Genomic DNA, 144179 nt, shown 5'->3' with positions numbered 1-144179 from the left:
AAAGGCCAAGTTAAAGGTGTCACTGATTAATGGCCAAGTTAAAGGCGTCACTGATTAAAGGCCAAGTTAAAGGTGTTATTGATTAAATACCAAGTTAAAGGTGTTATTGATTAAAGGCCAAGTTAAAGGTGTCACTGATTAAAGGCCAAGTTAAAGGTGTTATTGATTAAATACCAAGTTAAAGGTGTTATTGATTAAATACCAAGTTAAAGGTGTTATTGATTAAAGGCCAAGTTAAAGGTGTCACTGATTAATGGCCAAGTTAAAGGTGTTATTGATTAAATACCAAGTTAAAGGTGTTATTGATTAAAGGCCAAGTTAAAGGTGTTATTGATTAAAGACCAAGCTAAAGGTGTCACTGATTAAAGGCCAAGTTAAAGGTGTCATTGATTAAAGGCCAAGTTAAAAGTGTCACTTATTAAAGGCCAAGTTAAAGGTGTTATTGATTAAATACCAAGTTAAAGGTGTTATTGATTAAAGGCCAAGTTAAAGGTTTTATTGATTAAAGGCCAAGCTAAATGTGTCACTGATTAAAGGCCAAGTTAAAGGTGTCACTGATTAAAGGCCAAGTTAAAGGTGTTATTGATTAAAGGCCAAGCTAAAGGTGTCACTGATTAAAGGCCAAGTTAAAGGTGTCACTGATTAATGGCCAAGTTAAAGGTGTCACTGATTAAAGGCCAAGTTAAAGGTGTTATTGATTAAATACCAAGTTAAAGGTGTTATTGATTAAAGGCCAAGCTAATGGTGTCACTGATTAAAGACCAAGCTAAAGTTGTCACTGATGCTGGTTCACAATATAAAGTTCCATATAAAATAGATGATAAAAAGAATGATACACTTTACAAAATAAACACAATGACATCATCAAACATTTTCACTGAATAAAAATATAAACGCAACATGCAATACTTTAAAATATTTGACTGAGTTACAGTTCATAAGGAAATCAGTCAACTGAAATGAATGAACTAGGCCCTAATCTATGGATTTCACATGACTGGGAATACAGATATGCATCTGTTGGTCACAGATACCTTAAAACAAGTAGGGGTCTGAATAGAAAACCAGTCAGTATCAGGTGTGACCACCATTTGCCTCATGTAGCGCGACTAATCTCCTTCACATAGAGTTGATCAGGCTGTTGACTGTGGCCTGTGGAATGCTGTCCCACTCCTCTTCAATGGCCGTGCGAAGTTGCTGGATATTTCTGGGAACTGGAACACGCTGTCGTACACCTCGATCCAGAGCATCCCAAACTTGCTCAATGGGTGATATGTCTGGTGAGTACGCAGGCCATGGAAGAACTGGGACATGTTTAGCTTCCAGGAATTGTGTACAGATCCTTGCGACATGGGGCCGTGCATTATCATGCTTAAACATGAGGTGATAGTGATAGATGAATGGCGCGACAATGGAACTCAGGATCTCGTCACGGTATCTCTGTGATTTCAAATTGCCATGACTAAAATGCAGGCTGGAGACTCATATCTCCCTCACTAGCTTTAAGCACCAGCTGTCATAGCAGCTCACAGTTCACTGCACCTGTAAATAGCCCATCCAACTACCTACCTCATCCCCATACTGTATTTATTTATTTATCTTGCTCCTTTGTACCCCAGTATCTCTACTCGCAAATTCATCTTCTGCACATCTACCATTCCAGTGTTTAATTGCTATATTGTAATTACTTCGCCACCATGGCCTATTTATTGCCTTACCTCCCTTATCCTACCTTATTTGCGCACACTGTATATAGACTTTTTCTACTGTATTATTGACTCTATATTTGTTTATTCCATGTGTAAATCTGTGTTGTTGTATGTGTCGAACTGCTATGCTTTATCTTGGCCAGGTCGCAGTTGTAAATGAGAACTTGTTCTCAACTGGCCTACCTGGTTAAATAAAGGTGACATAAAATAAATAAATAAAAATAAAATGGTTTTCTGTTCATATAGAAAACCTCCTCGTATAACACCAGTAGTGTTCTGTTCATATAGAAAACCTCCTCGTATTCGTATATTATTTTACGTTCAGCTCTTGTGACTGTTCACACTTTAAGGCCATAACACATAGGTCATTTAATGTAACAATAGTGTTAATAAATCAAATGAGTGTTAAGTGATAACTCAATAGGGTTAAAATAAATCAAATGTGATGTTACCACACTATATAATGACAAACCAAACCTAATACAATAGGGGTTGACTCTTTATAAAGTTTATTGACACATTACATGGCAACATTTAAAGTGATACATTTAAATACTCTACACCATAAAGAGATTTACATTTATGCTGGTATAAAATATAACATCCATATAAACATGTCCATTACTGGTTGAACTGTTTCTGTACTGAGAGTTATTACAACAGCAAGCACAGTGTCAGCAGACACATGCATCTAACTGTGTGTGTGTGTGTGTGTGTGTGTGTGTGTGTGTGTGTGTGTGTGTGTGTGTGTGTGTGTGTGTGTGTGTGTGTGTGTGTGTGTGTGTGTGTGTGTGTGTGTGTGTGTGTGTGTGTGTGTGTGTGTGTGTGTGTGTGTGTGTGTGTGTGTGTGTGTGTGTGTGTGTGTGTGTGTGCGCGTGTCTGTATGTGAGTGGTCGAGTGGTTGTGTGCGTGTGTGTGTGTGCCCATGTCAAAAACGGATTGTCCACAGGGTAGTTCGGCAAATGGTTGGTCCATCTGTAGACCAGTGGGTCAGTCTAAATTCAGGCTTTGTGCAAAATAGTAATTATTTAGCCGATAACGGAGACCTCAAAGCAGAAAAACGGGCCAAGGTATCACAAATTGGCAGGTAGGTTTTTGGTCCCTGTTCATCAGATAGACTGTTATTACTGTGAAGCCCTATTCATAGCAGGTGACGGTCTCTTCAGAATGGCCTCGACAGAGAAGGACAGGGACTCGCTGGACACCACCTTGGTTCCAGCTGACGTAGCCAGAAACTCCTTGCTGCATCTATCAGAATCTTTGAAACTGTAGAAGTCCTTAGAAGGTCCTTCACGGTACTTTCTGGCTGCTTCCTCCAGCAGTTCTTTACAGTAGGGGCCCCGGAGCTCGACCCCGGCCCCAGTCCCAGCTCTCTCCCCAGCCCCAGCTCCTACCTCAGCCCTAGCCCTCTCTCTCTCTCCAGCCCCGTCCCTAGCCTTCTCACTCAGTGTCTGCTGGATGAGTGAGTGAAAAGAGTTGAGCTTCATGGATAGTGTGTGTTTGGCACTGTCCTTGCTCAGCTTGTTCACGACATGTTCGTGGCTAGGGTGGTAAGGGTGAGGCTGGGAGTGAGGTTGGAGGTGAGGTGTACTAGGGGGGAAGGCCTGTCCGAAGCCTCTCTTCGGCGGAGAGAAGGCTGATCGTTTGCAGTGCCCCCCCTGGGTGAGAGGGGCCTGGGACTGTGCGGGGCAATCCTGCAGCTGGGGTTCAGAACCCTCGGGGAGGCCCGCTGCAAATCTCGAACCCTTCAGCTTGGTGGCCGAAGTGGGGGTGGCGGTTGCCATGGCGTCGAGGTCGGGCGGCAGGCTCTCTGCGGCGGCGGCAATCATTCTGGGCTCCCAGGCCGCACCTGGCTTCATGTTCTGGACGGCCGTGGCGTTGAGCAGGCACTGCTGGTACAGAAGGGAGGGGCCACGCGGCCACACCATAAACCCCCGTGGAGAGGTCAGAGGAGAGGTCAGAGGAGAGGTCAGAGGGTACTGGCGGTAGGTGGTCGCCACGGAGACATTGGAGGAGATGAGCTCCATGTTGCCGGGGCCGGCGGAGTACTGCAGGGAGAGGTCCACACAGCTGGGCGACAGGAAGTGACAGAGGTCCTTGTTGTTGTGGTGAAGCTCCTCCGGGGCGGAGGCCGAGTAGGCCGTCTTGTAGGACTTGTACTCTGCAGCATGGCGGACCAAACTGTTGGGGAAGAGCAGAGAGGCTGTAGCAGCCTGGGAGGGTTCTAGCAGCTCTCTCTCCTTGTACTCTCTCTCCAGCATGACACTCTCCAGCTCTTTGTCAGCAAACGCTCTCCTCTTCCTCATCCTGTCGCTGAGGGGGGGTGGGAGGGGGGGGCTGGCCCCCATGTACGGATCACCCTGCACCGGACGGTACCCTGAGAGGAGACAGGACAGGGAGGAGGTTAGATAACATAGCGATACTATATCATACTAATATAATACTATACAATTCTAATATAATACTATATAATATGCTATTCTATTTAATTCTGGGCTAGACTTGATGTGATGTGTTAATTGCAGTGAATGAAATGATATCAAGGTTACATTCTGGAGTTAGGCATATTGGATCATCAAGGTTTATCAATAGTTTAGACATTTAACAAATGTCCTTTCATATGTCTGACGCTTGGTTGACCTACACTAGTATACCAGGAAGTATTCTTTTTGCTCTTAGACAAAAATATTTATATTTTTTAAATCTACAATTTTATTCTGCCAGCTAACTTTTATTTGAAACCTAGAAAATAAGGATATCATAACAGGTCTGTGCTTACGGAAGTTAAACTGTCCACAGAGCAATGAGGAGGAGGTTTAATTGAAACGGAAAGGGACAGAAATCCAAGAAACACTACAAGAAGGAAAGAGAAGAGAAAGATGAAGCAACATCATTATAACAGAGAAGAGAAAGATGAAGCAACAGCATTATAACAGAGATTATCATTATGTATTAATGGAGGAGAAGAGATGATAGAGATGATCATTATGTATTAATAGAGGAGAGGAGATGATAGAGATTATCATTATGTATTAATGGAGGAGAGGAGATGATAGAGAATATCATTATGTATTAATGGAGGAGAAGAGATGATAGAGATGATAGAGAATATCATTATGTATTAATGGAGGAGAGGAGATGATAGAGATTATCATTATGTATTATTGAAGAAGAGGAGATGATAGAGATGATCATTATGTGTTAATGGAGGAGAGGAGATGATAGAGATTATCATTATGTATTATTGAAGAAGAGGAGATGATAGAGATTATCATTATGTATTATTGAAGAAGAGGAGATGATAGAGATGATCATTATGTGTTAATGGAGGAGAGGAGATGATAGAGATTATCATTATGTGTTAATGGAGGAGAGGAGATGATAGAGATTATCATTATGTATTATTGAAGAAGAGGAGATGATAGAGATTATCATTATGTATTATTGAAGAAGAGGAGATGATAGAGATTATCATTATGTATTAATGGAGGAGAGGAGATGATAGAGATTATCAGTATGTATTAATAGAGGAGAGGAGATGATAGAGATGATAGAGATTATCATTATGTATTAATAGAGGAGAGGAGATGATAGAGATGATAGAGATTATCATTATGTATTAATAGAGGAGAGGAGATGATAGAGAAGATAGAGATTATCATTATGTATTAATGGAGGAGAGGAGATGATAGAGATTATCATTATGTATTAATGGAGGAGAGGAGATGATAGAGATTATCATTATGTATTAATGGAGGAGAGGAGATGATAGAGATGATAGAGATTATCATTATGTATTAATAGAGGAGAGGAGATGATAGAGATGATAGAGATGATAGAGATTATCATTATGTATTAATAGAGGAGAGGAGATGATAGAGATTATCATTATGTATTAATAGAGGAGAGGAGATGATAGAGATGATAGAGATGATAGAGATTATCATTATGTATTAATAGAGGAGAGGAGATGATAGAGATGATAGAGATGATAGAGATTATCATTATGTATTAATAGAGGAGAGGAGATGATAGAGATTGTCATTATGTATTAATAGAGGAGAGGAGATGATAGAGATGATAGAGATGATAGAGATGATAGAGATGATAGAGATTATCATTATGTATTAATAGAGGAGAGGAGATGATAGAGATTATCATTATGTATTAATAGAGGAGAGGAGATAGAGATTATCATTATGTATTAATGGAGGAGAGGAGATGATAGAGATTATCATTATGTATTAATGGAGGAGAGGAGATGATAGAGATGATAGAGATTATCATTATGTATTAATGGAGGAGAGGAGATGATAGAGATGATAGAGATGATCATTATGTATTAATGGAGGAGAGGAGATAGAGATTATCATTATGTATTAATGGTGGAGAGGAGATGATAGAGATGATCTAGAGATTAGAGATTATCATTATGTATTAATGCAGTAGAGGAGATGATAGAGATGATAGAGATTGTCATTATGTATTAATGGAGGAGAGGAGATGATAGAGATGACAGAGATTATCATTATGTATTAATGGAGGAGAGGAGATGATAGAGATTATCATGATGTATTAATAGAGGAGAGGAGATGATAGAGATTATCATTATGTATTAATGGAGGAGAGGAGATGATAGAGATGATAGAGATTATCATTATGTATTAATGGAGGAGAGGAGATAGAGATTATCATTATGTATTAATGGAGGAGAGGAGATGATAGAGATGATAGAGATGATAGAGATGATAGAGATTATCATTATGTGTTAATGGAGGGGAGGAGATAGAGATTATCAGTATGTGTTAATGGAGGGGAGGAGATAGAGATTATCATTATGTATTAATGGAGGAGAGGAGATGATAGAGATTATCATTATGTATTAATGGAGGAGAGGAGATGATAGAGATGATAGAGATTATCATTATGTATTAATGGAGGAGAGGAGATAGAGATTATCATTATGTGTTAATGGAGGAGAGGAGATAGAGATTATCATTATGTATTAATGGAGGAGAGGAGATGATAGAGATTATCATTATGTATTAATGGAGGAGAGGAGATGATAGAGATTATCATTATGTATTAATGGAGGAGAGGAGATGATAGAGATTATCATTATGTGTTAATGGAGGAGAGGAGATAGAGATTATCATTATGTATTAATGGAGGAGAGGAGATGATAGAGATTATCATTATGTATTAATGGAGGAGAGGAGATAGAGATTATCATTATGTATTAATGGAGGAGAGGAGATAATAGAGATTATCATTATGTATTAATGGAGGAGAGGAGATGATAGAGATTATCATTATGTATTAATGGAGGAGAGGAGATGATAGAGGTGATAGAGATGATCATTATGTATTAATGGAGGAGAGGAGATGATAGAGATTATCATTATGTATTAATAGAGGAGAGGAGATGATAGAGGTGATAGAGATGATCATTATGTATTAATGGAGGAGAGGAGATGATAGAGGTGATAGAGATGATAGAGATTATCATTATGTATTAATGGAGGAGAGGAGATGATAGAGATGATAGAGATGATAGAGATTATCATTATGTATTAATGGAGGAGAGGAGATGATAGAGATTATCATTATGTATTAAGGGAGGAGAGGAGATGATAGAGGTGATAGAGATGATCATTATGTATTAATGGAGGAGAGGAGATGATAGAGGTGATAGAGATTATCATTATGTATTAATGGAGGAGAGGAGATGATAGAGATTATCATCATGTATTAATGGAGGAGAGGAGATGATAGAGATTATCATTATGTATTAATGGAGGAGAGGAGATGATAAATAGGCTACAACACCAGTTGATTCAGTAACACCATTACCAGTAAAAAGGACATACTGCCTTACTTAACAATATAATAGAATAGGATAGACTAGACTAGAATATAATAGGATAGGATAGAATATAATAGGATAGACTAGAATATAATAGGATAGACTAGAATATAATAAGATAGGATAGGATAGAATATAATAGGATAGACTAGAATATAATAGGATAGACTAGAATATAATAGAACCGCCGTACCTTCCAGAATGCTCTTAGCCAGCATGGTTGATGGTCTGATGTGTCTCTGGTAAATAGCTCTTCTCTCCGCTGGAATCTGCTTCCCACAAATTCCCTTTTTATCCTGATAAAATTACAGAACAAATTAATTATATCAAATCATTATTTCAGAGGCCATATTATGGTGTTTTCAAATTATTATTTAATACGAGTCACATTTTTTTTAAAGTAATACCAAGATGTATTTTCATGTACTTATATTTATTTAGTGATGTGAATTTACAATTTAGATGACGGTAAGGTTTCTTGTAAACCCATTCTGAGTTTATCATCCCCACAGGTTACTTTGATTGGTGTGAAAATAAATAAAATAAACTTTATAAACTAAAACTAAACTTGATCATTAAAAAATAGTATTTATTACAATGTGCTACTTCTCTCTCAGTCGTATCATTTCAATGCTAAACAGACAAACTAAGGAACATGTCACAATTTGTCTGGTTGAAAGAAAAAAAAAAGTACAATGAAGAAAATCGAGATCTACAGTACTGCCAAAATTGTTACCCCCCAAAATCCTGGTGAAAGTAAGGAGTTTTACACCCTCTCGAATAATCGAAAACACACACACCTTAAAATAGTAATGCATATGATTTTAGAAAGGTCCACACACACCTCTGTAGCTTGTTGTCTCCGTAGTGCCACCTGAGCCGCCATGACCCGCTGTCTCTCCACCACCAGAAGACAGTTGGCACACTGGCAGTCCCTCCAGCGGCAGAACCGCTTATGCCCCTTCAGACACGACACCACGCCGTGGTTCCTGCAGCGGGCACACTTCGGCGTCCGGCTCAGCTTCCTCGGTTCGCAGTTCCCGGGGCTGGTGGTCCCCGGCGGCTTGTCATCTCCCTTGGCCCCCGGCTCGTCGTACCCTGCGCCGGGAAGAGAGGAGCTGTAGTCCGAACGGTCTTGGTCGTCGCTCTCGGTCTCCAGACTCTCCACGTCGATCTCAAACTCCGGACCGGAGATATCCTTCATCATATCTGTCGCCTGTCTCCCGGTGCCTCGTACCTAATGTACTCTTTCCAAGTTCTGACTCACGCGACGGTTGCCTCACTGCAGTCAGTACAATCTGAAATTAAAATAATGATCCCATTTTATATGTCATTATATCATTGCGGGCAACCTCTAAAAGCTCTATATACTTATGTGTCATACTGTGCGCAAGGGTCTTCATAATATGCTAGTTTAATAAATGGCCAATAAACATATAAATGAGAAATAAACAGAAAGTAACAATTACGTGTAACCCTCCAATCTATGATTTGTCGAAAACGAGTTACATAAATGAGTAAACCCGTTTGACTTACCCCAATGCAGGCTCCTCCAGAACAGATGTAAACTGTCTTGCAACATCCATCCACTCCTTATTGGAGTTTCTCACTAGTCAGTGAGCTCTGAGCTGATGAACTTGTCTGTGTAACAGCATTGACAGACACCGCTGATAATCTGCTGCTTAATTATTGTTCAATACAGAGATGTCCCAACGTGACAAACACAGACGTTGTCCTGAATCGGTCTGTCACTCCGGTGCGCTCCACAGTTTTCTCCGAGGCTCGAGCTAGAGCGCCACCCCTATGAAGTATTTGGGTGCGCGCGGATTTAATCGTGATTGGCTCGTTTTCAACCCACCGAACCTATTGGCTGTTCCCGACGTTTTCTTTCTCAATGGAAACGTTTGTAACGGAGTGCAGTTACAATCTAAACAGAACGAGGAAATGATTCATCAACATATTGGGGAGCAGAGAGAGAGGGATATAGGTGGCTTGATATAAGATGGCCTCATGATGTAATGGTGGCCTATACTATAGCCTAGGAATAATTCTATGGTAAGAAGCACTATCAGTTGATACACGGGAAGAACTTTGCCTGACAGAAAATACAACGTGTATAGATGTCAGTTTCATTCGCCTTTTGATGAACTAGTATTGTTTTTGGGGGAGAAATCACAATTAGGCCCTATTCAATTCTAAATTAGTCAACAGCATTTAGGCTTTCATACAATAATAGTATTTTTTAGCTGTTGGGCTTTTAGTTGGTTATCGTCTATAATATGCATGAATTTTTTTTATTTAATATATTTTTTTTATTTTTAATATTTGTTTGGACCTCTAATAATGCTATTTAAATTTGCAGGTAAAGACAAAAAATGGCTTTTCATTTGTATTCATTTAGATAACAACATATTGAGAATTTGAAGATCTAGTTACTATTAAAATATTACTCAAAATAATTCTCAATAATATTATAATCAGCTGCAAGATATGACTAAACTATCCCATAGGCTGCATTTTGTACAAGGATAGAATGTACTTATTGTCATGCAGCATCTTTATTTTAGATGATAAAATCTTGGTTCTCAAATAATTTTATTACATTCTTATAGGCCTAACATGTTTTATCAAAGCACCGACAGGCCTACTATAGCTGCTATTGAGGTGCCTATAAACTGGGAAGTTAGCCGGTAGCCTAGTTGGTTGTTACATTACCTAATCACCTCCCAGTCAGTGTGAGCAGCTGGAGTTAGTGAGACAAAGTGACACAGTACAGATTGGGCTGATTAGAAAGTTGACACAACAAACGCCTCTGTGAAAACACATTGTCAGCATGCGGGACTAGATAATACAAAACACAACTCTCACTGCCTGCCTTCCCCGACCGACAGACTGACAGACCGACAGACTGACAGACCGGGGAGTTAGTTATGATACACATACTGCGACATGAAAAGAAATCTCCAGAATGTCAGCTATAGATCAACAGACCTGTGTTTCAATAAGTGCGATGTAAATGTGACATCCTAGGAATGTAGAGGTTATCCCCTTGACAACCAATAGGTTAGGGAGCCGTGCAGCGTAAAGTGACACCGGACAATAGGAACAATGTTGACCGGGCCAGAAGAGTTTTCTGTTTGTCTTAACCACGGGAGAGAAGACTCATTCGGAGATCGATTTTACGTGTGTTTCAGACGCTTCTGTTGTAGACCAATACATTTGATGAATTGCGATTTTATTTTGAGGAACCATATATGTTGAAGCCGTTTCCTTCAATTTGGTGCCGCCATGAATACAAAAAGTAAAGGAAACAAACATGTGTCCCTGAACAAGGCGGTTAACCCACTGTTCCTAGGCCGTCATTGTAAATAAGAATTTGTTCTTAACTGACTTGCCTAGTTAAATAAAAAATGTAATAATGAAAATGTTGAGTCGCTCCTTTTAAAATAGGGGGTTGTTCAAATACATGGCAGCTTTTCAGAACATGTTGAGTCGGTCGTTAAAATAGGGGGTTATTTAAATACATGGCAGCTTTCAGAACATGTTGAGTTGGTCCACAGTAGGACTACGGCCATATGCAAGACACGTTTCTCAATCTTTTCCACAATGAGGTTCCTTTGAAAAATATTAGACGATACACAACCTATCCAGGCATATAAGGAATTGCATTATATAAGTCTATTCCCTTTTGCGCGTTGTCTAAAATGTTGCAAAAATAATTCAACAACAAAAAACATGATGAAATAGTCTGTACCAGCTGGATGATACTAAATTCATTTTTTCATAAAGATGAATTGTTCTCTGGACATTAGCAGTTGTCTTAGGTTATTGACTACACAACGATAAAACACAATCACACTGTACTACACTACGATAAAACACAATCACACTTTACTACACTACAATAAAACACAATCACACTTTTAGGCTTATGCATAATAAATTATCTGATTCATTAAAACTGTGCAAATTTGCTTGAATAATTTATCTGAAAGAGCTGATGGGAAATATTCGTTTGCCATTATTATTTTTTTTATAACATTTTATTTAACCTTTATTTAACTAGGCAAGTAAGAACAAATTCTTATGTACAATTTACAAATTTACAATTTGTGAAATACAACATGTATTTCATAAGTATTTAAATTGAGTGTGTTTTGGGAAATAGGTAAAATTAGGCGTAGGCCTACATGAGAACTGAGAGGAAGAATTTGATATGAAGTGACCATGGCCTAGCCTACTAATTAGGCCTACTAATTCCAATGTAACACTTTAGCTGTCAGAGTGTATAAGCATTTCGCTACAACCGCAATAACAACTGCTAAATATGTATATGTGACAAATACAATTTGATTTGATAACTTAATTTGTTAACCAGTTTTCAATTGTTGCGACCGGCACTTCCCAGATCATGCATACAGGTCTCTTTCCCAACATGTGGTGAAGCGGTTAAAGGGCTGTGCTGGGCCAGCTATGCAGGTGCAGCTCGCCACTCTCTCCTCATCTTTAATTTATTATCGGGGTTATGACCGCCTCTACCGTAGCGCTCAGGGTAGCCTTTTGGGGCACCCCACCTCGTGGCAAAACATTTCAGTGCCCCCTCTGTTGACTGCTGAGAGAAAAATGTAAGTTCGAAACATTTTACACCGTAAGACTTTTCTGTCATTTCAACAGTAAAACACGGTAGAATGTACAGTAAATTTAATTGTGTTATACATGTAGATTGCACTGCATTATGGGTAGAATTATGAAACATACTGTTATTAACTATAATTAGAAGCCTCCTTTAAAAATCACTCAAATATGGTTTGTTAACGCTTCATTTTAAGGGGTCCTTATTACAATGTATTTACATCTGTAAATACACTGTAACAAGTATTGAAATTAATTGTAGTACTTCATTGTTACACAGTAGTAACAACATGTAACTGTTGGTAATTGCAGTCTGTAATTACAGGAGTGTAACAATGTATGCTTGTTACCATGCTTGTTACAAATGTTAAAGTTTCTGATAGCATCCCAACGTCACCCTATTTCAGCCTGCACAATGATAAGTGCCAATTGAAAACAGACCACCTCATTGTCACAACTCTGCAATAAAGATCTGGAGTCTGATGCCCAGGCCCAACGGCAAAAAAACGGGTTCACAAACGGCATAAAAACCAAACTTTAAATGGTTAAATAATTTAGTCCTAACTGTGCATTTGACAATGGATCAATAACTTTAACCATCAATTACAATTTTTTTGACTCATTAATAAACAGCTATGGCTAAAATTGAGATAGTAATTTGTGCTTGCCAAATTGTAAACCTATTAATCTTGGTTGAATAATGTTTTATAAATGCACTTAAAATGGTCATAAAACAAACTCTAATTCCATCATTAAACCTTGCAAGGGATTCACTGTTGAGGAACATTCTCACTTTTGGATGGGATGGCAATTATTTATTTATCCCAGGAATTATTAAGGCATCATGTCAAGATCTGCCCATCTGTGCAACACAATGAAAATAATGAGGACATCGAATGTGCCCACATGTTGACACTGACATCATGTAACAGTGCACAAAGAACGGGGTCGAGAAGGGCAGTGTGCAAAATCCAGACATGAAAATTGCAAATTTGTTTTGCTTTTTTGGATACATGAATTCTGCTGAACGATTTAGCATAGGCAGTTAGCTAGCATTTGCAACCTAGCTAGCCTAGTGTTGGCTAGCTAACTGTAGCTAGCTAGCAAACTTTAGCTGGCCTTTTTGTTGCATCTACACGCAATTTAGTTACCATCTAGATTTAATCTGTTGATTTTCTGGGAGGGATTAGCTAGCACTTTTAGCTATTTACTTTTCGAATCTTGAATAGCTAACGTAAACTCACCCCATTCCGTACAAATGTGCGTAACCGCGACATTCAAACGAGGCTACAAAGAAATCTAATGGGACTGTAGCGACTGTGTTGACTTCAAACTCGGGGGTGTGAACTAGCTAGGCCTAGCTAGCTATATTAATAAACTATAGAACTCTTGATGATGATAACTAACAGTAATGTAATGAGTGTCTATGATAAATAGTCATACATTCTTTTTCTCTACCATAGATTCCCACAAGGTCTCTGACTCCAGGATGGGAAGATGCTTACAGGAAAGACATGGATGAAGACAGATTCAGAGACAGATTGTCCATTTCCATTTTTAATATTAAAAAGGGAAGAAAAACACAATCCCATTTTCTAAATTAGTCATCTAAGGTATTTACCATACTATAGATTACAGATTTAAGTCACCACTCGAATAGTTATTTCATGTTATTGACTAGGCCTATGCAGTGCATTCAGAAAGTATTCAGACCCCCTGCCTCTTTTCAACATTTTGTTACGTTACAGCCTTATTCTAAAATGTATTATTTAAAAAACTCAACAACCTACAAAATGCCCCATAATGACATCAGAAAATGCCCCATAATGACATCACAAAATGCCCCATAATGACAAAGCAAAAATAGATTTTTAGAAAATGTATTAAAAATAAAAGCTGAAATATTACATTTACATAAGTATCCAGACCCTTTACTCAGTACTTTGTTGAAGCACCTTTGGCAACGATTACAGCCTAATGATTTCTTGGGTATGACGCTACAAGCTTGGCACACCTGTATTTGGGGAGTTTCTCCAATTCTTCTCTGCAGATCCTCTCAAGCTCCCTACAAGTCGGATGGGGAGCGGCGCTGCACAGCTATTTTTACGATTCTCCAGAGATGTTCGATCGGGTTCAAGTCCGGGCTCTGGCTGGGCCACTCAAGGACATTCAGAGACTTGTCCTGAAGCCACTCCTGTGTTGTCCTGGCTGTGAGCTTAGGGTTGTTGTCCTGTTGGAAAGACAACCTTCCCCCCAATCTGAGGTATTGAGCACGCTGGAGCAGGTTTCCATCAAGAATCAGTCAGTCAGTCAGTATATCTGGTCTGTTGTTATATGGTAGACCCCAGTCAGTCAGTATGTCTGGTCTGTAATTATATGGTAGACTCCAGTCAGTCAGTAAATCGGGTCTGTTATTATATGGTAGACCCCAGTCAGTCAGTATATCTAGTCTGTTATTATATGGTAGACCCCAGTCAGTATATCTAGTCTGTTATTATATGGTAGACCCCAGTCAGTCAATATATCTGGTCTGTTATTATATGGTAGACCCCAGTCAGTCAGTATATCTGGTCTGTTACTATATGGTAGACCCCAGTCAGTCAGTATATCTGGTCTGTTATTATATGGTAGACCCCAGTCAGTCAGTATATCTGGTCTGTTATTATATGGTAGACCCCAGTCAGTCATTATATCTTGTCTGTTATTGTATGGTAGACCCCAGTCAGTATATCTGGTCTGTTATTATATGGTAGACCCCAGTCAGTCATTATATCTTGTCTGTTATTGTATGGTAGACCCCAGTCAGTATATCTTGTCTGTTATTGTATGGTAGACCCCAGTCAGTATATCTGTTTTGTTATTATATGGTAGACCCCAGTCAGTCAGTATATCTGTTATTATATGGTAGACCCCAGTCAGTCAGTATATCTGGTCTGTTATTATATGGTAGACCCCAGTCAGTCAGTATATCTGGTCTGTTATTATATGGTAGACCCCAGTCAGTCAGTATATCTGGTCTGTTATTATATGGTAGACCCCAGTCTGTCAGTATATCTAGTCTGTTATTATATGGTAGACCCCAGTCAGTATATCTAGTCTGTTATTATATGGTAGACCCCAGTCAGTATATCTGGTCTGTTATTATATGGTAGACCCCAGTCAGTCAGTATATCTGGTCTGTTATTATATGGTAGACCCCAGTCAGTCAGTATATCTGGTCTGTTATTATATGGTAGACCCCAGTCTGTCAGTATATCTAGTCTGTTATTATATGGTAGACCCCAGTCAGTATATCTAGTCTGTTATTATATGGTAGACCCCAGTCAGTATATCTGGTCTGTTATTATATGGTAGACCCCAGTCAGTCAGTATATCTGGTCTGTTATTATATGGTAGACCCCAGTCAGTCATGTTGAACTATATCTTGTCTGTTATTATATGGTAGACCCCAGTCAGTCAGTATATCTGGTCTGTTATTATATGGTAGACCCCAGTCAGTATATCTGGTCTGTTATTGTATGGTAGACCCCAGTCAGTCAGTATATCTGGTCTGTTATTATATGGTAGACCCCAGTCAGTCAGTATATCTGGTCTGTTATTATATGGTAGACACCAGTCAGTCAGTATATCTGGTCTGTTATTATATGGTAGACCCCAGTCAGTCAGTATATCTGGTCTGTTATTATATGGTAGACCCCAGTCAGTCAGTATATCTGGTCTGTTATTATAAACTCATCCAAGTTTCCCCAGATGGCACACTTTTTGTGGTACTAGCAACAACATTGACTGGAGTTTAGGAGGAGTTTTCATTTACAAGTAGGTAATTAGAGCCTATTGATCCTCCAATCTTCGTAATCTCAGACACGCAGAGCATCTGTCCACAAGAGATTACAACCTTGTGACAGTTATTACTGAATCAGATGCAGCTGCTAAGAACTAAACGCTAAATTGGTGAATTTAGTGGAAACCTGCCCATTTGTAACAAGCATTTGTTGTTACACCTCTCTAATTCCACCTCTCTAATTCCACCTCTGTAATTCCACCTCTGTAATTCCACCTCTGTAATTCCACCTCTGTAATTCCACCTCTCTAATTCCACCTCTCTAATTCCACCTCTGTAATTCCACCTCTGTAATTCCACCTCTGTAATTCCACCTCTGTAATTCCACCTCTCTAATTCCACCTCTCTAATTCCACCTCTCTAATTCCACCTCTGTAATTCCACCTCTCTAATTCCACCTCTCTAATTCCACCTCTCTAATTCCACCTCTCTAATTCCATCTCTGTAATTCCACCTCTCTAATTCCACCTCTCTAATTCCACCTCTCTAATTCCACCTCTCTAATTCCACCTCTGTAATTCCACCTCTCTAATTCCACCTCTCTAATTCCACCTCTCTAATTCCACCTCTCTAATTCCACCTCTCTAATTCCACCTCTGTAATTCCACCTCTGTAATTCCACCTCTCTAATTCCACCTCTCTAATTCCACCTCTCTAATTCCACCTCTCTAATTCCACCTCTCTAATTCCACCTCTCTAATTCCACCTCTCTAATTCCACCTCTCTAATTCCACCTCTGTAATTCCACCTCTCTAATTCCACCTCTCTAATTCCACCTCTCTAATTCCACCTCTCTAATTCCACCTCTGTAATTCCACCTCTCTAATTCCACCTCTCTAATTCCACCTCTCTAATTCCACCTCTCTAATTCCATCTCTGTAATTCCACCTCTCTAATTCCACCTCTCTAATTCCACCTCTCTAATTCCACCTCTCTAATTCCACCTCTGTAATTCCACCTCTCTAATTCCACCTCTCTAATTCCACCTCTCTAATTCCACCTCTCTAATTCCACCTCTCTAATTCCACCTCTCTAATTCCACCTCTGTAATTCCACCTCTCTAATTCCACCTCTCTAATTCCACCTCTCTAATTCCACCTCTCTAATTCCACCTCTCTAATTCCACCTCTCTAATTCCACCTCTGTAATTCCACCTCTCTAATTCCACCTCTCTAATTCCACCTCTCTAATTCCACCTCTCTAATTCCACCTCTCTAATTCCATCTCTGTAATTCCACCTCTCTAATTCCACCTCTCTAATTCCACCTCTCTAATTCCACCTCTCTAATTCCACCTCTGTAATTCCACCTCTCTAATTCCACCTCTCTAATTCCACCTCTCTAATTCCACCTCTCTAATTCCACCTCTCTAATTCCACCTCTCTAATTCCACCTCTGTAATTCCACCTCTGTAATTCCACCTCTGTAATTCCACCTCTGTAATTCCACCTCTGTAATTCCAGACTAAAATTACCACCAGTTACATTTTAATCCAGCATAACTATGAGTTATTACAATTAAATACAATGAATACTTATTGCATAGTTAATTACACTGACTAACCAGGACCCCATAAAAGTGATACCGAATGTTTCTTTACAGTAACAGCTTCTGCCTGTTGTAGATTCAAAATATCATTTTCAGGCACCAACGTCATGCTCCTCGGTGAGACACATGAACCTCAGACTATTTGAATAAATATCTTCTTGAAGCGGCTGTGAAGTAGAATATTTTCAGCGGCTGCCTGGTAGGTAACTTGACTTCTTTATAAGTATCTTTATTGCTAGCCAACGTTGAATTACTACATGTTTTCTTAGCTAACAATACTTAGCTGAAGTTGACACAAGCCATTTCAAGCAGCTTTAAATTGCTCATAAATATCTCACTGTGCGACCTAGAAAAACATTGATAGGCCACATTACCAGTAATATCCTTGGGAGCGCATGAATGGCAACAACGCAGAGCATGAATGGCAACAACACAGAGCATGAATGGCAACAACACAGAGCATGAATGGCAACAACACAGAGCATGAATGGCAACAACACAGAGCATGAATGGCAACAACACAGAGCATGAATGGCAACAACACAGAGCATGAACAGCAACAACACAGAGCATGAATGGCAACAACACAGAGCATGAATGGCAACAACACAGAGCATGAATGGCAACAACACAGAGCATGAATGGCAACAACACAGAGCATGAATGGCAACAACACAGAGCATGAATGGCAACAACACAGAGCATGAACAGAAACAACACAGAGCATGAACAGCAACAACGCAGAGCATGAATGGCAACAACACAGAGCATGAATGGCAACAACACAGAGCATGAATGGCAACAACACAGAGCATGAATGGCAACAACACAGAGCATGAATGGCAACAACACAGAGCATGAACAGCAACAACACAGAGCATGAATGGCAACAACACAGAGCATGAACAGCAACAACACAGAGCATGAATGGCAACAACACAGAGCATGAATGGCAACAACACAGAGCATGAATGGCAACAACACAGAGCATGAACAGCAACAACACAGAGCATGAATGGCAACAACACAGAGCATGAATGGCAACAACACAGAGCATGAATGGCAACAACACAGAGCATGAATGGCAACAACACAGAGCATGAATGGCACCAACACAGAGCATGAACAGCAACAACACAGAGCATGAATGGCAACAACACAGAGCATGAATGGCAACAACACAGAGCATGAACAGCAACAACACAGAGCATGAACAGCAACAACACTGAGCATGAATGGCAACAACACAGAGCATGAATGGCAACAACACAGAGCATGAATGGCAACAACACAGAGCATGAATGGCAACAACACAGAGCATGAATGGCAACAACACAGAGCATGAACAGCAACAACACAGAGCATGAATGGCAACAACGCAGAGCATGAACAGCAACAACACAGAGCATGAATGGCAACAACACAGAGCATGAATGGCAACAACACAGAGCATGAACAGCAACAACACAGAGCATGAACAGCAACAACACAGAGCATGAATGGCAACAACACAGAGCATGAATGGCAACAACACAGAGCATGAATGGCAACAACACAGAGCATGAATGGCAACAACACAGAGCATGAATGGCAACAACACAGAGCATGAACAGCAACAACACAGAGCATGAACAGCAACAACACAGAGCATGAATGGCAACAACACAGAGCATGAACAGCAACAACACAGAGCATGAACAGCAACAACACAGAGCATTAATGGCAACAACACAGAGCATGAACAGCAACAACACAGAGCATGAACAGCAACAACACAGAGCATGAATGGCAACAACACAGAGCATGAATGGCAACAACACAGAGCATGAATGGCAACAACACAGAGCATGAATGGCAACAACACAGAGCATGAATGGCAACAACACAGAGCATGAACAGCAACAACACAGAGCATGAACAGCAACAACACAGAGCATGAATGGCAACAACACAGAGCATGAATGGCAACAACACAGAGCATGAATGGCAACAACACAGAGCATGAATGGCAACAACACAGAGCATGAATGGCATTAACACAGAGCATGAATGGCAACAACACAGAGCATGAACAGCAACAACACAGAGCATGAATGGCAACAACACAGAGCATGAATGGCAACAACACAGAGCATGAACAGCAACAACACAGAGCATGAACAGCAACAACACAGAGCATGAATGGCAACAACACAGAGCATGAATGGCAACAACACAGAGCATGAATGGCAACAACACAGAGCATGAATGGCAACAACACAGAGCATGAATGGCAACAACACAGAGCATGAATGGCAACAACACAGAGCATGAATGGCAACAACACAGAGCATGAACAGCAACAACACAGAGCATGAACAGCAACAACACAGAGCATGAATGGCAACAACACAGAGCATGAATGGCAACAACACAGAGCATGAATGGCAACAACACAGAGCATGAATGGCAACAACACAGAGCATGAATGGCAACAACACAGAGCATGAATGGCAACAACACAGAGCATGAACAGCAACAACACAGAGCATGAATGGCAACAACACAGAGCATGAATGGCAACAACACAGAGCATGAACAGCAACAACACAGAGCATGAACAGCAACAACACAGAGCATGAATGGCAACAACACAGAGCATGAATGGCAACAACACAGAGCATGAACAGCAACAACACAGAGCATGAACAGCAACAACACAGAGCATGAATGGCAACAACACAGAGCATGAATGGCAACAACCCAGAGCATGAATGGCAACAACACAGAGCATGAATGGCAACAACACAGAGCATGAATGGCAACAACACAGAGCATGAATGGCAACAACACAGAGCATGAATGGCAACAACACAGAGCATGAACAGCAACAACACAGAGCATGAATGGCAACAACACAGAGCATGAATGGCAACAACACAGAGCATGAATGGCAACAACACAGAGCATGAACAGCAACAACACAGAGCATGAACAGCAACAACACAGAGCATGAACAGCAACAACACAGAGCATGAATGGCAACAACACAGAGCATGAATGGCAACAACACAGAGCATGAATGGCAACAACACAGAGCATGAACAGCAACAACACAGAGCATGAATGGCAACAACACAGAGCATGAATGGCAACAACACAGAGCATGAATGGCAACAACACAGAGCATGAACAGCAACAACGCAGAGCATGAACAGCAACAACACAGAGCATGAACAGCAACAACACAGAGCATGAATGGCAACAACACAGAGCATGAATGGCAACAACACAGAGCATGAATGGCAACACACAGAGCATGAATGGCAACAACACAGAGCATGAATGGCAACAACACAGAGCATGAACAGCAACAACACAGAGCATGAATGGCAACAACACAGAGCATGAATGGCAACAACACAGAGCATGAACAGCAACAACACAGAGCATGAACAGCAACAACACAGAGCATGAATGGCAACAACACAGAGCAAGAATGGCAACAACACAGAGCATGAATGGCAACAACACAGAGCATGAATGGCAACAACACAGAGCATGAATGGCAACAACACAGAGCATGAACAGCAACAACACAGAGCATGAATGGCAACAACACAGAGCATGAATGGCAACAACACAGAGCATGAATGGCAACAACACAGAGCATGAATGGCAACAACACAGAGCATGAATGGCAACAACACAGAGCATGAACAGCAACAACACAGAGCATGAATGGCAACAACACAGAGCATGAATGGCAACAACACAGAGCATGAATGGCAACAACACAGAGCATGAATGGCAACAACACAGAGCATGAATGGTAACAACACAGAGCATGAATGGTAACAACGCAGAGCATGAATGGCAACAACACAGAGCATGAATGGCAACAACACAGAGCAGGAATGGCAACAACACAGAGCATGAATGGTAACAACGCAGAGCATGAATGGCAACAACACAGAGCATGAATGGTAACAACGCAGAGCATGAATGGCAACAACACAGAGCATGAACAGCAACAACACAGAGCATGAATGGCAACAACACAGAGCATGAACAGCAACAACACAGAGCATGAATGGCAACAACACAGAGCATGAATGGCAACAACACAGAGCATGAATGGCAACAACACAGAGCATGAATGGCAACAACACAGAGCATGAACAGCAACAACACAGAGCATGAATGGCAACAACACAGAGCATGAATGGCAACAACACAGAGCATGAATGGCAACAACACAGAGCATGAATGGCAACAACACAGAGCATGAATGGTAACAACACAGAGCATGAATGGTAACAACGCAGAGCATGAATGGCAACAACACAGAGCATGAATGGCAACAACACAGAGCATGAATGGTAACAACACAGAGCATGAATGGTAACAACGCAGAGCATGAATGGCAACAACACAGAGCATGAACAGCAACAACACAGAGCATGAATGGCAACAACACAGAGCATGAATGGCAACAACACAGAGCATGAATGGTAACAACACAGAGCATGAATGGTAACAACGCAGAGCATGAATGGCAACAACACAGAGCATGAATGGCAACAACACAGAGCAGGAATGGCAACAACACAGAGCATGAATGGTAACAACGCAGAGCATGAATGGCAACAACACAGAGCATGAATGGTAACAACGCAGAGCATGAACAGCAACAACGCAGAGCATGAATGGCAACAACACAGAGCATGAATGGTAACAACACAGAGCATGAATGGCAACAACACAGAGCATGAATGGCAACAACACAGAGCATGAATGGCAACAACACAGAGCATGAATGGCAACAACACAGAGCATGAACAGCAACAACACAGAGCATGAATGGCAACAACACAGAGCATGAACAGCAACAACACAGAGCATGAATGGCAACAACACAGAGCATGAATGGTAACAACACAGAGCATGAATGGTAACAACGCAGAGCATGAATGGCAACAACACAGAGCATGAATGGCAACAACACAGAGCATGAATGGTAACAACACAGAGCATGAATGGTAACAACGCAGAGCATGAATGGCAACAACACAGAGCATGAATGGCAACAACACAGAGCAGGAATGGCAACAACACAGAGCATGAATGGTAACAACGCAGAGCATGAATGGCAACAACACAGAGCATGAATGGTAACAACGCAGAGCATGAACAGCAACAACGCAGAGCATGAATGGCAACAACACAGAGCATGAATGGTAACAACACAGAGCATGAATGGCAACAACACAGAGCATGAACAGCAACAACACAGAGCATGAATGGCAACAACGCAGAGCATGAATGGTAACAACGCAGAGCATGAATGGTAACAACACAGAGCATGAATGGCAACAACGCAGAGCATGAATGGTAACAACACAGAGCATGAATGGCAACAACGCAGAGCATGAATGGCAACAACACAGAGCATGAATGGCAACAACACAGAGCATGAATGGCAACAACGCAGAGCATGAATGGCAACAACACAGAGCATGAACAGCAACAACACAGAGCATGAATGGCAACAACACAGAGCATGAATGGCAACAACACAGAGCAGGAATGGCAACAACACAGAGCATGAATGGTAACAACACAGAGCATGAATGGTAACAACACAGAGCATGAATGGTAACAACGCAGAGCATGAATGGCAACAACACAGAGCATGAATGGCAACAACACAGAGCAGGAATGGCAACAACACAGAGCATGAATGGTAACAACACAGAGCAGGAATGGCAACAACACAGAGCATGAATGGTAACAACACAGAGCATGAATGGTAACAACACAGAGCATGAATGGCAACAACACAGAGCATGAATGGTAACAACGCAGAGCATGAATGGCAACAACACAGAGCATGAATGGCAACAACACAGAGCATGAATGGTAACAACACAGAGCATGAATGGTAACAACGCAGAGCATGAATGGCAACAACACAGAGCATGAATGGCAACAACACAGAGCAGGAATGGCAACAACACAGAGCATGAATGGTAACAACGCAGAGCATGAATGGCAACAACACAGAGCATGAATGGCAACAACACAGAGCATGAATGGCAACAACACAGAGCATGAATGGCAACAACAGGAAGCGAGGCGGCCATATCTGTCGGCGCTGGACTTTCCGGATGTAGTGTTGTGTTGTGTTGTCTCTTGTCGTGATGTGTGTTTTGTCCTATATTTATATTGTATTTATTTTATTTTTTTAATCCCAGGGCCCGTCCCCGCAGGAGGCCTTTAACCTTTTGATAGGCCGCAATTGTAAATGAGAATTTGTTCTTAACTTTTTCGGGGTAGGGGGCAGCATTCGGAAGTTTGGATGACTGAGGTGTCCAAAGTAAACTGCCTGTTACTCAGGCCCAGAAGCTAGGATATGGATATAGTAGTATTGGATAGAAAACACTCTAAAGTTTCCAAAACTGTTAAATTTAGTCTGTGAATATAACAGAACTGATATAGCAGGCGAAAACCTGAGGAGAATCCATCGGGAAATTGTATTTTTGAGCTCACCACTCATTAAAATGGCTGTCTATGGGAATATCAAAGGAATACCTCCCAGATTGCAGTTCCTAGGGCTTCCACTAGATGTCAACAGTCTTTAGAAAGAGTTTCAGGCTTGTTTTTTGAAAAATTAGCTAGAATTTGTAGATTTTCTAGGTGGCTCCCATCACGGCTGTAGTGTTGTGGTGCGCGCCGGTGAGGGCGCGCACTTCGTTATTTATCTCCGGTAATGAACATGCTATTCTCCGTCTTAAATTATATAGTTTATTTACATATTAGGGTGCCTGAGGATTGATTAGAAACGTTGTTTGACTTGTTTGGATGAAGTTTATTTTTCCCAAACTTTCGGGATTCATTTGTATGCATTTTGAACGAGGGAAACCGGTGGATTACTGAGTCAAGCACGCCAAATAAACTGACTTTTTTGGGATATAAAGAAGGACTTTATCGAACAAAATGACCATTTGTTATGTAGCTGGGACCCTTGGGATTGCAAACAGAGGAAGAATTTCAAATGTAAGTGATTTATTTTATCGCTATTTCTGACTTTCGTGACGCCTCTGCTTGTTTGGAAAATGTTTGTAATGCTTTTGTATGCGGGGCGCTGTCCTCAAATAATCGCATGGTATGCTTCCGCCGTAAAGCTTTTTTGAAATCTGACAAAGTGGCTGGATTAACAAGAAGTTAAGCTTTTAACTGATGTATAACACTTGTATTTTCATGAATGTTTAACTTCTCTAGGATAGGGGGCGACATTTTCACTTTTGGATGAATTGGTGCCCAAATTGAACTGCCTCGTACTCTGTCCTAGATCATATGATATGCATATTATTATTACTATTGGATAGAAAACATTCTGAAGTTTCTAAAACTGTTTGAATTATATCTGTGAGTAAAACAGAACTCATATGGCAGGCAAACTTCCAAACAGGAAGTGAAAATTCTGAAATGGGTCGCTGTGAAAGTCATCGCCTATTCAATTCTCCTATATTTATGGATCTGTATGCACTTCATACGCCTTCCACTAGATGTCAACAGGCAGTAGAACGTCGAATGAAGCGTCTAGCATGATGTGGGGCCGAACGAGAGCTTTTGAAGTGACTGGTCAGGCAGATTGCCAGTTCTTGGCCACGCACGCCTGGCATGTGATGTCCTTGTCTGTCCTGAGTTATTTTGACATGAAGAAATGCTCCGTTTGGGACGTTATTGGATATATATGAGAAAAACATCCTGAAGATTGATTCTCAACTGAGTTTGACCAGTTTATTCGATGTGTAATATCACTTTTTGAAGTTTTCGTTCATTAGCGTAAATTTGAATGGACACGTGTACTACACATGCTAGCCAAAGTTGCTAATTCGACAGAAGTAACGGACATTATAAAACAAAACAACGATTTATTGTGGAACTAGGATTCCTGGCACTGCATTCTGATGAAAGATCATCAAAGGTAAGGGAATATTTATGATGTAATTTCGTATTTCTGTTGACTCCAACATGGCGGAGAATGGCTGAGCGCCGTCTCAGATTATTGCATGGGATGCTTTTTACTAAAGTTATTTTTTAAATCTAACACAGCGGTTGCATTAAGAACCAGTGTATCTTTAATTATATGTAAAACATGTATCTTTCATCAAAGTTTTTCATCACATTGTAGATATTTTAATGAATTTATTTGCAAATTATGGTGGAAAATAAGTATTTGGACAATAACAAAAGTTTATCTCAATACTTTAGGTTTGACTTGCCTTGTTAAATAAGGCTTAAATAAAAATAAATTGATAAATAAATATAAATAAATAAAAGAAGACTCTAGACTGTAATCGCTGACAAAGCTTCTTCAAAAAAGTACTGAGTAAAGAGTAAAGTACTGAGTAAAGGGTAAAGTACTGAGTAAAGGGTAAAGTACTGAGTAAAGGGTAAAGTACTGAGTAAAGGGTAAAGTACTGAGTAAAGGGTAAAGTACTGAGTAAAGGGTAAAGTACTGAGTAAAGGGTAAAGTACTGAGTAAAGGGTAAAGTACTGAGTAAAGGGTAAAGTACTGAGTAAAGGGTAAAGTACTGAGTAAAGGGTAAAGTACTGAGTAAAGGGTAAAGTACTGAGTAAAGAGTAAAGTACTGAGTAAAGGGTAAAGTACTGAGTAAAGGGTAAAGTACTGAGTAAAGGGTAAAGTACTGAGTAAAGGGTAAAGTACTGAGTAAAGAGTAAAGTACTGAGTAAAGGGTAAAGTACTGAGTAAAGGGTAAAGTACTGAGTAAAGGGTAAAGTACTGAGTAAAGAGTAAAGTACTGAGTAAAGGGTCTGAATTCTTACGCAAATGTTATATTTCACATTTGCAAAAACGTTTAAAAAAATGGTTTTGCTTTGTCATTAACGAGTATTGTGTGTAGATTGATGAAGGAGGGAAGCCAGCTGTTCTCAACCCCTACATTGTCCCATTCTTCCAAGAGCTCACCCACAGAGTATCTGCCCCTTCTCACCCACAGAGTAACATCCCTGGTGCTCTCTGCCCTCTTCTTACCCACAGAGTAACATCCCTGGTGCTCTCTGCCCCTTCTTACCCACAGAGTAACATGCCTGGTGCTCTCTGCCCCCTTCTCACCCATAGAGTAACATCCCTGGTGCTCTCTGCCCTCTTCTTACACACAGAGTAACATCCCTGGTGCTCTCAGTCCCTTCTTACCCACAGAGTAACATGCCTGGTGCTCTCTGTCCCCTTCTCACCCATAGAGTTACATCCCTGGTGCTCTCTGCCACCTTCTTACCCACAGAGTAACATCACTGGTGCTCTCTGCCCCCTTCTTCCCCACAGAGTAACATCCCTGGTGCTCTCTGTCTCCTTCTTACCCACAGAGTAACATCCCTGGTGCTCTCTGCCCCCTTCTTACCCACAGAGTAACATCCCTGGTGCTCTCTGTCCCCTTCTTACCCACAGAGTAACATCCCTGGTGCTCTCTGCCCCCTTCTTACCCACAGAGTAACATCCCTGGTGCTCTCTGTCCCCTTCTTACCCACAGAGTAACATCCCTGGTGCTCTCTGTCCCCTTCTTACCCACAGAGTAACATCCCTGGTGCTCTCTGCCCCCTTCTCACCCACAGAGTAACATCCCTGGTGCTCTCTGCCCCCTTCTCACCCACAGAGTAACATCCCTGGTGCTCTCTGTCCCCTTCTTACCGACAGAGTAACATCCCTGGTGCTCTCTGTCCCCTTCTTACCAGAGTAACATCCGTGGTGCTCTCTGTCCCCTTCTTACCCACAGAGTAACATCCCTGGTGCTCTCTGCCCCCTTCTCACCCATAGAGTTACATCCCTGGTGCTCTCTGCCCCCTTCTTCCCCACAGAGTAACATCCCTGGTGCTCTCTGTCCCCTTCTTACCCACAGAGTAACATCCCTGGTGCTCTCTGTCCCCTTCTTACCCACAGAGTAACATCCCTGGTGCTCTCTGTCCCCTTCTTACCCACATAGTAACATCCCTGGCGCTCTCTGCCCCCTTCTCACCCACAGAGTAACATCCCTGGTGCTCTCTGCCCCCTTCTCACCCACAGAGTAACATCCCTGGTGCTCTCTGCCCCCTTCTCACCCACAGAGTAACATCCCTGGTGCTCTCTGTCCCCTTCTTACCGACAGAGTAACATCCCTGGTGCTCTCTGTCCCCTTCTTACCAGAGTAACATCCGTGGTGCTCTCTGTCCCCTTCTTACCCACAGAGTAACATCCCTGGTGCTCTCTGTCCCCTTCTTACCAGAGTAACATCCGTGGTGCTCTCTGCCCCTTCTCACCCACAGAGTAACATCCCTGGTGCTCTCTGCCCCCTTATCACCCATAGAGTTACATCCCTGGTGCTCTCTGCCCCCTTCTTACCCACAGAGTAACATCCCTGATGCTCTCTGCCCCCTTCTTACCCACAGAGTAACATCCCTGGTGCTCTCTGTCCCCTTCTTACCCACAGAGTAACATCCCTGATGCTCTCTGCCCCCTTCTTACCCACAGAGTAACATCCCTGGTGCTCTCTGTCCCCTTCTTACCCACAGAGTAACATCCCTGGTGCTCTCTGTCCCCTTCTTACCCACAGAGTAACATCCCTGGTGCTCTCTGCCCCTTCTTACCCACAAAGTAACATGCCTGGTGCTCTCTGCCCCTTCTTACCCACAGAGTAACATGCCTGGTGCTCTCTGTCCCCTTCTTACCCACAGAGTAACATCCCTGGTGCTCTCTGCCCCCTTCTTACCCACAGAGTAACATCCCTGGTGCTCTCTGTCCCCTTCTTACCCACAGAGTAACATCCCTGGTGCTCCCTGCCCCATTCTCACCCACAGAGTAACATCCCTGGTGCTCTCTGCTCCAATCTTACCCACAAAGTAACATCCCTGGTGCTCTCTGCCCCCTTCTTACCCACAGAGTAACATCCCTGGTGCTCTCTGCCCACTTCTTCCCCACAGAGTAACATCCCTGGTGCTCTCTGCCCCTTCTCACCCATAGAGTTATATCCCTGGTGCTCTCTGCCCCTTCTTACCCCCAGAGTAACATCCCTGGTGCTCTCTGTCCCCTTCTTACCCACAGAGTAACATCCCTGGTGCTCTCTGCTCCAATCTTACCCACAGAGTAACATCCCTGGTGCTCTCTGCCCCTTCTCACCCATAGATTTACATCCCTGGTGCTCTCTGCCCCCTTCTTCCCCACAGAGTAACATCCCTGGTGCTCTCTGCCCCTTCTTACCCACAGAGTTACATCCCTGGTGCTCTCTGCCCCCTTCTTACCCTCAGAGTAACATCCCTGGTGCTCTCTGCCCCCTTCTTACCCACAGAGTAACAGCCCTGGTGCTCTCTGTCCCCTTCTTACCCACAGAGTAACATCCCTGGTGCTCTCTACCCCTTCTTACCCACAGAGTAACATCCCTGGTGCTCTCTGCCCCTTCTTACCCACATAGTAACATCCCTGGTGCTTTCTGCCCCCTTCTTACCCACAGAGTAACATCCCTGGTGCTCTCTGCCCCCTTCTCACCCACAGAGTAACATCCCTGGTGTTCTCTGCCCCCTTCTTCCCCACAGAGTAACATCCCTGGTGCTCTCTGCCCCCTTCTTACCCACAGAGTAACATCCCTGGTGCTCTCTGCCCCCTTCTCACCCACAGAGTAACATCCCTGGTGCTCTCTGCCCCCTTCTCACCCACAGAGTAACATCCCTGGTGCTCTCTGCCCCCTTCTTACCCACAGAGTAACATCCCTGGTGCTCTCTGTCCCCTTCTTCTCTGTCTCTCATTGTATTCTTTATTTTATCTATGATCGTCCTAGGGGTGAGAAGAACTGACCAATCAGAACTGAGGAGGATTGTTACTGCGCCCCATAAGGAACACCTGATGCTGCGTTGACTTCTCTCTTCTGGTTGACTGACCAAACTGTCCTGTTGTGTGTTTCACCGTTTCTGAACCCCCTTACCTCGAATAGGTTCCCCTGATCATAGATCTAGGATTGTACCAAATACCAATGTTAACTCTGTCTCCCTCTCGATCTTTGTCTCTCTCTCCACCACACACACACAGGCACACAATATCGTTTTTACATTAGTGTTGTAATGATGCTCTTATTTTCTAACACATTTGATCCAGTTCTAATGAGTTTGCCGTGGGGGGGAGAAGTGTTGCAGATTTAAACATCCATATGAGTTGAAATGCATTTTCTTGTCCCTGATCTGTTTCACCTGTCTTGTGCTTGTCTCCACCCCCCACCAGGTGTCTCCTCATTATCCCCTGTGTATTTATACCTGCGTTTTCTGTAAATCTGTTGCCAGTACGCCTTGTCTCGTCAAGTTGCCCCAGCGTGTTTTTCCTTCTCTCTAGTTTGTGTTCTAGTCTTCCCGGGTTCCGACCTGTTTTTGCCTGCCCTGACCCTGAGCCTGCCTGCCGTTCTACACCTGCCTGACTCTTATTAGGATTACTGATCTCTGCCTGTTCTGGACCTGCCATTTGCCTACCCCTTGTATATAATACATCTCTGAGACTGCTTCCTTCGTCTGCATCTGGGTCTCATCCTGTGTCGTTATGTTTTTTTCAGCTGAAAGACGATGCCCATAGCTTAACCATGATGTTGCACAACTATTTCAGTCAATAAGTTATCGCTTTAGTCAAAGTATGAACCTCAGTAGGCTGTCATTGTAAATAAGAATGTGTTCTTAACTGACTTGCCTAGTTAAATAAAGGTACAATTAAAACAATTTAAAATACATTTTTTAATGACATAAACTGAGTGTACGAAAAATTAGGAACACCTTCCTAATATTGAGTTGCATCTCCTTTTGCCCTCAGAACAGCCTCAGTTCATCAGGGCATGGACTCTACAAGGTGTCAAAAGCGTTCCACATGGATGCTGGTCCGTGCTGACTCCAATACTTCCCACAGTTGTGTCAAGTTGGCTGGATGTGCTTTGGGTGGTGGACCGTTCTTGATACACATGGGAATCTGCTGAGCGTGAAAAACCCAGCAGCGTTGCAGTTCTTGACTCAAAATTGTGCACCTAGCACCTATTACCCCGTTCAAAGGCAATTAAATGTTTTGTCGTGCCCCTCTAAACGGCGCACATACACGATGCACATCTCAATTGTCTCGGGGCTTAAAAATCCTTTAACTCGTCTCCTCCCCTTCATCTACACCGATTGAAGTGGATTTAACAAGTGACATCAATAAGGGATCATAGCTTTCACCTGGTCTGTCTATGTGATGTAAAGAGCAGATGTTCTTAATGTTTTGTACACTCAGTGTTTATACCCAGTGAAGGCAAAGAATCTTGAGGGTTCTATCCCTACCCCAGGGTGGAATGGGGTTTGTAGAAAAGAACAGCTAACAAACTCTGAAATGACAGCTAAAATTCCCTTTAAATTTGTTTCAGCTGTTTTGCACCATCGAGAGCATTTGACTAGTTGCATCACCGCCTGGTATGGCAACTGCTCGGCCTCCGACCGCAAGGCACTACAGAGGGTAGTGCATACGGCCCAGTACATCACTGGGGCCAAGCTTCCTTCCATCCAGAACCTCTATACCAGGCGGTGTCAGAGGAAGGCCCTAAAAATTGTCAAAGACTCCAACCACCCTAGTCATAAACTGTTCTCTCTGCTACCGCACGGCAAGCGGTACCGGAGTGCCAAGTCTAGGTCTAAGAGGCTTCTAAACAGCTTCTACCCCCAAGCCATAAGACTCCTGAACATCTAATCAAAGGGCTACCCAGATCCCTCTTTTACGCTGCTGCAACTCTCTGTTTATTATCTATGCATAGTCACTTTAACTTTACCTACATGTACATATTACCTTGATTATCTCGACTAACCTGTGCCCCCGCACATTGACTCTGTACTGGTACCCCCTGTATATAGCCTCGCTATTGCTATTGATATTTTACTGCTGCTGTTTAATTCTTTGTTACTTGTATTTACCCAAAAATATTATATATTTTTTGTATTTATGTTTTTACTTATCTATTTTTATACTTAACAAGTTTTTCTTCTTAAAGCATTGTTGGTTAAGGGCTTGTAAGTAAGCATTTCACTGTAAGGTCTACTACACCTGTTGTCTTCAGCATTTCACTGTGAGGTCTACTACACGTGTTGTATTCAGCATTTCACTGTGAGGTCTACTACACCTGTTGTATTCAGCATTTCACTGTGAGGTCTACTACACCTGTTGTATTCAGCATTTCACTGTGAGGTCTACTACACCTGTTGTATTCAGCATTTCACTGTGAGGTCTACTACACCTGTTGTATTCAGCATTTCACTGTAAGGTCTACTACACCTGTTGTATTCAGCATTTCACTGTGAGGTCTACTACACCTGTTGCATTCAGCATTTCACTGTAAGGTCTGCTACACCTGATGTATTCAGCATTTCACTGTGAGGTCTACTACACCTGTTGTATTCAGCATTTCACTGTGAGGTCTACTACACCTGATGTATTCAGCATTTCACTGTGAGGTCTACTACACCTGTTGTATTCAGCATTTCACTGTGAGGTCTACTACACCTGATGTATTCAGCATTTCACTGTGAGGTCTACTACACCTGTTGTATTCAGCATTTCACTGTAAGGTCTACTACACCTGTTGTATTCAGCATTTCACTGTGAGGTCTACTACACCTGATGTATTCAGCATTTCACTGTGAGGTCTACTACACCTGTTGTATTCAGCATTTCACTGTGAGGTCTACTACACCTGATGTATTCAGCATTTCACTGCGAGGTCTACTACACCTGTTGTATTCAGCATTTCACTGTAAGGTCTACTACACCTGTTGTATTCAGCATTTCACTGTGAGGTCTACTACACCTGTTGTATTCAGCATTTCACTGTGAGGTCTACTACACCTGTTGTATTCAGCATTTCACTGTGAGGTCTACTACACCTGTTGTATTCAGCATTTCACTGTGAGGTCTACACCTGTTGTATTCAGCATTTCACTGTGAGGTCTACTACACCTGTTGTATTCAGCATTTCACTGTGAGGTCTACTACACCTGTTGTATTCAGCATTTCACTGTAAGGTCTACTACACCTGTTGTATTCAGCATTTCACTGTGAGGTCTACTACACCTGTTGTATTCAGCATTTCACTGTGAGGTCTACTACACCTGTTGTATTCAGCATTTCACTGTGAGGTCTACTACACCTGTTGTATTCAGCATTTCACTGTGAGGTCTACTACACCTGTTGTATTCAGCATTTCACTGTAAGGTCTGCTACACCTGATGTATTCGGCGCATGTGACAAATACAATTTGATTTGATTTGGGTGGGATGCACATTCAATTGTGCAATTGCCAATATACCATAGAAGAAGAAGAAGAAGAGCCATCAGGTCCAGCAGTGTGCCGCATTAAAATGAACTAAAAGTGAGTTATTATCTTATGTAAAGTGTAAATGTGTTCTTTGATTTGTGCTATAGTTTCTTACTTTCAGATGGTGTTTGAACTTTTTGGGGATGTTTTACTGCCCTATTGTTTACCTATTACTACTTAGCCTTAGCATTTAGCATATTATCCACTTCAGTTCTTCCTGCCATTCAACTACTGCTACTTACCCTTTGAGGTCGAGGGCCCTGTTATATTGTTGTAGCATCCAGCCGTTAGCATATTGACCAAATTTATGCCGTTTCAGTATTGCCGTTCTCAGCACTTCTGGTGTAGCGGTATATGGTCAATTTGTATTATTGAACTGTGTAAGCTAGGATAATTGAAGCTGGCTTTTGTTTATTGTGGATTTGTTGATTTGATTTGATTTCCTTTGTTCCTAGAACCATATAACTACATGTTATAACGTCAATGTCCTCTGATGATTGACCTGCCTGAAGTCTCTCTGACAGGAGCCCTTTGGCGCCCATAACCATTATCAATAAAACCAGCCACACGGTCCTTTCAAAACTAGATAATTTATAACACAACTAATGACAATATATTCTACAAACTTTGCTGTTATTCTATATATCCATGAATTGTTTAATTAAATTATATTCTTAGCAAAAATATTACTATTTAATAGCAGCCGTAATTCATTAACCTATTTAATCCCATCGGTCACAATAGTGACCGTAAAAAACATTTTCAGATATAAGGCTCTAAAAATGTTACTGAATGATGTATCAATGCATTTCCAGCAAATATTGAAATATTAAAGGGTCTCAATGAAAGATGTGCAGTGTCACATGTTTAGTGTGAATTGTCACATGACCAGAGCTGTTTACTTCCTGGTTGCACCATGAGAAGAGGATGGCTGATTCAAAGCTCCCAAACAAAAGGTTAGTAAAGTATGTTAACATAAAGTTAGGACAAAGGTTTTTGGTACACATCATCTTTAGGGTGTCTAGTATTGATATATGCATTTGCAATTACTCAACTTTGTTCAGTGTGGTCATAGAATGTGTAAACATGTTGACGGCAACAATAGTGACCGGCGGGATAACACAGTGCATCTAGGTATACACATAGTTATACACATACATAGTTATTGTTTTACCTAACTTTCTACTCTGTTCTTTCTTTTAGTGTCACTTTGAGTCAAGTTCTGGATATGTTGATCTAGGTGACTGCCCAGACAAGGCATGCAACATTGCAGTTATCCCTCAAAATGAGAAAGATGCTATCCTGAGTGATTGTGATAGCGATGGGTCAGATATGGACTATGGACAGGCCATTTGCCAGCCAGGCTGTTGAATGCATATGCTGAACCTATGCAAACATATCATGATGGGAACAACGTTATCAGTGATGATGACCTACCCCTCACCACCCCCCCATCCACAACCTCCCCCACCCCCCTCCATTGTTGATAATGAAGAGCCAAGGGTCTCTACAAGCCATAGGGGTCAGCCAGAAGAGCCAAGGGAAAAGCTACAGGTGGTCAAAAATAAAGATTGAGCGTTCAAACAATCGAAGAGGCCTGCCACTGATGTGATTCCAAAACACATAGTATACAGCCCAAATATGCAAAAGTTTGGCACGAAACCACTGAGCCACGGAAGGAGATCTTTACTGGCTGCTACTGTTGAAGATCAGGCAAGATATGACAAAGCTTCTCACTGGCCAATCAACACGATGCACCGGTTCCAGAGAAGTCGTCATTGTGACAAACGTACTACCTATGCATGTGAGAAATGCAAAGCGCCACTGCACATTGAGTGCTTCAAGATATACCATGGACAGCAGAAAAGGAGATAAGACCGAATGAAAAAGGGCTGAAAAAGACAAAAGAAAAATAGAAAAGTTGATAAAGGGTGAGGAGCAGTACAACTGACTCTAGGAAGAAAAGAAAAGTTGACGAAAAAGACAATCAAAATGACTGAAATGTTTTTGGAACAGAAGGTCAGTTTATTCAAGACATCCTGTATGACAGTAGGTCTGACTGATTGTAGTTCAAAACAGTGATGCACAAACTAATCGTGCACTTGGTTCTGAAGCTCTATGATATATATGTATATATAAGCACTCATTGTGCAGTGGCGCTTTTCAAATATATATATATATATATATATATATATATATATATATATATATATTTGTATTTTGTTCAGTGTAGGCCTCTACTTGAATGCATATTCTACAGGCTACCTCTATCCTGAATGTTACCTTTATGTTCAGTGGGAATGAATCACATGACTGCTATACAGGTGTTAGTGAATGTTGCACTAAAATGTCACAATGACAATGTTACAATGAATATTGCACTAAAGTACAAGTTCAACTGTTACAATAAAGTTACAATATTAATGTTTCAATGCATATTGAACTAAAGTAACAATGTTGAAATACGTTGATGGTTGTTGTCTTTTTGTCTTTGCTCTCAGTATTCATATCTTGTTGTATAAGGGTTTTTGATGTATAAAATAGTCACACTAGAATGTGACGGGGAATTCTAGTGGCAATGCTGGGGACTGCCAGTGACAGAGTTTTAAATGTGTTAATAACTGGGTTGGGATATATAAGAACTTTGATAACTGCATAGGAGAAATATGTTAATTCAATATACGTAACATTATCCCACCGGTCACAATTGTGACCCACCATAAAAGACACTTTTTCACCTACTTTTCCATTAAAATTTCAAAAAAGAATGATTGATTACTTCAAAGGGTTACTAATGACACTTGATTTGGATATTTTAATGTCTGGGAAAAATTCGGGATTAAATGGGTTAATAGCACCATGCAGGGTTCTATATGGAACCATTTTGTTTCAGTAAAGAAGAACCTCTAGGGTTCTGATCAAAGACCCTGTAAAAGGGTTCTACAGTACAGTATATAGAACCTTTAGAGGTTGCATATATGAACCAGGCGTTACAACCATTTTTGGTTTCTATAAGGAATGTTTTTTTCTAAGAGTGCACAGCCTAGCCAGCTGGCTAATCTTTTGAATACGGTGTAGCAACAACAGATAACATTAGTTAGCTGGATAAGGTTAGCATGCTAGCCATCTACACTGAAAGCTGTCACTGTTCTACTTGTTATTTCTTCCACTCCACGTGGAAATCACCACAACGTTCCCACCTCCAATTCCTGAATATGTATTAGCAGCCTGCGTCATTCTTCGGAGGTGGAATCTAAACGAGAAGTTCTGCTACAGGAAGTAGGTAGAAACAGGGGCGGCATTGCCCTCTGGTGGGGGCCTTTAATGCTACGTTCCTACAATTCTCCACATTTTGCCATGACTTCTGCCATGTTAATATGATATCTGAGTGAGAATGACTAACACAGTCAATGGGGGGGCCCCTGGAGGTCCCCTAGGCACAGGGCCCGTGGGCACGCAGTTTATATAACTGACTAGACAACTATAAATCAAAAAATTGACATGGCTAATTATCAGCAAGATGCACAACCAAATTTAGAAATTGCACCTGGTGTATTTTACTATTCTTACTGTCAATAGTAAGTTGAGACACGGACTGCATTCCTGAAAGGGGACCCCCTAAGCGACTTGAGCTGTCCCTGTTACTCAGCTGGAATGCTTTGATGTAGCTGGTCACTGTGTCTTCCAAACAGATTATAGGACCCAATATGACCACCAGGTGTCTACACAGAGGTCCGATGTAAGCCTATTTGCTCCCAACAGGAAATGTACTGTCTTTCTGTCTTCTGTATTACAGCCAGTAATGATACATAGTATTTCTGTTATTCCAACTATCGAAGTGGCGAGATCATTTTCCAGATCAGAGGTTTTCATTGGGCAACCAAGCTGGCATTCCACTTCATGTGTTGGTAGCCTAATAGCCTAGGCCAATTAGAATAAGAAAATCTATACAAAATCTATATTCATTATATTTATATGGTATGAATTACACAGCCATTTCTGATCTATTTTCCACATCAGATATTTTCACTGATATTGTTCAGAGCTGATCTGATTTGTCAATTTATTTAGTGAATAAATCAATAGATCTGAATTGTGCTGCCTGTGTGAATGCAGCCGTTGATATACGAAACAGGTTTAGCTTGTCCATCATCATGGACATTTGGACAATTCTACTAACCAATTAGAAAACATTGATTAACATGAAAATACGTACCTCCATAGACTACACCTTAAAAATATGTTTACATTCCATTTTATTGTGATTCTGCTCCTTTCATATAATATTGCAATATTCTTCAATTAGTCAGTTAGCAGTTAACCGTTTGTGATTGAGAAAATACTATCAGTTTGTGAGTGCCCTGCTGTTCGATGGCAGTGAGTAGACTGTTAAATGGTAACCTGACCGAGGGGAATGCTGGGACCATGGCTCTCTCTCTATAGCCCTGTTACTTCATTAGCTTCTGAAGAAACCTAATGGATAGGCAACACGTGCACTATGCTAAACAATAAACCAGACATCATTTGTCTCCATATGATGTGGGCCCTAAAACTAACTAACTAACTCACTCACTCACTCACTCACTCACTCACTCACTCACTCACTCACTCACTCACTCACTCACTCACTCACTCACTCACTCACTCACTCACTCACTCACTCACACACACACACACACACACACACACACACACACACACACACACACACACACACACACACACACACACACACACACACACACACACACACACACACACACACACACACACACACACACACACACACACACACACACACACACACACACACACACACACACACACACACACACACACACACACACACACACACACACACACACACACACACACACACACACACACACACACACACGTTTACCCAGGCAGCCCAATTCTGATCTTTTGATCAATCACATCAGATCTTTTCACATCATAACTTTTTAGAGCTGATCTGATTGGTCAAATTACCTATTAGTGAAAAATGTGTGTCTTTGTAAAGGCAGCCTCAAATTCAAATGTTTGGCGGTCGAAGCCAGAGCCCAGAGTCATGCAGGGTGTCCTACATGGCTCTGGTCCATGTCAGAGCCTACATAGCTCTGGTCCATGTCAGAGTCCTACATGGCTCTGGTCCATGTCAGAGTCCTACCTGGTCCATGTCAGAGTCCTCTCTGGCTCTGGTCCATGTCAGAGTCCTACATGGCTCTGGTCCATGTCAGAGTCCTACCTGGTCCATGTCAGAGTCCTATCTGGCTCTGGTCCATGTCAGAGGCCTATCTGGCTCTGGTCCATGTCAGAGTCCTCTCTGGCTCTGGTCCATGTCAGAGGCCTATCTGGCTCTGGTCCATGTCAGAGGCCTATCTGGCTCTGTCTGTAGTCATGCCTCAAGCACTGAGTGGCAGAGCCTTAGACCGCTGCGCCACTCGGGAGCCCTATTGTGTGTGTAAATTGATAAGGGGGGAAAAAAAACGATTTAATCAATTTTAGAATAAGGCTGTAACATAACAAAATGTGGAAAATGTCAAGGGGTCTGAATACTTTCCCGAATGCACTGTATTTAACCAAAGGCCAACTACTCTGCTATTTCTGTAGTGTGTTTCCTCTCCTGACCACCTATAGGCAGCATTGAGCTGTAACGTGTCCATAGCACACCTTGGGTTACTCTATCTCCTGCTGTATTTGGGCTGTGGTCATTTTCAGTGAATTGTGTACTCATTGATTCTTGAGGAATAGAACTGAGAAATGGCTCATGAGCTTAGTATCTGTCTAACACCAGCATAACCCAATATTTAAGGTTTTCTTTTACTCAATTGTTTGTTTTTGTCATCAATGCAGTCTCTGTAAAAACAACTACGCAGGTTTTTAGCTTCAACGTATGTTCAAAACTATCATTCTGATCTCATGGACTTTGTTCTTCCATCCACTGCTTGGTCTAGGAATTGGAGAGGGGTTACATTTCTCCAGCCCCACATCCCTTAACCAAACCAAGTGCAATTGGACTGAAACACAAACTCAGGATTGTGGCTTCAAACAATGAAGCTACTATTGGAAATGTTTGATATTGCCTCAATATAAACAACTTCAATCCACAGACCCCTGTTGGGTGATTAGAGTAGATAAATGAATAGGCCATTAAATTGGTAGAAAACCCTTACAGTTGCCCATGAGTACTGTTCAGAACCCGCTCTCTGGCCGTGGGACTAAGAGACAATTCTTTGTGAGGAAGGCTACCATCCCCTGACTCAGTCTATTGCCCTTACAGAAAGCCACTTCACACCTATGTGTTTGGGACCAGGTTGCCTAGGGAACAGAGTCAGATGACCTGGTCAGCTAATCAGTGGCCTAGTCTTTGGTTGGAGACCCCAGTCTGTCCCTGAACAACCCCAGTATTGTTTTGATTTATTTATTTGTATTTAACCTTTATTTAAATAGGCAAGTCAGTTAAGAACAAATTCTTATTTACAATGAAGGTCTACCCCGACCAAACCCGGACGACACTGGGCCAATTGTGCACCGTCCTATGGGACTATAATCACAGCTGGATGTGATTCAGCCTGGATTCAAACCAGGGACTGCAGTGACACCTCTTGCACTGAGATGCAGTACCTTAGACCACTGTGATACAACCTGGATTCAAACCAGGGACTGCAGTGACACCTCTTGCACTGAGATGCAGTACCTTAGACCACTGTGATACAACCTGGATTCAAACCAGGGACTGCAGTGACACCTCTTGCACTGAGATGCAGTACCTTAGACCACTGTGATACAACCTGGATTCAAACCAGGGACTGCAGTGACACCTCTTGCACTGAGATGCAGTACCTTAGACCACTGTGATACAACCTGGATTCAAACCAGGGACTGCAGTGACACCTCTTGCACTGAGATGCAGTACCTTAGACCACTGCGCCACTCGGGAGCCCGAGGAGGGCAGGTTGATACAACCTCTAGAAACTCCTGTCCTACACCTCAACTCACATCTGGACCCTTTCAACACGGACAGTACTTCTTCTGGACTCCCTGACTGGTGTTTAGTCATTGGTCTTTGACCTGGTGGTCAGGTTAGTTATAGGCTGCTATTGCTATGTTAGTACATTCTTATACAGTGGGGAGAACAAGTATTTGATACACTGCCGATTTTGCAGGTTTTCCTACTTACAAAGCATGTAGAGGTCTGTAATTTTTATCATAGGTACACTTCAACTGTGAGAGACGGAATCTAAAACAAAAATCCAGAAAATCACATTGTATGATTTTTAAATAATTAATTTGCATTTTATTGCATGACATAAGTATTTGATCACCTACCAACCAGTAAGAATTCCGGCTCTCACAGACCTGTTAGTTTTTCTTTAAGAAGCCCTCCTGTTCTCCACTCATTACCTGTATTAACTGCACCTGTTTGAACTCGTTACCTGTATAAAAGACACCTGTCCACACACTCAATCAAACAGACTCCAACCTCTCCACAATGGCCAAGACCAGAGAGCTGTGTAAGGACATCAGGGATAAATTGTAGACCTGTACAAGGCTGGGATGGGCTACAGGACAATAGCCAAGCAGCTTGGTGAGAAGGCAACAACTGTTGGCACAATTATTAGAAAATGGAAGAAGTTCAAGATGACGGTCAATCACCCTCGGTCTGGGGCTCCATGCAAGATCTCACCTCGTGGGGCATCAATGATCATGAGGAATGTGAGGGATCAGCCCAGAACTACACGGCAGGACCTGGTCAATGACCTGAAGAGAGCTGGGACCACAGTCTCAAAGAAAACCATTAGTAACACACTACGCCGTCATGGATTAAAATCCTGCAGCGCACGCAAGGTCCCCCTGCTCAAGCCAGCGCATGTCCAGGCCCGTCTGAAGTTTGCCAATGACCATCTGGATGATCCAGAGGAGGAATGGGAGAAGGTCATGTGGTCTGATGAGACAAAAATAGAGCTTTTTGCTCTAAACTCCACTCGCCGTGTTTGGAGGAATAGAAGGATGAGTACAACCCCAAGAACACCATCCCAACCGTGAAGCATGGAGGTGGAAACATCATTCTTTGGGGATGCTTTTCTGCAAAGGGGACAGGACGACTGCACCGTATTGAGGGGAGGATGGATGGGGCCATGTATCGCGAGATCTTGACCAACAACCTCCTTCCCTCAGTAAGAGCATTGAAGATGGGTCGTGGCTGGGTCTTCCAGCATGACAACGACCTGAAACACACAGCCAGGGCAACTAAGGAGTGGCTCCGTAAGAAGCATCTCAAGGTCCTGGAGTGGCCTAGCCAATCTCCAGACCTGAACCCAATAGAAAATCTTTGGAGGGAGCCGAAAGTCCGTATTGCCCAGCGACAGCCCCGAAACCTGAAGGATCTGGAGAAGGTCTGTATGGAGGAGTGGGCCAAAATCCCTGCTGCAGTGTGTGCAAACCTGGTCAAGAACTACAGGAAACGTATGATCTCTGTAATTGCAAACTAAGGTTTCTGTACCAAATATTCAGTTCTGCTTTTCTGATGTATCAAATACTTATGTCATGCAATAAAATGCAAATTAATTACTTAAAAATCATACAATGTGATTTTCTGGATTTTTGTTTTAGATTCCGTCTCTCATAGTTGAAGTGTACCTATGATAAAAATTACAGACCTCTACATGCTTTGTAAGTAGGAAAACCTGCAAAATCGGCAGTGTATCAAATACTTGTTCTCCCCACTGTACATGCTTCATTAGTTGTTATATGTCATGATTACTTCTGTCTTGTTTATCTACCCGCTTTATGATGATTCTTTTTTTAAATGTTAATTGAACTAGGCAAGTCCCCCTGTAGTCCCTTCATTGTTGTTATGGAACATAAGATGGCTACCAGCTTGTCCTTCTTGTTACTCACCTAAAATGGCCAAGCGGTGATGTCATAACACATGGCACTTCATCTTACAGTCCTAGCCTCTACCAAGATGGCCGTTGTTGACATACTAGCATTGTTAGCCACATAGCATGCTAACTCCTAGCCGCTGACCCTAATGCTAAATCACCACTACTGTACACACTGCTTCAATCTATTACCTATAGCTTGAGGCCTACTAACCTAGTATGCTAGCCTCCACTGTACATACTGCTGTAATCTATTACCTATAGTTTGAGGTCTACTAGCCTAGAGTGCTAGCCTCCACTGTATATACTGCTGAAAATCTACACTTAGTGAACAAAACATTAGGAACACCTTCTCTTTCCATGACAGACTGACCAGGTGAATCCAGGTGAAAGCTATGATCCCTTATTGATGTCACTTATTAAATCCACTTCAATCAGTGTAGATGAAGGGGAGGAGACGGGTTAAAGAAGGATTTTTAAGCCTTGAGACAACTGAGACATGGATTGATTATGTGTGCCATTCAGAGGGTGAATGGGCAAGACAAACTGGCTCAGAACGGGCTATGGTAGTAGGTGCCAGGCGCACCGGTTTGTGTCAAGAACTACAGCGCTGCTGGGTTTCTCACCCTTACAGTTTCTGCTGCTAATACATGCTAGTAGCGCTGTACATAGTGTATTATTGTGTCCTCATGTGTAGCACATTATCCTATGCTAATACCTGACCATAACACTAGACCTTCGTCATTCTCATTGCTATTACATAGTCATTACCTGTAATGTCATTATAACATATATGCTATTCTCTTGTCTTCTCTTGTAGACAACTACTACAACACACTTACACTACAACTGGGTGAAAAGGTTCAATATAAAATTAACTTTTAGTTGTCACACTCGCCGAATAGAAATTGCGTAGATCGTGAAATGCTGACTTTCAAGCCCTTAATCAACAACGCAGTTCAAGAAATAGAGTTTAAAAAATATTTTCTAAATATACTAAAATGTAAAAAATGAAGTAACTGTAACGGCTTTCATTGGTGGAAGGAGAGGAGGACCAAAATGCAGCATGGTACGTATCCATAATATAATTTAATCGAGAATTAATACAAAATACAAAAAGGTCTCCTACCTGAGTCCACCAATCTACCCGTGTGCCACCCCCCAAAAAAACTCTGGGGCTGCCTCTCGTGCCCGTTACCTCGCGCCAATTCCTCGTAGTGGCGTGCTCCGCTCTAGCTGCCTCCAGATCCTCTTTCGGACGGCGATACTGCCCTGGCTGTGCCCAGGGTCCTTTGCCGTCCAAAATTTCCTCCCATGTCCAGGAGTCCAGAACCCTCTGCTCCTGGTTACCACGCTGCTTGGTCCTTTTCTGGTGGGTGGTTCTGTAACGGATTTCCTCTTCGTCTGAGGAGGAGTAGCAAGGATCGGACCAATGTGCAGCGTGGTAAGTGTCCATAATGAGATATTTAATAACTCAACAGAACACTGAACAAAATAACAAAAGTACAAACAAACAACCAAAACAGTCCCGTATGGTGCAAACACTAACACAGGAAACAACCACCCACAAAACACAATAGAAAACAGGCTACCTAAATATGGCTCCCAATCAGAGACAACGACTGACACCTGCCTCTGATTGAGAACCATACTAGGCCAAACACATAGAAATATAACAACAGAACAAAACATAGAAAAACAACATAGAATGCCCACCCCGACTCACGCCCTGACCAACTAAATTAAAGACATAAAAAGGGAACTAAGGTCAGAACGTGACAAGTATCTTCTGTTTCCAGAAGGTGTCAAAGTTATCAATAAAAGCTGTCATCAAGGCACAGGGTGGCTACTTGGAAGACTCTCAAATATAAAATACATTTCGACTTGTTTAAAGCTTTTTTGGTTAATACATGAATCCATATCTGTAATTTCATATCGTTGATGTCTGAATGTCACCTAACCGTGAATGAGCAGGTCTGTCCAAACTTTTGACTGGTACTGTAGTGTATGGGAGATGGTTCTCTAGAATAAAGATAATAATGTAGTTGATGGGAGATGGTCTTTTAGAATCTAGATGATGGCGTAGTTGATTGGACATTGTCTTCTATAATCTATATAATAAAGTAGTTGATGGAAAACGGTCTTCTAGAATCTTGATAATGATATAGCTGATGGGAGATGGTCTTCTACAGATAGATAACGTTGCAGTTGATGTAAGATGGTCTTCTAGAATCTAGATGATGATAAAGTTGAAGGGAGATGGTCTTCTAGAATGTACATGATGATGTAGTGAATAGGAGATGGTCTTCTAGAATCTAGATGATGATAAAGTTGAAGGGAGATGGTCTTCTAGAATGTACATGATGATGTAGTGAATAGGAGATGGTCTTCTAGAATCTAGATGATGATAAAGTTGAAGGGAGATGGTCTTCTAGAATGTACATGATGATGTAGTGAATAGGAGATGGTCTTCTAGAATCTAGATGATGATAAAGTTGAAGGGAGATGGTCTTCTAGAATGTACATGATGATGTAGTGAATAGGAGATGGTCTTCTAGAATCTAGATGATGATAAAGTTGAAGGGAGATGGTCTTCTAGAATGTACATGATGATGTAGTTGATGGGAGATGATATTTTACTAATAGATGATGATGTAGTTGATGGGAGATTGTCTTCTAGAATCTAAATAGTGATGTAGCTAATGGGAGATGGTATTTTACTAATAGATGATGATGTAGTTGATGGGAAATAGTATTCTAGAATCAAGCTAATGATGTAGTTGATTGGAGATGGACTTCTATAATCTAGCTTGATTATGTATTTCATGGGAGACGGTGTTCTAGAATCTAGCTTGATTATGTATTTCATGGGAGATGGTGTTCTAGAATCCAGATGATTATGTTGTTGATGGGAGGTGGTCTTCTAGAGAATTATGATGATGTAATTGATGGTACATGCTCTTCTAGAGATTGATGGTGTAATTGATGGGAGATGGTCTTTTAGAGATTGAAGGTTTGTAGTTAATCGGAGATAGTCTTTTGGAATCGAGGTAATTGTGTAATTGATGGAAGACGGTCTCCTCGAATCCAGATAATTATGCACTTGGTGAGAGATTGTTTTGTAAAGATAGATAATGGTGTGGTTGAAGGAAGAATGTCTTCTAGAATGGTGATAATAATGTGGTTGATGGGACATGGTCTTTCTTGAATCTAGATAATGATGTAGTTGACAGGATATTGTCTTCTAGAATCTAGCTAATGATATAGTTGTTTAGAGATGGTCTTCTAGAAAATAGATGATGATGTAGTTGATGGGAGATGGTTTTCTAGATAAGCCTAATGATGTAGGTGACGGCAGATCTTCTTGTCAAATCCAGATGATGATGTAGTTGATGGAAGATGGTCTTCCATAATCTAAGTAATGATGTAGTTGGTGGGAGATAGTCATGTATAATCTAGATGATGATGTAGTTGATGACAGATGGTCTTCTAGAATCTAGACAATGGTGCAGTTGATGGGAAGTTCTTCTTGAATCTAAATAAGATTTGTAATTCATGGGCGATGGTCTTCTACAGATAGATGGTGATGTAGGTAATGGGAGATGATTTTCTACAGATAGAAAATTATGTAGTTGAGGGACGATGTTCTTCTAGAATGAAGATAATGATGTGGTTGATGGGAGATGGTTTTCTAGAAAATTCAATAGATGTGGTTGATGGCGTTGGTCTTGCTGAATGTTGATAATGATGTAATTGGTGGGAAATTGTCTTCTAGAATCTAGATAATGATGTAGTTGCTTAGAGATGGTCTTCTAGAAACTTGGTGATGATGTAGTTGATGGGAGATTGTTTTTTATAATCTATCAAATTATGTTACTGTTTAGAGATGGTATTCTAGAATCTAGATGATAATGTAGATGATGGAAGATGATCTTCTAAACATTGCTAATGATGTAGGTGATGGGAGATCATCTTGTTGAATCTAGATGACAATGTAGTTGATGGGAGATTGTTTTCTAGAATCTAGCTGTTGATGTAGTTGGTGGGAAATGGTCTAATTTAATCTAGATGTTGATGTAGTTTTTGGGAGATGGTTTTCTAGAAATGGCTAATGATGTAGGTGATGGGAGATTGTCTTGTTGAATCCAGATGACAGTGTTGTTGATGGCAGATTGTCTTCCTGAAAGTAGATAATGATGTAGTTGATGGCAGATTGTCTTCCTGAATGTAGATAATGACGTAGTTGATGGCAGATTGTCTTTCTGAAAGTAGATAATGATGTAGTTGATGGCAGATTGTCTTCCTGAATGTAGATAATGATGTAGTTGATGGCAGATTGTCTTTCTGAAAGTAGATAATGATGTATTTGATGGCAAATTGTCTTCCTGAATGTAGATAATGACGTAGTTGATGGCAGATTGTCTTCCTGAATGTAGATAATGATGTAGTTGATGACATATTGTCTTTCTGAAAGTAGATAATGACGTAGTTGATGGCAAATTGTCTTCCTGAATGTAGATAATGACGTAGTTGATGGGTGAAGTTCTTCCTGAATGTAGATAATGACGTAGTTGATGGGTGAAGGTCTTCTATAATCTACAAGGTGGTGTAGCTTTTATTCGTCATGGTGCTGTTCTCTCTCTTCCATCCACGATCTCGTACTTATGGTTATGTGATGTTCTGCTCTCTTGGGGCTGAATGATGGTAATGGTGAATCTGACATAAGTTCTCCATCCATTGTCATTCCGTGTTCAGAGGTAGAACATACCATGGTGTCACTGCATTAGACAACAACAAAAAAATTCAGCAAGCAGGATGCACAGGATGTACTTCAGACACCCGACAAGGCCAAAATCCCCGTTACTGGCAAGAGGAAGAGACACAGGTACAGAGGACATAGAGCGGAGTGCCTCGTAAGGATCCGCCGACGGCGAGAGGGAAATCTGCCTTTACCGTCAGTATTACTTGCCAACGTACAATCATTAGACAATAAATTACACGAGGTACGATTACGAATATCCTACCAACGGAACATCAAAAACTGTAACATCTTATATTTCACCGAATCGTGGCTGAATGACGACATGGATATTCAGCTAGTGGGATATACGTTGCACCGGTTCATTAGAGTTACCAGCCTCAGAAATTGCAGCCCAAATAAATGTTTCACAGAGTTCAAGTAACAGACACATCTCAATATCAACTGTTCAGGGACTGCACAGGTCAGTCCTTCATTGTCGAATTGCTGCAAAGAAACCACTACTAAAGGACACAAATAATAAGAAGAGACTTGCTTGGGCCAAGAAACACAAGCTATGGACATCAGATCAGTGGAAAACTGTCAAAATTTGAGAGTTTTGGTTCCAACCACCGTGTCTTTGTGAGAAGTTGAGAAGGTGAACAGATGATCTCTGCATGTGTGGTACCCACCGTGAAGCATGGAGGAGGAGATGTGATGGTGTAGGGGTGCTTTGCTGGTGACACTGTCAGTCATTTATTTAGAATTCAAGGCACACTTAACCAGCATGGCTACCACAGCATTCTGCAGCGATACACCATCCCATCTGCTTTGCTCTTAGTGGGACTATCATTTGTTTTCAATAGGACAATGACCCAACACACCTCCAGGCTGTGTAAGGACTATTTGACCTTGAAGGAGAGTGTTGGATTGCTGCATCAGATGACCTAGCCTCCACAATCACCCGACCACAACCCAATTGAGATGGTTTGGGATGAGTTGGACCGCAGAGTGAAGGAAAAGCAGCCAACAAGTGCTCAGCATATGTGGGAACAGCTTCAAGACTGTTGGAAAAGCATTCTAGGTGAAGCTGGTTGAGAGAATGCCAAGAGTGTGCAAAGCTGTTATCAAGGCAAAGGGTGGCTACTTTGAAGAATCTCAAATATAAAATATACTTTGTGTTGACTATGATGTTACTTGAGCTAATATGGTGACAACGATGTAGGCTGTGTGTAGAAGTTTGGCTTGGAAAGGTTTTTTTCGGCTGGTCACATACAGCTGATGTGTTGTGTCCACAAGTGAAGGGCAATGGTGAGAGGAGGAGAGTGCATAAATGCGAGAAGGAATATAACGTGGCTGCTATGAAAGTGAACTGTGTTTACGTGTGATCAGGGGTGTATTCATTCCACTCATTCTGTTGAAAAATGTTTCTTAAACAGAAGCAAACCAAATGAAACGGGGATAAACATCTTAAACGGCACAGACTGTCATTGGTCCAGACCTCCCACAGCAGGCATTGGAGTCAACATGTGCCAGCACCCCTGTGGAACGCTTTCGACACCTTGTAGAGTCCATGCCCCAAAGAATTGAGGCTTTTCTGAGGGCAAAAAGGGGTGCAACTCAATATTAGGAGCTTAGTGTACATGAGGTGTTATTGCATAACACTAAAAGTGTTAATTCCGAGTGGCGCAGCAGTCTAAGGCACTGCATCTCACTGCTAGAGGCATCACTACAGACCCTAGTTTGATACCGGGCTGTATCACAACCGGCCGTGATCGGGAGTCCCATAGAGCGGCGCACAATTGGCCCAGCGTCGTCCGGGTTAAGGGAGGGTTTGGCCGAGGTAGGCCGTCATTGTAATATAAGAATTTGTTCTTAACTGATTTGCCTAGTTAAATAAAGGTTAAATAAAAAGGTGATAAAAATAATTCCCTAACAGTGACAAAGTCTAACAGCACATCACTAATTGAACACTGAACAATGTTGACACATCAGTATAGTGCTAATTGAACACTGAACAGTGTGGACCCATATACAGTACCAGTCAAAAGTGTGGACACACCTACTCATGCCAAGACAAAGGGTAGCTACTTCGTAGAATGTAAAATATAAAACATATTTTGATTTGTTTAACACTTTTTTGGTTACTACATGATACCATATGTGTTATTTCATAGTTGTGATGTCTTCACTATTATTCTACAATGTAGAAAATAGTAAAAATGAAGAAAACCCCTTGAAATAGTAGGTGTGTCCAAACTTTTGACTGGTACTCTATATCTTCACCAAATCTATGAAACTGGTATTGTTCCTGAAGATTTGAAATATATATTATATTTACATATGTATATAAAATATATATGTATTGAAAGATATTTTCCTTTATTATATTCCCCTAATTGGAGTAAACTAATGGACAACAACAATTAGGCTTCTACTTCCAGTTCATTCACACTGTATACAGTTGAAGACGGAAGTTTACATACACCTTAGCCAAATACATTTATACTCAGTTTTTCACAATTCCTGACATTTAATCCTAGTAAAAATGCCATGTTTTAGGCCAGTTAGCATCACCACTTTATTTTAAGAATGTGAAATGTCAGAAAAATAGTAGGATTTATTTAGACTTTTATTTCTTTCATCACATTCCCAGTGGGTCAGAAATGTACATACACTCAATTAGTATTTGGTAGCATTGCCTTTAAATTGTTTAACTTGGGTCAAACTTTTCTGGTAGCCTTCCACAAGCTTCCCACAATAATTTGGGTGAATTTTGGCACATTCCTCCTGACAGAGCTGGTGTAATTGAATCAGGTTTGTAGGCCTCCATGCTCACACACACTTTTTCAGTTCTGCCCACAAGTTTTCTACAGGATTGAGGTCAGGGCTTTGTGATGGCCAATCCAATACCTTGACTTTGTAGTCCTTAAGCCATTTTGCCACAACTTTGGAACTATGCTTGGGGTCATTGTTCATTTGGAAGACCCGTTTGTGACCAAGCTTTAATGTCCTGACTGATGTCTTGAGATGTTGCTTCAATATATCCACATAATTTTCCTCCCTCATGATGCCATCTATTTTGTGAAGTGCACCAGTCCCTCCTGCAGCAAAGCACCCCCACAACATGATGCTGCCACCCTCGTGTTTTACGTTTGGGATGGTGTTCTTCGGCTTGCAAGCCTCCCCTTTTTTCTTCCAAACACAACGATGGTCATTATGGCCAAACAGTTCTATTTTTGTTTCATCAGACCAGAGGACATTTCTCCAAAAAGTACGATCTTTGTCCCCATGTGCAGTTGCAAACCGTAGTCTGGCTGTTTTATGGCGGTTTTGTAGTGGTGGCTTCTTCCTTGCTGAGCGGCCTTTCAGGTTATGACGATATAGGACTCGTTTTACTGTGGACATAGATACTTTTGCACCTGTTTCCTCCAGCATCTTCACAAGGTCCTTTGCTGTTGTTCTGGGATTGATTTGCACTTTTCGCACCAAAATACATTCATCTCTAGGAGAGAGAACATGTCTCCTTCCTGAGCGGTATGACGGCTGAGTGGTACCATGGTGTTTATACTTGCGTACTATTGTTTGTACAGATGAACGTGGTACCTTTAGGCATTTGGAAATTTCTCCCAAGGATGAACCAGACTCTAGGTCTACAATTTTTTTTTCTGAGGTCTTGGTTGATTTCATTTGATTTTCCCATGATGTCAAGCAAAGAGGCACTGAGTTTGAAGGTAGGCCTTGAAATACATCCACAGGTACACATCCAATTGACTCAAATGATGTCAATTAGACTATCAGAAGCTTCTAAAGCCATAACATAATTTTCTGGAATTTTCCAAGCTGTTTAAAGGCACAGTTAACTTAGTGTATGTAAACTTCTGACCCACTAGAGTTGTCATACAGTGAATTATAAGTGAAATAATCTGTCTGTTATCAATTGTTGGAAAAATTACTTGTGTCATGCACAAAGTAGATGTCCTAACCGACTTGCCAAAACTATAGTTTGTCAACAAGAAATTTGTGGAGTGGATGAAAATCTAGATGTAATGACTTCAACCTAAGTGTATGTAAACTTCTGACTTCAACTACATTTCCATGCAGGGTCGAAGTTCCTTAAAAAAGTGGAATTTTCAATGTTGGAAATAAAAGCCTGTGAAAACGCCAGCAAATCATCTCCAAGTGATTTTAATTTAAGAAATATGTTCCAAAGTTGTGTTCCCACCCATAGTACAGAGACACGTGATTGTATACAAATGTAAGCAAGGTTTGAAATAATTATGTTGTAGTCTAACATATCTGTTTGGGATTCTTGCGGTCAATTTGCAGTCTACAAATGATTTGTAATTATGTTCCAGGGACCCCCGACCCTCCGCTCCAGTAAAAATCGTCCTACAGTTGAATTGAGTTGATGATCCGTGTTCTGGTGGGTTATTCTACATTATAGTATACCATTCATTTAGTATAGCAACTAATTTGCACCAATTGTATTTATAATTTTGTCAATAAAGAGGACACAATGTTTTGCTATTATCACCTATGTTTATTAATAATGTTGACATGCATCAGATCTTAACATCAAGGACATATTATTCACAGAACATTACATGCATACTGTCTGGAAAGAGATGAACGTTCACAAACACGTGATCTATGTGATCTATCCCATTATTTTAAATTCATTATTTTTGGTCATATCCATGTGATAATGTTACAGCCTAACATTCAGCTACATTAGCTGTAGAGAGATAATGTTAGGCCCTAACATTCAGCTACATTAGCTGTAGAGAGATAATGTTACAGCCTAACATTCAGCTACATTACCTGTAGAGAGATAATGTTAGGACCTAACATTCAGCTACATTACCTGTAGAGAGATAATGTTAGGACCTAACATTCAGCTACATTACCTGTAGAGAGATAATGTTAGGACCTAACATTCAGCTACATTACCTGTAGAGAGATAATGTTAGGACCTAACATTCAGCTACATTACTTGTAGAGAGATAATGCTAGACCCTAACATTCAGCTACATTACCTGTAGAGAGATAATGTTATGACCTAACATTCAGCTACATTACCTGTAGAGAGATAATGTTAGGACCTAACATTCAGCTACATTACCTGTAGGGGGCCGATGGCTGCGCAGTTCAAGACAACAACCACTCTTGCATTATTCACATTAAAGATTTGTTCACAATACATTTTTGGTGCTTAAGTAGCCAGTGCGGCATGATTCAGTGTTTCATTGGTTCAGGTATAGAGATATAACCCATAGGTTCATTGTTTCATTGGTTCAGGTATAGAGATATAACCCATAGGTTCATTGTTTCATTGGTTCAGGTATAGAGATATAACCCATAGGTTCATTGTTTCATTGGTTCAGGTATAGAGATATAACCCATAGGTTCATTGTTTCATTGGTTCAGTTATAGAGCTATAACCCATACGTTCGGGTGGTTCAGGAGGTTCAGGTGGAGGAGTTGAGAATTCGTGAGTCGGAGGAGTCGGAGCGGTCCTCATACTCCTCCTCATGGGTGTAGAGGGTCTGTTTGGCCCCGGGGGTGGGGGGGATGGGGGCAGGGTGGCAGCCCTCCTCCAGCTGGGAGAGACGGTGCTCTTCCTGGGGGCGGGAGGAGGAGAGGAGCGGAGAGGAGGAGGAGGAAGAGGAGAGGAGCGGAGAGCGTTGGAAGACGCCAGTGGAGGAGAAAGGAGAGACGTACTGAGCTGACCTGAGTTGGTACTGCTGCTGCAGTGTCATGGTGTTCCACAGCGTCACATCGTTGCAGAAAGGTCCGACCTGGCCGCCGCGTGTCAGAGAGTTCCTCAGCATCAAGGGGTAGCGGGGGGGATGGGGGAAAGACCCGGGGTGTAGGGCCAGGGGGCCGGACGACGAGTCAGACGAGAAGCGCAGGGACTCAGGCACCCTGAAAGCAGAGCCCACAGACCACTTAGCGGCGGAGGCCAGAGGGTGGTAGGACCCCAGGGGGTGATCGAGGAGGTGGCCGTTAGAGGGCAGGACCAGGGTGTCGGGGTGGAGGTCCTGACTGTGGGGGTGACCCCCCCTGGCCTCCTGGGCCTGGCTGGACAGCAGCACCTCCACGGCCCCCACCAGGTTCCCTCCACACCCCTGCAGGATCAGCTCCAGCACCGGGGGCTTGTGGGACGGGAAGATCTTTTTCAGCACCTCCAGGGGTGGCCGGTTGGCTCGCAGATTGAAGGGAAGGGAGACAGACCCAGACAGGCCCTCAATCACCAGGCTGTGGTCCCCTGGTAGCCCCCCTGCCCCAACCCCGGGGTAGCCCTTACTGGGGCTGTCTGCCTTGGGCTCTGGAGAGGTGCTGCAGGTCTTGGGGAAGGCTAGGGGGAGAGGGAGGCTGGGAAGGGGCTGGGGGAAGCTGTAGCGGCACTCCTCGGCCTGGTTTGGGGTGTCCGGGGGCTCGGGGGTGAAGCAAGACGGCTTGGACCCCTCGGGGGAGCTGCCAGGGTCCTGGTCCTTCTCACTGCCGCTACCACCACCGTTCTCCCCACCGGAGTGGTCCCCCGACGTATCCTCACTCAGGTCTACAGAGAACACAGAAACACATCCTCAGTCAGGACTACAGAGACAGAAACACATCCTCAGTCAGGACTACAGAGACAGAAACACATCCTCAGTCAGGACTACAGAGACAGAAACACATCCTCAGTGAAGGACTACAGAGACAGAAACACATCCTCAGTCAGGACTACAGAGACAGAAACACATCCTGTCAGGACTACAGAGACAGAAACACATCCTCAGTCAGGACTACAGAGACAGAAACACATCCTCAGTCAGGACTACAGAGACAGAAACACATCCTCAGTGAAGGACTACAGAGACAGAAACACATCCTCAGTCAGGACTACAGAGACAGAAATACATCCTCAGTCAGGACTACAGAGACAGAAATACATCCTCACTCAGGACTACAGAGACAGAAACACATCCTCAGTCAGGACTACAGAGACAGAAATACATCCTCAGTCAGGACTACAGAGACAGAAACACATCCTCAGTGAAGGACTACAGAGACAGAAACACATCCTCAGTCAGGACTACAGAGACAGAAACACATCCTCAGTGAAGGACTACAGAGACAGAAACACATCCTCAGTGAAGGACTACAGAGACAGAAACACATCCTCAGTCAGGACTACAGAGACAGAAACACATCCTCAGTCAGGACTACAGAGACAGAAACACATCCTCAGTGAAGGACTACAGAGACAGAAACACATCCTCAGTCAGGACTACAGAGACAGAAACACATCCTCAGTGAAGGACTACAGAAACAGAAACACATCCTCAGTGAAGGACTACAGAGACAGAAACACATCCTCAGTCAGGACTACAGAGACAGAAACACATCCTCAGTCAGGACTACAGAGACAGAAACACATCCTCAGTGAAGGACTACAGAGACAGAAACACATCCTCAGTCAGGACTACAGAGACAGAAATACATCCTCAGTCAGGACTACAGAGACAGAAACACATCCTCAGTGAAGGACTACAGAGACAGAAACACATCCTCAGTCAGGACTACAGAGACAGAAACACATCCTCAGTCAGGACTACAGAGACAGAAACACATCCTCAGTGAAGGACTACAGAGACAGAAACACATCCTCACTCAGGACTACAGAGACAGAAACACATCCTCAGTCAGGACTACAGAGACAGAAACACATCCTCAGTCAGGACTACAGAGACAGAAACACATCCTCACTCAGGACTACAGAGACAGAAACACATCCTCAGTCAGGACTACAGAGACAGAAACACATCCTCAGTCAGGACTACAGAGACAGAAACACATCCTCAGTCAGGACTACAGAGACAGAAACACATCCTCACTCAGGACTACAGAGACAGAAACACATCCTCAGTGAAGGACTACAGAGACAGAAACACATCCTCAGTCAGGACTACAGAGACAGAAACACATCCTCAGTGAAGGACTACAGAGACAGAAACACATCCTCAGTGAAGGACTACAGAGACAGAAACACATCCTCAGTGAAGGACTACAGAGACAGAAACACATCCTCAGTGAAGGACTACAGAGACAGAAACACATCCTCAGTGAAGGACTACAGAGACAGAAACACATCCCCAGTGAAGGACTACAGAGTCAGAAACACATCCTCAGTGAAGGACTACAGAGACAGAAACACATCCTCAGTGAAGGACTACAGAAACAGAAACACATCCTCAGTCAGGACTACAGAGAAAGAAACACATCCTCAGTGAAGGACTACAGAGACAGAAACACATCCTCAGTGAAGGACTACAGAGACAGAAACACATCCTCACAGGACTACAGAGACAGAAACACATCCTCAGTCAGGACTACAGAGACAGAAACACATCCTCAGTGAAGGACTACAGAGACAGAAACACATCCTCAGTCAGGACTACAGAGACATAAACACATCCTCAGTGAAGGACTACAGAGACAGAAACACATCCTCAGTGAAGGACTATAGAGACAGAAACACATCCTCAGTGAAGGACTACAGAGACAGAAACACATCCTCAGTCAGGACTACAGAGACAGAAACACATCCTCAGTCAGGACTACAGAGACAGAAACACATCCTCAGTCAGGACTACAGAGACAGAAACACATCCTCAGTGAAGGACTACAGAGACAGAAACACATCCTCAGTGAAGGACTACAGAGACAGAAACACATCCTCAGTGAAGGACTACAGAGACAGAAACACATCCTCAGTGAAGGACTACAGAGACAGAAACACATCCTCACAGGACTACAGAGACAGAAACACATCCTCAGTCAGGACTACAGAGACAGAAACACATCCTCAGTGAAGGACTACAGAGACAGAAACACATCCTCAGTGAAGGACTACAGAGACAGAAACACATCCTCAGTCAGGACTACAGAGACAGAAACACATCCTCAGTCAGGACTACAGAGACAGAAACACATCCTCAGTCAGGACTACAGAGACAGAAACACATCCTCAGTCAGGACTACAGAGACAGAAACACATCCTCAGTGAAGGACTACAGAGACAGAAACACATCCTCAGTGAAGGACTACAGAGACAGAAACACATCCTCAGTGAAGGACTACAGAGACAGAAACACATCCTCAGTCAGGACTACAGAGACAGAAACACATCCTCAGTCAGGACTACAGAGACAGAAACACATCCTCAGTCAGGACTACAGAGACAGAAACACATCCTCAGTCAGGACTACAGAGACAGAAACACATCCTCAGTGAAGGACTACAGAGACAGAAACACATCCTCAGTGAAGGACTACAGAGACAGAAACACATCCTCAGTGAAGGACTACAGAGACAGAAACACATCCTCAGTCAGGACTACAGAGACATAAACACATCCTCAGTGAAGGACTACAGAGACAGAAACACATCCTCAGTGAAGGACTACAGAGACAGAAACACATCCTCAGTGAAGGACTACAGAGACAGAAACACATCCTCAGTGAAGGACTACAGAGACAGAAACACATCCTCAGTGAAGGACTACAGAGACAGAAACACATCCCCAGTGAAGGACTACAGAGTCAGAAACACATCCTCAGTGAAGGACTACAGAGACAGAAACACATCCTCAGTGAAGGACTACAGAAACAGAAACACATCCTCAGTCAGGACTACAGAGAAAGAAACACATCCTCAGTGAAGGACTACAGAGACAGAAACACATCCTCAGTGAAGGACTACAGAGACAGAAACACATCCTCACAGGACTACAGAGACAGAAACACATCCTCAGTCAGGACTACAGAGACAGAAACACATCCTCAGTGAAGGACTACAGAGACAGAAACACATCCTCAGTCAGGACTACAGAGACATAAACACATCCTCAGTGAAGGACTACAGAGACAGAAACACATCCTCAGTGAAGGACTATAGAGACAGAAACACATCCTCAGTGAAGGACTACAGAGACAGAAACACATCCTCAGTCAGGACTACAGAGACAGAAACACATCCTCAGTCAGGACTACAGAGACAGAAACACATCCTCAGTCAGGACTACAGAGACAGAAACACATCCTCAGTGAAGGACTACAGAGACAGAAACACATCCTCAGTGAAGGACTACAGAGACAGAAACACATCCTCAGTGAAGGACTACAGAGACAGAAACACATCCTCAGTGAAGGACTACAGAGACAGAAACACATCCTCACAGGACTACAGAGACAGAAACACATCCTCAGTCAGGACTACAGAGACAGAAACACATCCTCAGTGAAGGACTACAGAGACAGAAACACATCCTCAGTGAAGGACTACAGAGACAGAAACACATCCTCAGTCAGGACTACAGAGACAGAAACACATCCTCAGTCAGGACTACAGAGACAGAAACACATCCTCAGTCAGGACTACAGAGACAGAAACACATCCTCAGTCAGGACTACAGAGACAGAAACACATCCTCAGTGAAGGACTACAGAGACAGAAACACATCCTCAGTGAAGGACTACAGAGACAGAAACACATCCTCAGTGAAGGACTACAGAGACAGAAACACATCCTCAGTCAGGACTACAGAGACAGAAACACATCCTCAGTCAGGACTACAGAGACAGAAACACATCCTCAGTCAGGACTACAGAGACAGAAACACATCCTCAGTCAGGACTACAGAGACAGAAACACATCCTCAGTGAAGGACTACAGAGACAGAAACACATCCTCAGTGAAGGACTACAGAGACAGAAACACATCCTCAGTGAAGGACTACAGAGACAGAAACACATCCTCAGTCAGGACTACAGAGACATAAACACATCCTCAGTGAAGGACTACAGAGACAGAAACACATCCTCAGTGAAGGACTACAGAGACAGAAACACATCCTCAGTGAAGGACTACAGAGACAGAAACACATCCTCAGTCAGGACTACAGAGACAGAAACACATCCTCAGTCAGGACTACAGAGACAGAAACACATCCTCAGTCAGGACTACAGAGACAGAAACACATCCTCAGTGAAGGACTACAGAGACAGAAACACATCCTCAGTGAAGGACTACAGAGACAGAAACACATCCTCAGTGAAGGACTACAGAGACAGAAACACATCCTCAGTGAAGGACTACAGAGACAGAAACACATCCTCACAGGACTACAATGACAGAAACACATCCTCAGTCAGGACTACAGAGACAGAAACACATCCTCAGTGAAGGACTACAGAGACAGAAACACATCCTCAGTGAAGGACTACAGAGACAGAAACACATCCTCAGTCAGGACTACAGAGACAGAAACACATCCTCAGTCAGGACTACAGAGACAGAAACACATCCTCAGTCAGGACTACAGAGACAGAAACACATCCTCAGTGAGGGACTACAGAGACAGAAACACATCCTCAGTCAGGACTACAGAGACAGAAACACATCCTCAGTCAGGACTACAGAGACAGAAACACATCCTCAGTCAGGACTACAGAGACAGAAACACATCCTCAGTGAAGGACTACAGAGACAGAAACACATCCTCAGTGAAGGACTACAGAGACAGAAACACATCCTCAGTGAAGGACTACAGAGACAGAAACACATCCTCAGTCAGGACTACAGAGACAGAAATACATCCTCAGTGAAGGACTACAGAGACAGAAACACATCCTCAGTGAAGGACTACAGAGACAGAAACACATCCTCAGTCAGGACTACAGAGACAGAAACACATCCTCAGTGAAGGACTACAGAGACAGAAACACATCCTCAGTGAAGGACTACAGAGACAGAAACACATCCTCAGTGAAGGACTACAGAGACAGAAACACATCTTCAGTGAAGGACTACAGAGACAGAAACACATCCTCACAGGACTACAGAGACAGAAACACATCCTCAGTCAGGACTACAGAGACAGAAACACATCCTCAGTCAGGACTACAGAGACAGAAACACATCCTCAGTGAAGGACTACAGAGACAGAAACACATCCTCAGTGAAGGACTACAGAGACAGAAACACATCCTCAGTCAGGACTACAGAGACAGAAACACATCCTCAGTCAGGACTACAGAGACAGAAACACATCCTCAGTCAGGACTACAGAGACAGAAACACATCCTCAGTGAAGGACTACAGAGACAGAAACACATCCTCAGTGAAGGACTACAGAGACAGAAACACATCCTCAGTGAAGGACTACAGAGACAGAAACACATCCTCAGTCAGGACTACAGAGACAGAAACACATCCTCAGTCAGGACTACAGAGACAGAAACACATCCTCAGTCAGGACTACAGAGACAGAAACACATCCTCAGTCAGGACTACAGAGACAGAAACACATCCTCAGTGAAGGACTACAGAGACAGAAACACATCCTCAGTGAAGGACTACAGAGACAGAAACACATCCTCAGTGAAGGACTACAGAGACAGAAACACATCCTCAGTCAGGACTACAGAGACAGAAATACATCCTCAGTGAAGGACTACAGAGACAGAAACACATCCTCAGTGAAGGACTACAGAGACAGAAACACATCCTCAGTGAAGGACTACAGAGACAGAAACACATCCTCAGTGAAGGACTACAGAGACAGAAACACATCCTCAGTGAAGGACTACAGAGACAGAAACACATCTTCAGTGAAGGACTACAGAGACAGAAACACATCCTCACAGGACTACAGAGACAGAAACACATCCTCAGTCAGGACTACAGAGACAGAAACACATCCTCAGTCAGGACTACAGAGACAGAAACACATCCTCAGTGAAGGACTACAGAGACAGAAACACATCCTCAGTGAAGGACTACAGAGACAGAAACACATCCTCAGTCAGGACTACAGAGACAGAAACACATCCTCAGTCAGGACTACAGAGACAGAAACACATCCTCAGTCAGGACTACAGAGACAGAAACACATCCTCAGTCAGGACTACAGAGACAGAAACACATCCTCAGTGAAGGACTACAGAGACAGAAACACATCCTCAGTGAAGGACTACAGAGACAGAAACACATCCTCAGTGAAGGACTACAGAGACAGAAACACATCCTCAGTCAGGACTACAGAGACAGAAACACATCCTCAGTCAGGACTACAGAGACAGAAACACATCCTCAGTCAGGACTACAGAGACAGAAACACATCCTCAGTGAAGGACTACAGAGACAGAAACACATCCTCAGTGAAGGACTACAGAGACAGAAACACATCCTCAGTGAAGGACTACAGAGACAGAAACACATCCTCAGTCAGGACTACAGAGACAGAAATACATCCTCAGTGAAGGACTACAGAGACAGAAACACATCCTCAGTGAAGGACTACAGAGACAGAAACACATCCTCAGTGAAGGACTACAGAGACAGAAACACATCCTCAGTGAAGGACTACAGAGACAGAAACACATCTTCAGTGAAGGACTACAGAGACAGAAACACATCCTCACAGGACTACAGAGACAGAAACACATCCTCAGTCAGGACTACAGAGACAGAAACACATCCTCAGTCAGGACTACAGAGACAGAAACACATCCTCAGTGAAGGACTACAGAGACAGAAACACATCCTCAGTGAAGGACTACAGAGACAGAAACACATCCTCAGTCAGGACTACAGAGACAGAAACACATCCTCAGTGAAGGACTACAGAGACAGAAACACATCCTCAGTCAGGACTACAGAGACAGAAACACATCCTCAGTCAGGACTACAGAGACAGAAACACATCCTCAGTCAGGACTACAGAGACAGAAACACATCCTCAGTCAGGACTACAGAGACAGAAACACATCCTCAGTGAAGGACTACAGAGACAGAAATACATCCTCAGTGAAGGACTACAGAGACAGAAACACATCCTCAGTGAAGGACTACAGAGACAGAAACACATCCTCAGTGAAGGACTACAGAGACAGAAACACATCCTCAGTGAAGGACTACAGAGACAGAAACACATCCTCAGTCAGGACTACAGAGACAGAAACACATCCTCAGTGAAGGACTACAGAGACAGAAACACATCCTCAGTCAGGACTACAGAGACAGAAACACATCCTCAGTGAAGGACTACAGAGACAGAAACACATCCTCAGTGAAGGACTACAGAGACAGAAACACATCCTCAGTCAGGACTACAGAGACAGAAATACATCCTCAGTGAAGGACTACAGAGACAGAAACACATCCTCAGTGAAGGACTACAGAGACAGAAACACATCCTCAGTGAAGGACTACAGAGACAGAAACACATCCTCAGTGAAGGACTACAGAGACAGAAACACATCTTCAGTGAAGGACTACAGAGACAGAAACACATCCTCACAGGACTACAGAGACAGAAACACATCCTCAGTCAGGACTACAGAGACAGAAACACATCCTCAGTCAGGACTACAGAGACAGAAACACATCCTCAGTGAAGGACTACAGAGACAGAAACACATCCTCAGTGAAGGACTACAGAGACAGAAACACATCCTCAGTCAGGACTACAGAGACAGAAACACATCCTCAGTGAAGGACTACAGAGACAGAAACACATCCTCAGTCAGGACTACAGAGACAGAAACACATCCTCAGTCAGGACTACAGAGACAGAAACACATCCTCAGTCAGGACTACAGAGACAGAAACACATCCTCAGTCAGGACTACAGAGACAGAAACACATCCTCAGTGAAGGACTACAGAGACAGAAATACATCCTCAGTGAAGGACTACAGAGACAGAAACACATCCTCAGTGAAGGACTACAGAGACAGAAACACATCCTCAGTGAAGGACTACAGAGACAGAAACACATCCTCAGTGAAGGACTACAGAGACAGAAACACATCCTCAGTCAAGGACTACAGAGACAGAAACACATCCTCAGTGAAGGACTACAGAGACAGAAACACATCCTCAGTCAGGACTACAGAGACAGAAACACATCCTCAGTGAAGGACTACAGAGACAGAAATACATCCTCAGTGAAGGACTACAGAGACAGAAACACATCCTCAGTGAAGGACTACAGAGACAGAAACACATCCTCAGTGAAGGACTACAGAGACAGAAACACATCCTCAGTGAAGGACTACAGAGACAGAAACACATCTTCAGTGAAGGACTACAGAGACAGAAACACATCCTCACAGGACTACAGAGACAGAAACACATCCTCAGTCAGGACTACAGAGACAGAAACACATCCTCAGTCAGGACTACAGAGACAGAAACACATCCTCAGTGAAGGACTACAGAGACAGAAACACATCCTCAGTGAAGGACTACAGAGACAGAAACACATCCTCAGTCAGGACTACAGAGACAGAAACACATCCTCAGTGAAGGACTACAGAGACAGAAACACATCCTCAGTCAGGACTACAGAGACAGAAACACATCCTCAGTCAGGACTACAGAGACAGAAACACATCCTCAGTCAGGACTACAGAGACAGAAACACATCCTCAGTCAGGACTACAGAGACAGAAACACATCCTCAGTGAAGGACTACAGAGACAGAAATACATCCTCAGTGAAGGACTACAGAGACAGAAACACATCCTCAGTGAAGGACTACAGAGACAGAAACACATCCTCAGTGAAGGACTACAGAGACAGAAACACATCCTCAGTGAAGGACTACAGAGACAGAAACACATCCTCAGTCAGGACTACAGAGACAGAAACACATCCTCAGTGAAGGACTACAGAGACAGAAACACATCCTCAGTCAGGACTACAGAGACAGAAACACATCCTCAGTGAAGGACTACAGAGACAGAAACACATCCTCAGTGAAGGACTACAGAGACAGAAACACATCCTCAGTCAGACAGCTACAAAGACAGCTCAGAAATATCTAAATAATTGTTTTAAAACAGAGTCATAATGTTAACTTTGGATCAGTGACATGTCTCTGGAAGATGGAGATGAAGTCAATGAGCTCACATGAATCTCCATTTGCCAGGGCCTCCATCTCCAGCTGACTGCATGCGGAGGGCCCAAGACCTAGTCCCTCTAGGAGGACGAATGCAACATGGAGGTCTAGAACAGGCTAAAGAGATTATCAACTTGTCTACCACTCCACAATTTATGACCGTTTACTTTTTTTTCTCCTCGAAAAGCTGTTAGCAGGAAGTGCTGAGTGTGTCACTGTGTGTCAGTGAGGAATCTCCCATCAATGGTCTTTGACCACATGTTGTAAACAGATTGGCTGTTGCTTGGTAACATTTCACATAGAGTTTACTTCGTGGAGAAATGATGGTGATTACATTCGATTAGAACCTGTCCAGTCTGGAGTACTGGACTCTTTCTAACTATATCCCTTCATCCCTCACACTGAAATGGGCCTGATGTGAAGTCGATACCAATTTCACCTTCATGCCCTGCGTTCTATCCTTCACTCTTAGAAAAAAAGGTTCTGGATAGAACCAATAAGGATTCTATTGCCTGCTACAAATATGGCATCCCTAAAGCTTCAATATAGAAGTCTTTTGTATGGTTCTTTAATCAGAACCACAGGGGTTCTTCTTCAATGAACCAAAGTTGGTTCGATATAGCACCCTTGGGGTTCATAGTGTTCCATCCCTGTGTTCTATCCCTGTGTTCTATCACTGTGTTATATCTCTGTGTTTTATCTCTGTGCTCTATCTCTGTGTTCTATCCCTGTATTCTATCTCTGTGCTCTATCCCTGTGTTCTATCTCTGGGTTCTATCCCTGTGTTCTATCACTGTGTTCTATCCCCGTGTTCTATCTCTGTACTCTATCACTGTGCTCTATCCCTGTGTTCTATCTCCGTGTTCTATCTCTTTGCTCTCACTGTGTTCCATCCCTGTGTTCTATCTCCGTGCTCTATCACTTTGTTCTATCCATGTGCTCTATCCCTGTGTTCTATCTCCGTGTTCTATCTCTTTGCTCTCACTGTGTTCCATCCCTGTGTTCCATAGCTGTGCTCTATCATTGTGTTCTATCCCTGTGCTCTATCCCTGTGCTCTATCCCTGTGCTCTATCACTGTGTGCTATCCCTGTGTTCTATCCCTGTGTTCTATCACTGTGTTCTATCTCTGTGTTCTATCCCTGTGTTCTATCCCTGTGTTCTATCCCTGTGTTATATCTCTGTGTTCTATCCCTGTGTTCTATCCCTGTGTTCTGTCCCTGTGTTCTATCCCTGTGTTCCATCCCTGTGTTCCATCCCTGTGTTCTATCCCTGTGTTATATCCCTGTGTTCTATCACTGTGTTATATCTCTGTGTTCTATCCCTGTGTTCTATCACTGTGTTCTATCGCTGTGTTCTATCGCTGTGTTAAATCCCTGTGTTTTATCTCTGTGTTCTATCTCTTTGCTCTATCACTGTGTTCTATCCCTGTGTTCTATCTCTGTGCTCTATCCCTGTGTTCTATATCTGGGTTCTATCCCTGTGTTCTATCACTGTGTTCTATCCCCGTGTTCTATCTCTGTACTCTATCACTGTGCTCTATCCCTGTGTTCTATCTCCGTGTTCTATCTCTTTGCTCTCACTGTGTTCCATCCCTGTGTTCTATCTCTGTGCTCTATCACTGTGTTCTATCCCTGTGCTCTATCCCTGTGCTCTATCTCTTTGCTCTATCAATGTGTTCCATCCCTGTGTTCTATCCCTGTGCTCTATCACTGTGTTCTATCCCTGTGTTCTATCCCTGTGTTCTATCCCTGTGTTCTATCCCTGTGTTCTATCCCTGTGTTCTATCACTGTGTTCTATCCATGTGTTCTATCTCTGTGTTCTATCCCTGTGTTCTATCTCTGTGTTCTATCTCTGTGTTCTATCACTGTGTTCTATCCCTGTGTTCTATCCCTGTGTTCTATCCTTGTGTTCTATCCCTGTGTTCTATCCCTGTGTTCTATCCCTGTGTTCTGTCCCTGTGTTCTATCCCTGTGTTCCATCCCTGTGTTCCATCCCTGTGTTCCATCCCTGTGTTCTATCCCTGTGATCTATCACCGTGTTCTATCCCTGTGTTCTATCACTGTGTTATATCTCTGTGTTCTATTCTTGTGTTCCATTCTTGTGTTCCATCCCTGTGTTCCATCTCTGTGTTCTATCCCTGTGTTCTATCACCGTGTTCCATCAATGTGTTCCATCCATGTGTTCTATCCCTGTGTTTCATCCCTGTGTTCTATCACTGTGTTCCATCCCTGTGTTCCATCTCTGTGTTCTGTCCCTGTGTTATATCTCTGTGTTCCATCCCTGTGTTCCATCTCTGTGTTATATCCCTGTGTTCTATATTTGTGTTCTATCTCTGTGTTCTATCCCTATGTTCTATCCCTGTGTTCTATCTCTGTGTTCTATCTCTGTGTTCTATCCATGTGTTCCATCCATCCCTGTGTTCTATCACTGTGTTCTATCACTGTGTTCCATCCATGTGTTCCATCCCTGTGTTCAATCTCTTTGTTCTATCCCTCTGTTCCATCCCTGTGTTATATCCCTGTGTTCCATCCCTGTGTTCCATCCCTGTGCTCTATCCCTGTGCTCTATCACTGTGTTCTATCTCTTTGCTCTATCAATGTGTTCCATCCCTGTGTTCTATCCCTGTGCTCTATCACTGTGTTCTATCCCTGTGTTCTATCCCTGTGTTCTATCCCTGTGTTCTATCACTGTGTTCTATCCATGTGTTCTATCTCTGTGTTCTATCCCTGTGTTCTATCTCTGTGTTCTATCTCTGTGTTCTATCACTGTGTTCTATCCCTGTGTTCTATCCCTGTGTTCTATCCTTGTGTTCTATCCCTGTGTTCTATCCCTGTGTTATATCCCTGTGTTCTGTCCCTGTGTTCTATCCCTGTGTTCCATCCCTTTGTTCCATCGCTGTGTTCCATCCCTGTGTTCTATCCCTGTGTTCTATCCCTGTGTTCTATCACCGTGTTCTATCCCTGTGTTCTATCCCTGTGTTATATCTCTGTGTTCTCCTCTTGTGTTCCATCCCTGTGTTCCATCTCTGTGTTCTATCCCTGTGATCTATCACCGTGTTCCATCCCTGTGTTCCATCTCGGTGTTCTATCCCTGTGTTCTATCCCTGTGTTCTATCACCGTGTTCCATCAATGTGTTCCATCCATGTGTTCTATCCCTGTGTTTCATCCCTGTGTTCTATCACTGTGTTCCATCCCTGTGTTCCATCTCTGTGTTCTGTTCCTGTGTTATATCTCTGTGTTCCATCCCTGTGTTCCATCTCTGTGTTCTATCCCTGTGTTCTATATTTGTGTTCTATCTCTGTGTTCTATCCCTATGTTCTATCCCTGTGTTCTATCTCTGTGTTCTATCTCTGTGTTCTATCCATGTGTTCCATCCATCCCTGTGTTCTATCACTGTGTTCTATCACTGTGTTCCATCCACGTGTTCCATCCCTGTGTTCAATCTCTGTGTTCTATCCCTCTGTTCCATCCCTGTGTTATATCCCTGTGTTCCATCCCTGTGTTCCATCCCTGTTATCTATCTCTGTGTTCTATCCCCCTGTTCCATCCCTGTGTTCTATCCCTGTGTTCCATCCCTGTGTTCCATCACTGTGTTCTATCACTGTGTTCCATCCCTGTGTTCCATCCCTGTGTTCCATCCCTGTGTTCCATCCCTGTGTTCTATCACTGTGTTCTAGCCCTGTGTTCTAGCCCTGTGTTCTATCACTGTGTTCTATCCCCGTGGTTTATCCCTGTGTTCCATCCATGTGTTCTATCCCTGTGTTCTATCTCTGTGTTCTATCCCTGTGTTCTGTTTATGTGTTCTATCCCTGTGTGCTAGCCTTGTGTTCTATCCCTGTGTTCTATCCTTGTGTCCTAGCCTTGTGTTCTATCCCTGTGTTCTATCCCTGTGTTCTATCCTTGTGTCCTAGCCTTGCGTTCTATCCCTGTGTTCTATCCTTGTGTCCTAGCCTTGCGTTCTATCCCTGTGTTCTATCCTTGTGTCCTAGCCTTGTGTTCTAGCCCTGTGTTCTATCTCTGTGTTCTATCCTTGTGTCCTAGCCTTGTGTTCTATCCCTGTGTTCTATCCCTGTGTTCTATCCCTGTGTTCTATCCTTGTGTCCTAGCCTTGTGTTCTATCCCTGTGTTCTATTCTTGTGTCCTAGCCTTGTGTTCTGTCTCATTGTTCTATTTATGTGTCATAGCCTTGTGTTCTATCACTGTGTTCTATCCTTGTGTCCTAGCCTTGTGTTCTATCCCTGTGTTCTATCCTTGTGTCCTAGCCTTGTGTTCTATCCCTGTGTTCTATCCCTGTGTTCTATCCTTGTGTTCTATCCCTGTGTCCTAGCCTTGTGTTCTATCCTTGTGTTCTATCCCTGTGTTCTATCCTTGTGTCCTAACCTTGTGTTCTATCCCTGTGTTCTATCCCTGTGTTATGTCCCTGTGTTCTATCCCTGTGTTCTATCCCTGTGTTCTATCCTTGTGTTCTATCCCTGTGTTCTATCCTTGTGTTCTATCCTTGTGTTATGTCCCTGTGTTATGTCCCTGTGTTCTATTCTTGTGTCATAGCCTTGTGTTATGTCCCTGTGTTCTATTCTTGTGTCCTATCCCTGTGTTCTATCCTTGTGTTCTATCCTTGTGTTATGTCCCTGTGTTCTATTCTTGTGTCCTAGCCTTGTGTTCTATCCATGTGTTCTATCCCTGTGTTCTATCCTTGTGTTCTATCCTTGTGTTCTATCCTTGTGTTATGTCCCTGTGTTCTATTCTTGTGTCCTAGCCTTGTGTTATGTCCCTGTGTTCTATTCTTGTGTCCTAGCCTTGTGTTATGTCCCTGTGTTCTATTATTGTGTCCTATCCCTGTGTTCTATCCCTGTGTTCTATCCCTGTGTTCTATCCTTGTGTTCAATCCTTGTGTTCTATCCCTGTGTTCTATTCTTGTGTCCTAGCCTTGTGTTATGTCCCTGTGTTCTATTCTTGTGTCCTAGCCTTGTGTTATGTCCCTGTGTTCTATCCTTGTGTTCAATCCTTGTGTTCTATCCCTGTGTTCGATTCGTGTGTCCTAGCCTTGTGTTATGTCCCTGTGTTCTATTCTTGTGTCCTAGCCTTGTGTTCTATCCCTGTGTTCTATTCTTGTGTCCTATCCCTGTGTTATATCCCTGTGTTCTATCCTTGTGTCCTAGCCTTGTGTTCTATCCCTGTGTTCTATTCTTGTGTCCTAGCCTTGTGTTCTATCCCTGTGTTCTATTCTTGTGTCCTATCCCTGTGTTCTATCCCTGTGTTCTATCCCTGTGTTCTATCCTTGTGTTGTATCCCTGTGTTCTATCCTTGTGTCCTAGCCTTGTGTTCTATCCCTGTGTTCTATCCCTGTGTTCTATCCTTGTGTCCTAGCCTTGTGTTCTATCCCTGTGTTCTATCCCTGTGTTCTATCCTTGTGTCCTAGCCTTGTGTTCTATCCCTGTGTTCTATTCTTGTGTCCTAGCCTTGTGTTCTGTCTCATTGTTCTATTTATGTATCATAGCCTTGTGTTCTATCACTGTGTTCTATCCTTGTGTCCTAGCCTTGTGTTCTATCCCTGTGTTCTATCCTTGTGTCCTAGCCTTGTGTTCTATCCCTGTGTTCTATCCCTGTGTTCTATCCTTGTGTTCTATCCCTGTGTTCTATTCTTGTGTCATAGCCTTGTGTTCTATCCTTGTGTTCTATCCCTGTGTTCTATCCTTGTGTCCTAGCCTTGTGTTCTATCCCTGTGTTCTATCCCTGTGTTATGTCCCTGTGTTCTATCCCTGTGTTCTATCCCTGTGTTCTATCCTTGTGTTCTATCCCTGTGTTCTATCCTTGTGTTCTATCCTTGTGTTATGTCCCTGTGTTCTATTCTTGTGTCATAGCCTTGTGTTATGTCCCTGTGTTCTATTCTTGTGTCCTATCCCTGTGTTCTATCCTTGTGTTCTATCCTTGTGTTATGTCCCTGTGTTCTATTCTTGTGTCCTAGCCTTGTGTTCTATCCCTGTGTTCTATCCCTGTGTTCTATCCTTGTGTTCTATCCTTGTGTTCTATCCTTGTGTTATGTCCCTGTGTTCTATTCTTGTGTCCTAGCCTTGTGTTATGTCCCTGTGTTCTATTGTTGTGTCCTAGCCTTGTGTTATGTCCCTGTGTTCTATTCTTGTGTCCTATCCCTGTGTTCTATCCCTGTGTTCTATCCCTGTGTTCTATCCTTGTGTTCAATCCTTGTGTTCTATCCCTGTGTTCTATTCTTGTGTCCTAGCCTTGTGTTATGTCCCTGTGTTCTATTCTTGTGTCCTAGCCTTGTGTTCTATCCCTGTGTTCTATTCTTGTGTCCTATCCCTGTGTTCTATCCTTGTGTCCTAGCCTTGTGTTCTATCCCTGTGTTCTATTCTTGTGTCCTAGCCTTGTGTTCTATCCCTGTGTTTTATTCTTGTGTTCTATTCTTGTGTCCTAGCCTTGTGTTCTATCCCTGTGTTCTATTCTTGTGTCCTATCCCTGTGTTCTATCCCTGTGTTCTATCCCTGTGTTCTATCCTTGTGTCCTAGCCTTGTGTTCTATCCCTGTGTTCTATTCTTGTGTCCTAGCCTTGTGTTCTATCCCTGTGTTCTATTCTTGTGTCCTATCCCTGTGTTCTATCCCTGTGTTCTATCCTTGTGTTCTATCCCTGTGTTCTATCCTTGTGTCCTAGCCTTGTGTTCTATCCCTGTGTTCTATCCCTGTGTTCTATCCTTGTGTCCTAGCCTTGTGTTCTATCCCTGTGTTCTATCCCTGTGTTCTATCCTTGTGTCCTAGCCTTGTGTTCTATCCCTGTGTTCTATTCTTGTGTCCTAGCCTTGTGTTCTGTCTCATTGTTCTATTTATGTATCATAGCCTTGTGTTCTATCACTGTGTTCTATCCTTGTGTCCTAGCCTTGTGTTCTATCCCTGTGTTCTATCCTTGTGTCCTAGCCTTGTGTTCTATCCCTGTGTTCTATCCCTGTGTTCTATCCTTGTGTTCTATCCCTGTGTTCTATTCTTGTGTTCTATCCTTGTGTTCTATCCCTGTGTTCTATCCCTGTGTTCTATCCCTGTGTTCTATCCTTGTGTCCTAGCCTTGTGTTCTATCCCTGTGTTCTATCCCTGTGTTATGTCCCTGTGTTCTATCCCTGTGTTCTATCCCTGTGTTCTATCCTTGTGTTCTATCCCTGTGTTATGTCCCTGTGTTCTATTATTGTGTCATAGCCTTGTGTTATGTCCCTGTGTTCTATTCTTGTGTCCTATCCCTGTGTTCTATCCTTGTGTTCTATCCTTGTGTTATGTCCCTGTGTTCTATTCTTGTGTCCTAGCCTTGTGTTCTATCCCTGTGTTCTATCCCTGTGTTCTATCCTTGTGTTCTATCCTTGTGTTCTATCCTTGTGTTATGTCCCTGTGTTCTATTCTTGTGTCCTAGCCTTGTGTTATGTCCCTGTGTTCTATTCTTGTGTCCTAGCCTTGTGTTATGTCCCTGTGTTCTATCCTTGTGTCCTATCCCTGTGTTCTATCCCTGTGTTCTATCCCTGTGTTCTATCCTTGTGTTCAATCCTTGTGTTCTATCCCTGTGTTCTATTCTTGTGTCCTAGCCTTGTGTTATGTCCCTGTGTTCTATTCTTGTGTCCTAGCCTTGTGTTCTATCCCTGTGTTCTATTCTTGTGTCCTATCCCTGTGTTCTATCCTTGTGTCCTAGCCTTGTGTTCTATCCCTGTGTTCTATTCTTGTGTCCTAGCCTTGTGTTCTATCCCTGTGTTCTATTCTTGTGTTCTATTCTTGTGTCCTAGCCTTGTGTTATGTCCCTGTGTTCTATTCTTGTGTCCTAGCCTTGTGTTCTATCCCTTTGTTCTATTCTTGTGTCATAGCCTTGTGTTCTATCACTGTAATCTATCCCTGTGTTCTATCCCTGTGTTCTATCCCTGTGTTCTATCCCTGTGTTCTATCCTTGTGTCCTAGCCTTGTGTTCTATCCCTGTGTTCTATTCTTGTGTCCTAGCCTTGTGTTATGTCCCTGTGTTCTATTCTTGTGTCCTAGCCTTGTGTTCTATCCCTGTGTTCTATTCTTGTGTCATAGCCTTGTGTTCTATCACTGTGTTCTATCCCTGTGTTCTATCCTTGTGTCCTAGCCTTGTGTTCTATCCCTGTGTTCTATCCTTGTGTCCTAGCCTTGTGTTCTATCCCTGTGTTCTATCCTTGTGTCCTAGCCTTGTGTTCTATCCCTTTGTTCTGTCTCTGTGTTCTATCCTTGTGTCCTAGCCTTGTGTTCTATCCCTGTGTTTTATTCTTGTGTCCTAGCCTTGTGTTCTATCCCTGTGTTCTATTCTTTTGTCCTAGCCTTGTGTTCTATCCCTGTGTTCTATTCTTTTGTCCTAGCCTTGTGTTCTATCCCTGTGTTTTATTCTTGTATCCTAGCCTTGTGTTCTATCCCTGTGTTCTATTCTTGTGTCCTAGCCTTGTGTTCTATCCCTGTGTTCTATTCTTTTGTCCTAGCCTTGCGTTCTGTCTCTGTGTTCTATCCTTGTGTCCTAGCCTTGTGTTCTATCCCTGTGTTCTATTCTTGTGTCCTAGCCTTGTGTTCTATCCCTGTGTTCTATTCTTGTGTCCTAGCCTTGTGTTCTATCCCTGTGTTCTATTCTTGTGTCCTAGCCTTGTGTTCTATCCCTGTGTTCTATTCTTGTGTCCTAGCCTTGTGTTCTATCCCTGTGTTCTATTCTTGTGTCATAGCCTTGTGTTCTATCACTGTGTTCTATCCCTGTGTTCTATCCCTTTGTTCTGTCTCTGTGTTCTATCCTTGTGTCCTAGCCTTGTGTTCTATCCCTGTGTTTTATTCTTGTGTCCTAGCCTTGTGTTCTATCCCTGTGTTCTATTCTTTTGTCCTAGCCTTGTGTTCTATCCCTGTGTTCTATTCTTTTGTCCTAGCCTTGTGTTCTATCCCTGTGTTTTATTCTTGTGTCCTAGCCTTGTGTTCTATCCCTGTGTTCTATTCTTGTGTCCTAGCCTTGTGTTCTATCCCTGTGTTCTATTCTTTTGTCCTAGCCTTGCGTTCTGTCTCTGTGTTCTATCCTTGTGTCCTAGCCTTGTGTTCTATCCCTGTGTTCTATTCTTGTGTCCTAGCCTTGTGTTCTATCCCTGTGTTCTATTCTTGTGTCCTAGCCTTGTGTTCTATCCCTGTGTTCTATTCTTGTGTCCTAGCCTTGTGTTCTATCCCTGTGTTCTATTCTTGTGTCCTAGCCTTGTGTTCTATCCCTGTGTTCTATTCTTGTGTCATAGCCTTGTGTTCTATCACTGTGTTCTATCCCTGTGTTCTATCCCTTTGTTCTGTCTCTGTGTTCTATCCTTGTGTCCTAGCCTTGTGTTCTATCCCTGTGTTTTATTCTTGTGTCCTAGCCTTGTGTTCTATCCCCGTGTTCTATTCTTTTGTCCTAGCCTTGTGTTCTATCCCTGTGTTCTATTCTTTTGTCCTAGCCTTGTGTTCTATCCCTGTGTTTTATTCTTGTGTCCTAGCCTTGTGTTCTATCCCTGTGTTCTATTCTTGTGTCCTAGCCTTGTGTTCTATCCCTGTGTTCTATTCTTTTGTCCTAGCCTTGCGTTCTGTCTCTGTGTTCTATCCTTGTGTCCTAGCCTTGTGTTCTATCCCTGTGTTCTATTCTTGTGTCCTAGCCTTGTGTTCTATCCCTGTGTTCTATTCTTGTGTCCTAGCCTTGTGTTCTATCCCTGTGTTCTATTCTTGTGTCCTAGCCTTGCGTTCTGTCTCTGTGTCCTATCACTGTGTCTATCCTTTCTCTGGACAAAACTGCTCTCAAACAATGCTGAACGCAATCAGGGCCTCTATTCCCAGAACCTTAGTATTCTTGAGTCGTTAGATGCTTTTTTGCCCTTCTGCGTCACTTTAGTCACAAAAGATCTCCATTAAACATAGAATCAAGATAGTTAGGCTACGTGTCTGACTGTGACTGTAGATAGCTTCATAAAGAAGTTGACTTAAAATACAAAGTTACCTAAAAGAAAATAAATAGTTACACAAGGAATACATCCACAGTGAATAACGATTAACAATAACGAGGAAAAATAACATGGCTATATACAGGGAGTACCAGTACTGAGTCGTGTGAGGTTTAACAGTGATGTTAAACAGACATTAACATATTGACAATTATCTATTCATTTTTTTACAGTGTGATGTTAAACAGTGATGTTAAATGTACATTAACATTTTGATAATTGTCTATTCGTTTGATAAATATAAAAGACAAGGCAAGTGCATACATGATCTGTTCCTGGTAGATTAATAGAGCTTGATCTAATACTGGGTGGACTAATGCAGTTTGGTCTATTCCTGGGTGGATTAATGCAGTTTGGTCTAATACTGGGTGGATTAATGCAGTTTGATCTAATACTGGGTGGATTAATGCAGTTTGGTCTAATACTGGATGGACTAATGCAGTTTGGTCTATTCCTGGGTGGATTAATACAGTTTGGTCTAATACTGGGTGGATTAATGCAGTTTGATCTAATACTGGGTGGACTAATGCAGTTTGGTCTATTACTGGGTGGACAAATGCAGTTTGGTCTAATACTGGGTGGATTAATGCAGTTTGGTCTATTACTGGATGGATTAATGCAGTTTGGTCTAATACTGGGTGGATTAATGCAGTTTGGTCTAATACTGGGTGGACTAATGCAGTTTGGTCTATTACTGGGTGGATTAATGCAGTTTGGTCTAATACTGGGTGGATTAATGCAGTTTGTCTAATACTGGGTGGATTAATGCAGTTTGATCTAATACTGGGTGGATTAATGCAGTTTGGTCTAATACTGGGTGGACTAATGCAGTTCGGTCTATTACTGGGTGGATTAATGCAGTTTGGTCTAATACTGGGTGGGTTAATGCAGTTTGATCTAATACTGGGTGGACTAATTCAGTTTGGTCTATTACTGGGTGGATTAATGCAGTTTGGTCTAATACTGGGTGGATTAATGCAGTTTGGTCTAATACTGGGTGGATTAATGCAGTTTGGTCTAATACTGGATGGATTAATGCAGTTTGGTCTATTACTGGGTGGATTAATGCAGTTTGGTCTAATACTGGGTGGATTAATGCAGTTTGATCTAATACTGGGTGGATTAATGCAGTTTGGTCTAATACTGGATGGATTAATGCAGTTTGGTCTATTACTGGGTGGATTAATGCAGTTTGGTCTAATACTGGGTGGATTAATGCAGTTTGGTCTAATACTGGGTGGATTAATGCAGTTTGATCTAATACTGGGTGGATTAATGCAGTTTGGTCTATTCCTGGGTGGATTAATGCAGTTTGGTCTAATACTGGGTGGATTAATGCAGTTTGGTCTATTACTGGGTGGATTAATGCAGTTTGGTCTAATACTGGATGGAATAATGCAGTTTGGTCTATTCCTGGGTGGATTAATGCAGTTTGGTCTAATACTGGGTGGATTAATGCCGTTTGGTCTAATACTGGGTGGATTAATGGGTTTTAACCTATTCCTGGGTGGATTAATGCAGTTTGGTCTATTACTGGGTGGATTAATGCAGTTTGGTCTAATACTGGGTGGATTAATGCAGTTTGGTCTATTTCTGGGTGGATTAATGCAGTTTGGTCTAATACTGGGTGGATTCATGCAGTTTGGTCTATTCCTGGGTGGATTAATGCAGTTTGGTCTAATACTGGGTGGATTAATGCAGTTTGGTCTAATACTGGGTGGATTAATGGGTTTTAACCTATTCCTGGGTGGATTAATGCAGTTTGGTCTAATACTGGGTGGATTAATGCCGTTTGGTCTAATACTGGGTGGATTAATGGGTTTTAACCTATTCCTGGGTGGATTAATGCAGTTTGGTTTATTACTGGGTGGATTAATGCAGTTTGGTCTAATACTGGGTGGATTAATGCAGTTTGGTCTAATACTGGATGGACTAATGCAGTTTGGTCTATTCCTGGGTGGATTAATACAGTTTGGTCTAATACTGGGTGGATTAATGCAGTTTGATCTAATACTGGGTGGAATAATGCAGTTTGGTCTATTACTGGGTGGATTAATGCAGTTTGGTCTAATACTGGGTGGAATAATGCAGTTTGGTCTATTCCTGGGTGGATTAATGCAGTTTGGTCTAATACTGGGTGGATTAATGGGTTTTAACTTATTCCTGGGTGGATTAATGCAGTTTGGTCTAATACTGGGTGGATTAATGCAGTTTGGTCTAATACTGGGTGGATTAATGCAGTTTGGTCTATTACTGGGTGGATTAATGCAGTTTGGTCTAATACTGGGTGGATTAATGCAGTTTGGTCTATTACTGGGTGGATTAATGCAGTTTGGTCTAATACTGGGTGGATTAATGCAGTTTGGTCTAATACTGGGTGGATTAATGCAGTTTGGTCTAATACTGGGTGGATTAATGCAGTTTGGTCTAATACTGGGTGGACTAATGCAGTTTGGTCTAATACTGGGTGGATTAATGGGTTTTAACCTATTCCTGGGTGGATTAATGCAGTTTGGTCTAATACTGGGTGGATTAATGCAGTTTGGTCTAATACTGGGTGGACTAATGCAGTTTGGTCTAATACTGGGTGGATTAATGGGTTTTAACCTATTCCTGGGTGGATTAATGCAGTTTGGTCTAATACTGGGTGGATTAATGCAGTTTGGTCTAATACTGGGTGGACTATTGCAGTTTGGTCTAATACTGGGTGGATTAATGGGTTTTAACCTATTCCTGGGTGGATTAATGCAGTTTGGTCTATTCCTGGGTGGATTAATGCAGTTTGGTCTAATACTGGGTGGATTAATGCAGTTTGGTTTAATACTGGGTGGATTAATGCAGTTTGGTCTATTCCTGGGTGGATTAATGCAGTTTGGTCTAATACTGGGTGGACTAATGCAGTTTGGTCTAATACTGGGTGGATTAATGCAGTTTGGTCTAATACTGGGTGGACTAATGCAGTTTGGTCTAATACTGGGTGGATTAATGCAGTTTGGTCTATTCCTGGTTGGATTAATGCAGTTTGGTCTAATACTGGGTGGATTAATGCAGTTTGGTCTAATACTGGATGGAATAATGCAGTTTGGTCTATTCCTGGGTGGATTAATGCAGTTTGGTCTAATACTGGGTGGATTAATGCCGTTTGGTCTAATACTGGGTGGATTAATGGGTTTTAACCTATTCCTGGGTGGATTAATGCAGTTTGGTCTATTACTGGGTGGATTAATGCAGTTTGGTCTAATACTGGGTGGATTAATGCAGTTTGGTTTAATACTGGGTGGATTAATGCAGTTTGGTCTAATACTGGGTGGATTAATGCAGTTTGATCTAATACTGGGTGGATTAATGCAGTTTGGTCTATTCCTGGGTGGATTAATGCAGTTTGGTCTAATACTGGGAGGATTAATGCAGTTTGGTCTAATACTGGGTGGATTAATGCAGTTTGGTCTATTACTGGGTGGATTAATGCAGTTTGGTCTAATACTGGGTGGATTAATGCAGTTTTGTCTAATACTGGGTGGATTAATGCAGTTTGGTCTAATACTGGGTGGACTAATGCAGTTTGGTCTAATACTGGGTGGATTAATGGGTTTTAACCTATTCCTGGGTGGATTAATGCAGTTTGGTCTAATACTGGGTGGACTAATGCAGTTTGGTCTAATACTGGGTGGATTAATGGGTTTTAACCTATTCCTGGGTGGATTAATGCAGTTTGGTCTATTCCTGGGTGGATTAATGCAGTTTGGTCTAATACTGGGTGGATTAATGCAGTTTGGTCTAATACTGGGTGGATTAATGCCGTTTGGTCTAATACTGGGTGGATTAATGGGTTTTAACCTATTCCTGGGTGGATTAATGCAGTTTGGTCTATTCCTGGGTGGATTAATGCAGTTTGGTCTAATACTGGGTGGACTAATGCAGTTTGGTCTATTACTGGGTGGATTAATGCAGTTTGGTCTAATACTGGGTGGATTAATGCAGTTTGATCTAATACTGGGTGGATTAATGCAGTTTGGTCTATTCCTGGGTGGATTAATGCAGTTTGGTCTAATACTGGGTGGACTAATGCAGTTTGGTCTAATACTGGGTGGATTAATGCAGTTTGGTCTAATACTGGGTGGACTAATGCAGTTTGGTCTAATACTGGGTGGATTAATGCAGTTTGGTCTATTCCTGGTTGGATTAATGCAGTTTGGTCTAATACTGGGTGGATTAATGCAGTTTGGTCTAATACTGGATGGAATAATGCAGTTTGGTCTATTCCTGGGTGGATTAATGCAGTTTGGTCTAATACTGGGTGGATTAATGCCGTTTGGTCTAATACTGGGTGGATTAATGGGTTTTAACCTATTCCTGGGTGGATTAATGCAGTTTGGTCTATTACTGGGTGGATTAATGCAGTTTGGTCTAATACTGGGTGGATTAATGCAGTTTGGTCTATTCCTGGGTGGATTAATGCAGTTTGGTCTAATACTGGGTGGATTAATGCAGTTTGGTCTAATACTGGGTGGATTAATGGGTTTTAACCTATTCCTGGGTGGATTAATGCAGTTTGGTCTAATACTGGGTGGATTAATGCCGTTTGGTCTAATACTGGGTGGATTAATGGGTTTTAACCTATTCCTGGGTGGATTAATGCAGTTTGGTCTATTACTGGGTGGATTAATGCAGTTTGGTCTAATACTGGGTGGATTAATGGGTTTTAACCTATTCCTGGGTGGATTAATGCAGTTTGGTCTAATACTGGGTGGATTAATGCAGTTTGGTCTAATACTGGGTGGATTATTGGGTTTTAACCTATTCCTGGGTGGATTAATGCAGTTTGGTCTAATACTGGGTGGATTAATGCAGTTTGGTCTAATACTGGGTGGAATAATGCAGTTTGGTCTAATACTGGGTGGAATAATTCAGTTTGGTCTAATACTGGGTGGAATAATGCAGTTTGTTCTAATACTGGGTGGAATAATGCAGTTTGGTCTAATACTGGGTGGATTAATGCAGTTTGGTCTAATACTGGGTGGATTAATGCAGTTTGGTCTAATACTGGGTGGATTAATGCAGTTTGGTGTATTACTGGGTGGATTAATGCAGTTTGGTCTAATACTGGGTGGATTAATGCAGTTTGGTCTAATACTGGGTGGATTAATGCAGTTTGGTCTAATACTGGGTGGATTAATGCAGTTTGGTCTAATACTGGGTGGATTAATGCAGTTTGGTCTAATACTGGGTGGATTAATGCAGTTTGGTCTTTTACTGGGTGGATTAATGCAGTTTGGTCTAATACTGGGTGGATTAATGCAGTTTGGTCTAATACTGGGTGGAATAATGCAGTTTGGTCTAATACTGGGTGGAATAATTCAGTTTGGTCTAATACTGGGTGGAATAATGCAGTTTGATCTAATACTGGGTGGATTAATGCAGTTTGGTCTAATACTGGGTGGATTAATGGGTTTTAACTTATTCCTGGGTGGATTAATGCAGTTTGGTCTAATACTGGGTGGATTAATGCAGTTTGGTATAATACTGGGTGGATTAATGCAGTTTGGTGTATTACTGGGTGGATTAATGCAGTTTGGTCTAATACTGGGTGGCTTAATGCAGTTTGGTCTAATACTGGGTGGATTAATGCAGTTTGGTCTAATACTGGGTGGATTAATGCAGTTTGGTCTAATACTGGGTGGATTAATGCAGTTTGGTCTTTTACTGGGTGGATTAATGCAGTTTGGTCTAATACTGGGTGGATTAATGCAGTTTTGTCTAATACTGGGTGGATTAATGCAGTTTGGTCTAATACTGGGTGGACTGATGCAGTTTGGTCTAATACTGGGTGGATTAATGGGTTTTAACCTATTCCTGGGTGGATTAATGCAGTTTGGTCTATTCCTGGGTGGATTAATGCAGTTTGGTCTAATACTGGGTGGACTAATGCAGTTTGGTCTATTACTGGGTGGATTAATGCAGTTTGGTCTAATACTGGGTGGATTAATGCAGTTTGATCTAATACTGGGTGGATTAATGCAGTTTGGTCTATTCCTGGGTGGATTAATGCAGTTTGGTCTAATACTGGGTGGACTAATGCAGTTTGGTCTAATACTGGGTGGATTAATGCAGTTTGGTCTAATACTGGGTGGACTAATGCAGTTTGGTCTAATACTGGGTGGATTAATGCAGTTTGGTCTATTCCTGGTTGGATTAATGCAGTTTGGTCTAATACTGGGTGGATTAATGCAGTTTGGTCTAATACTGGATGGAATAATGCAGTTTGGTCTATTCCTGGGTGGATTAATGCAGTTTGGTCTAATACTGGGTGGATTAATGCCGTTTGGTCTAATACTGGGTGGATTAATGGGTTTTAACCTATTCCTGGGTGGATTAATGCAGTTTGGTCTATTACTGGGTGGATTAATGCAGTTTGGTCTAATACTGGGTGGATTAATGCAGTTTGGTCTATTCCTGGGTGGATTAATGCAGTTTGGTCTAATACTGGGTGGATTAATGCAGTTTGGTCTAATACTGGGTGGATTAATGGGTTTTAACCTATTCCTGGGTGGATTAATGCAGTTTGGTCTAATACTGGGTGGATTAATGCCGTTTGGTCTAATACTGGGTGGATTAATGGGTTTTAACCTATTCCTGGGTGGATTAATGCAGTTTGGTCTATTACTGGGTGGATTAATGCAGTTTGGTCTAATACTGGGTGGATTAATGGGTTTTAACCTATTCCTGGGTGGATTAATGCAGTTTGGTCTAATACTGGGTGGATTAATGCAGTTTGGTCTAATACTGGGTGGATTATTGGGTTTTAACCTATTCCTGGGTGGATTAATGCAGTTTGGTCTAATACTGGGTGGATTAATGCAGTTTGGTCTAATACTGGGTGGAATAATGCAGTTTGGTCTAATACTGGGTGGAATAATTCAGTTTGGTCTAATACTGGGTGGAATAATGCAGTTTGATCTAATACTGGGTGGAATAATGCAGTTTGGTCTAATACTGGGTGGATTAATGCAGTTTGGTCTAATACTGGGTGGATTAATGCAGTTTGGTCTAATACTGGGTGGATTAATGCAGTTTGGTGGATTACTGGGTGGATTAATGCAGTTTGGTCTAATACTGGGTGGATTAATGCAGTTTGGTCTAATACTGGGTGGATTAATGCAGTTTGGTCTAATACTGGGTGGATTAATGCAGTTTGGTCTAATACTGGGTGGATTAATGCAGTTTGGTCTAATACTGGGTGGATTAATGCAGTTTGGTCTTTTACTGGGTGGATTAATGCAGTTTGGTCTAATACTGGGTGGATTAATGCAGTTTGGTCTAATACTGGGTGGAATAATGCAGTTTGGTCTAATACTGGGTGGAATAATTCAGTTTGGTCTAATACTGGGTGGAATAATGCAGTTTGATCTAATACTGGGTGGATTAATGCAGTTTGGTCTAATACTGGGTGGATTAATGGGTTTTAACTTATTCCTGGGTGGATTAATGCAGTTTGGTCTAATACTGGGTGGATTAATGCAGTTTGGTATAATACTGGGTGGATTAATGCAGTTTGGTGTATTACTGGGTGGATTAATGCAGTTTGGTCTAATACTGGGTGGATTAATGCAGTTTGGTCTAATACTGGGTGGATTAATGCAGTTTGGTCTAATACTGGGTGGATTAATGCAGTTTGGTCTAATACTGGGTGGATTAATGCAGTTTGGTCTTTTACTGGGTGGATTAATGCAGTTTGGTCTAATACTGGGTGGATTAATGCAGTTTTGTCTAATACTGGGTGGATTAATGCAGTTTGGTCTAATACTGGGTGGACTGATGCAGTTTGGTCTAATACTGGGTGGATTAATGGGTTTTAACCTATTCCTGGGTGGATTAATGCAGTTTGGTCTAATACTGGGTGGATTAATGCAGTTTGGTCTAATACTGGGTGGACTAATGCAGTTTGGTCTATTACTGGGTGGATTAATGCAGTTTGGTCTAATACTGGCTTGATTAATGCAGTTTGGTCTAATACTGGGTGGATTAATGCAGTTTGGTCTAATACTGGGTGGATTAATGCAGTTTGGTCTAATACTGGGTGGATTAATGCAGTTTGGACTAATACTGGGTGGATTAATGCAGTTTGGTCTATTACTGGGTGGATTAATGCAGTTTGGTCTAATACTGGGTGGATTAATGCAGTTTGGTCTAATACTGGGTGGATTAATGCAGTTTGGTCTAATACTGGGTGGATTAATCCAGCTTGGTCTATTCCTTGGTGGATTAATGCAGTTTGGTCTAATACTGGGTGGATTAATGCAGTTTGGTCTAATACTGGGTGGATTAATGCAGTTTGGTCTATTACTGGGTGGATTAATGCAGTTTGGTCTAATACTGGGTGGATTAATGCAGTTTGGTCTAATACTGGGTGGACTAATGCAGTTTGGTCTAATACTGGGTGGATTAATGGGTTTTAACCTATTCCTGGGTGGATTAATGCAGTTTGGTCTAATACTGGGTGGATTAATGCAGTTTGGTCTAATACTGGGTGGATTAATGCAATTTGGTCTAATACTGGGTGGATTATTGCAGTTTGATCTAATCCTGGGTGGATTAATGCAGTTTGATCTAATACTGGGTGGATTAATGCAGTTTGGTCTATTACTGGGTGGATTAATGCAGTTTGGTCTAATACTGGGTGGACTAATGCAGTTTGGTCTAATACTGGGTGGACTAATGCAGTTTGGTCTAATACTGGGTGGATTAATACAGTTTGGTCTAATACTCGGTGGACTAATGCAGTTTGGTCTATTACTGGGTGGATTAATGCAGTTTGGTCTAATACTGGGTGGACTAATACAGTTTGATCTAATACTGGGTGGATTAATGCAGTTTGGTCTATTACTGGGTGGATTAATGCAGTTTGGTCTAATACTGGGTGGATTAATGGGTTTTAACCTATTCTTGGGTGGATTAATGGAGCTTGATATATTCTTGGTGGTATTCTTGGTGTCCATGTATTGGGTCTCAATACAGGCAGTTAGCCAGCTTCAAATCAAATCAAATCAAATGTTATTGTTCACCAACACATGGTTAGCAGATGCCAATGCGAGGCTAGCGAAATGCTTGTGCTTCTAGTTCCCGACAGTGCAGTAATATCTATCAAGTAATCTAACAAATTCACAATGACTACCTTGTACACACAATGGTAAAGGGATGAATAAGAATATGTACATATAAATACATGGATGAGCGATGGCCGTGCGGCATAGGCAAGATGCAGTAGATGGTATAGAGTACAGTATATACATATTAGATGAGTAGTGTAGGGTATGTAAACATTATATTAAGTGGCATTGTTTAAGGTGACTAGTGATACCTTTTTTAAATCCATTTATTAAAGTGGCCAGAGATTTGAGTCTATATGTTGGCAGGGCCTTGAGATAGAAGATTTTTTTCAGTCTCTCGGTACCAGCTTTAATGGACCTGTACTGACCTCGCCTTCTGGATGATAGCGGGGTGAACAGGCATTGGCTTGGGTGGTTGTTGTCCTTCATTATCTTTTTGGCCTTCCTGTGACATCAGGTGCGTAGGTGTCACGTTCCTGACCTGTTTTATGTTATTTTTGTATGTGTTTAGTTGGTCAGGGCGTGAGTTGGGGTGGGCATTCTATGTTTTGTGTTTCTATGTTTAGGTCACTTGTAATTAGCCTTATATTAGCCTCACGTGACTTCCGGCGCCGAAAAGAGATGGCCGCCTCGCTTCGCGTTCCTTGGAAAATATGCAGTATTTTGTTTTTTTATGTGTTATTTCTTACATCGGTACCCCAGGTAATCTTAGGTTTCATTACATACAGTCGGGAGGAACTACTGAATATACGATTAACGTCAACTCATCATCGTTCCTACCAGGAATATGACTTTCCCGAAACGGATCCAGTGTTTTGCCTTCCACCCAATACAATGGATCTGATCCCAGCCGGCGACCCTGTGCGACGCCGTAAAAGGGGCAAACGAGGCGGTCTCGTGGTCAGGCTTCGGAGACGGGCACATCGCGCTCCACTCCCTAGCATACTACTCGCCAATGTCCAGTCTCTTGACAATAAGGTTGATGAAATCCGAGCACGGGTAGCATTCCAGAGAGACATCAGGGATTGCAACGTGCTCTGCTTCACGGAAACATGGCTAACTCAAGAGACGCTAACGGAGTCGGTGCAGCCAGCTGGTTTCTTCATGCATCGCGCCGACAGAAACAAACATCTTTCCGGTAAGAAGAGGGGCGGGGGGGTATGCCTTATGATTAACGAGACGTGGTGTGATCATCATAACAACACACAGGAACTCAAGTCATTCTGTTCACCTGATCTAGAACTCCTCACAATCAAATGTCGACCGCATTATCTACCAAGGGAATTCTCTTCAATCATAATCACAGCCGTATATATTCCCCCCCAAGCAGACACATCGATGGCCCTGAACGAACTTTATCTGACTCTTTGTAAACTGGAAACCACACACCCTGAGGCTGCATTCATCGTAGCTGGGGATTTTAACAAGGCTAATCTAAAAACAAAACTCCCTAAATTCTATCAGCATATCGATTGTGCTACCAGGGCTGGAAAAACCCTAGATCATTGTTATACTAATTTCCGCGACGCATATAAGGCCTTCCCCCGCCCCCCTTTCGGAAAAGCTGACCACGACTCCATTTTGTTGATTCCAGCCTACAAACAGAAACTAAAACAACAAGCTCCCGCGCTCAGGTCTGTTCAACGCTGGTCCGACCAATCTGAATCCACGCTTCAAGACTGCTTCGATCACGCGGATTGGAATATGTTCCGCATTGCGTCCAACAACAATATTGACGAATATGCTGATTCGGTGAGCGAGTTCATTAGGAAGTGCATTGACGATGTCGTACCCACAGCAACGATTAAAACATTCCCAAACCAGAAACCGTGGATTGACGGCAGCATTCGCGTGAAACTGAAAGCGCGAACCACTGCTTTTAACCAGGGCAAGGTGACCGGAAGCATGACCGAATACAAACAGTGTAGCTATTCTCTCCGCAAGGCAATCAAACAGGCTAAGTCCCAGTACAGAGACAAAATCGAGTCGCAATTCAACAGCTCAGACACAAGAGGTATGTGGCAGGGTCTACAGTCAATCACGGATTACAAAAAGAAAACCAGCCCCGTCGCGGACCAGGATGTCTTGCTCCCAGACAGGCTAAACAACTTTTTTGCCCGCTTTGAGGACAATACAGTGCCACTGACACGGCCCCCTACCAAAACCTGCGGGCTCTCCTTCACTGCAGCCGAGGTGAGTAAAACATTTAAACGTGTTAACCCTCGCAAGGCTGCAGGCCCAGACGGCATTCCCAGCCGCGTCCTCAGAGCATGCGCAGACCAGCTGGCTGGTGTGTTTACGGACATATTCAATCAATCCTTATCCCAGTCTGCTGTTCCCACATGCTTCAAGAGGGCCACCATTGTTCCTGTTCCCAAGAAAGCTAAGGTAACTGAGCTAAACGACTACCGCCCCGTAGCACTCACTTCCGTCATCATGAAGTGCTTTGAGAGACTAGTCAAGGACCATATCACCTCCACCCTACCGGACACCCTAGACCCACTCCAATTTGCTTACCGACCCAATAGGTCCACAGACGACGCAATCGCAACCACACTGCACACTGCCCTAACCCATCTGGACAAGAGGAATACCCATGTGAGAATGCTGTTCATCGATTACAGCTCAGTATTTAACACCATAGTACCCTCCAAACTCGTCATCAAGCTCGAGACCCTGGGTCTCGACCCCGCCCTGTGCAACTGGGTCCTGGACTTCCTGACGGGCCGCCCCCAGGTGGTGAGGGTAGGTAACAACATCTCCACCCCGCTGATCCTCAACACTGGGGCCCCACAAGGGTGCGTTCTGAGCCCTCTCCTGTACTCCCTGTTCACCCACGACTGCGTGGCCATGCACGCCTCCAACTCAATCTTCAAGTTTGCGGATGACACTACAGTGGTAGGCTTGATTACCAACAACGACGAGACGGCCTACAGGGAGGAGGTGAGGGCCCTCGGAGTGTGGTGTCAGGAAAATAACCTCACACTCAACGTCAACAAAACAAAGGAGATGATTGTGGACTTCAGGAAACAGCAGAGGGAGCACCCCCCTATCCACATCGACGGGTCAGTAGTGGAGAAGGTGGAAAGTTTTAAGTTCCTCGGTGTACACATCACGGACAAACTGAATTGGTCCACCCACACAGACAGCGTTGTGAAGAAGGCGCAGCAGCGCCTCTTCAACCTCAGGAGGCTGAAGAAATTCGGCTTGTCACCAAAAGCACTCACAAACTTCTACAGATGCACAATCGAGAGCATCCTGTCGGGCTGTATCACCGCCTGGTACGGCAACTGCTCCGCCCACAACCGTAAGGCTCTCCAGAGGGTAGTGAGGTCTGCAGAACGCATCACCGGGGGCAAACTACCTGCCCTCCAGGACACCTACACCACCCGATGTCACAGGAAGGCCATAAAGATCATCAAGGACAACAACCACCCAAGCCACTGCCTGTTCACCCCGCTATCATCCAGAAGGCGAGGTCAGTACAGGTGCATCAAAGCAGGGACCGAGAGACTGAAAAACAGCTTCTATCTCAAGGCCATCAGACTGTTAAACAGCCACCACTAACATTTAGCGGCCGCTGCCAACATACTGACTCAACTCCAGCCACTTTAAAAATGGGAATTGATGGAAATTATGTAAAAATGTACCACTAGCCACTTTAAACAATGCCACTTAATATAATGTTTACATACCCTACATTACCCATCTCATATGTATATACTGTACTCTATATCATCTACTGCATCTTGCCATCTTTATGTAATACATGTACCACTAGCCACTTTAAACTATGCCACTTTATGTTTACATACCCTACAGTACTCATCTCATACAGTGGGGAGAACAAGTATTTGATACACTGCCGATTTTGCAGGTTTTCCTATTTACAAAGCATGTAGAGGTCTGTAATTTTTATCATAGGTACACTTCAACTGTGAGAGACGGAATCTAAAACAAAAATCCAGAAAATCACATTGTATGATTTTTAACTAATTCCTTTGCATTTTATTGCATGACATAAGTATTTGATACATCAGAAAAGCAGAACTTAATATTTGGTACAGAAACCTTTGTTTGCAATTACAGAGATCATACGTTTCCTGTAGTTCTTGACCAGGTTTGCACACACTGCAGCAGGGATTTTGGCCCACTCCTCCATACAGACCTTCTCCAGATCCTTCAGGTTTTGGGGCTGTCGCTGGGCAATACGGAATTTCAGCTCCCTCCAAAGATTTTCTATTGGATTCAGGTCTGGAGACTGGCTAGACCACTCCAGGACCTTGAGATGCTTCTTACGAAGCCACTCCTTAGTTGCCCTGGCTGTGTGTTTCGGGTCGTTGTCATGCTGGAAGACCCAGCCACGACCCATCTTCAATGCTCTTACTGAGGGAAGGAGGTTGTTGGCCAAGATCTCGCGATACATGGCCCCATCCATCCTCCCCTCAATACGGTGCAGTCGTCCTGTCCCCTTTGCAGAAAAGCAGCCCCAAAGAATGATGTTTCCACCTCCATGCTTCACGTTTGGGATGGGTTCTTGGGGTTGTACTCATCCTTCTTCTTCCTCCAAACACAGCGAGTGGAGTTTAGACCAAAAAGTTATATTTTTGTCTCATCAGACCACATGACCTTCTCCCATTCCTCCTCTGGATCATCCAGATGGTCATTGGCAAACTTCAGACGGGCCTGGACATGCGCTGGCTTGAGCAGGGGGACCTTGCGTGCGCTGCAGTATTTTAATCCATGACGGCGTAATGTGTTACTAATGGTTTTCTTTGAGACTGTGGTCCCAGCTCTCTTCAGGTCATTGACCAGGTCCTGCCGTGTAGTTCTGGGCTGATCCCTCACCTTCCTCATGATCATTGATGCCCCACGAGGTGAGATCTTGCATGGAGCCCCAGACCGAGGGTGATTGACCGTCATCTTGAACTTCTTCCATTTTCTAATAATTGCGCCAACAGTTGTTGCCTTCTCACCAAGCTGCTTGCCTATTGTCCTGTAGCCCATCCCAGCCTTGTGCAGGTCTACAATTTTATCCCTGATGTCCTTACACAGCTTTCTGGTCTTGGCCATTGTGGAGAGGTTGGAGTCTGTTTGATTGAGTGTGTGGACAGGTGTCTTTTATACAGGTAATGAGTTCAAACAGGTGCAGTTAATACAGGTAATGAGTGGAGAACAGGAGGGCTTCTTAAAGAAAAACTAACAGGTCTGTGAGAGCCGGAATTCTTACTGGTTGGTAGGTGATCAAATACTTATGTCATGCAATAAAATGCAAATTAATTACTTAAGAATCATACAATGTGATTTTCTGGATTTTTGTTTTAGATTCCGTCTCTCACAGTTGAAGTGTACATATGATAAAAATTACAGACCTCTACATGCTTTGTAAGTAGGAAAACCTGCAAAATCGGCAGTGTATCAAATACTTGTTCTCCCCACTGTATGTATATACCGTACTCTATACCATCTACTGCATCTTGCCATGCCGTTCTGTACCACCACTCATTCATATATCTTTATGTACATATTCTTTATCCCTTTACACTTGTGTGTGTGTATAAGGTAGTAGTTGTGGAATTGTTAGGTTAGATTACTTGTTGGTTATTACTGCATTGTCGGAACTAGAAGCACAAGCATTTCGCTACACTCGCATTAACATCTGCTAACCATGTGTATGTGACTAATAAAATTTGATTTGATTTGATTTGATTTGATTTATATGGTTCTCAATCAGAGACAGGTGTTTGACGTTTTCCTCTGATTGAGAACCATATATAGGTTGGCTGTTCACACTGTTTGTTTGTGGGTGATTGTCTTCCATGTCTGTGTCTGCGCACCACACGGGACTGTAGCATTTGTTCGTTCGTTTATTATAGTCTGTACCTGTTCCTACGTTCTTCGTGTTATATGTAAGTTCTCATGGTTTAGGTCAGTCTACGTTCGTTTTTTGTTATTTTGTAATCCTTCCAAGTGTTTGTTTTCGTGTTTCGTCGTTTGCTTTAATAAATCATTATGTATTCACAACCCGCTGCATTTTGGTCCTCCGATCCTTCTCTCCTCTCCTCGTCGGAGGAGGAAGATCTAGACACCCGTTACAGTAGGTGTCCTGCAAGCAGGTAGTTTGCCCCCGGTGATGCGTTGTGCAGACCTCACTACCCTCTGGAGAGCCTTACGGTTGTGGGTGGAGCAGTTGCCGTACCAGGCGGTGATACTGCCCGACAGGATGCTCTCGATTGTGCATCTGTAAACGTTTGAGTGTTTTCGGTGACAAAACACATTTGTTCAGCCTCCTGAGGTTGAAGAGGCGCTGTTGCACCTTCTTCACCACACTGTCTGTGTGGGTGGACCATTTCAGTTTGTCCGTGATGTGTAAGCCAAAGAACTTAAAAATGTCCACCTTCTCCACCTCTGTCCCGTCGATGTGGATGGGGCGATGCTCCCTCTGCTGTTTCCTGAAATCCACAATCATCTCCTTTGTTTTGTTGACGTTGAGTGAGAGGTTATTTTCCTGACACCACACTCCGAGGGCCCACACCTCCTCCCTGTAGGGCGTCTCGTCGTTGTTGGTAATCAAGCCTACCACCGTAGTGTCGTCTGCATACTTGATGATTAAGTTTGAGGCATGCATGGCCATGCCATCACGGGTGAACAGGGAGTACAGGAGAGGGCTGAGAACACACCCTTGAGGGGCCCCAGTGTTGAGGATCAGCGGGTTGAGATGTTGATTCCTACCCTCACCACCTGGGGGCGGCCTGTCAGGAAGTCCAGGACCCAGTTGCACAAAGCGGGGTCGAATCCCAGGCTCTCGAACTTAATGACGAGTTTGGAGGGTACTATGGTGTTAAATGCTGAGCTGTAGTCGATGAACAGAATTCTCACATAGGTATTCCTCTTGTCCAGATGGGTTAGGGCAGTGTGCAGTGTCTCACTGATCATCCCAAAAGCCAACACCTCATTTGGCCGCCTTTCCTTCCAGTTCTCTGCTGCCTGTGACTGGAACGAATTGCAAAAATCGCTGAAGTTGGAGACTTTTATTTCCCTCACCAACTTTAAACATCTGCTATCTGAGCAGCTAACCGATCGCTGCAGCTGTACATAGTCCATCTGTAAACAGTCCACCCAATTTACCTACCTCATCCCCATACTGTTTTATTTATTTACTTTTCTGCTCTTTTGCACACCAGTATCTCTACTTGCACATGATCATCTAATGATTTATCACTCCAGTGTAAATCTGCTAAATTGTAATTATTCGCTCCTATGGCCTATTTATTGCCTACCTCCTCATGCCTTTTGCACACAATGTATATAGACTCATTTTTTCCCTACTGTGTTATTGACTTGTTTATTGTTTACTCCATGTGTAACTCTGTGTTGTTGTCTGTTCACACTGCTATGCTTTATCTTGGCCAGGTCGCAGTTGTAAATGAGAACTTGTTCTCAACTAGCCTACCTGGTTAAATAAAGGTGAAATAAAAAAACAAAAAAAAGAACTGAATGAGCTGTGTACCGCCATAAGCAAACAGGAACACGATCATCCAGAGGCGGCGTTCCTAGTGGCCTGGGACTTTAATGCAGGGAAACATAAATCAGTTTTACTTCATTTCTGTCAGCATGTTAAATGTGCACCCAGAAAAAAACTGGACTACCTCTTTACTCCAAAACACAGAGATGCGTACAAAGCTCTCCCTAGCCCTCCATTTGGCAAATCTGATCATAATTCTATCCTCCTGATTCCTCCAAAAAGTAAAGCAGGAAGCCCCAGGTCTATAAAAAAAGTGGTCAGATGAAGCAGATGCTAAACTACAGGACTGTTTTGCTAGCACAGACTGGAATATGTTCCGGGATTCTTCCGATGGCATTGAGGAGTACACCACATCGGTCACTGGCTTCATCAATAAGTGCATCGATGACGTCATTCCCACAGTGACTGTACGTGAATACCCCAACCAGAAGCCATGGATTACAGGCAACATCTGCACTGAGCTAAAGGGTAGAACTACCACTTTCAAGGAGCGGGAAATCGCGCAATGCCCTTTGACGAACCATCAAACAGGCAAAGCATCAATACAGGACTAAGATCGACTCGTACTACAACGGCTCCGGTGCTCGTCGGATGTGGCAGGGCTCGCAAACTATTACAGACTACAAAGGGAAGCACAGCCAAGAGCTGCCCAGTGAAACGAGCCTACCAGACGAGCTAAATAACTTCCATGCTCGCATCGAGGCAAGTGACACTGAAACATGCATGAGAGCACCAGCTGTTCTGGGTGACTGTGTGATCATGCTCTCTGTAGCTGATGTGAGTAAGACCTTTAAACAGGTCAACATTCACAAGGCCACAGGGCCAGACGGATTACCAGGGCGTGTACTCCGAGGATGCACTGACCAACTGGCAAGTGTCTTCACTGACATTTTCAACCTCTACCTTTCTGAGTCTGTAATACCAACATGTTTTAAGCAGACCACCATAGTCCCTGGGCCCAAGAACACTAAGGTAACCTGCCTAAATGACTACCAACCCGTGCACTCACGTCCGTAGCCATGAAGTGCTTTGAAAGGCTGGTCATGGATCACACCAACACTATTATTCCAGAAACCCTAGACCCACTCTAATTTGCATAAGGCCCTAACAGATCCACAGATGATGCAATCTCTATTGCACTCCACACTGCCCTTTCCCACCTGGGCAAAAGAACACCTATGTGAGAATGCTACTCATTGACTACAGCTCAGCATTCAACACCATAGTGCCCTCAAAGCTCATCACTGAGCTAAGGACCCTGGGACTAAACATCTCCATTTGCATCTGGATCCTGGACTTCCTGACGAGCTGCACCCAGGTGATAAGGGTAGGAAACAACACATCCGCCACGCTGATCCTCAACACGGTGGCCCCTCATGGTTGTGTGCTCAGTTCCCTCCTGTACTTCCTGTTCACTCATGACTCACGGCCATGCACAACTCCAACACCATCATTAAGTTTGCAGATGACACAACAGTGGTAAGCCTGATGACCGACAACGATGAGACAGACTATAGGGAGGAGGTCAGAGACCTGACCTTGTGGTGCAAGAACAACAACCTCTCTCTCAACGTGATCAAGACTATAGAGATTATTGTTGACCACAGGAAAAGGAGGACCGAACACGCCCCCATTCTCATCGACGGGGCTGTAGTGGAGCAGGTTGAGAGCTTCAAGTTCATTGGTGTCCACATCACCAACAAACTAACATGGTCCAAGCACACCAAGACAGTCGTGAAGAGGTCACGACAAAATCTATTACCCCTCATTAGACTGAAAAGCTTTGGCATGGTTCCTCAGATCCTCAAAAGGTTCTACAGCTGCACCATCGAGAGCATCCTGACGGGTTGCATCACTGCCTGGTATGGCAACTGCTCGGCCTCTGACCGCATGGCACTACAGAGGTTAGTGCGTACGGCCCAGTACATCACCTGGGACATGCTTCATGCTATCCAGGACCTCTATACCAGGCGGAGTCAGAGGAATGCCCTAAAAATTGTCAAAGACTCCAGCCACTCTAGTCATAGACTGTTCTCTCTGCTACCACGCGGTAAGCGGTACCGGAGCGCCAAGTCTAGGTCCAAGAGGCTTCTAAACAGCTTCTACCCCCAAGACATAGGACTCCTGAACATCTAATCAAATGGCTACCCAGAGTAGTTGCATTGCCCCCCCCCCCCACGCTGCTGCTACTCTCTGTTACTATCTGTGCATAGTCACTTTAATAACTCTACCTACATGTACATATTACCACAATTACCTCCCCCCGTCCCCCCGCACATTGACCCTTGTATGTAGCCTCGCTATTGTTATTTTACTGATGCTCTCTTATGGCTGGGGGGCAGTATTGAGTAGCTTGGATGAATAAGGAGCCCAGAGTAAACTGCCTGATACTCAGGCCCAGAAGCTAAGATATGCATATTACTAGTAGATTTGGATAGAAAACACTCTGAAGCTTCTAAAACTGTTTGAATGATGTCTGTGAGTATAACAGAACTCATAGGGCAGGCAAAAACCTGAGAAAATATCCAACCAGGAAGTGGGTAATCTGAGATTTTTAGTTATTCAACTCTTTGCCGATCCAAGATACAGTGGAAATTTGGTCCGATTGCACTTCCTAATACTTCCACTAGATGTCAACAGTCTTTAGAACCTTGTTTCAGGCTTTTACTGTAAAGGAGCATAGAATAAGAGCTGATTGAGTAAGGGGTCTGCCAGAAGGCCATGAGCTCATTCAGGTGCGCTCCCGTGAGAGGTACCTGCGTTCCATTGCATTTCTAAAGACAAAGGAATTCTCCAGTTGAAACATTATTGAAGATTTATGTTAAAAACATCCTAAAGATTGATTCTATACATCGTTTGACATGTTTCTACGAACTGTAATGGAATTTTTTGGCTTTCTTCTGGCCTGCGCATCGTGAATTTGGATTTGTGAACTGAAGGCGTGAACAAAAAGGAGGTATTTGGACATAAATTATGGACTTTATCGAACAAAACAAACATTTATTGTGGAACTGGGATTCCTGGGAGTGCATTCTGATGAAGATCATCAAAGGTAAGTGAATATTCATAATGCTATTTCGGACTTCTGTTGACTCCACAACATGGCAGGTACCTGTATGGCTTGTTTTTGTGTCTGAGCGCCGTACTCAGATTATTGCATGGTGTGCTTTTTCCGTAAAGTTTTTTTGAAATCTGACACAGTGGTTGCATGAAGTTTATCTAAAGTTCCATATATGACACTTGTATCTTTTATCAATGTTTATTATGAGTATTTCTGTAAATTGATGTTGCTCTCTGCAAAATCACCGGATGTTTTGGAGGCAAAACATTACTGAACATAACGCGCCAATGTAAACTAAGATTTTTGGATATAAATATGAACTTTATCGAACAAAACATACATGTATTGTGTAACATGAAGTCCTATGAGTGTCATCTAATGAAGATCATCAAAGGTTAGTGATTAATTTTATCTCTATTTCTGCTTTTTGTGACTCCTCTCTTTGGCTGGAAAAATGGCTGTGTTTTTCTGTGACTAGGTACTGACCTAACATAATCAGATGGTGTGCTTTCGTCGTAAAGCCTTTTTTAAATCGGACACTGTGGTGGGATTAACAACAAGTTTATCTTTAAAATTGTGTAAAATACTTGTATGTTTGAGGAATTTTAATTATGAGATTTCTGTTGTTTGAATTTGGCGCCCTGCACTTTCACTGGCTGTTGTCATATCGATCCCGTTAACGGGATCTCAGCCGTAAGAAGTTAAATATTTCTTACTTTTATTTCTTACTTTTGCTAGGTATTTTCGTAAAACTGCATTGTTGGTTAAGGGCTTATAAGTAAGCATTTCACTGTAAGGTGTACACCTGTTGTATTCGGCACATGTGAAAAATATAATTTGAATTGATTTGATTTGAATCTCACTAAAAGTAACAAAGCCTGTCTTGAAAAAGCCAAACCTTGACCCGGAAAATGTAAAACACTATCGGCCTATATCTTTTCTCCCATTCCTCACAAAAGCTGTTGGCATCAGGCTCTGCATCTGTCCTCGTGCTCCTAGACCTTTGTGATACTTTTGACATCATCGATCACCACATTCTTTTGGGTGTTCCTCAAGGTTCCGTTTTAGTACCAATATTGTTTTCACTATATGTTCTACCTCTTGGTGATGTTATTCGGGAAACAATGTCAACTTTCCCTGCTATGCGGACGACACACAGGAGTACATTTCGATGGAACATGGTGAAGCCCCAAAATGTCCTACCCTGGAAGCCTGTGTTTCAGACATAAGGAAGTGGAAAGCGGCAAATGTTTTACTTTTAAACTCGGACAAAACAGAGGTGTTAGTTCTAGGTCCCAAAAAACAAAGAGATCTGCTATTGGATCTGACAATTAATCTTGATGGTTGTACAGTCGTCTCAAATAGAACTGAGAAAGACCTTGGCGTTACTTTGGACCACGATCTCTCTTTTGACAAACATATCAAGAATCTTTCAAAGGACAGCTTTTTTCCATCTTCGTAACATTGCAAAAAATCTTAAACTTTCTGTCCAAAAATGATTCAGAAAAATGTATCCATGCTTTTGTCACTTCTAGATTAGACTACTGCAACGCTCTACTTTCCGGCTACCCGGATAAAGCAATAAATAAACTACAGTTAGTGCTAAAATCTTGACTAGAACCAAAAAATTGTACAAAAAAAACACAAAAGAACGGTTGTTTTTTTCTTTGTATTATCTTTTATCAGATCTATTGTGTTATATTCTCCTACATTCCTTTCACATTTCCATAAACTTGTGTTTCCTTTCAAATGGTCCCAAGAATATGCATATCCTTGCTTCAAGGCCTGAGCTACAGGCAGTTAGATTTGGGCTTGTGATTTTAGGTGAAAATTGAAAAAAAGAGGCTAATCCTTTAAGGATTGGACTCTTGATGGATATTATTATTATTATGTTGTTATTGTCGTATTTTAGTATTCTAAAGAAATGTGTGCCCATCTGCAGCAGTAATTGATAATCATTGTATTATAGTCATGTTTCACTTTAAAAAAAATAACAACAATAATGAGTAGTTCATACGTGTATGGATCTGATGTGTCACTTCTTTTTCAAATCGGACATTGTATATTGGAGATATTGAAAATATGAAATAGAATGTTGTCCAGGCTTAACCTTTCACGAGCCTCTACCCCGGGTCCGGGATCACCCCCCACCCCCCCCACACACTGATTAGCATAGCTAGCATAGCTTCACAAGTAGATAGTAGCATCTAAATATCATTAAATCACAAGTCCAAGACACCAGATGAAAGATACAGATCTTGTGAATAAAGCCACCATTTCAGATTTTTAAAATGTTTTACAGGGAAGACAAAATATGTAAATCTATTAGCTAAACACGTTAGCAAAATACACCACTTTTCTAACTCCATCAGTTTCTTACTCCTTCAGGTGCTATCACCAATTCGGCTAAACTAAGATATTGATAGCCACTAACCAAGAAAAAAACTCATCAGATGACAGTCTGATAACATATTTATGGTATAGGATAGGTGTTGTTAGAAAAAAGTGCATATTTCAGGTAGAAATCACAGTTTACAATTGCACCGACCATCACAAATCGACTAGAATTACTAGATAGAGCAACGTGTATGACCAATTTACTCATCATAAAACATTTCATAAAAATAGACAAAGCATAGCAATGGAAAGACCCAGTTCTTGTGATTTCAGACCATATTTCAGATTTTCTAAGCGTTTTTCAGCGAAAACACAATAAATCGATAAGTTAGCATACCACATGTGCAAACGTTACCAGAGCATCGATTCCAGCCAAAGAGCGCTATAACGTAATCACCGCCAAAATATATTAATTTTTTCACTAACCTTCTCAGAATTCTTCCGATGACACTCCTGTAACATCATTTTACAACATACATATACAGTTTGTTCGAAAAGGTGCATATTTAGCCATACAAAACCGTGGTTATACAATGGAAATAGTCACAACTCAAGCCTCAAAATGAGGAACGTCAGCTTTCAGAGTGATCTAGTTTAATCGAAAGCTAATCATATACTTGACTAAAAAATACAGGGTTGACAGGAATCGAAAGACAAATTAGTTCTTAATGCAACCGCTGATTTACATTTTTTAAATTATCCTTACTTTTCAATACAGGGTTCGCCAAGTGAAGCTATACCAAACAAAATGGCGAAATATGCGTTTAAAATATTTCGACAGAACAACGATTTATCATATTAAATATTGTTTACTTTGAGCTGTTCTTCCATCAGATTCTTGGGCAATGTATCCTTTCTATGTTATAAACGTCTTTTGGTCGATAGATGTCCTCTGTCCTTCGAAATGTCCACCACCAACGACCGACACCCCGAAACGTTTCCAAAGCTAAAAAGTGCACGACAAAGAAATTCCTCAAAATCGCACTAAACGGATATAAATTGCTATAAAACGGTTCAAATTAACTACATTATGATGTTTTTAACAACTATAACGACTGAAAACATGACCGGAGAAATATAACTAGTTAAACAACGATTTGGAATGAGGCAGGTCCGATGTCCATCTTGCTTGTGGCGCGCGGAGAAGAGAGAGAGGTCCTCCCACGTTTTGTGGTTTTATATGGGCTGGGATTGTGCAATAGACTCCATTCAAAACGTGATGACGTACAGACACCCAGAGGAAGACGTAGGCAGTGTCGGTTTCTTCATAGCATTCACTGTCGCTTTAAAAACAGACTCCAGATCAGGGGTAAAAATTTCTGAAATCTGACCCCTGTCATGAAAAGTGCTGTAGATATTGTTCTGTACCACTCAGAGACAAAATTCCAACTTCTATAGAAACTAGAAAGTGTTTTCTATCCAATAATAACAATAATATGCATATTGTACGATCAAGAATTTAGCACGAGGCAGTTTAATTTGGAGACCCAAATATGCTAATGCGGAACAGCACCCCCTATAGCCCTACATTACCAGTCAAAAGTCTCGACACACCTACTCATTCAAGGGTTTTTCTTTACTTTTACTATTTTCTACACTGTATAATAACATTGAAGACATCAAAACTATGAAATAACACATGTAGTAACTAAAAAAGTAATGAAGAAATCAAAACATATTTTATATTTGAGATTCTTCAAAGTAGCCACCCTTTGCCTTGATGAAAGCTTTGCACACTCTTGGCATTCCCTCAACCAGCTTCATGAGGTAGCCACCTGGAATTCATTTCAATTAATAGGTATGCATTGTTAAAAGTTTATTTGTGGAATTTCATAGTTTTGATGTCTTCACTATTATTCTACAATGTAGAAAATCGTAAAAAATAAAGCAAAACCCTTGAATGAGTAGGTGTGTCCACACTTTTGACTGGTACTGTATATATGCACTGTATATACACTATATATACAAAAGAACGTAGACACCCCTTCAAATTAGTGGATTTGACTTTTCAGCCACACCCGTTGCTGACAGGTGTATAAAATCGAGCACACAACCATGCAATCTCCATAGACAACTTTGGCAGTAGAATGGCCTTACTGAAGAGCTCAGTGACTGGAAGCAAAGTCAGCACAAGCCTAAGATTCCCATGCTCAATGCCAAGTGTCGGCTGGAGAGGTGTAAAGCTCAAGATTCCCATGCTCAATGCCAAGTGCTGGCTGGAGAGGTGTACAGCTCAAGATCACCATGTGCAATGCCAAGTGTCGGCTGGAGAGGTGTAAAGCTCAAGATCACCATGTGCAATGCCAAGTGTCGGCTGGAGAGGTGTAAAGCTCAAGATCACCATGTGCAATGCCAAGTGTCGGCTGGAGTGGTGTAAAGCTCAAGATTCCCATGCTCAATGCCAAGTGTCGGCTGGAGAGGTGTAAAGCTCAAGATTCCCATGCGCAATGCCAAGTGTCGGCTGGAAGAGGTGTAAAGCTCAAGATCACCATGTGCAATGCCAAGTGTCGGCTGGAGAGGTGTACAGCTCAAGATTCCCATGCTCAATGCCAAGTGTCGGCTGGAGTGGTGTAAAGCTCAAGATTCCCATGCTCAATGCCAAGTGTCGGCTGGAGAGGTGTACAGCTCAAGATCACCATGTGCAATGCCAAGTGTCGGCTGGAGAGGTGTAAAGCTCAAGATCACCATGTGCAATGCCAAGTGTCGGCTGGAGAGGTGTACAGCTCAAGATTCCCATGCTCAATGCCAAGTGTCGGCTGGAGTGGTGTAAAGCTCAAGATTCCCATGCTCAATGCCAAGTGTCGGCTGGAGAGGTGTAAAGCTCAAGATTCCCATGCGCAATGCCAAGTGTCGGCTGGAAGAGGTGTAAAGCTCAAGATTCCCATGCTCAATGCCAAGTGCCGGCAGAAGAGGTGTAAAGCTCAAGATTACAATGCTCAATGCCAAGTGCCGGCTGGAGAGGTGTAAAGCTCAAGATTCCCATGCTCAATGCCAAGTGTCGGCTGGAGAGGTGTAAAGCTCAAGATTCCAATGCTCAATGCCAAGTGTCGGCTGGAGAGGTGTAAAGCTCAAGATTCCCATGCGCAATGCCAAGTGCCGGCTGGAGAGGTGTAAAGCTCAAGATTCCCATGCTCAATGCCAAGTGTTGGCTGGAGAGGTGTAAAGCTCAAGATCACCATGTGCAATGCCAAGTGTCGGCTGGAGAGGTGTAAAGCTCAACATCACCATGTGCAATGCCAAGTGTCGACTGGAGAGGTGTACAGCTCAAGATCCCCATGCTCAATGCCAAGTGTCGGCTGGAGTGGTGTAAAGCTCAAGATTCCCATGCTCAATGCCAAGTGTCGGCTGGAGAGGTGTAAAAGCTCAAGATTCCCATGTTCAATGCCAAGTGCCGGCTGGAGAGGTGTAAAGCTCAAGATTCCCATGCTCAATGCCAAGTGTCGGCTGGAAAGGTGTAAAGCTCAAGATTCCCATGCTCAATGCCAAGTGTCGGCTGGAGTGGTGTAAAGCTCAAGATTCCCATGCTCAATGCCAAGTGCCGGCTGGAGAGGTGTAAAGCTCAAGATTCGCATGCTCAATGCCAAGTGTCGGCTAGAGAGGTGTAAAGCTCAAGATTGCCATGCTCAATGCCAAGTGCCGGCTGGAGAGAAGTAAAGCTCGAGATTCCCATGCTCAATGCAAAGTGCCGGCTGGAGAGGTGTAAAGCTCAAGATTCCCATGCTCAATGCCAAGTGTCGGCTGGAGAGGTGTAAAGCTTAAGATTCCCATGCTCAATGCCAAGTGCCAGCTGGAGAGTTGTAAAGCTTAAGATTCCCATGCTCAATGCCAAGTGTCGGCTGGAGAGGTGTACAGCTTAAGATTCCCATGCTCAATGCCAAGTGCCAGCTGGAGAGTTGTAAAGCTTAAGATTCCCATGCTCAATGCCAAGTGTCGGCTGGAGAGGTGTACAGCTCAAGATTCCCATGCTCAATGCCAAGTGCCGGCTGGAGAAGTGTAAAGCTCAAGATTCCCATCTTCAATGCCAAGTGTCGGCTGGAGAGGTGTAAAGCTCAAGATTCCCATGCTCAATGCCAAGGTCCGGCTGGAGAAGTGTAAAGCTCGAGATTCCCATGCTCAATGTCAAGTGCCGGCTGGAGAGGTGTAAAGCTCAAGATTACAATGCTCAATGCCAAGTGCCGGCTGGAGAGGTGTAAAGCTCAAGATTCCCATGCTCAATGCCAAGTGTCGGCTGGAGAGGTGTAAAGCTCAAGATTCCCATGCTCAATGCCAAGTGTCGGCTGGAGAGGTGTAAAGCTCAAGATTCCCATGCGCAATGCCAAGTGCCGGCTGGAGAGGTGTAAAGCTCAAGATTCCCATGCTCAATGCCAAGTGTCGGCTGGAGAGATGTAAAGCTCAAGATTCTCATGCACAATGCCAAGTGTCGGCTGGAGAGGTGTAAAGCTCAAGATTCCCATGCTCAATGCCAAGTGTCGGCTGGAGAGGTGTAAAGCTCAAGATTCCCATGCTCAATGCCAAGTGTCGGCTGGAGAGGTGTAAAGCTCAAGATTCCCATGCGCAATGCCAAGTGCCGGCTGGAGAGGTGTAAAGCTCAAGATTCCCATGCTCAATGCCAAGTGTCGGCTGGAGAGATGTAAAGCTCAAGATTCTCATGCACAATGCCAAGTGTCGGCTGGAGAGGTGTAAAGCTCAAGATTGCCATGCTCAATGCCAAGTGCCGGCTGGAGAGAAGTAAAGCTCGAGATTCCCATGCTCAATGCAAAGTGCCGGCTGGAGAGGTGTAAAGCTCAAGATTCCCATGCTCAATGCCAAGTGTCGGCTGGAGAGGTGTAAAGCTTAAGATTCCCATGCTCAATGCCAAGTGCCAGCTGGAGAGTTGTAAAGCTTAAGATTCCCATGCTCAATGCCAAGTGTCGGCTGGAGAGGTGTACAGCTTAAGATTCCCATGCTCAATGCCAAGTGCCAGCTGGAGAGTTGTAAAGCTTAAGATTCCCATGCTCAATGCCAAGTGTCGGCTGGAGAGGTGTAAAGCTCAAGATTCCCATGCTCAATGCCAAGTGCCGGCTGGAGAAGTGTAAAGCTCAAGATTCCCATCTTCAATGCCAAGTGTCGGCTGGAGAGGTGTAAAGCTCAAGATTCCCATGCTCAATGCCAAGGTCCGGCTGGAGAAGTGTAAAGCTCGAGATTCCCATGCTCAATGTCAAGTGCCGGCTGGAGAGGTGTAAAGCTCAAGATTACAATGCTCAATGCCAAGTGCCGGCTGGAGAGGTGTAAAGCTCAAGATTCCCATGCTCAATGCCAAGTGTCGGCTGGAGAGGTGTAAAGCTCAAGATTCCCATGCTCAATGCCAAGTGTCGGCTGGAGAGGTGTAAAGCTCAAGATTCCCATGCGCAATGCCAAGTGCCGGCTGGAGAGGTGTAAAGCTCAAGATTCCCATGCTCAATGCCAAGTGTCGGCTGGAGAGATGTAAAGCTCAAGATTCTCATGCACAATGCCAAGTGTCGGCTGGAGAGGTGTAAAGCTCAAGATTCCCATGCTCAATGCCAAGTGTCGGCTGGAGAGGTGTAAAGCTCAAGATTCCCATGCTCAATGCCAAGTGTCGGCTGGAGAGGTGTAAAGCTCAAGATTCCCATGCGCAATGCCAAGTGTCGGCTGGAGAGATGTAAAGCTCAAGATTCTCATGCACAATGCCAAGTGTCGGCTGGAGAGGTGTAAAGCTCAAGATTCCCATGCTCAATGCCAAGTGTCGGCTGGAGAGATGTAAAGCTCAAGATTCTCATGCACAATGCCAAGTGTCGGCTGGAGAGGTGTAAAGCTCAAGATTCCCATGCTCAATGCCAAGTGCCGGCTGGAGTGGTGTACAGCTCGAGATCACCATGTGCAATGCCAAGTGTCGGCTGGAGAGGTGTAAAGCTCAAGATTCCCATGCTCAATGCCAAGTGTCGGCTGGAGAGGTGTAAAGCTCAAGATTCCCATGCTCAATGCCAAGCGCCGGCTGGAGTGGTGTAAAACTTGACTCTTTTGGACTCTGGAGTAGGGGAAACGCATTCTCTGGAGTGATGAATCACGCTTCACCATCTGGCAGTCCGACAGATGAATCTGGGTTTGGCGACAGTCAGGAGAATGCTACCTGCCCCAATGCATAGTACCAACTGTAAAGTTTGGTGGAGGAGGAATAATGGTCTGGGGCAGTTTTTCATGGTTCGGGCCTCTTAGTTCCAGTGAAGGGAAATCTTAACCCTACAGCATATAATGACATTCTAGATGATTCTATGCTTCCAATTTTGTGGCAACAGTTTGGGGAAGGCCCTTTCCTGTTTTAGCATGACAATGCCCCAGTGCACAAAGCGATGTCCATACAGAAATGGTTTGTCGAGATCAGTGTGGAAGAACTTGACTGGCCTGCACAGAGCCCTGACCTCAACCCCATCGAACACATAATCACCCAACATCAGTGCCCGACCTCATGAATGCTCTTGTGACTGAACGGAAATAATTGTTGTTTGGATGACCCAACTGGTGAGTTGTTTGGATGACCAACTGGTGAGTTGTTTGGATGACCAACTGGTGAGTTGTTTGGATGACCCAACTGGTGAGTTGTTTGGATGACCCAACTGGTGAGTTGTTTGGATGACCAACTGGTGAGTTGTTTGGATGACCAACTGGTGAGTTGTTTGGATGACCAACTGGTGAGTTGTTTGGATGACCAAATGGTGAGTTGTTTGGATGACCAACTGGTGAGTTGTTTGGATGACCAACTGGTGAGTTGTTTGGATGACCAACTGGTGAGTTGTTTGGATGACCAACTGGTGAGTTGTTTGGATGACCAACTGGTGAGTTGTTTGGATGACCCAACTGGTGAGTTGTTTGGATGACCAACTGGTGAGTTGTTTGGATGACCAACTGGTGAGTTGTTTGGATGACCAACTGGTGAGTTGTTTGGATGACCAACTGGTGAGTTGTTTGGATGACCCAACTGGTGAGTTGTTTGGATGACCCAACTGGTGAGTTTTTGGATGACCAACTGGTGAGTTGTTTGGATGACCCAACTGGTGAGTTGTTTGGATGACCAACTGGTGAGTTGTTTGGATGACCAACTGGTGAGTTGTTTGGATGACCCAACTGGTGAGTTTTTGGATGACCAACTGGTGAGTTGCTTGGATGACCCTACTGGTGAGTTTTTGGATGACCAACTGGTGAGTTGTTTGGATGACCAACTGGTGAGTTGTTTGGATGACCAACTGGTGAGTTGTTTGGATGACCAACTGGTGAGTTGTTTGGATGACCCAACTGGTGAGTTGTTTGGATGACCCAACTGGTGGGTTGTTTGGATGACCAACTGGTGAGTTGTTTGGATGACCAACTGGTGAGTTGTTTGGATGACCCAACTGGTGAGTTGTTTGGATGACCAACTGGTGAGTTGTTTGGATGACCAACTGGTGAGTTGTTTGGATGACCCAACTGGTGAGTTGTTTGGATGACCCAACTGGTGAGTTGTTTGGATGACCCAACTGGTGGGTTGTTTGGATGACCAACTGGTGGGTTGTTTGGATGACCAACTGGTGAGTTGTTTGGATGACCAACTGGTGAGTTGTTTGGATGACTCAACTGGTGAGTTGTTTGGATGACCCAACTGGTGGGTTGTTTGGATGACCAACTGGTGAGTTGTTTGGATGACCAACTGGTGAGTTGTTTGGATGACCCAACTGGTGAGTTGTTTGGATGACCAACTGGTGAGTTGTTTGGATGACCAACTGGTGAGTTGTTTGGATGACCCAACTGGTGGGTTGTTTGGATGACCAACTGGTGAGTTGTTTGGATGACCCAACTGGTGAGTTGTTTGGATGACCAACTGGTGAGTTGTTTGGATGACCAACTGGTGAGTTGTTTGGATGACCCAACTGGTGAGTTGTTTGGATGACCCAACTGGTGAGTTGTTTGGATGACCCAACTGGTGAGTTGTTTGGATGACCCAACTGGTGAGTTGTTTGGATGACCCAACTGGTGAGTTGTTTGGATGACCCAACTGGTGAGTTGTTTGGATGACCAACTGGTGAGTTGTTTGGATGACCAACTGGTGAGTTGTTTGGATGACCAACTGGTGGATTGTTTGGATGACCCAACTGGTGAGTTGTTTGGATGACCAACTGGTGAGTTGTTTGGATGACCCAACTGGTGAGTTGTTTGGATGACCCAACTGGTGAGTTGTTTGGATGACCAACTGGTGAGTTGTTTGGATGACCAACTGGTGAGTTGTTTGGATGACCAACTGGTGAGTTGTTTGGATGACCAACTGGTGAGTTGTTTGGATGACCAACTGGTGAGTTGTTTGGATGACCAACTGGTGAGTTGTTTGGATGACCAACTGGTGAGTTGTTTGGATGACCAACTGGTGAGTTGTTTGGATGACCAACTGGTGAGTTGTTTGGATGACCCAACTGGTAGGGTGTATTGATTTGGTTTTTGATTTGATTTGATTGTTGTTGAGTTGTTGATGCTGGGATGTTGAGATATGACCCAGTGAGTGGGTTAATTCTCCCGCCAAAACCAGACGGTCAAAGTGATCCGGCAATCTCATGAATGAGGACTATTGCATCTGTCGTAGTCTATCACTGCAGCCATTAATGAGTGGAATTAGGCCTACTTTTCAATGGACAAATGGGAAAGGCGTTGTGGCTAACCAAAAACGGAGTAAAAAGCTGACGTTTCTAATTATCCATTCAGGTTAAAGTAGCTATCAAAATTACATATTATCTCAGTTATTGACAATTGTAAATAATTTTCTTCAGCATATTACTCCATATATGCTACATAATGTTGGCTAACTTAGCTAGCTAGCAAGCTATTTCACTGTGCTGTGTTTGGTAGCAGACTTGTAAGATTTTTGTTAGTTTGGTATGTCAATTGTTTCACGTAAACTAGGTTTCTCTTTCTCTTTCTCTTTGGCTAGGTAGACCAGCTATATATGTTAATTAGCTAGGCCTATTCCCTGTCTCTGAGTTCATGTAATATGGTTGGTAGCTAGACTGAGGTAAAGTTGGTTTTATATTCACACATTCAGACATTCAACAGACATTCGCCAAAAGCCATTTAAAAATGTAAAAATCAATTACTAATTCATCGTTTGTCACAGAATCATCAAACTAGAAATGATCTATTCTATAAATGTCTAGCATACTTTTACCACCTTTGTTTTGAGGAGAAATTACAGTTTTGATTTGATATAAATACATAACATCTATAAAATGCCATTTAAAGCAATGTAAATCAATAATGTTTTCACTAATTATGACATAATCGTCAAACTAGGTATGATTTATCCTATAAGTGTCTAGCATACTTTTAAAACCTGTCTTTAACCTTTCTATCTCTGTCCAGTGTCTGTGTTCTTTTGCCCATCTTAGTATTTTCTTTTTATTGGCCAGTCTGAGATATGGCTTTTTCTTTGCAACTGCCTAGAAGTCCAGCATTCCGGAGTTGCCTCTTCACTGTTGACGTTGAGACTGGTGTTTTGCAGGTACTATTTAATGAAGCTGCCAGTTGAGGACTTGTGAGGCATCTGTTTCTCACTCTAATGTACTTGTCCTCTTGCTCAGTTGTGCACCGGGGCCTCCCACTCCTCTTTCTATTCTGGTTAGAGCCAGTTTACGCTGTTCTGTGAAGGGAGTAGTACACAGCGTTTTACTAGATCTTCAGTTTCTTTGCAATTTCTTGCATGGAATAGCCTTCATGTCTCAGAAAAAGAATAGACTGACAAGTTTCAGAAGAAAGTTATTTGTTTCTGGTCATTTTGAGCCTGTAATCGAACCCACAAATGCTGATGCTCCAGATCCTCAACTAGTCTAAAGAAGGCCAGTTTTATTGCTTCTTTAATCAGAACAACAGTTTTCAGCTGAGCTAACCTAATTGCAAAAGGGTTTTCTAATGATCAATTAGCCTTTTAAAATGATATACTTGGATTAGCTGACACAACTTGTCATTGGAACACAGGAGTGATGGTTGCTGATAATGGGCCTCTGTACGCCTATGTAGATATTCCATAATAAAATCTGCCGTTTCCAGCTACAATAGTCATTTACAACGTTAACAATTTCTACACTGTATTTCTGATCAATTTGATGCTATTTTAATGGCCATAAAAATGGCTTTTCTTTCAAAAACAAGGACATTTCTAAGTGACCCCAAACTGTTGAACAGTAGTGTAATGTTATTCTTAGTGGTCCTCCACTGTGGAATGTCCATGTTGATCCTCTTGGTTGTCTTGGTCCTCTTGATCCATCCACTTGTCTTCTTTGTTAGTCAGGCCTGACCCCTACATCCCGTAGTTTTTTCCTGTAATCTAATTTAATCTGACTGAAGATGCAGAAGTTTACGCCAGGCTCCTTCTAATAGTGTCACGCCCTAACCATAGAGAGCCTGTTATTCTCTATGTCGGTTAGGTCGGGGTGTGACTAGAGTGGGTCATCTGGGTAATTATATATCTATGTTGGCTTGGTATGATCCCCAATCAGAGGCAGCTGTTTATCGTTGTCTCTGATTGGGGATCATATTTAGGCAGCCATTTCCCCTTTGTGCTTTGTGGGATCTTGTCTAATTATAGTTGCCTGTGAGCATTATTATAGCGTCACTTTTCTTTTGTTGTTTTGTTCTTTGAAATGTTCTATTCAAAAATAAAGGATGGAAACATACCACGCAGCATCTTGGTCTACTCCTTATGACGAACGTGACAAATAGGATATAACATGACTCGTTAGAACTTTGAAAAAACACCCTCTAAACGGACTACATGCCCTCTATCAAATCAAAACTGGAACTTGTCCTCAAAACAAAGGTTGTAAAAGTATGCTAGACATTTATAGAATAAATCATACCGAGTTTGATGTTTCTGTGACTAACGGTGAATTAGTTATTGATTTATATCGCTTCAAATGGTGTTTTATAGATTTTATGTATTTCTATCAAGTCAAAACTGGAATTTCTACTCAAAACAAAGGCTGTAAAAGTATATTAGACATTTCTATAATAATGATAGATTTTTTTATTGATTTTTACATTTTAAATGGCTTTTGCGAATGTCTGAATCTGTGAATATAAAACCAACTTTACCTCGGTACTAGCTAGCTAGACCAGCTGGAGATATTACTTAGCTAGGCCTATTCCCTGTCTCTGAGTTCATGAAAAATGGTTGCTAGCTAGCTAGCTAGTTGGCAAGGTTATAACTATTGCTTTTATGGTGTTTCAGTTGCTGTATGATGTTTAGTCTAATTGTATCTATGAGTTAGCTACCTAGTCTCAATCTGGATACAGACACAGTTATTATAGGTAGCTATAGCTAGCTAGTCTCAATCTGGATACAAACACAGTTATTATAGGTAGCTATAGCTAGCTAGTCTCAATCTGGATACAGACACAGTTATTATAGGTAGCTATAGCTAGCTAGTCTCAGTCTGGATACAGACACAGTTACTTTAGGTAGCTATAGCTAGCTAGTCTCAATCTGGATACAGACACAGTTATTATAGGTAGCTATAGCTAGCTAGTCTCAGTCTGGATACAGACACAGTTACTTTAGGTGGCTATCTCTAGCTAGCTAGCTACATATTGATATGAAAGGAGTGTCTCAAATGTTCATCCAAGTTTAGGCAATCCATTTTGACTCTCCGCTTAAACGTTTTTGTCTTTGTCCCCCAGATAGTACAGGCGGCATGGCCCTGAGGATGCTTCTTCTACCACCAGTGAAGGTCCAGTCCTTCAGAAAGTAGTCATACCCCTTGGCTAATTTCGCATTTTGTTGTGTTGCAGCTTGAATTCCAAATATATATATTTTTTCTTCTCACCAATCTACACACAATACCCCATAATTACAAAATAAAAACATGTATGTTTTTATAAAAAAAAATTGAAAATGAAATAAAGAAATAACCACCTACATCAGTATTCACACTCCTGAACTCATATGGCAGGCAAAAACCTGAGAAGTTCCACTTCCTGTTTGAATTGTTTCTGAGGTGTCAGATTTTCAACCAAGCTCTCAATTGAAATGACAGCGAGATATAGATGAGTTTTCACTTCCTACGGCTTCCACTAGATGTCAATAGTCAACAGAACTTTGTCTGAAGACTCTAATGTGAAGGGGGGCCGAAGGAGACAGGAATGAGTAATCACTTCCACGGGCTGATCACGCATTCACCATGCGCCTTCACATGAGTAGGACGTCCGTTCCATCGCTCAACTGAAGTCAATTTAATTTTCCGGTTGGAATGCTATTCAAGATGTATTTTAACAACATTCTAAAAATTGATTCAGTACATCGTTTGACATGTTTCTACTGACTGTTACGGAACTTTTGGACATTTCGTCACGTTATAGTCGAGGCGCTTTCTGACTTTGGAATTGTTTACCGAAGGCGCGAACCAAAGTAGCTACTTGGACATAAATAACGGACATTATTGGACAAATCAAGCATTTATTGTGGACCTGGGATTCCTAGGACTGCATTCTGATGAAGTTCATCAAAGGTAAGGAAACATTTATCATGTATTTTCTGGTTTCTGTTGAGTCCTACATGGCGGCTAATTTGGCTATTGTTCTGAGCTTATTATTGCATGATTTGCTTTTTCCGTAAAGTTTTTTTGAAATCTGACACAGCGGTTGCATTAAGGAGAGGTATATCTATAATTCCATGTGTATAACTTGTATTATCATCTACATTTATGATGAGTATTTGTGTTGAAACGATGTGGCTATGCACTATCACTGGATGTTTTTGGAACTAGTGAATCTAACGCTCCAATTTAAAGTCCGATTTTTTGTTATAAATATGAACTTTATCAAACAAAACATGCATGTATTGTGTAACATGAAGTCCAATGAGTGTCATCTGATGAAGATAATCAAAGGTTAGTGATTCATTTTATCTCTATTTCTGCTTTTTCTGACTGCTATCTTTCGCTGGAAAAATGGCTGTGCTTATTGTGGTTTGATGGTGACCTAACATAATCGTTTGTAGTGCTTTCGCTGAAAAGCATATTTGAAATCGGACACTTTGGTGGGATTAACAACAAGAATACCTTTAAAATGATATAAGACACATGTATGCTTGAGGAATTTTAATTATGAGATTTCTGTTTTTTGAATTTGGTTCCCTTCACTTTATCTGGCTGCTGTCATATCGATCCCGGTAGCGGGATGCAGCCATAAGAAGATAACTATGTCATAACTATGTCATAATATTGTCATAACCCTGTCATGACCGATATATTTACACCTTTCGTTTGAAAGTTTGTATCTTAAATCCTTTGTTGCTGTTATAATGAATTCTTTACAGTCATGTTTTTTTCATCAATTATGACCATCATGATCATATCAGTCAGATAGGCCTATCACATACAGGCCCTTATGTCAGTCCTCAGTCACGAAGAGGGTGTCTTGTCCTGCTCCTGAAATCTCCTCCTGCATTCATACCAGTCATCAGAAACAGAGCATTGGGGTAGGCGCATGTCTGACGTCAACATGTGCGCAATAACAATGTTAATTTAATCTGGTCAATAAATATATATATAACATACTGTTGACATGTAGGCTATGGTGTAATGGGATGTTTTGCCTTGTGTGGTAGGTTCTGTGGGCTTTGACACTTATGTAGGTGTCATAACCAGATATGAAATAACGCAATATATGTCACAACAGGTCTAAATGTGTTATGACCATATTATAACAGTTATAACAAGTTATGTCAGCTGTTATGAAATAATATGACATGGTTATGACTGGACTGTGTCATAACGTGTTATGATACTGGGTGTCAAGTAAAATGTTCCGGAAAATTCTTACAAGCAACAAAGTTTTGGGAAATTTTTTAAGATGCAGTATGTTACTTTTTGCGCAACCGACCAAATTCACACAAATGTGAGTTATAGATATGTTCTATGTGTTATAGATCTGTCATTCTCATTAGAGGTAGATCTGTTCTATGTGTTATAGATCTGTCATTCTCATTAGAGGTAGATCTGTTCTATGTGTTATAGATCTGTCATTCTAAGAAGAGGTAGATCTGTTCTATGTGTTATAGATCTGTCATTCTCATTAGAGGTAGATCTGTTCTATGTGTTATAGATCTGTCATTCTCATTAGAGGTAGATCTGTTCTATGTGTTATAGATCTGTCATTCTCAATAGAGGTAGATCTGTTGTATGTGTTATGGATCTGTCATTCTCATTGAAAGTCATTCTAAGAAGATGTAGATCTGTTATATGTGTTATGGATCTGTCATTCTCATTGAAAGTCAGTCTAAGAAGAGGTAGATCTGTTCTATGTGTTATGGATCTGTCATTCTCATTGAAAGTCATTCTAAGAAGAGGTAGATCTGTTCTATGTGTTATGGATCTGTCATTCTCATTGAAAGTCAGTCTAAGAAGAGGTAGATCTGTTCTATGTGTTATGGATCTGTCATTCTCATTGAAAGTCAGTCTAAGAAGAGGTAGATCTGTTCTATGTGTTATGGATCTGTCATTCTCATTGAAAGTCATTCTAAGAAGAGGTAGATCTGTTCTATGTGTTATGGATCTGTCATTCTCATTGAAAGCCAGTCTAAGAAGAGGTAGATCGGTTCTATGTGCACTATTTCTATACTTCCCGTTCTTAATTTTTTTTGCTTTTTCCATCTTTTACTTTGGGTTTTGTACACCAGTTTCAAACAGCTGGAAATACTATATTTTTGGTTTTCGTAAATATATTTCACAGTGGTTTAGATCGTACAATGACTCTCGACACTATCCTTGCTTGTTTTGTCATAGAAACTGAAATGAACTATTAGAGTTTTTGCAACCAGGAAAAGGCGATTTCTGCATGGTGCACCTTTAAACTAAAGCAAAGGACAGTAGGTAACTAAGGTTACGAGAAAGGAAGGAAGCCCATGTTTCAATAGTCAATAAGATATTAATATGTCATGAAATCTCTGGCATGCTCACGTTTCCTCCATAATCTCTGGCATGCTCACGGTTCCTACATAATCTCTGGCATGCTCACGGTTCCTCCATAATCTCTCGCATGCTCACGGTTCCTCCATAATCTCTGGCATGCTCACGGTTCCTCCATAATCTCTGGCATGCTCACGGTTCCTCCATAATCTCTGGCATGCTCACGCTTCCTCCAATACCTCTGATATGCTCACAGTTCCTCCATAATCTCTGGCATGCTCACAGTTCCTCCAAAATCTCTGGCATGCTCACGCTTCCTCCAATATCTCTGATATGCTCACGGTTCCTCCATAATCTCTGGCATGCTCACGGTTCCTCTATAATCTCTGACATGCTCATGGTTCCTCCATAATCTCTGGCATGTTCACGGTTCCTCCATAATCTCTGGCATGTTCACGGTTCCTCCATAATCTCTGACATGCTCATGTGAGAGAGGGAACAGCTGGCTCTGGTCTATTTATTATCCTCTCCCCACCCTCCCCGACCAGAAAAAATAGCTGGTGAGATGTCTCCTTTCTCTACCACACAGGTGTCAAACTCATTCCACGGAGGGCCGAGTGTCTGTGGGTTTTTGAACCTCCCTTGTACTTGATTGATGAATTTAAGTCACTAATTAGTTTGGAACTCCCTGAACCTGGATGTCCAGGGCTTCATTGAAAGGAAAAAAATCAAATCTGCAGACACTAGGCCCTCCATGGAATGAGTTTGACACCCCTGCTCTACCATATCTTGGGCACCCCTTCTGCCGGCATGGGCAATAAGTAGACCAGAGCGGCCACGCCCTGACCAGAAAAATTAGGGAGTGGGATGTCTCGGTTTCTTAACCTTATCTGACTATAAATCTGATTGTCTCGGTTTCTTAACCTTATCTGACTGTAAATCTGATTGTCTCGGTTTCTTAACCTTATCTGACTGTAAATCAGATTGTCTCGGTTTCTTAACCTTATCTGACTGTAAATCTGATTGTCTCGGTTTCTTAACCTTATCTGACTGTAAATCTGATTGTCTCGGTTTCTTAACCTTATCTGACTGTAAATCTGATTGTTTTACTCCGCTGGTCTCGGGGAGAAATCACGAGTCCTCATTGTCCGAGACGGAGTCAGAGTCAAGACCGAATAAAAATGTATCCAACACCAAGCTAAGTAACCTCAAATCCATGATGTACGATGGAGTTGAGCAGTGACTAGTGTGGGTGGACTGTAGCTTCGACATCGATGGAGTTGAGCAGTGACTAGTGTGGACGGCCTGTAGCTTCGACATCGATGGAGTTGAGCAGTGACTAGTGTGGACGGACTGTAGCTTCGAGGTCGATGGAGTTGAGCAGTGACTAGTGTGGGCGGCCTGTAGCTTCGAGGTCGATGGAGTTGAGCAGTGACTAGTGTGGACGGCCTGTAGCTTCGACGACGATGGAGTTGAGCAGTGACTAGTGTGGACGGCCTGTAGCTTCGACGACGATGGAGTTGAGCGGTGACTAGTGTGGGCGGCCTGTAGCTTCGACGACGATGGAGTTGAGCAGTCACTAATGTGGACAGCCTGTAGCTTCGACGACGATGGAGTTGAGCTGTGACTAGTGTGGACGGCCTGTAGCTTCGACATCGATGGAGTTGAGCAGTGACTAGTGTGGGCGGCCTGTAGCTTCGACATCGATGGAGTTGAGCTGTGACTAGTGTGGGCGGCCTGTAGCTTCGACGACGATGGAGTTGAGCAGTGACTAGTGTGGACGGCCTGTAGCTTCGACGACGATGGAGTTGAGCAGTGACTAGTGTGGACGGCCTGTAGCTTCGACGACGATGGAGTTGAGCTGTGACTAGTGTGGGCGGCCTGTAGCTTCGACGACGATGGAGTTGAGCAGTGACTAGTGTGGACGGCCTGTAGCTTCGACGACGATGGAGTTGAGCTGTGACTAGTGTGGGCGGCCTGTAGCTTCGACGACGATGGAGTTGAGCAGTCACTAATGTGGACAGCCTGTAGCTTCGACGACGATGGAGTTGAGCTGTGACTAGTGTGGACGGCCTGTAGCTTCGACATCGATGGAGTTGAGCAGTGACTAGTGTGGGCGGCCTGTAGCTTCGACATCGATGGAGTTGAGCAGTCACTAATGTGGGCGGCCTGTAGCTTCGACATCGATGGAGTTGAGCTGTGACTAGTGTGGGCGGCCTGTAGCTTCGACATTGATGGAGTTGAGCTGTGACTAGTGTGGGCGGCCTGTAGCTTTGACATCGATGGAGTTGAGCTGTGACTAGTGTGGGCGACCTGTAGCTTCAACGTCGATGGAGTTGAGCTGTGACTAGTGTGGACGGCCTGTAGCTTCAACGTCGATGGAGTTGAGCTGTGACTAGTGTGGGCGGCCTGTAGCTTCGACGACGATGGAGTTGAGCAGTGACTAGTGTGGGCGGATGACATAGCAGGCCATTGAGGAGAATGATGACCCCTTTTCCAATGTGGCATCAATCAGCCTTCCAACAATGGCCTGCCTTTTGAAGAGGCAGCAGGTATCTATGAAAGAGGTTCACCTGTTGCCTTTTGAGAGAAACAACGACCGGGTGAAACAACTGCACTATTTTAGAGGACTGAGTGGCGCAGCAGTCTAAGGCACCGCATCGCAGTGCTAGAGGCATCACTACAGACCCAGGTTCGATCCCGGGCTGTATCACTCATATCTCCCTCACTAGCTTTAAGCACCAGCTCACAGATCACTACACCTGTACATAGCCCATCCAACTACCCCATACTGTTATTTATTTTGCTCCTTTGCACCCCAGTATCTCTACTTGCACACTCATATTCTGCACATCTATCACTCCAGTGTTTAATTGCTATATTGTAATTATTTAGCCACTATGGCCTATTAATTGCCTTACCTCCCTTATCCTACCTCATTTGCACACACTGTATATATACTTTTTATATTGTATTATTGACTGTATGTTTGTGATTCCATGTGTAACTCTGTGTTGTTGTATGTGTCGCACTGCTTTGCTTTATCTTGGCCAGGTCGCAGTTGTAAATGAGAACTTGTTCTCAACTAGCCTACCTGGTGAAATATATATATTTGTTTTTTAAATCACATCCACATCGGAGTCCCATAGGACGGCGCACAATTGGCCCCGCGTTGTCCGGGTTACGGGAGGGTTTGGCCGGGGTAGGCCATCACTGTAAATAACAATTTGTTCTTAACTGACTTGCCTAGTTAAATAAATGTTCATTTAAAATTACAAATACTGTTACTATTTGATGCACATGCTACTTCACAATATCATATTGGAACTACACTGTAAAAATAACTAACCAAAATCTATTTTCAGAGGGTGATGGAGCTTGACGCTACTTTAGACCATCGTTGATGAATCAGGCTTAAACCTGACAATAACTAGATGCCGTGGCGGAACCTCATCGGCCAACGGGTGACCGCCTGGACAGCGCTGGGGAAATATCTCCATGTCCACAGCTATGTCTGGAGATTATGTTTTTAAGATGTAAGCCATTACTTGGATCCTACAACGCTGCACAGCTCGTTGTGTTTCTTAAAGAAATTGAGCAGACCTGTGTGGGACAATGTCCGGTTCCACCATGCAGATGTGATTCAGGCGTGGTTTGGGCCCATCCCCGATTCGTGACCCTGTACCTGCCCCCATACTCTCCTTTCCTCAACCCTATTGAGATTTTTTTTTTCAGCAGGCCATGAATGAGGCATGCGACGACATCAATGCAGCCCAATGTCAAGCTTGGATACGCCATGACAAAATATTTTTCCCGCGGTGCATAGACTGTGATGAGAATTTATGGCCAAATGCTCAAGACAGACTTGATGCAAATTAATGCGTGCTAAAGGTAATATTTTATTTTCATTTCATTTAATTTGTTTAATTTAATTTCTTACATTTGATTACTGACAGCACACATATGTTGCAATTGTGTCTGAAAAATAAAATGTTTTTTACATGCATGATTGTTGTCTTCATTGATCACACCTTTGATTACACATTGGATAGATTATGGAAATGATATATTGTCAATTTTGTTGGGTAATGTAAGTGTATTGCCTAATGTGAAAACGGTGTAATGTACAGTACTGCAGCATATTACTTTCAGCTCTTCTAAGGACGATTTGAAAAGGTATCTTGAAACATATTTGCTATTGGATTAATTAGTTAAAACGACTAAATTGAAAGATATTATGTTGTGTTTTGGCGTTTAAACCAATGTTGTCATTACATTTCACAATAAACGTATATTTTGAATCAATGGTTGTGTGGTGATAGATGTTTACAATCCAAATAAATGCACAATGACAGGTTTTGAATGAAGGACTGGCTGCGTTACAAGTGTGACCAGTTTTATGTTTTGTACTAAGAGTTGTGAAAATGTACCACATACTTGTGAAAATAGTACCAAAGCGATTTTAAAAAATGTATGAAAAACTACGGATTTCAGCACCCAAGAAATAGCTCGCATTTACACATGACATTATCCTATTCTTTGTGCTGAAATATTCATTTTATGTGTCGTCGGAGCTCCAGTCCGGCCACACTAATCGCAGATCAATTCCATCGTACATCATGGAGTTGAGTTTGTCGGCTATCAAGACCGAGACACTCAATATGTGGTCTGGGGACCGGACTCAGTACTACAACACTGTAAACCATGCACATTGTCTGGACTCAACCCAATGCAGATTAAGGTCTTGCATACAGAAGTGTGTGTGTGTGTGTGTTGATTATTGTTTAGTATTGTATACTCATATTCTCTCCTCTTCAGGCTGGAACAAATATGGCTGAAAATCTCCGCCAGCCGAAACAAACAACCCGGGACTCGAACCCTGCGTTCTGATTCTCCGGGACAATCGCCTCTATTCCCCGGCCTTCAAAGGACCGGCTCTGGAGCAAAATACATTATGTTTCGTTGTTGTTGTTTTACATGGATACCTGTTAGGGGAGTAGAGGGTAAAGGATTTACTTTTCTTCAGCCCCTTTCCTCGGCTTTAATTGGTAGGGCTGCTGTGATTTTCAAACGGTGCATTGTGCTTCTAAAGTTTTGGTTTATGTGTGTCCCTTATTTGTTTATCTTTTGTATGACTTCATTTTGTAGCTGAAATTCATATCTGAAAATAAACATTTTGTATTTTATCTACAATTTTCATTATTGGCCATATGTCATTTTAAACATTTCATAGAATCTAGTAACGTTGTGACATTGATTGTAGTTGTTAGAAGTACCTTTATAAAAATATCAGATGATTTAATAGAGAGAACGTAGGAAAACAAACAGCAATAAAATAAGAAATAACCTACTGCTCGGTTAAAAATACATGAATAACAATAACCCAGCTAAAGAGTAAAAAGCAACCCTCTTTTAGGGTCAATCAAGTAACCCAACGTGTTGGGTCAAAACAACCCAGTGGTGGGTATATATTATAGTGACGCAGCGCTGGGTTAGAGAAATTACCCAAATTGGGTCATAATTGACCCAGCATTTTGTAGAGGGGATGTAAAATCTATGAATACAAAATATGAGGGCAGTAACACTGTATTTTACAAACACAAAAGCATTCATTTCTCATTAAAAAAAACACAAATGCGAAAAATTGTTGGATATAGCGTTCTGGAAATGACCTCTTCCAATGTCTATGAATGTGTCTCTGTAAGGTAGGCCACCGCTGACACAAGCCCTGGGTTGAACACCCATAACATGCTTTGGTTTGTGAGGTACAATATCACGTCTGTATTCATTTCATTTCTCAAACCAATTAACAGCCGTATAAACATTAGATTAATGAAAAGAAAGCTGACTGCCTTTATGTAGTGACGCTTGCCGTTTTAGAAAGTTAATAAATAGCTTGAATATCTATGATAAAGAAATTGCCTACAACTTAAAGAAATATTTACAATAAAAGGCTATTCTTGTTTATTTTAATTTTGAGTCTAATGCAATGCGTTTTGCAATGGTGCCATTGCAGTGTTGTCATTAGCCCCAGTTTGCAGCCAATAGCCTAAATGTAGGCTACCCATGTTTAACTAAATTGTCCAAACGTCGGCTCTTTCTCAGGTATAGGTTTTGTTGTAACTTTATAAAATACAGCAGGTTTGAGATATATTTTTGTAATGATTTATATACATGTATATATATATATGAATAAAAGTTATATATATATATATATGAATAAAAGTTCATAAATCAAACCTATAGGCTTAAATAAAAGCGTATTATGAATGTACTTATTATGATTATTATCATCATCTTACCCTGCATGTTGGCAGTCTGTTTCGAGGTCCATAGGAGGTCCATTCCTCCAGAACGGGGCGGCAGGCCATGGTTCCCCTCGCCGGGTCCAGGCACCGTGATGCCGGGCAGAGCTCTCAGAGACTCCGGGATGAGGCTCTCCAGACTCTCGTTGGCCTGCTGTCTGCGGAGCGCCACCTGCGCCGCCATGACCCGCTGCCTCTCGATGATCAGGATGCATTTCTCGCAGGTGCAGTCCTTGAAGCGGCAGTATCGCTTGTGGCCCTTCAGCCAGGACAGGACGCCGTGGTTCCGGCACCGTGCGCACTTGGGGGTCCTCTGGAGCGGCGCTCGGGCCTGGGTCACTGGGCCCCCCATGTACAGGTAGGGCGATCCGTAGCCATTCATTTCTCACACCGTTAGTCAGCCAGTCAGTCAGTCAGTCACACACACTCTCACTACTTTACCTCCTCAAAGTGATAGAGGCGCGAGGTGCATCTGATAAGGGCGTGTGCACGCGGGCCGGGCCAGGCAGAGTAGAGTTGTCAGACAGAAGTGAGAGTGAAGAGATCAAGTCCTGTCGCTGTTCGCTACACGCTGTCCTGTCTGCATGATAGGAGGTGCTGGTTGGATCCACATCTACCTCTCCTGTCCCCTGGCAATAAAGACATACGTGCATCAGCCTCCATCTGACACGCAGTTATGGAGGCGAGTAACTAAATACTGTCGCGCATCACTGGCACCCGCTCAACGAATCCTTGGGGAGAGAGAGGTAGATGTTCCGTGGTTTCGCAGACTCTAGCGGGACAATGAATGCCACACACTTAATTAAACGTTTACATTGAACGGTTACTCGTATGGAAGAATGAATTCTGGAGTTCATAAATCAGAAGACGACGTGCTGAAGTGTAGGCCTATAGAATAAGCCTTATTTAACCTACGTGCAATAAAGCGATGCAGCCCAGAAGACAGTTCTGTCGGTCTGTTGGGACTGTAGGCTACAGGGCATTGACAAAACACACAGCAACAGGACTCGACATTAAGGATTGTCCGCTTGTCTAGGGCAAGTACAAAAAATTATCCGAACGGAGAAGTAAAAAAAATCACAATATCAAACAATTACTCGGATCAGAACTGGACCAGGCAGCGGCGTTGCCGCAGCGCACGGCAGGGCAATGCATGTTTGACACTGAGTAAATTGCCTATATTCCTATTTGCTATAACCTATATCAATTAATATGTTATATTTACACAACGCAAGAGAACGATGTAGACAGAGCTAAGAGCCTCAACAAAGCAGCGCAAAATATATCAGCAAGTTTTAAGTTGTTTTTGAATAACCCCAAACTATGGGAGACCTTAGGTAATAATGAGAGAGATAGAAGAAACAATAGCAATATTTAATAATCAAATGAGATATTTGAACCAACCTTACAGTTGAACAAAGCATTAAAAGACAGAAATGATTCACGCATGCGAGGCTAGAAAAAATCCTTGTCATTGCAAACCAAACGACCAAAAGCCTAATCCTACTAACTGAAATATCATGAAAGCAATAAGAGAAGTTAAAGTTATAAATAGTATTTTATAAACTTTTCAAATAAAGTGTTTAATGTCTTAAAGTTTGCAGCTTTTAAATGGGAATAATTCTGAAAGTCGGAGTCCATGTCATTCTTCATTCACAGATTTATTTTGAATGACAAATATTTTATGCCACAAGACGTGAAATTGGGCAAACAGTACCAAGATTGGAACATCTAATGAGGAGTCAAATGAAAACGTAGGCTACAGCGGAGGAATGCTTATGAAATAAATGCGTAGTTGGCCTAGAGCTATTTAGATAGTATTCCAGCAATGTGCAACCTACCTACAGCACATATAGTAGCCTGGTCCTATTAAGAGAGGAGGAAAACATGGGATCAGTTTATAATTATTCAGTTCTGAGGACAGGAGAGTTGCTCTGCAGCCCATGATGATTTACAGCCCATCACAAGACGCACAGCCAGCGAAGCTCCTTAACTGTCAATCGCTCCATCTGCACGCTTCGCCACACACAGACGCACAGATAGCCAGATAGGCCTTGGCTACTACACATCTATTTAGATCCACAGATAGCCAGATAGGCCTTGGCTACTACACATCTATTTAGATCCACGGATAGCCAGATAGGCCTTGGCTACTACACATCTATTTAGATCCACAGATAGACGTAGGCTACTACACATCTCTTTAGTACCACAGATCCACCAGAGTGGAACAGGCTATTCGAAAATATTTGTCTCCGCTAAATATATTTTGTCAATGTCATGATTGCTCTCATCCCTCCCGTGGCATGCCAGCCAAATGCGTAGCATACCATTTTTTGTGAGTGACTTTTTGTTGTACATTATTTAAGAAGGCTGATAACATCGTCTATGGGCAAGCGCATAAAATGATTTAATATCCCTCCTATTTACTTCTCTCATTTTCAGTCACCCTTTTGGCAATGGTGATAGGAACCTTTTTTAGTGGCGTCAGCTTTAGGACAAGTAAAACATCTGTCCTACTTATCCGATGGACAAGAGGCAAACAAAGTTAATGTCAAGTCCTGAGCAACATTGGCTGTATGAAATTATCACAGTGACTATGAAACAATTTGACTACACTCCAAACAGCCACATCGGGTTATATAAATAGTATTAGACTATTCACTCAAAGCTCACGGAGCAACAAGGATTGAAGGCCTATACTCAGGTGTATATGGTATTGAATTGAAAGTAGGCCTACACTAAGCCATAAAGGGAATTGGCTCTAATCTCTCAAATTCATATAGCCCTGTTTCTGCATGGCTATTTGGTTATTTCACCGGTTTCTATTTGGCACTATTTACGTAATGAAATTCTGAGCAGTAATTTTCATCATTATATTTAATTAATTCACACCAAATATAATAGGTCTACATCCGTTCGTTCTCACCATTAAACACAATCTAGTGCTATATGGACTTAATGATGTAGGGTATTAAAATCTCTCTGTTGATCTGATGTCCCCCCTAGCCTCGGCTTATAGCGGCAGGCCATAGAAACACAACACCGGACACCCCCGTGTCACATTTCTGGCCCTAAAAAGGTTTATTCAAGCAAATAATGGGATCAGAGGCACGCGGCTCTGAGAACCGAGGCCCTGGTAAACTCACCGCATGGACCCTGTCTCGAGGGCTATTAAGCTTTTAATTAGACCGAGCAGAGCAGAGGGAATAGAATCTCAAGGTGACGGATAGAGCGCCGCGCAGGGCCGCAGTCTCAACTGGAGAGGTAGTGGGAGGAGAGATATGCTGCGTCTATGGATGGTTAGTCATGGTTAGTAGAGTGTAAAAATGCACAATAAAAAAATGAAATATATAAATATATCTGCTCCCCTCTAAATGTGAAAAGGCAATTGACATGAACCTTTATTAACGAATATACTTTAATAGTCATTGACATGAAGGTGTGGATTTCAACGCTCAAAAAAAAGTCCTATTATAATAGGCCTGTTATTGAAAAGGATTGTTTCTATTGGGACACATTTTGAGTTGGGATTCTTAAAAAAAAAAAATTCAGAGAGACGTTGGAGGGGAAACTGAGGGGGAAAACATAAAACAATTTACTGATTCAACTCTTAATTAAGATTAAAATAGTTAAAATGCTAAATAAGGGTGACTTGTGTTGGAATTAACATGCAGTCCAGCCCAACACAGTTAATAATGTCTAGACGATTTTGCTCTGCGAAAAAACGTCATTATATCAAATTCACAACACAATTCCAATTTGAACAAAATAATGCAAACAGACCTAAAAATCCGAATGTCCCTTTAAAATGTGATTTCTTTTGGTTTGAATGTGATTTCTTCTCATTTACATTTACATTTAAGTCATTTGTCAGGAAAACCCGTACCCTACAGTGAAACCTAGGCTATACGTCTCAGTCCTAGTTGACATAACTGAAAATTATAAGGCAGACGGGAAATTGTAAGTATAAGTGCAACATTTTTAAGTTATAGTTACTTTGAGTTATTTGTAATCATATCAATAAGGAAATCTAGGTGATTTACCAAAAATGGCAAAATATTAAGCCTACATTGTAATGTATAAATTCATACAACTTAACATTTTAAGAATCCGGATGAAATATAAAATGTATTTAGACTGGGGGCTGCTGGGTTGTAGTCATGTTGGGCTGTAGTCCCTGTCACACAGACAATGAGGGCTGTTGGGCTGTAGGGCTGTAGGGCTGTTGGGCTGTAGGGCTGCTGGGATGCTGGGCTGTAGGCCTGCTGGACTGCTGGGCTGTAGGCCTGCTGGGCTGTAGGCCTGCTGGGCTGTAGGGCTGCTGGGATGCTGGGCTGTAGGCCTGCTGGGCTGCTGGGCTGTAGGCCTGCTGGGCTGCTGGGCTGTTGGGCTGTAGGCCTGCTGGGCTGTAGGCCTGCTGGGCTGTAGGCCTGCTGGGCTGCTGGGCTGTAGACCTACTGGGCTGTAGGCCTGCTGGGCTGCTGGGCTGTTGGGCTGCTGGGCTGCTGGGCTGTTGGGCTGCTGGGCTGTTGGGCTGCTGGGCTGCTGGGCTGTTGGGTTGCTGGGCTGTTGGGCTGCTGGGCTGCTGGGCTGCTGGGCTGCTGGGCTGCTGGGCTGCTGGGCTGTAGGCCTGCTGGGCTGCTGGGCTGTAGGCCTGCTGGGCTGCTGGGCTGTAGGCCTGCTGGGCTGTTGGGCTGCTGGGCTGTAGGCCTGCTAGGCTGCTGGGCTGCTGGGCTGCTGGGCTGTTGGGCTGCTGGGCTGCTGGGCTGCTGGGCTGTAGGCCTGCTGGGCTGCTGGGCTGTTGGCCTGCTGGGCTGTAGGCCTGCTGGGCTGCTGGGCTGCTGGGCTGCTGGGCTGCTGGGCTGTTGGGCTGCTGGGCTGCTGGGCTGTTGGGCTGCTGGGCTGCTGGGCTGCTGGGCTGCTGGGCTGCTGGGCTGCTGGGCTGCTGGGCTGTTGGGCTGCTGGGCTGCTGGGCTGCTGGGCTGTTGGGCTGTTGGGCTGTTGGGCTGTTGGGCTGTAGACCTGCTGGGCTGTTGGGCTGTAGACCTGTTGGGCTGCTGGGCTGCTGGGCTGTTGGGCTGCTGGGCTGCTGGGCTGCTGGGCTGTTGGGCTGCTGGGCTGTTGGGCTGCTGGGCTGTTGGGCTGTTGGGCTGTAGACCTGCTGGGCTGCTGGGCTGTAGGCCTGCTGGGCTGTAGGCCTGCTGGGCTGCTGGGCTGTTGGGCTGCTGGGCTGCTGGGCTGCTGGGCTGTTGGGCTGCTGGGCTGCTGGGCTGTTGGGCTGCTGGGCTGCTGGGCTGCTGGGCTGCTGGGCTGTTGGGCTGTTGGGCTGTTGGGCTGTTGGGCTGCTGGGCTGCTGGGCTGCTGGGCTGCTGGGCTGCTGGGCTGTTGGGCTGTTGGGCTGTTGGGCTGCTGGGCTGCTGGGCTGTTGGGCTGTTGGGCTGTTGGGCTGTTGGGCTGCTGGGCTGCTGGGCTGCTGGGCTGTTGGGCTGTTGGGCTGTTGGGCTGTTGGGCTGTTGGGCTGTTGGGCTGTTGGGCTGCTGGGCTGCTGGGCTGCTGGGCTGTTGGGCTGTTGGGCTGTTGGGCTGTTGGGCTGTTGGGCTGTTGGGCTGCTGGGCTGCTGGGCTGCTGGGCTGCTGGGCTGTTGGGCTGTTGGGCTGCTGGGCTGTTGGGCTGCTGGGCTGTTGGGCTGTTGGGCTGTTGGGCTGCTGGGCTGTTGGGCTGTTGGGCTGCTGGGCTGTTGGGCTGCTGGGCTGCTGGGCTGCTGGGCTGCTGGGCTGTAGGGCTGCTGGGCTGCTGGGCTGCTGGGCTGTTGGGCTGCTGGGCTGCTGGGCTGCTGGCCCTTTCACACAGAAGCTGATCTTGTGGCTGCATAGGGGAGGCGACAGAGGAGTTAGATGGCTGTTCCATTCACCCTGTGGCCTCCCTCCCTCCCTGTCACTGCACTCCTCCCACCCTATAGTCACAATTGGAGATAGAGTCACAACCAATAAATTAAATAGTACTATGCATTTCTATGGTCACCACCCACTCTATAGTCCCAGACTGAATACAGACTGGACCCTGTCACAGCATGTTTTCTGAATACAGACTGGACCCAGTCACAGCATGGTTTCTGAATACAGACTGGACCCAGTCACAGCATGGTTTCTGTTAAATGAGACTGAATACGGATTGACTTTACAAGTCTTATTCAATTTAAGTTTTATAAAAACATTTATATATAGTTTTTATATTATTTCGTTTTAATGTTTGGTGTAGGGGTTTGAAAGTTTAAACATTACATGTTTAAATTAAATTGGGAATGTTAACTTAAAGAACAAATCACTAACTTAAAAAACTATTGGGGGGGGGTCGTCACAAAAATCAAATCAAGGTGCAGTTAACTAGACAGTAGTTATAAAGGGAACGTTGTTTGAATAAAACTAGAGGAAGAGGTGAACGTTAGACTACTTACCATAGACATTGCAGTGGTGTAAAGTACTAGAGGCAGTAGGGACGACCAGGGATGTTCTCTGTTTAGTGAGTCCTCCAGATCAGAGGCAGTAGGGACAACCAGGGATGTTCTCTGTTTAGTGAGTCCTCCAGATCAGAAGCAATAGGGATGACCGGGGATGGTGCAATCTGGTTTGCTTAATATAAGGAATTTGAAATGTTTTATAACTTCTACTTTTGATACTTAAATATATTTTAAACCAAATACTTTTAGACTTTTACTCAAGTAGTTTTTTACTGGGTGACACTTACTTTTTACTTGAGTCATTTTCTATTAAAGTATCTTTACTTTTACTGAAGTTTGACAGTTGGGTCCTTTTTCCACCACTGAGACATTGTGAGATCCAGATTACCAAGACATACTGTATGGTTCTATCTGCCTGCCCCCTGCTATCTCTCTCCCTCTCTCTGGCTCGCCAACTCTTTCTCTTCAGTCTTCGGTCTGTTGTATGTAGAACATCCAAGCATATTCACCCATGATAGGCCCAGCTTTACTTAAATTGTGAGACATCACAAGCCAAGAAATTGTGAGATACATTGTTTGATTGCTGATAGATAGACCAAGTGCACGGTTCTGACTGTCTGTCTGGTGGCTGACCTGTCTATACTGATAGATAAACCTAGTACACGGATCTGTCTGGTGGCTGAGCTGTCTATACTGATAGATAGACCTAGTGCACGGTTCTGACTGTCTGTCTGGTGACTGACCTGCCTAAACTGATAAATAGACCTAGTGCACGGTTCTGTCTGGTGGCTGACCTGCCTATACTGATAGATAAACCTAGTACACGGATCTGTCTGGTGGCTGAGCTGTCTATACTGATAGATAGACCTAGTGCACGGTTCTGACTGTCTGTCTGGTGACTGACCTGCCTATACTGATAAATAGACCTAGTGCACGGTTCTGACTGTCTGTCTGGTGACTGACCTGCCTATACTGATAGATAGACCTAGTGCACGGTTCTGACTGTCTGTCTGGTGGCTGACCTGCCTATACTGATAGATAGACCTAGTGCACGGTTCTGACTGTCTGTCTGGTGACTGACCTGTCTATACTGATAGATAGACCTAGTGCACGGTTCTGACTGTCTGTCTGGTGACTGACCTGCCTATACTGATAGATAGACCTAGTGCACGGTTCTGACTGTCTGTCTGGTGGCTGACCTGCCTATACTGATAGATAGACCTAGTGCACGGTTCTGACTGTCTGTCTGGTGGCTGACCTGCCTATACTGATAGATAGACCTAGTGCACGGTTCTGACTGTCTGTCTGGTGGCTGACCTGCCTAAACTGATAGATAGACCTAGTGCACGGTTCTGACTGTCTGTCTGGTGACTGACCTGCCTATACTGATAGATAGACCTAGTGCACGGTTCTGACTGTCTGTCTGGTGGCTGACCTGCCTATACTGATAGATAGACCTAGTGCACGGTTCTGACTGTCTGTCTGGTGACTGACCTGTCTATACTGATAGATAGACCTAGTGCACGGTTCTGACTGTCTGTCTGGTGACTGACCTGCCTATACTGATAGATAGACCTAGTGCACGGTTCTGACTGTCTGTCTGGTGGCTGACCTGCCTATACTGATAGATAGACCTAGTGCACGGTTCTGTCTGTCTGTCTGGTGGCTGACCTGTCTATACTGATAGATAGACCTAGTGCACGGTTCTGACTGTCTGTCTGGTGGCTGACCTGCCTAAACTGTGCCCCTCCCCTCTCTCTCCATCCCTCGCCTCTCTCTCCTCCCCTCCCCTTTCTCTCCGTCCCTCACCTCTCTCTCCGCCCCTCACCTCTCTCTCCGCCCCTCCCTTCTCTCTCCATCCCTCCCCTCTCTCTCCTCCCCTTCCCTGTCCCTCCCTTCTCTCTCCGTCCCTCCCCTCTCTCTCCGCCCCTCCCTTCACTCTCCTTCCCTTGCCTCTCCCTCCATCCCTCCCCTCTTTCTCCACCCCTCCCCTCTATCTGTCTGGTGGCTGACCTGCCTAAACTGTGCCCCTCCACTCTCTCTCCATCCGTCGCCTCTCTCTCCGCCCCTCCCCTCTATCTCCTCCTCTCCCGTCTCTCTCTACCCCGCCCCTCTCTCTCCGTCAGTCCTCTCTCTCTCTGTCCCTCGCCTCTCTCCGTCCCCTCCCTTCTCTCTCCATCCCTCTCCTCTCTCTATCCCTCCTTTCTCTCTCCGTCCCTCACCTCTCTCTCTATCCCTCCACTCTCTCTGCCCCTCCCGTCTCTCTCCATCCCTCCTTTCTCTCTCCGTCCCTCACCTCTCTCTCCGTCCCTCGCCTCTCTCTATCTCTCTTTATAGGCTGAGACAATAAGACACAGTGGCAGAATAAATTCATCCACACCGTTTGTTTCATCACAAAACCGGAGAGCAACCTCTGTCCAGTGAAGTACACAAAGCATATTGTATGTACAGTAACAGATAATTAGATGACCTACAGCATGGTCAAGCTAGATAATACTTACAACATTTTAGGACCACTAAAAACTATTGATTTAGAACCACAGAGAGTTGCCACAAGTCGCAAAGACACCAAGAGCTGCCTCCATTATTCCAGCACCATTTCAAATTCAACATGATCAAATCTATGCTTACTCTAATACAGTGACAACTAAAAGATACCCAACAAAATGTAGTCCATTGAAAGATATGATGTGGCTGTCCGTGTTTCTGATTTCTGTGTGGGTGTGTGCGTTCGTGCAAGTAGAAAAAAACATGTTGACTCACCTTACTTGTAGTGAAACAACAATGCCATCCTCTCTTTCATGCTGACGAATCGGAATATCACTCTGTCATACAGAACACACTTTAATATTGTTGTTATCATAGCTAGGCTGCATGTCTAAAATGCTTGCTCACTTGCCTGACTTCCTTTCAGTTAAATTTCAAGATGGCGTAGCAGAAAGACGTGTTTGTTTTTGTTCCGTATTTGTCCCGTGTAGATATTCAGCTTTTTTCGTTTTTCTGTATACATTACAATCTCTTTTTCCATTTTCAAATGAAATATACCTTCCTGCAACCCGCCTCACCCAACGTGGTACGGATCTGCTATTTTTATTCCTTATAACTGGAACCTCCATCAGGAGCTAGCCTTCAGAAGCTAGCCAGCTAATTAGCTACTAGCTATTTAGTCATTGTTAGCCACTGCTAGCAGTCTTTACCTTTAGCATAGACCCCAGCCACTTTAGCCCAGATGATATCTGCCAGTCTGCACAGCGCGATATCAGCCCTGAGCATTGCTTTTCCCCCCCACTACATCACCAGATTCCTGCCGCAAGCTCTGGACCATTACACCGGATCATCGCAGCTAGCTAGCTGCTACCGAGTGGCTATCGTGGCTAACGCCCTGGTCCAGAAGCAAGCACCAGTTAGCCTCGAGCTAGGCCCATTCCCCGGCTAGCTAACGAAGTACACCAACTACAATACCTCTCTTGCCAATTGGCCTGGAACCTTTGTCGACACGGAGCCCCGCCGATCCATCACGACTGGTCTGCTGACGTATTTCGGCCGATGTGCTCTCATCCGGTCTCTGCGTTGTTGATGTCGGTGAGGACCCAGCAACTAGCCCCGGCCCACTAACTCTCTGAGCGCCGTGTCTTCCGCTCGCCTAGCGTAGTGACGACTGCCGAGCGGATCCCTGTTTCGTCCGTTGATGCTATTGGACCCTATGATCACTCGGCTACACAGCTGATGCCTACTGGACTGTTCATTAACACAGTACTTCATTTTGTTTATCTGTCGACCCCAGCCTCAAACTTAGGCCCTGTGTGTAGCTAACTGACCCTCTCTCCCCTCATCGCCATTTACCTGTTGTTGTTATCTTAGCTGTTTATCCGTTCTTGTCTTAGCCCTCCCAATCAACACCTGTGATTGCTTTATGCCACCCTCTAATGTCAATCTGCCTTGTATACTGTTGTTTCGGGTAGCTCTCATTATTTTGATTTACTGCGGAGCCCCTAGTCCCACTCTACATACCTCGGTTAGCTCCCTTGCCCCACCCCACACACATGCAGAGAACGCACCTAGCTTAACTGGCGCCTCCAAAGTCGATACCTCTCTCATCGTCACTCAATGCTTATGTTTACCTCCACTGTACTCACACCCTACCATGACATTGTCTGTGCATTATGCCCTGAATCTATCCTACCACGCCCAGAATTCTGCTCCTTTTACTCTCTGTTCCGAATGCACTAGACGACCAGTTCTTATAGCCTTTAGCCGTACCCTTATCCTACTCCTCCTCTGTTCCTCTGGTGATGTAGAGGTTAACCCAGGCCCTGTAGCCCTCAGTACTACACCCATTCCCCAGGCACTATCATTTATTGACTTCTGTAACTATAAAAGCCTTGGTTTCATGCATGTTAATATCAGAAGCCTCCTCCCTAAGTTTGCTTTATTCACTGCTTTAGCACACTTCGCTAACCCTGATGTCCTAGCCGTGTCTGAATCCTGGCTTAGGAAGGCCACCAAAAATTCTGAAATTTCCATCCCCAATTACAACATTTTCCGTCAAGATAGAACTGCTAAAGGGGGCTGAGTTGCAATCTACTGTAGCGATAGCCTGCAGAGTTCTGTCCTACTATCCAGGTCTATGCTCAAACAGTTCGAGCTACTACTTCTAAAAATCCATCTCTCCAGAAATAAGTCTCTCAGTTGCCGCTTGTTATAGACCCCCATCAGCTCTCAGCTGTACCCTGGACACCATATGTGAATAGATAGCCCCCCATATATTGTCAGAGTTCGTACTGTTAGGTGACCTAAACTGGGATATGCTTAACACCCCGGCCGTCCTAATATCTAAGCTAGATGCCCTCAATCTCACACAAATGATCAAGGAACTTACCAGGTACAAACCTAAATCCGTAACCATGGGCACCCTCTTAGATATCATCCTGACCAACTTGCCCTCTAAATACACCTCTGCTGTTTTCAACCAGGATCTCAGCGATCACTGCCTCATTGCCTACATCCGTTATGGGTCCGCGGTCAAACGACCACCCCTCATCACTGTCAAACGATCCCTAAAACACTTCTGCAAGCAGGTCTTTCTAATCGACCTGGCCCGGGTATCCTGGAAGGATATTGACCTCATCCCGTCAGTAGAGGATGCCTGGTTGTTCTTCAAAAGTGCCTTCCTCACCATCTTAAATAAGCATGCCCCATTAAAAAAATGTAGAACTAAGAACAGCTATAGCCCTTGGTTCACTCCAGACTTGACTGCCCTTGACCAGCACAAAAACATCCTGTGGCACACTGCACTAGCTTCGAATAGTCCCCGCGACATGCAACTTTTCAGGGAAGTCAGGAACCAATATACACAGTCAGTTAGGAAAGCATAGGCTAGCTTTTTCAAACAGAACTTTGCATCCTGTAGCACTAATTCCAAAAAGTTCTGGGACACTGTAAAGTCCATGGAGAATAAGAGCACCTCCTCCCAGTTGCCCACTGCACTGAGGCTAGAAAACACTGTCACCACCGATAAATCCACGATAATCGAGAATTTCAATAAGCATTTCTCTACGGCTGGCCACGCTTTCCACCTGGCTACCCCAACCCCGGACAACAGCTCTGCACCCCTCGGCAGACTCAACAGCCTTGGTTTCTCTAATGACTGCCGCGCCTGGTTCACTAACTACTTCTCAGATAGAGTTCAGTGTGTCAAATTGGTGGGTCTGTTGTCCGGACCTCTGGCAGTCTCTATGGGGGTGCCACAGGGTTCAACTCTCGGGCCGACTCATTTCTCTGTATATATCAATGATGTCGCTCTTGCTGCTGGTGATTCCTTGATCCACCTCTACGCAGACGACACCATTTTGTATACATCTGGCTCTTCTTTGGACACTGTGTTAAAACTTCTTGCAACTATAGGGGGTGCTGTTCCGCATTAGCATATTTGTGTCTCCAAATTAAACTGCCTCGTGCTAAATTCTTGATCGTACAATATGCATATTATTGTTATTATTGGATAGAAAACAGTCTATAGTTTCTATAGGAGTTGAAATTTTGTCTCTGAGTGGTACAGAACAATTTCTACAGCACTTTTCATGACAGGGTTCAGATTTCAGAAATTTTTACCTCTGATCTGGGGTCTGTTTATAAGGCCACAGTGAATGCTATGAAGAAACCGACACTGCCTACGTCTTCCTCTGGGTGTCTGTACGTCATCACGTTTTCAATGAAGTCGATGGGACGTTCACAGCCATTATAAATGACAAAAATGTACAGAGACACCCCTTTCTCAACGTGCGCCTCAAGCGTGAAGGCCATCGGACCTGCCTCGTTCCAAATCGTTTTCTAACCAGCAGTATTTCTCCGGTCATGTTTTCAGTCGTTATAGTTGTTAAAAACATCATAATGTAGTGAATTTTAACCGTTTTATATCAATTTATATCCGTTTAGTGCGATTTTGAGGAATTTCTTTGTCGTGCACTCTGAAAGTTTGGACACGTTTTAGAGTGTCGGTCGTTGGTGATGGACATTTCGAAGGACAGAGGACATCTATCGACCAAAAGACGTTTATAACATAGAAAGGATACATTGCCCAAGAATATGATGGAAGATCAGCTCAAAGTAAGCAATATTTAATATGATAAACCGTGTTTCTGTCGAAATATTTTAAACGCATATATCGCCATTTTGTTTGGTATAGCTTCACTTGGCCAACCCTGTATTGAAAAGTAAGGATAATTTTAAAAATGTAAATCAGCGGTTGCATTAAGAACTAATTTGTCTTTCGATTCCTGTCAACCCTGTATTTTTTAGTCAAGTATATGATTAGCTTTTAATTAAACTAGATCACTCTGATAGATGACGTCAGACATATTGAGGCTTGATTTCCTAGTATTTTCATTGTGTAACCACGGTTTTGTATGGCTAAATATGCACCTTTTCGAACAAACTGTATATGTATGTTGTAAAATGATGTTACAGGAGTGTCATCGGAAGAATTCTGAGAAGGTTAGTGAAAAAATTAATATCTTTTGGCGGTGGTTACGTTATAGCGCTCTTTGGCTGGAATCGATGCTCTGGTAACGTTGGAACATGTAGTATGCTAACTTATCGATTTATTGTGTTTTCGCTGAAAAACGCTTAGAAAATCTGAAATATGGTCTGAAATCACAAGAACTGGGTCTTTCCATTGCTATGCTTTGTCTATTTTTATGAAATGTTTTATGATGAGTAAATTGGTCATACACGTTGCTCTATCTAGTAATTCTAGTGGATTTGTGATGGTCGGTGCAATTGTAAACTGTGATTTCTACCTGAAATATGCACTTTTTTCTAACAAAAACTATCCTATACCATGAATATGTTATCAGACTGTCATCTGATGGTTTTTTTTATAGGTTATTGGCTATCAATATCTTAGTTGAGCCGAATTGGTGATAGCACCTGAAGGAGTAAGAAACTGATGGAGTTAGAATAGTGGTGTATTTTGCTAACGTGTTTAGCTAATAGATTTACATATTTTGTCTTCCCTGTAAAACATTTTAAAAATCTGAAATGGTGGCTTTATTCACAAGATCTGTATCTTTCATCTGGTGTCTTGGACTTGTGATTTAATGATATTTAGATGCTACTATCTACTTCTGAAGCTATGCTATCTATGCTAATCAGTGTGTGGGGGTTGGGGGGTGCTCCCGGATCCGGGGTTAGTAGCAATGAAAGGTTAACAAACCTCCAGACGAGCTTTAATGCCATTCAACGCTCCTTCTATGGCCTGAAAACCGCTCTTAAATGCTAGTAAAACTAAATGCATGCTCTTCAACCGATCGTTGCCAGCACACGCCCGCATAGCATCACTACTCTGGACGGTTCTGACTTAGAATATGTGGACAACTATAAATACCGAGGTGTCTGGCTAGACTGTAAACTCTCCTTCCAGACTCACATTAAGCATCTCCAATCCAAAATTAAATCTAGAATCGGCTTCCTATTTCTCAAGAAAGCCTCCTTCACTCACGCCGCCAAACATACCCTCGTAAAACTGACTATCCTACCGATCCTTGACTTCGACAATGTCATTTACAAAATAGCCTCCAACACTCTACTCAGCAAATTGGACGCAGTCTATCACAGTGCCATCCGTTTTGTCACCAAAGCCCAATATACTACCCACCACTGTGACCTGTATGCTCTCTTTGGCTGGCCCTCGCTACATATTCGTCGCCAAACCCACTGGCTTCAGGTCATCTATAAGTCTTTGCTAGGTAAAGCTCCGCCTTACCTCAGCTCACTGGTCACTATAGCAACACCCACCCATAGCACGCGCTCCAGCAGGTATATCTCACTGGTCTTCCCCAAAGCCAACACCTCCTTTGGCCGCCTTTCCTTCCAGTTCAATGCTGCCAATGACTGGAACAAATTGCAAAAATCACTGAAGCTGGAGACTCATATCTCCCTCACTAAGCATTGGATGTCAGAGCAGCTTACCGATCGCTGCACCTGTACACAGACCATCTGTAAATAGCCCATCCAACCAACTAACTACCTCATCCCCATACATATACAGTGGGGAGAACAAGTATTTGATACACTGCCGATTTTGCAGGTTTTCCTACTTACAAAGCATGTAGAGGTCTGTAATTTTTATCATAGGTACACTTCAACTGTGAGAGACGGAATCTAAAACAAAAATCCAGAAAATCACATTGTATGATTTTTAAGTAATTCATTTGCATTTTATTGCATGACATAAGTATTTGATCACCTACCAATCAGTAAGAATTCCGGCTCTCACAGACCTGTTAGTTTTTCTTTAAGAAGCCCTCCTGTTCTCCACTCATTACCTGTATTAACTGCACTTGTTTGAACTCGTTACCTGTTTAAAAGACACCTGTCCACACACTCAATCAAGCAGACTCCAACCTCTCCACAATGGCCAAGACCAGAGAGCTGTGTAAGGACATCAGGGTTAAATTGTAGACCTCTACAAGGCTGGGATGGGCTACAGGACAATAGGCAAGCAGCTTGGTGAGAAGGCAACAACTGTTGTTGCAATTATTAGAAAATGGAAGAAGTTCAAGATGACGGTCAATCACCCTCGGTCTGGGGCTCCATGCAAGATCTCACCTCGTGGGGCATCAATGATCATGAGGAAGGTGAGGGATCAGCCCAGAACTACACGGCAGGACCTGGTCAATGACCTGAAGAGAGCTGGGACCACAGTCTCAAAGAAAACCATTAGTAACACACTACGCCATCATGGATTAAAATCCTGCAGCGCATGCAAGGTCCCCCTGCTCAAGCCAGCGCATGTCCAGGCCCGTCTGAAGTTTGCCAATGACCATCTGGATGATCCAGAGGAGGAATAGGAGAAGGTCGTGTGGTCTGATGAGACAAAAATAGAGCTTTTTGGTCTAAACTCCACTCGCCGTGTTTGGAGGAAGAAGGATGATGAGTACAACCCCAAGAACCCATCCCAACCGTGAAGCATGGAGGTGGAAACATCATTCTTTGGGGATGCTTTTCTGCAAAGGGGTCAGGACGAATGCACCGTATTGAGGGGAGGATGGATGGGGCCATGTATCGCAAGATCTTGGCCAACAACCTCCTTCCCTCAGTAAGAGCATTGAAGATGGGTCGTGGCTGGGTCTTCCAGCATGACAACGAAACGAAACACACAGCCAGGGCAACTAAGGAGTGGCTCCGTAAGAAGCATCTCAAGGTCCTGGAGTGGTCTAGCCAGTCTCCAGACCTGAACCCAATAGAAAATCTTTGGAGGGAGCTGAAAGTCCGTATTGCCCAGCGACAGCCCCGAAACCTGAAGGATCTGGGGAAGGTCTGTATGGAGGAGTGGGCCAAAATCCCTGCTGCAGTGTGTGCAAACATGGTCAAGAACTACAGGAAACGTATGAGCTCTGTAATTGCAAACAAAGGTTTCTGTACCAAATATTAAGTTCTGCTTTTCTGATGTATCAAATACTTATGTCATGCAATAAAATGCAAATTAATTATTTAAAAATCACACAATGTGATTTTCTGGATTTTTGTTTTAGATTCCGTCTCTCACAGTTGAAGTGTACCTATGATAAAAATTACAGACCTCTACATGCTTTGTAAGTAGGAAAACCTGCAAAATCGGCAGTGTATCAAATACTTGTTCTCCCCACTGTATATATTTTTTCTGCTCTTTTGAACACCAGTATTTCTACTTGCACATCCACATCTGCACATTTATCCCTCAAGTGTTAATTGCTGGCCTATTTATTGCCTTACCTGATTACTTCATTTGCACACACTGTATACAGATTTTCTATTGTGTTATTGACTGTATGTCTGTTTATTCCATGTGTAACTCTGTGTTGTTTTTATCGCACTGCTTTGCTTTATGTTGGCCAGGTCGCAGTTGTAAATGAGAACTTGTTCCAGACTAGCCAGCTAATAAATAAATAAAGGTGAAATAAATAAATAAAAATGGACAACGTTAGTTAACATTAGCGTTCTACAGATACAGCTGAAGTCAGAAGTTTACATACACTTAGATTGGAGTCATTAAAACTCATTTTTCAACCACTCCACAAATTTCTTGTTAACAAACTATAGTTTTGGGAAGTCGGTCAGGACATCTACTTTGTGCATGACACAAGTACATTTTCCAACAATTGTTAACAGACAGATTATTTCACTTATAATTCACTGTATCACAATTCCAGTGGGTCAGAAGTTCCGCTAGCGGAACCCCTCACCAACAGCCAATGAAATTGCAGGGCGCAAAATTCAATCAACAGAAATCTTGATTCTGTTAATCCAACCACAGCGTCCGATTTCAAAAAGGCTTTTCGGCGAAAGCACAACATATCAAATCAAATGTAACCGCTTTGTCAGATTTCCAAAAAGTTTTACGGATAAAGCAAACCATGCAATAGTCTGAGTACGGCGCTCAGAGACCAAAACAAGCCAAACATATACCCGCCATGTTGCGGAATCAACAGAAGTCAGAAATAGCATTATAAATATTTATAATATATTATAAATATTCACTTACCTTTGATGATCTTCATCAGAATGCACTCCCATGAATCCCAGTTCCACAATAAATGTTTGTTTAGTTCGATAAAGTCCATAATTTATGTCCAAGTACCTCCTTGTTGTTCACACCTTGAGTTCACAAATCCAAATTCATGACGCGCGATCACTAGGTGCAGACTAAAAGTCAAAAAGTTCCGTTACAGTCCGTAGAAACATGTCAAACGATGTATAGAATCAATCTTTAGGATGTTTTTAACATAAATCTTCAATAATGTTCCAACCGGAGAATTCCTTTGTCTTTAGAATTGCAATGGAACGCAGGTCGCTCTCATGTGAATGCGCGGGGTCAGCTCATGCCACTCTGGCAGACCTCTGACTCATTCAGCTCCCATTCCCCCCTCCTTTACAGTAGAAGCATCAAACAAGGTTCTAAAGACTTTTGATATCTAGTGGAAGCCTTAGGAAGTGCAATATGACCCCAAAGACACTTTATATTCGATAGGCGATGAGTTGAAAAACTACAAACCTCAGATTTCTAACTTCCTGGGTGGATTCTTCTAAGGTTTTCGCCTGCCATATGAGTTCTGTTATACTCACAGACATCATTCAAACAGTTTTAGAAACTTCAGAGTGTTTTATATCCAAATATACTAATAATATGCATATATTAGCAACTGGGCCTGAGTAGCAGGCAGTTTACTCTGGGCACGCTTTTCATCCAAACGTGAAAATGCTGCCCCCTATCCCAAAGAAGATAAGCTAATTGACATTATTTGAGTCAATTGGAGATGTACCTGTGGATGTATTTCAAGGCCTACCTTCAAACTCAATGCCTCTTTGCTTGACATCATGGGGAAATCAAAAGAAATCAGCCAAGACCTCAGAAAAATAATTGTAGACCTCCGCAAGTCTGGTTCATCCTTGGGAGCAATTTCCAAACACCTGAAGGTACCACGTTCATCTGTACAAACAATAGTACGGAAGTATAAACACCATGGGACCTCGCAGCCGGCGTACCGCTCAGGAAGGAGACGCGTTCTGTCTCCTAGATATTAACGTACTTTGGTGCGAAAAGTGCAAATCAATCCCAGAACAACAGCAAAGGACCTTGTGAAAATGGTGGAGGAAACAGGTGCAAAAGTATCTATATCCACAGTAAAACGAGTCCTATATCAACATAACCTGAAAGGCCGCTCAGCAAAGAAAGAAGCCTCTGCTCCAAAACCGCCATTAACTTCTTGACGCTAGGGGTCAGATTTTTATTTTATTTTTTATAACATTCCCAAGGTAAACGGACTATTTCTCAGGTCCAGATCGTAGAATATGCATATAATTTACAGATTAGGATAGAAAACACTCCAAAGTTACCAAAACTGTCAAAATATTGTCTGTGAGTATAACAAAACTGATTTTGCAGGCGAAAACCTGAGGAAATCTAACCCGGAAGTGATTTTTTAAAATTGTTTTATCTGTGTTTCATTGCCCGTCTTTCTTCCATTTAAAGTGGTATCTTTCTTCCGGTTTTGACCATTCTGCTTGCCCTGACCCTGAGCCTGCCCAGCCGTTCTGTACCTTACGGACTCTGCCCTGGATTGCCGACCTCTGGCTGCCCTTGATCTGTCATTTGCCTGCTCCCTGTTTTGTAAATTAACTTCTGTAATTTGAACTGTCTGCATCTGGGTCTTATCCCGAGTTCTGGTAATACGAACTGGCCATGACTGACCCTGCAGACTCGGACCAGCTCCGCAACGCTGTCTCCTCCCAAAGAGCCACAATTGGGAGACACGAGGAGTTACTTCGAGGTCTTATGGAAGGGTTCCAGACCTTGGCGGAACGCCTTGACCGTGCCTTGAATACATTGCTGGAGCAATTCCAGGGATTGTCTGTTAGGCAGCCAGCCATGACAGTTACCTCCCAGCTCTTCAGTAACCCTGCTGTCAGCAGCACATCTCTCCAGGCCACCCAAGAACCCCGCTTACCTCCTCCGGAACGCTTCACTGGAGGTCAGGAACCTCTCGGGCGTTTCTCTCCCAGTGTTCCCTCATCTTCATCTGCAGCCCTCGTCCTTTCCATAGGACAGCTCGAAGATAGCGTACATCATAACGCTGATGTCCGAGAGGGCCCTCTCCTGTGGTACGGCAGTGTGGGAACAACAATTTGCCTTGTGCTTCAGTCTGGAGGAGTTTGTGGCTGAGGTGAAAAATATTTTTGATTCTCCGTTGTCCGGGCGAGAGACTGCCCGGAAGTTACTCCAGCTTCGTCAAGACTCCCGCAGTGTGGCAGACTATGCTGTTGATTTCCACACGTTGACTGCAGAGAGATTCTGGTACCCGGAACCCCTGTTCGACACGTTCCCCCCACGCATTATTGGAGGAGGTTAACTTCTTATGGCTGCAGGGGCAGTATTGAGTAGCTTGGATGAAAAGGTGCCCATTGTAAACGGCCAGCTCTTCAGTCTCAGTTGCTAATATATGCATATTATTATTGGTATTGGATAGAAAACACTCTAAAGTTTCTAAAACTGTTTGAATTATGTCTGTGAGATTAACAGAACTCATATGGCAGGGAAAAACCTGAGAGGTTCCACTTCCTGTTTGGATATTTTCTGGGGGTGCCATATTTTCAACCAAGCTCTCATTGAAAATACAGAGAGATATGGATGGGTTTTCACTTCCTACTGCTTCCACTAGATGTCAACAGTCAATAGAACTTAGTCTGATGACTCTAATGTTAAGGGGGGTCAAAGGAGACAGGAATGAGTAATCACCGCCATGAGGTGCCCACGCATTGAACAGGCGCGTTCACGTGAGAGTGAGCTCCGTTCCATCTCTCAATTGAAGTCGATGTAATTCTCCGGTTGGAACATTATTCAAGATGTATGTTAACCTGTTAGTGAATAGGGGGCGCTATTTTCACTTTGGGAAAAAATCGTGCCCAAATTAAACGGCCTCATACTCTGTTCTAGATCATACAATATGCATATTATTATTACTATTGGATAGAAAACACTTTGAAGTTTCTAAAACTGTTTGAATTATATCTGTGAGTAAAACAGAACTCATTTGGCAGCAAACTTCCAAATAGGAAGTGAAAATTCTGAAAATGGGGCTCTGTGTCAGGGCCTGCTTATTCAACTGGCTTATATTAATAGATCTGTATGCACTTCATACGCCTTCCACTAGATGTCAACAGACAGTAAAATGTTGAATGGGGTGTCTAGCTTGATGTGAGACCGAATGAGAGCTTTTGGAGTGACAGGTCCGCTCTATTGGCAGTATTCAACTGCGCACCAGGGAACCTCACATTGTCTTCTGAAATGCGTTAGGTATACACGACGAAATGCTCCGGCTCGGATTTTATTGGATACATATGAGAAAAACATCATAAAGTTGGATTTTCAACCGAGTTTGACCAGTTTATTCAACGTTTATTGGGACTTTTGGAATTTTTCATTCCATGCGCTAAGAGTTCTTGGACATGTGCCCTCCACATGGCTAGCCAAAGTTGCTAATTCGACAGAAGCAATGGACATTCTAAAACAAAACAACGATTTATTCTGGAACTAGGACTCCTTGCACAACATTCTGATGGAAGATCATCAAAGGTAAGAGAATATTTATGATGTTATTTCGTATTTTTGTGGTTTATGTTGGCTCCAACAAGGCGGAGAATTGTTGGGAGCTGTCTCACAATATTGCATGCTGTACATTGTACTAAAGTTATTTTTTTTTATCTAACACAGCGTTAAGAACCAGGGTATCTTTCATTTGCTGTACAACATGTATTTTTTAGTAAAGTTTATGATGAGTTTTTTGGTTAGATTACGTGACTGTCCAAAATTTCTCCGGACAATTTGGTGCATTATGGCTACGTATTCACAATGTAAAACCACGAAAACATAAATGTATTGTATAACATGATGTTATAAGACTGTCATCTGATGAAGTTGTTCAAAGGTTAGTGATTAATTTTATCTCTACTTGTGGGTTTTGTGAAAGCTATGTTGGCGGTGAATAAATGACGTTTTGTGTTTGGCTATTGTGGTGAGCTAATATAAATATATATTGTGTTTTCGCTGTAAAACATTTTAAAAAATCGGACATATTGGCTGGATTCACAAGATGTTTATCTTTCATTTGCTGTATTGGACTTGTTAATGTGTGGAAGTTAATTATTTCAAAAAAATATTTTTGAATTTCGCGCGCTGCGAAGGCAGCGGAATGTTGTGGGTGTTCCGCTAGCGGAACCCCGGGCGAGAAAGGTTAACAACATTCTAAAGATTGATTCAGTACATCGTTTGACATGTTTCTACTGACTGTAACAGAACGTTTGGACATTTCGTCACGTTATAGTGGTCGCGCTTTGAGACTTTGGTTAGGGCGTTTGGTAAACAATTCGAAAGTAGCTAATTTGACATAAATAACGGACATTAACGAACAAATCAAGCATTTATTGTGGACCTGGGATTCCTAGAACTGCATTCTGATGAATTCATCAAAGGTAAGGAAACATTTATCATGTATTTTCTGGTTTCTGTTGAGTCCAACATGGAGGCTAATTTGACTATTCATCTGAGCTCCGTCTCAGATTATTGCATGGTTTATTTTTCCGTAATGTTTGAAATCTGACACAGCGGTTGCATTAAGGAGAGGTATATCTATAATTCAATGTGTATAACTTGTATTATCATCTATATTTATGATGAGTATTTCTGTTGAAACGATGTGGCTATGCTAAGTTACTACTACTATTACTACTTCCGGCGCCGAAAAGAGATGGCCGCCTCGCTTCGCGTTCCTTGGAAAATATGCAGTATTTTGTTTTTTTATGTGTTATTTCTTACATCGGTACCCCAGGTAATCTTAGGTTTCATTACATACAGTCGGGAGGAACTACTGAATATACGATTAACGTCAACTCATCATCGTTCCTACCAGGAATATGACTTTCCCGAAACGGATCCAGTGTTTTGCCTTCCACCCAATACAATGGATCTGATCCCAGCCGGCGACCCTGTGCGACGCCGTAAAAGGGGCAAACGAGGCGGTCTCGTGGTCAGGCTTCGGAGACGGGCACATCGCGCTCCACTCCCTAGCATACTACTCGCCAATGTCCAGTCTCTTGACAATAAGGTTGATGAAATCCGAGCACGGGTAGCATTCCAGAGAGACATCAGGGATTGCAACGTGCTCTGCTTCACGGAAACATGGCTAACTCAAGAGACGCTAACGGAGTCGGTGCAGCCAGCTGGTTTCTTCATGCATCGCGCCGACAGAAACAAACATCTTTCCGGTAAGAAGAGGGGCGGGGGGGTATGCCTTATGATTAACGAGACGTGGTGTGATCATCATAACAACACACAGGAACTCAAGTCATTCTGTTCACCTGATCTAGAACTCCTCACAATCAAATGTCGACCGCATTATCTACCAAGGGAATTCTCTTCAATCATAATCACAGCCGTATATATTCCCCCCCAAGCAGACACATCGATTGCCCTGAACGAACTTTATCTGACTCTTTGTAAACTGGAAACCACACACCCTGAGGCTGCATTCATCGTAGCTGGGGATTTTAACAAGGCTAATCTAAAAACAAAACTCCCTAAATTCTATCAGCATATCGATTGTGCTACCAGGGCTGGAAAAACCCTAGATCATTGTTATACTAATTTCCGCGACGCATATAAGGCCCTCCCCCGCCCCCCTTTCGGAAAAGCTGACCACGACTCCATTTTGTTGATTCCAGCCTACAAACAGAAACTAAAACAACAAGCTCCCGCGCTAAGGTCTGTTCAACGCTGGTCAGACCAATCTGAATCCACGCTTCAAGACTGCTTCGATCACGCGGATTGGAATATGTTCCGCATTGCGTCCAACAACAATATTGACGAATATGCTGATTCGGTGAGCGAGTTCATTAGGAAGTGCATTGACGATGTCGTACCCACAGCAACGATTAAAACATTCCCAAACCAGAAACCGTGGATTGACGGCAGCATTCGCGTGAAACTGAAAGCGCGAACCACTGCTTTTAACCAGGGCAAGGTGACCGGAAGCATGACCGAATACAAACAGTGTAGCTATTCTCTCCGCAAGGCAATCAAACAGGCTAAGTCCCAGTACAGAGACAAAATCGAGTCGCAATTCAACAGCTCAGACACAAGAGGTATGTGGCAGGGTCTACAGTCAATCACGGATTACAAAAAGAAAACCAGCCCCGTCGCGGACCAGGATGTCTTGCTCCCAGACAGGCTAAACAACTTTTTTGCCCGCTTTGAGGACAATACAGTGCCACTGACACGGCCCCCTACCAAAACCTGCGGGCTCTCCTTCACTGCAGCCGAGGTGAGTAAAACATTTAAACGTGTTAACCCTCGCAAGGCTGCAGGCCCAGACGGCATTCCCAGCCGCGTCCTCAGAGCATGCGCAGACCAGCTGGCTGGTGTGTTTACGGACATATTCAATCAATCCTTATCCCAGTCTGCTGTTCCCACATGCTTCAAGAGGGCCACCATTGTTCCTGTTCCCAAGAAAGCTAAGGTAACTGAGCTAAACGACTACCGCCCCGTAGCACTCACTTCCGTCATCATGAAGTGCTTTGAGAGACTAGTCAAGGACCATATCACCTCCACCCTACCGGACACCCTAGACCCACTCCAATTTGCTTACCGACCCAATAGGTCCACAGACGACGCAATCGCAACCACACTGCACACTGCCCTAACCCATCTGGACAAGAGGAATACCCATGTGAGAATGCTGTTCATCGATTACAGCTCAGCATTTAACACCATAGTACCCTCCAAACTCGTCATCAAGCTCGAGACCCTGGGTCTCGACCCCGCCCTGTGCAACTGGGTCCTGGACTTCCTGACGGGCCGCCCCCAGGTGGTGAGGGTAGGTAACAACATCTCCACCCCGCTGATCCTCAACACTGGGGCCCCACAAGGGTGCGTTCTGAGCCCTCTCCTGTACTCCCTGTTCACCCACGACTGCGTGGCCATGCACGCCTCCAACTCAATCATCAAGTTTGCGGATGACACTACAGTGGTAGGCTTGATTACCAACAACGACGAGACGGCCTACAGGGAGGAGGTGAGGGCCCTCGGAGTGTGGTGTCAGGAAAATAACCTCACACTCAACGTCAACAAAACAAAGGAGATGATTGTGGACTTCAGGAAACAGCAGAGGGAGCACCCCCCTATCCACATCGACGGGTCAGTAGTGGAGAAGGTGGAAAGTTTTAAGTTCCTCGGTGTACACATCACGGACAAACTGAATTGGTCCACCCACACAGACAGCGTTGTGAAGAAGGCGCAGCAGCGCCTCTTCAACCTCAGGAGGCTGAAGAAATTCGGCTTGTCACCAAAAGCACTCACAAACTTCTACAGATGCACAATCGAGAGCATCCTGTCGGGCTGTATCACCGCCTGGTACGGCAACTGCTCCGCCCACAACCGTAAGGCTCTCCAGAGGGTAGTGAGGTCTGCAGAACGCATCACCGGGGGCAAACTACCTGCCCTCCAGGACACCTACACCACCCGATGTCACAGGAAGGCCATAAAGATCATCAAGGACAACAACCACCCAAGCCACTGCCTGTTCACCCCGCTATCATCCAGAAGGCGAGGTCAGTACAGGTGCATCAAAGCAGGGACCGAGAGACTGAAAAACAGCTTCTATCTCAAGGCCATCAGACTGTTAAACAGCCACCACTAACATTTAGCGGCCGCTGCCAACATACTGACTCAACTCCAGCCACTTTAAAAATGGGAATTGATGGAAATTATGTAAAAATGTACCACTAGCCACTTTAAACAATGCCACTTAATATAATGTTTACATACCCTACATTACCCATCTCATATGTATATACTGTACTCTATATCATCTACTGCATCTTGCCATCTTTATGTAATACATGTACCACTAGCCACTTTAAACTATGCCACTTTATGTTTACATACCCTACAGTACTCATCTCATATGTATATACCGTACTCTATACCATCTACTGCATCTTGCCATGCCGTTCTGTACCACCACTCATTCATATATCTTTATGTACATATTCTTCATCCCTTTACACTTGTGTGTGTGTATAAGGTAGTAGTTGTGGAATTGTTAGGTTAGATTACTTGTTGGTTATTACTGCATTGTCGGAACTAGAAGCACAAGCATTTCGCTACACTCGCATTAACATCTGCTAACCATGTGTATGTGACTAATAAAATTTGATTTGATTTGATTTGATTTGAAGTCACTTGATGTTTTTTGCAACTAGTGAATCTAACGTCTCAATGTAAACTGAGATTTTTTTATATAAATATGAACTTAATCAAACAAAACATGCATGTATTGTGTAACATGAACTCCTATGAGTGTCATCTGATGAAAATAATCAAAGGTTAGTGATTAAGTTTATCTCTATTTCTGGTTTTTGTGAAAGCTATCTTTAGCTGGAAAAAATGGCTGTGGTTATTGTGGTTTTGTGGTGACCTAACATAAAGAAGAGCTCGCAGCCCAGGAACTGCCTACGGATCTCGACTCACTCAATGCCTTGACCATTCGGATTGATGAGCGGCTAGAGGAACATAGGAGGGAGAGGAGGTCTGATTTCCGGTACCACTCCCACCTCGCCACTGAGGACTCCCGGAACTCCCGGGCGTCTACGAGGTTATCCAAGTTCCCCCGAGAGTCTCCAAGGTCTTCTGACTCGCCTCTTCCGGAGCCAATGCAACTCGGCAGAGCTAGGCTTTCTCCAGCCGAATGTTTATGCAGACTTAAAACCAAGAGTTGTCTGTATTGCGAGAGTACCTGTCCATTAAAAGACCAGACTCATCAGTAGGTATGAGTACTCTGGTAGGCCATACAGAGAAATGTCCTTCTCCCCTTACTCGTACCCCTCTCCATGCATCCTGCTGTGGGGAGACCAGTTGAAATATCTCCGGGTAATCATTGACTCTGAGGCCGATGAGAATTTCATGGACATTACCCTGGTGTAAGAGCTGGGCATCCCCACTCAGTTTCTCTCCATTCCAATGGACGTTAGAGCGCTGGATGGGTAATCTATAGGCAGAGTCACCCACAATACCACTCCTATCAACCTACGAGTGTCAGGGAACCTGATTGCCACGCTCATTGCCTGAAGTCGACGTAGCCTGGTCCGGGGCGTCTCCCTGTGGGCTCGGAACAGGCTTCGGACCTCTCCGCCTTTCCCGCGGAGTACCAGGACCTCCGGGAGGATTTCAGCAAAGCTCAGGCCACTAAGCTTCCTTCGCATCAACCCTATGACTGCGTGATCAACCTTCTTCCGGGCACTGCACCACCCCGGGGACGGCTGTATTCACTGTCAGGTCTGGAGACCAAGGCTATGGAAATGTCATCGAGGACTCCCTGGCTGCAGGGTGTATCTGTCCTTCTGCCTCCCCCACCGGTGCAGAGTTCTTCTTTGTGGAGAAGAGGGACAAAACCCTGCGCCCGTGCATCGACTACCAGAGCCTCAATGACGTCACGGTAAAGCAATGCTACCCGCTACCACTCATCGCCTTGGCTTTCGAGCCACTTCAAGGGGCCATCATTTTTTCTAAGTAGGAGCTGCGGAATGCCTACCATCTGGTGCAGGTACGGGAAGGTGACGAGTGGAACACAGCCTTCAACACAGCTAGCGGACTCTAAGAATACCTGGTGATGCCATTCGGTCTGACCAACTCTCCTGCTGTGTTCCAGGCCCTGGTTAACAACGTTCTCCGCGACATGTTGAACCAGTTCGTGTTCAGCTACCTCAACAACATCCTCGTAATTTCCCGATCAGCTCAAGAGCATGTTCTCCACGTCCGAAAAGTCCTCCAGAAAAATGCAAATTCCATCGCTCCACCATCTCCTTCCTTGGATACATTATTGCTGCTGGTAATGTGCAGATAGATCCTGGAAAGGTGAGAGCGGTGGTGGATTGGCCCCAACCCATGTCCAGAGTGCAGCTGCAACGCTTCCTGAGATTTGCCAATTTCTATTGCTGTTTTATCCGGGGTTACAGCACCCTGGCTTCCCCCCTTTCAGCAATCACCTCTCCCAAAGTCCCCAGCTGCTGACTGGGCGTTCCTGGACCTTAAAACCTGTTGAGGACCAGGGGGTGCTATTTTCACTTTTGGTGAAAATCGTATGATTTTTAAACGGCCTCGTACTCAATTCTTGCTCGTACAATATGCATATTATTATTACTATTGGATAGAAAACAGTCTCTAGTTTCTAAAAACGTTTGAATTATTTCTCTAAGTGAAACAGAACTCCTTTTACAGACCATTTCCTAACCGGAAGTGAGATTTCCAAAAGCGAACTCTCTCTTCAAGAGCTTGTCTATAAAAGGGCATGTCACTTATGACTGTAGAAACACGTCATACGCCTTCGCCTGGGTGTCATGCGGAAGTGAGAGAAGAAGTCACTTGATTATCTCGATCAGGGACTGAACACAACCTCTTGGACTGAGACGTGCGCACTTTTTTTTCTTCCCCTGGGCGCGAAGTAGGACCTGTACTCGGCTCATGGAAGAACCTTTTTAAAGGTGAATATGATCTCTGGCTTCGATTTTCTTTGATACATGTCACAATATCATCCTAAAGTATGTTTTTTCAATATAGTTTAATTATATTATTGAAATTTATTCTGGACTTTAGACGTGATGCGACGCAAGAATTGGTTCAAGAATGAGAGGTTAGCATCGCACGGCAAGTGTGCTTGCTAATTCAAGAGGGAAATTGTTCGTTCTGGATCGAAATAAAGACGTTTCTGAACAAAGGACCCCTTGGAGAACATTCTGATGGAAGATCAACAAAGATAAGGACCCAATTTGGGATGCTTTTTCATATATCTGTCGAACTGTGCTAACGCTACCGTTTG

At 43.2% G+C, this 144179-nt stretch overlaps 2 protein-coding genes and 1 long non-coding RNA gene across 3 annotated transcripts; 1 reads left to right on the top strand and 2 right to left on the bottom strand.

Moving 5' to 3' along the window:
- Positions 1 to 2201: 2201 nt before the first annotated feature.
- LOC139545077 (doublesex- and mab-3-related transcription factor 2-like) lies at positions 2202 to 9338 on the bottom strand. Its single transcript, XM_071352460.1, has 4 exons — positions 9112 to 9338; positions 8420 to 8873; positions 7769 to 7871; positions 2202 to 4086 (listed from the first exon to the last, which is right to left on the bottom strand). Exons 2-4 carry the CDS (start codon positions 8780 to 8782, stop codon positions 2834 to 2836), a joined length of 1719 nt encoding a protein of 572 aa, XP_071208561.1. The 5' UTR covers positions 8783 to 8873; positions 9112 to 9338; the 3' UTR covers positions 2202 to 2833.
- A 24406-nt stretch (positions 9339 to 33744) lies between these two features.
- LOC139545076 (uncharacterized) lies at positions 33745 to 34923 on the top strand. The gene is made up of 2 exons (XR_011668991.1): positions 33745 to 33892; positions 34140 to 34923. It is a non-coding gene; the product is annotated as an uncharacterized lncRNA (long non-coding RNA).
- A 16172-nt stretch (positions 34924 to 51095) lies between these two features.
- LOC139545075 (doublesex- and mab-3-related transcription factor 3-like) lies at positions 51096 to 116513 on the bottom strand. The gene is made up of 2 exons (XM_071352459.1): positions 115812 to 116513; positions 51096 to 53127 (listed from the first exon to the last, which is right to left on the bottom strand). The coding sequence occupies exons 1-2, from the start codon at positions 116194 to 116196 to the stop codon at positions 52034 to 52036; spliced, it is 1479 nt and encodes a 492-aa protein (XP_071208560.1). The 5' UTR covers positions 116197 to 116513; the 3' UTR covers positions 51096 to 52033.
- Positions 116514 to 144179: the final 27666 nt, after the last annotated feature.

The sequence above is a fragment of the Salvelinus alpinus genome, chromosome 19 (genome assembly GCF_045679555.1).
Source record: "Salvelinus alpinus chromosome 19, SLU_Salpinus.1, whole genome shotgun sequence".
NCBI classification, from domain to species: domain Eukaryota; kingdom Metazoa; phylum Chordata; class Actinopteri; order Salmoniformes; family Salmonidae; genus Salvelinus; species Salvelinus alpinus.
This window is presented reverse-complemented; position numbering and strand designations above follow the sequence as displayed.

Coding starts and splice junctions, on each gene's coding strand:
- LOC139545077 (XM_071352460.1), bottom strand. CDS start 8,782: ATGATGAAGGATATCTCCGGTCCGGAGTTTGAGATCGACGTGGAGAGT. Junction 7,872..8,419: donor GGAGACAACAAGCTACAGAG/GTGTGTGTGGAC, acceptor TAATTTTATCAG/GATAAAAAGGGAATTTGTGG. Junction 4,087..7,768: donor GGCTAAGAGCATTCTGGAAG/GTACGGCGGTTC, acceptor GTCTCCTCTCAG/GGTACCGTCCGGTGCAGGGT.
- LOC139545075 (XM_071352459.1), bottom strand. CDS start 116,196: ATGAATGGCTACGGATCGCCCTACCTGTACATGGGGGGCCCAGTGACC. Junction 53,128..115,811: donor ACAGACTGCCAACATGCAGG/GTAAGATGATGA, acceptor TGTTCTCTGTAG/ACCTGAGTGAGGATACGTCG.